The following is a 132204-nucleotide window of genomic DNA, read 5'->3' on the forward strand; positions in this document are numbered from 1 at the left end:
ATTAGTTAGAGAAGATACAACAGGGAGTTTACTTCATCCTTCAGAAAAAGCACACTCAGTTTTTGTGAGATTTTAGAATTTAATGGAAATAGAAGTTGGCTCCTTCCCATGCACCAAAGTATAAGGCTTACTGAACATTATTTGACCTACTGCAATCTAGGCTAGATGAGAGGCATTGATTTACATAACTTTAGGCATTAATATCTGAATTTGCTTTTTGTCTCATGTTCCCTTTTTTGTCCCTATATGGGACTATGTTCAATGAACTCCGAGGCCTATTTTAGAAGTGATGAACAGTAGCTGTTTCCTTTCTCCAAGCGAAGAGTGGTTCTGCAAGGACTATAATCTCAGGATTGGAGAAGGGGGGTTGGAAAATCTCTGATAGTTACGCTGGCCTAAAATAAGTATGCTTACATTAAGAATCTACCTTAGCACGGACCTATAGGAGTGAAGAAGATAATCCAAGAGCATGTTGTAGTTCCTTCACAAGTAAGAGTTGAAACGTAGTCCCATCTTCTGCATTTGTCTAGAGGACAGTAACAGTTTCAATGAGACAAATATTCTTTTGGTATTTTTTTTTCTCTTTGACAATCTTTCTCAGCACCTTGGAGCCTATCTGGAACAGTTGCCTAAAGCTAACTTTAATTGGATGAATTTCATGAGTGGACGATGCAATGTAGAATGAACATTTGCATTTAATCTGAAGTCACTGGACAATTGAAAATTACCACCTGACCTTGTTCAAAAATGGAAATTTCGATCAAATATGTTTCTTAAGTGAACTAAGGACCTATTTGAATATGCAAAAAAAAAAAAACCTAATTAAAGCACTGCAGGAAAAAAAGCCTTGATTCCCCAGCCATGAATATAGATACACCCCTATAAGACAAAGGCTATTTAGCCTGGAAATTATTCCTTCAATATAGAAGACAATAAGCTCTCAATCTTCACTTACAAGTAAGTCAGTATGACTGTTATTAGATGACCTTGAAGAGATTTTTCTGCTTCTTCCACTGGACATCATACCTCAGCCTTTCTTAAGGCATGGAAATAATATCAATAGCACTTAGACTTATATACCACTTTACAGTGCTTTACAGCCGTCTCTAAGCGGTTTAAAGTGTCAGCATATTGCCCCCAACAATCTGGGTCCTCATTTTACCCACCTCAGAAGGATGGAAGGCTGAATCAACCTTAAGCCGGTGAGACCCGAACTGGCAAACTGCTGGCAGCTGGTGATCAGCAGAAGTAGCCTCCAGTACTGGTAACCCCATTATTTTAATTTTAAACAGCATTTAAAAGGAAGTCAGAATGCTACATTACCAATTATCAACTTCCAGAATCATTCTTACTTTCCAGATAACCAGGAATTGTACAAAGATCTCATAGGCATTCTTAAAACTGTTTTTCTTCATATATTAACTTAAAATAATTGCTATCATGGATCAATTCAAAATATTTTCAACTAATAATCCATGAGGCTGAATAATCCATGTGTAGAAAAATATTTATTTGACGCTGAAATGAAATTGTATATGTATATGCAAATATAAACATGCAACTGTATAGGCAAAAATCGTATGGTTTCAAAAGACTTATATATCAAAAAAGGACAAAATAAATTTATTGGCATAAAAATATTTTGGTCAAAATTGTGTAATTTCTGAAAAATGGGAAAAATTGAGTAATGGGAAACTTACCATTGGAATTTAGAAAGATGATCCAAAATGAAGAGTTGTAATATTACAATTTCACATGGGAAAATAACAATTACTTTGAATTGTGTAATGGTACTAAAATAAAGTTACATTAAAGATTTTCAATCATGCTTGAAATTGCAGAGGAAGATATTTTCATTTCTGGAGATATGATCAGAGTTCTTTTTTCAATCTTAAGACAAATCTGCTTTATTAAGTAATATGTCATTATTTCCTTATTTCAATGTATGGAGACACAAATATCTTATAGAGAAGGAATATTTTATTGCTCTTCAGTTCATAAAATTTATTTGAGAACAGATACATGCTGAATTTCCAATTCATTGTTAATTAATCTCATAAACATGGAATCTTATTCAATAATTGTAAAATTAAACAGAGGAACCTCTAAATCAGGGCTGTCAAACTCAAGGCCTGGGGGCCGGATTTGCCCCACAGGGCACATAGATCTAGCCCACAGGCCAGCGAAGAACCAGCCTGCCGTGCCTCTGTGTGATGTCCCAGGGTGTGGCACAAAGGCAACACAGTCACAGAAGTAAGAAGAGTCCCTTTAATACCTCCAACTTTGCCCCCCAATGTCCAGTTACCTTCGGCTGGAGAAAAGAACAGTCTTTAAGTGGAGGAAATTCAGTTCGAAAACAAAGTACATACAAATTGTAAATAAAAATCAAAGAAACCATGCTGCAGCAGGGTAGGAGAAGGAATTGCAGACTTCAAAGGCCAACAAAACACACACAGTTGGGAAGATGCCAGGAACCCAGATAAGCCTCAACAGTAACAGATAACTCACGATTTGCTTCCAACAAGTTGGTGTGCATAGCTTTCCTTTTTAAACAATGTGTTCCCAGCTGCAGCTAATGAAGGGAATCAGGGCCCTTTCCTCCCCTAAGCCACACAACTCACATTGCTCCCTTCTCTGTTCCTCCCTGCATGCCCTAGGATGAAGAGGGGGTGGGCCTGGATCTTCATCCAAATTGCCTCTGCCTTGCTCTACCTCTCCCCTGCTCTGCCTAGCTGGACTGTGCCCTTCCCCAGTTTCTTCCACAGCTAATGGAGCCACACTCCCACTCCCTATCAACTGCTCAGCCTCCCCCTTGGAATCAGATTCCAACAGGGACATGACACTCTGCCAGCAAAAATGGAGCTCTGTTTTTGGTGGCAGAGGGTTGCAGGATGCCATCACAGCCAAAAACAGAACTCAGGAGACTGTTTTTGCTGGTAGAGTGCTCGGGCCACCACAGGCACCCCCAACATGAGTGACATTGAGCTGGCCATATCCACCCTAGCCACACACCTCCACCCCTCCCAAGATCAAACACAATGGTGATGCGGCCCTCAATGAAAAAGTTTGACACCCCTGCTCAAGATTTAAGAGGTGGAATCTCAGTAGACTATTATTATTGCAGGAAGATATCAGATCTACAGTGTGGGACTTTAGCAAAGCATTTGTGAAATGATTGTTTATCTCTCTAGCATCAAATAGAAAGAAAAAAACCCCAAAAGGATGTAGTAGTAAATGAATCAAAGCAATTAGAATTAATATTTAAATAATAATCCAAGTTCAGATTAGGAAGAAAAGATCCAAGTGATTTGTAATACTAATTCTGCCAGGGTTTCAAATGATTCTAATAAAAAATGAAAATAAGATTATTAATAATCTTAAAGATTATTAATAATATTAGATGACAATCTGTCAAAGAACTAATTTTATATAGTTTTAAAAAAATAAAATGTCAGACATTACAGGATTTAAAAGAACGAAGTAGTTTGGCACCACCCAATTTCAAAGTCTGTTATCAAGCTAGATCCCAAACTTGGATTACAGACTAGATCATGTAGCCTTATCACTGGGGATTACTTCTGTTGGGGAACATTGTTTTTAGAAGATTTACACAAATATCTTTGATGTGAACAGAAACCCACAATTTATAAGAGATCATTTAATAATAAGCATAGGATAACCCCAGAAAAAGAATTGGCCAAGATCTCATCAAACTTCATTATTAAACATGTATTTCCATGAAAGTGAAAATTTAGAAAAGTTTAGCAAGTAGAGAAATAATAAATCATATGGACTGCAGGGTTTATTTGCTAGGAAGACAAATTTTGTACAAATCCTTTGAAACTTTCTCTTCAAAATGGTCAGAACCACCTGACCAGTTGCAATGTCTTTACATAAGAAGTGTAATTTTAAATTACAAAAAGAAAGCAGAACATTTATAGATTTGACTGAATTTGAGAACTTTCCAACCCAAAATTCAGCAAGATAGAATCCAGTTTGATCTGGTGGTGAAGGTGTTGGCCTAGAAACTTGGAGACTGTAAGTTCAAGTCCTGCCTTAGGCATGAAAGTTTGACTAGGTGATTTTGGGTCAGTTACTCTCTCTTTCAAGCGCAACCCTGCCTCGATTACTTATAAGGCAATAAAGGCAGGATAAAAAAAAATCTAATAAATAAATAAATAAATAAAATAAAGTATCTTAACTATTAAGAATGAGATCTAAGATCAGACGAGTGCAATTTGCCCTGTGAAATTAATATGTTCCCTAGCCAGTTCCTTTTCTTCAGTATGGTTGCATTTTTCTTCTTTACTTACTAAAGCAAAGAAACATTTTTGTAAAATTATAAAGTGGCTCAACTGATGACAATACATAGTATATTTAGACAAATTATTAAGACCTTTATTGTTTAGAATGTATCAGTTCCTCAGCACGTCTTGTCAAAAAGATTGCCAGCAGGGGAAGTCTTCAGGCCAGTCAAATAGAGAAAAACCAATTTCTTCAACAAAAGACCCTGAGTAAAGTACATCCCACACATATTTATTTTATAAAGACTTGCTAATTAGATACCAGCTGCTTGAAAACCATGGAGAATTCCCCAGGTGGAAGCCGCTCAAAATGAGAAAGACTTTTGGACACCACATTAATTTGAGAGACAAGGGCAGATCTGCTCTATGTCTGAATTCCACTATTCAGTATCAATGAAGAATTCTTAAAAACAGTTTTCAGTCTCCTATTGAAGCTAATGAAATGCTCTGGTCAGAAACTGGAAAAGAGAGCTTTCAACTTTCTCATATTGTCAGTGGCATCCCTATCCACCAACCTTTTCCCACTCCAATTTATCTTTCCTGCAAATATTTTGTTAATATTGGGGGTGGTGGAGCGTCTTTGGAAAGTGTTGCATATGAATATAGACTCAAGAAGTTTAGATTGTATTTTTCTACTTCAAGAAGACAGAAATTTCAGAACCTATTTTGGAGCTAGGCAGACCCCAGCCCTGATGTACCACCAAACACACTGTCGATGAATCATCCAAGTTTGCGCCCGCAGCAAAAAATGTGTTTTAAATTGGGTCGGCTGAAGATGACCTGAACTTGAAGCTGGACTGAGACAACAGCGTGACGAGGTTCTGTCCTTTAAAAATATTGAGTGGAGCATGTGGTTAAATGTGAAGCTGAGCCCTTTGAGATAATACCGTGTTTCTCACATAATAAGGCCGGGCCTTATTTTTTTTTGAGCCCCGAAAAAACGGCTAGGCTGTCTTTTCGGGGGGTGACTTAATTCCCCCCCTTGCATCCTCGCCAACAGCCGCTCCTAACGGGTGATCATGGTGAAGCGCAGAGAGCTCCCTACTCCCACCTTTGCTGCAGACACCTTTGGCACCCGCCGCTGTTGCTTTCCCTTCTGCCCATTCTGCCGCCACGTTTGGAGCTGGCGCTTCCGTGTTTGGAGTGCCGCCGCCATTTGGAGCTCCAAACGCGGAAGTGGCAGCTCCAAACATGACGGCGGGCGATCTTTTTATTTTGGTCCGCGCGAAGTTCAGAGCGAGCAAGAGAGGGAGACTGCGATGCCTCCATCCGAGATGGCAACCTCACTAGTGGATCACAACGTGGCTGGAAGCCCGAATCGGCGGGATACAATGACAATCTTTTTGGAGCGAGAGGAAAGGGAGAGAAGAGTTGCGAGGCGTAATTTGCAGGAGGAAGTGGGTGTACCCCACGGCAGGGAGCCCAAGGAAGAAGGGCCGGTAGGCAACGGAGAGCGTCCCGTAGCTCCGGAAGCAGCCTAGAGACGCGCCCGGGAAGAGGCGCAGATGCTGCCTTGTAGTCCCCAAACCAACTCCAAACGCGAACGTGTTCCAAACGCGAAGCCGGTCGCTAAAGAGCCAGAAAGCAGCAAGGGCGCCAGGTGGAAAGGACAGGGTCACGATCACACGGAGATGCCCAGAGAGCGGAGCGCACATAACTAAAGGCGGCGCACGCAGTTGGTTTGGGGACTACAAGGCAGCATCTGCGCCTCTTCCCGGGCGTGTCTCTAGGCTGCTTCCAGAGCTACGGGACGCTCTCCGTTGCCCACCGGCCCTTCTTCCTTGGGCTCCCTGCTGTGGGGTACACCCACTTCCTCCTGCAAATTACGCCGCAACTCTTCTCTCCCTTTCCTCTCGCTCCAAAAAGATTGTCATCGTATCCCGCCGATTTGGGCTTCCAGCCACGTTGTGATCCACTAGTGAGGTTGCCATCTCAGATGGAGGCATCGCAGTCTCCCTCTCTTGCTCGCTCTGAACTTCGCGCGGACCAAAATAAAAAGATCGCCCGCCGTCATGTTTGGAGCTGCCACTTCCGTGTTTGGAGCTCCAAATGACGGTGGCACTCCAAACACGGAAGCGCCAGCTCCAAACGTGGCGGTGGAATGGGCAGAAGGGAAAGCAACAGCAGCGGGTGCCAAAGGTGTCTGCAGCAAAGGTGTTTGGTGGGAGTAGGGAGCTCCCTGCGCTTCGCCATGATCGCCCGTTAGGAGCGGCTGGTGGCGAGAAATTCCTGCCCGCCGGGCGCTCCTAACGGCAAGTCTCCCGCCCTTCCCCCTTATTTTGCATATTTTAAGATAGGCCTAAATTTGGGGGGAGGGGCTTAATTTGATTTTATGCCCCAAAAACATGCTGGGCCTTCCTATTGGTGGAGGCCGTATTGTTGGAGAAACACGGTATTTTGGTGCTTTTTAGGACAATCCAAACCCTGGCTGGTGACAGCCTGAGTAGAAACAAGAAAAGATTAAAGAGGAATACATTTTAATTTAATTCTCACTCTTGCTCAGCCCAAATGCAGGATGCCGTTAGAATATGTGACACAAGAAAACTCATTTGATGGATGCTAATCACACATATTGACATATAAAAACAGCAAATTCATCCCAAGAAAAACATGTTTGTTTTCCAAAGCAGGTGCAGTGATTGTGTTTGTTTTGCTTTTGCAATTCTATTCATGTGCTGTGGATTTTAGACCAGCTCCTGCAGGATTAATTAGGCCTCTTCCTTCTTTTAAATTATATTTTAGCTCCTAACAAACAATATGTGGTAACATAAATCCAAGATACATATAGAGAAAAAAAACCAGAATATACAAAAGAGACCTACTTCAATGAAGATAAAGTGACAGGTACTGTACACATGGAAATTTGCTATATATTATGTTTATTGATGTAAATATGCCAATCTAACAGGAGTCAAGTGCCCAACAACGTACTTTGCAATTCTTGCACTGTCTCCTGTACAGATGACCAAGAACAGTATCCCAAGCTTCCTTTAAAATCATTGGTGGATCTCCTATGATTGCTCAATTTAATCTTTCTTGAAAGGTTCCCTATTACTACAGAAATTATATTCTCTCAAATATTTCATTTTAGCAAAACCCATATTAATTATCCCGAACAATACATATTATTAGAGGACTTAAAGGGGAAGTATCTTTATTAAAACTCTATTTATTTTTCCAGATCTGTACAAAATCCTTTTAGTTATTCAGTTTTTGCACATAAAAATAAAAACTTCCTATTTACCATTATTTATTTATTGCCAATGTTTTAAACTCTGATCTGGAATTAGGATTAGGTAGCATTAAATAAAAAGTTAAGTTTTGCAAGAATTTTCATTTTTAACACTACAAATCTACCCCAAAATACTGACATGTTTTGAAGCCCAGTTTTTCATTTATTTAATTTCTTCCAGGTTGATATGTAATTATTTGTAAAAAAAGGATTACTTTTTTTTAGTAATAGTGATATTTAAATATTTTAAAGATTTATACACTATTGGAATCCCTAAAACTGTGGAAATGTCATTCTGGCAGTGTATGAAAAAATATCAAATGTGATTTATAAATATTAACTGATGTTCCTTTACGCGTCTGCAAATTCTTCTAATTCCTTCTTAATATAGCTAGCTGAATGAGAAGCATTTGAGAGCATCAAGATCATATCCTCTGCAAAATGATTTAAAGATATGTCTTATCTCCCATTTTTATCCTTTTAATCTGATTATTGGACCTAAGTGCTAGTTCTAGGGCTTCTATAGCTAAATTGAATAGTAAAGGTGATAAAGGACGATCCTGCTTGCTTCCTCTTAAAATTGTGATGGGATCTGAATCATAACTATTAAGTTGCATCTGGACTTTATCTGGTCCTTAAATATATTCAATCATCTTATAGAAATATGCAATTAATCTTTGTTTTAAAAATTGTATATCCAAACCTTTTCCTATATTTGAAGAATATGTGGCTAATGAAGATTATTATGTTCATTATTATTTTTTCTAATTTGTATATTGTTTAATAATTTCTTGATTGGAGTAGATATAGTATGCTTTGGAATGAAGCCAGATTGATCCATATGATTATTTTACCTATAATCACTTTAAATTGGTCAGCTAACAGTTTAATGCACATCTAATAATCCATATTGAGAAGTGAGCCTATAAAATGCTAAATCATGGGAATTTTCACCCAATTTAAGGACCAAACCTCAAAACTTAATTATACTAATACCTTAGACATAATTTTACCTAAATTGTTTTATTTAATTCTTTACTCTTATTTATTTAACTCCCTCTTTTTCTTCCTTCCTCCAAATCTAAGAATTCAATTTATTTTACTCCTCAACAAAATGTAAAATCTTCAATTTTGGTTGAGCTGCTCTCCATATTTCCAAGGACAAGTTCTAGATTGCTTCTTTTATCCCTTGTTAGAGAGCTCTGCCAAGATGTTGTGCATCTCAAGTCAAAATAAAAATAACTTTTGTCCTTGTGGCATAAAGACAATTAACTTGTATTCGCATGTATTGAATCTTATTTTGCGTAAGAATTTTTTTTTCCTATCAGGGGTTTGAATTCCTTCCTTCGCTGCAGTGTAGTTATGCTGATATCTTGGAAGAAGAATATTATCGCATGGCCCTATTTAATATCCTCTAATTCACGTGACTTTCTTATAATTTTATTTTTTAGATTTGAATTTACCAATCTCACCAAAATGTGTCTAGATTTCTGTGTGTTCCTAGGAGAATCAAACCCAGGGTGAGCATGTTCAATACCTTTATCCTTAACTTCAAATCAAAGCATAGGTCATTAATTGTAGAGAAGAGATAAGTAGTAAGATTGGTCATTGCAGTTTTCTCTGCTTTCATCCTTAAGTTATCTCCTGCTACGATTCTGTAAATCTGCCAACTCAATCTTTATTTCAGAAATACTCTTTTGAGCCTTGCCTCTCTCTTAACGTATTGATTGCAGCTATAGCATAAACTTTACTGGCAGTAACCTGACCTGTATCTGCTATTTGCTGCAACATTTCCTTAAATTGCTTATTCATTTGCTCAGACATACCTACAATAAGTCTTTACTTATTCACACAGCATGTTTATCCTGTTCTGCCTTCTCTTCTTCGCTTTACTAATTGTCCAATTAACACCATATTGGATGTCTGTCCATGTCAATGGACAGTGCTTCCTCCCTCCATTGCTTCTTCTTCATTGCTGGGAAGAAGCTCCTCAACTTCTTCCAAATAAGCTTTGATTCTCTTGGCTTTGAGAAGATTCTCCTAAAGTTTCTCCATAAATGGTTGAATTATTTGAAGATATTTAATAAGGTAAAATGGCAATAGTAAAGAAAATAGCTGACCTGGGGCAAGAGCAGAGAACTCCATACAGCCTCCTCATCTTTAATTAGTTATATGAGCCATGGTGGCACAGTGGTTGGAATGTAGTATTGCAGGCTACTCTGCCGACTGTCAGCAGTTCAATCCTGACCGGTTCAAGGTTGACTCAGCCTTTCATTCTTCCGAGATCAGTAAAATGAGGATCCAGACTGTTGGGGGAAATATGCTGACTCTGTAAATCGCTTAGAGAGGGCTATAAAGTACTATAAAGTGGTATATAAGTCTATTGCTATCAGTGGTGGTATTCAAATAAAGTTGCCACCAGTTTGGTGGGCGTGGCTTGGTGGGTGCGCTTTGCGTGTATGCGCGCACCAAAGGCGCACTTTGCACAGGCGCAGAGGCATTTGCACAGGTGCAGAGGCATTCTAACTCACCTCCTGCAAGCCTGCACGATGCTGGTTGCTGCAGAAGCTGCCGCGCAGCGCTATTCTGCACCGCGTAAAGCAGCTGCGCTTCAAATTCTGGCCATAAAAGTGAGTATGGGAGCCTGGGTGGGCCAAACACACAGCAGCGGAGAGAACCAGTCTCTCTCCACTGCTCATCGCCGCTACCAGCTCTCCAGAACTGGGCAGAACCAGTCGAATACCAACACTGATTGCTACTGATATATCCCTCCATCAGGCTGTAGCATAACTAATCAAAAGAAGCTTCAAATAGTGACCAGGCCTGATCATAAAGAATTCTGCTCCATACAAAGACGCATTTCTCCTTTTCACCCCTAGTGTCGGATTTTTTTCTTCTTTTAGACATTGGGCGCCAGCAAATATTATTACTGTGCTAGAACAAACTTCAATATGCAGGAATCTTTTGTCTCACAAAAAAAGCAGTTTGTGCACAACTGCACAACAAAAACTTCATTTACATTTAGAGTAATAGCAGATAAAGCAGGTTCCTTGCTGTTCAAAGGAGATGGCCCTGCTGGATGACAATAAAAGTAAAAAAAAAAACATTATTTCTTTTCTGCTTTGTCTCTAACTGTGGCATTTTACCTTCAGGTGCTGTAAGATGTAAAGCCAAGAGCCAGTTATTTGAAAATTGTTTCTCCCAAAATAAACAGATCTACAGCAGGTGGATGCAGAGAAGATTATTTTGATTGACAGTTGGAGGACTTACAGAGTTTTTCAGAATACATCACACTGCCAGTTTATAGGTCTTGTTGTTCAAAACCAGACTTTTATAACAGGGAAAGAAGAGGTCTAAATCTGTATACTGCTTCCACTTTGGTCACACATTTTTTGGTTTTTATTTGATTGTAATTTTGTTTTTATGACAATTTAAATAATAATTGTTAGCCATCTTGAATGCTTTAGAAAAAAAGGCCTGGATATATTTTGAAATATACATATATATATATAAATTACTATTACTGCTATTACTAGATTCTCTGCATAGAATCAGGGACATATAAAATATAAGTACTTCAGGAAGAAAAATATTATCTCACTATGTACTCTGTGTATTTTAATTATAGAAAGGGTTTTTTTTTAAAGAAGTAGGTAAAACCTTGTTCTAGCACCTATGGTGAGTGATATAGTCTTCAAGCTCTCAATAGAGGTAGTTCTCGACTTATCATCACTTGCTTAGTGACCATTGAAAGATTTAATGGACCTATCTGGGGTGGGGGGAACTTATCCAGATTCAAAGTTCTGAAGATGTTCCCATGGTTATGACTACATTTTGAGAACTTGGCAACCAGGCTAGATTTATGGCCAAGCAGCATCTCATAGTCACATGACTGCACTTTTACAAAGTCTTTCCCAAAAAAACAGCATTTATTTCTGAATTTTGGCAAAACCAAACCTATGGCAAACCATTGGTTCATTTAATGACCATGACATACACTGAATGACTGCTGCTGCAAAAAAGATTCTCCTGAAATAGACATACCCAAGGGTTATTTAACACTTTATTGAAGAAGTTTTATTTAACACTCAGAAAGTAGTTTTAAAAATATAGCAAGTGTTTTACAAGTGTTTAAAATAAAAGAATTCTTCTAAGAGGGAGCTTCAACCCAATTTTACAGACAGGATTCTGAAGAGAAAGAGGGAATGGCTTCTCCAGAGCTTTCCAGAGATGTTACGGATTTCAAGAACAGATTGACTGGACCACGGCAGAGTGGTGCGGAGGCCTAGAGATGGAGTTCTCGCCTCAGAATCAGGAGGTGGTGAGTTTGATCCTAGGTAGAAGCAGAAATTTCTCTCTCTGGGCAAAATGAGGATATATCTGCAGAATATAACTGCATTGGTGACAGGAAAGGCATCCGGCCAATAAACACTCAGCTTCATTCAGTTGCTCAGATTCCACCCCGCAAAGGATTATTAAAATTATTAAGATCATTAAAAGGAGATGATTGACTGGACCATGGCAATTGGAAAATATTCTGATTTCATAAGCTTATGTGGAAGAATAAAGGTGAAACGTTGACAATTCTCCCTAAGGTCTTCTTCCTCAAATCTGGATCTCCAATTACCCTACTTTTGGAAGTGGCTCTTTGCCCAGGTGATCTTTGAAGTGTGTGGGGGAAATGGCCATCAGCTTTAGCACCAATTTGATTTCAGATTTACACTCCAGTTCCTCAACAAATCTGCCACAGTGCTTTAATCCCTCAGACGGAAATGCGTGAGCCACAAAAGGGGAAAGTCGAAACTGTTTATTTCCATCATGAAGATGCCTTTTAATATTTCAACATAAATTAAGCTGTGGTTTATGATTATAATAAATTTACCAGGAAGAAAACCAACAACACTTCATTTGTTGCCCAAGACTGCGGAATGATTTGATTTGCTCCGTTTTTCAGTTCGAGAAAATGTAATTGAGATGGGTGAGGTACAGCTGTTTTAATTGAGTTTCCAGAGTACCTACTGCTGCTAGAAGCAGGAGGCTAATACAGAATAAGAAGGCACACACGCGTGCGTTCACACACACACACACACACACACACACACACCTCTCTATGAGCTGCTGCCTTGAGGCTGCCCTTCTTTGCTTCTGGCAATAGAAACCAATTCTAGATTTCCCCTAACCCCTGGAGGAAAAGGCCAGACATCACAGATGCATAACGTTTTGGGAAAATAAACACCCCTAGGGACAAATCAAGGACACAGAAGAGCAAAGAGCCACAGGAGAGAACTTTTGCATTAGAGCAATCAATTAAAAATATATCCCATGTTAGAAACAAGTGGAGAAGATCTCAGCTGTTCATACTCATCCAAGGTATGCTCTGGATTTCCCTAACCTGTTCCCTGCAGTTCTTGATTATGGGGTCAATGAAGAATACGCAAGAACAGAAATAATCCTATTTCACATTTCTACCTCTTCTTTTGAAATTTTTAAAATGCAACTTACAACTATTACTGGAACTGGATAGCACTGCCACTTGCTTATTGATGGCATTGGGACAGTCACTCCAGCCCTAAGAAGGAACTCTCCAAACTTAGGGACTAACGGAAGGCACTGTTATTAGATCCATGGAAAAATCTTTTTCCTATTCATGCAGAAAGCAAGCTACATTTATCTAGAGCAGGGATGGCTAGGAAATTCTGGGAATTGACACCCAAAGATCTTAAAGTTGCCAAGGTTGTATATCCCTTATCTGGAGAGTTGTTCTGAAATCAGGAAACAACTACTACAATGTTGTGTTTTACAACTTTCTGAGCAGCTTTTGGGATAGCTAATGTTGGTTGAAAATAACAGTTAATACAACATGGAATTGGGAAGGAGCTGCCTGGGGAAATTCTGCAAAGCCTACCAGTAGCTGTGAAGTTACCACTGACAATGATAGGAAATGAGTGCACTTGAAGCCTGCGGTTTCCTCTTTTCAAGAAGGAAAAATGAGCTTCTGTTTAACAGAAGACAGTTGCAGGAATTCTGCTTTTGCTGAAATCCATCCCTTCTTGCCTGCGATGGCAAACCCTATTTTCAGAAGGTTCTTCTGAGCTGAGTGTCAAGGATGAAGGTCAAAACAAATGGGGAAGAGAAGAAAACCCTGTGAAGATCTGAGAGGGATACATGTATGAAATGAGTAATCCTTCTATCCAGAAGAAAAAAGAAATAAAATATATGGTAATTTTTTTTTAAGGTGAAATAGGGCACATTTTATCTTTCAAATCATGCAAGGCCTTAAGATTAAGTAGTAATAGCCACAATGTGCATTGTGTATGGGTGATTCCTAAGGCACAAGAGATTTTGTTATTAAAATACTAGCAGTCATCCCATCTTTGCTGGTATTTTGTTATGCCAAGGATAGATTGGAGCAGCATCTGACAGCTCTTAACATGACTCTCCGTGATCTCTTCTGCCGCTTAGGAAGGTTTATGGCAATTGCAGGCAAGAATGACAGAAATGAACAATGCTAAATCTATGTGCTTGTTGGGATAGTAGATTTCCTATTTCAACGGAGGGTGGATATGTTTTTTTTTTTAAACCAAACTATTTTTGTTGTCCCTGAATAAGGACAGAAATCTGACTCTTTTGGGTTCAGTCATTAAGAGCCCCCCGCAATCTGGTATCTGAAATCCAGCCTTATCTATTTGCAAGCTTTGCAGGTTGTGTACGTGACTCTCTGATGCACCAAAAGGGCTGCCAAGAACAGCCTGACATCGAGAGGGTGCTGTCATCAGGTCTTGATGTGCCTGCAGCAAATGTCCCTGGCTGCCAAACCTAACCTTATGCAATCTAGCAAAGACACGGTCTTCTTCTGGAGAAAGTGGAATTTCACTGAAGAAAACATTCTTTCTCTCTCTCTCTCTCTCTGTGTGTGTGTGTGTATTTGTTTGTTTTCTTAAGTTTTCGCGGGTACTTACATGTATGGTATTCAGCTTTGTTCGGGTATTTTCCCACGTCATTATAGTTGTGCTTTTAAAGCTGTAGAGATGTTTTGGCAGAATCTCATCTGCCATCATCAGGCTTCTGTATTGTGTTCATCTGTGAGTCAGACTTTCACAGCCGTTTCTGTTTTAAATTTGGGGCTAGCCTACGCTGTGCCAGAATGGTTTTTCCTTAATCCTGATTGGTTGGGAGTCTTGGTCTGTGTTTATTGGTCTTGGAGTTTGCTGTGTTCTGCTTGATTGGTGTTTCTAATATGTTCTGTCTGTTTTGTGGCTTTTTTTGTCTTGATTGGCTGGCAACATTGTGTTTCCTGTATTGGAGGCTTTTAGTGCGGCTTGGCTCAGAGTAAATGGACGGCTATCATTTATTAGGAAGCTAGGTTTCATTTCATCTGGGTGCCTGGTTGGGGTGTGTTTGAGCTGGAGGTATCATGGGGGGATCTGTTTGTGCCCAGGTGTTTGGCTGGCTTGTGGTGTGGAGATTTGTTTGTTTGTGAGTGCAGGCTTCCAAATAATTGACAGTCTGGTGGAATCATCTCTTCTATTCATGCTTCCAGGTCTTTTTTCAATCTCTATGGCTTCTCTGATAATTCTGTGGCTGGGGTTTTCTATAGTGACTAGGGTTTTGGTGCCATTGAAGTTGATGCTATGACCTGTGGCTTTCATGTGTTGGACTAGTGAGGAAGTGTGTTCCAGCTTTTTTACTGCATTTTTGTGTTCATCTAGGTGGGTACTTATTCTTCTATTGGTCTGTCCAATATATGTGGCAGGGCATGATGCACAGGGGACTTCATATATGCCTTGGTTTTCCAGGTCAATTTTATCTTTGGGGTTTCTTAGGATGGCTGCTATTTTTCTGTCTGTTTTGAAGGCAGTCTTGATGTGATGCCTGTGTAGTATCTTACTGATTTTGTCTCTGGTACCTCTTGTGTAGGGCAGGACAGCTGTTCCATAGGTCTGTTCATCTTCTAGGTCTCCATTATGTCTCAGTGTGTTTTTGTGGATCAAGCCAGTGATTTTGCTTTTGTGGAAGCCGTTAGCTGTCAGTACTTTAGTCAGGGTGCATAGTTCAGTCTTTATGTGTGTCTTGTCTGCCAGGCATTAAATAAACACAGACCAAGACTCCCAACCAATCAGGATGAAGAAAAAACCATTCTGGCACAGCAGTAGGCTAGCCCCAAATTTAAAACAGAAACGGCTGTGAAAGTCTGACTCACAGACGAACACAATACAGAAGCCTGATGATGGCAGATGAGATTCTGCCAAAACGTTGCTACAACTTTAAAAGCACAACTATAATGACGTGGGAAAAGCTGAACCATAAACATAAATACCCGCGAAAACTTAAGAAAACATACACACACACATATGTTTGTGTGTGTGTGTGTATTTTAAAGCACAGCCGCTGCCAATCTCTGCAACAAAAGCAATTTGGGCTTTTTAAAAAATAATTCTACTTAATAATTCTTTAAAACCCAAGCACCACCAAATTTATCAACTAACCTTGACGAACATCAAATTTTATATCATGGGTACAACCAGCCTGGAGAAGAGCATCATCACCCACCTGCTTGGAAGATGGAATTTAATAACAGAAAAAAGCACTTTCAACACCTCTATAGCCAAAGGAAAGAAAAAATAATACTTTCTTTATGCGGATAACTTTGCGATTTGTGACCCAAACGTCTCTTGTGACTTTGTATCAACAGCAGTTGGAGAAATATTGCTTCTCAGCAAAGCTTTATGGGCCCAACTAGAAGCAACTGAAATCCAGTATTTTGTCCATCATGTATTCAGTTGGATGTAGATATCAGATTTAAGATCCAAATATTGTAATAGGTGATGGATGTTGGGAATTCTCTTTCAAACTCCCCTGTCCCATTTCCCCCCCAGAAGGCATAGTTATCATATAACAGCCTGATTCAAGAGAAAAAGAGAACAGTACTACACCTAGAATACTGCATCCAGTTCTGGGCATTGCATTTTAGTGATGACTTTGACAAACTGATATTTACTCATTTAGTTTGGTTTACATAGCTCTGCATCCCAAAACAGCAGCTAGGATGACAAGGAACCTGGAAGGAAAACGTTATGAGATAGATAGATAACCTGGAGAAGAGAAGACTGCAGGGAATTGTCTTTAAGTAGCTGAATGACTGTCGTGTAGAGAGGGAATTGTTTTTATTTATTTATGTATTTATTTATTAATCAAATGTATATGGCCACCCATCTCACAGGAAGTGACTCTGGGTGGTATACAGCATTGTTCAAAGTTATTTCAGAAGACAGAATGGCAAACGATGGAAGGAATTAGTAATGGACCATCTGAATTTCCTTATAATAGGAACTGCTAAACAGATTCCTTCAGATGACGACTGACTTCACAAGAGGTGTTTGCACAGAGTGTGGATAGCTATAAGCTGTGAGGCTATATAGCTGAACCATACCCTGGGATGGCATTGGACTCACCAATCTCTAAAGTCTTCTTTGACGTTTACATTTTATGATGTGATCATCAGTTTAAGGAGAGAGAGAAATGAGATTTCACTGCTTGGAGTTCATGATTTAGCAAGAGTTAGGAGGCATCGTTTGTAGTATTCTGACATTAGATGGAATGGCTTTCAGAACAAGTCTCTTTCCACTTTCTATAGCTCCCCTACCTCCCAATTTAGAAAATTCTGTAGATAAATTTAATCATAACATATTGCATCAAGACAATATCAGCTGCTCTCCATGTTTATCAAAGTAGTCCTTTAGTAAGTAATCAACATTTTCACACCCATACAGAAAGCACAGGGCCTGCCCTGCTGCTGTGACACTAGCATGATTCTGTTAGCAGTATAGAGAGAAAATAAAGCATTATACTGGGAAACATTCCTTATTACTTATCAAGAGGTGGCTTTGTATCAACCAAGTGTATAGTTCATGATAGGACCTCCTGCTCAGACCCATGTTGTACATAGACAAATTGAGGAGGGAAATCTTTGAGCTAAAATAACCACAAAGCTTAAAGCTTGGCAAGTTTCAGTCACAGGACTGCATTATAGGAAACAAGGCAACCTGGAAAAGCGTTGGAAAGGCTGAGAAACAAATGGGGAAAACAATCAAAGCGGGACTAGGGGAGAAGGGGAAGCGGTGGGGCTCCTCTACCCATTCCAGAGTGCTTAGGTTGCCACATACAGCATGCAATATTAACTATTATGAAACCAAGTTCCATCAGTTGCTTTCATTTTGCTCCTAATATTCAATGAGTTGGTAGGACAGAAAGTCACTTCAGAAAGAATATGAATGATTAGGGAAGCAGCTCTTAGTAAGTAATTTGCTTGAGTCATTGGCTATTGGCTTGACTACTAAAAGCAAAACTTTTAGTAAAGCTGGTCTTTTCCATCACGTGAGGGATTAGATGCATATCCAACAGTCTCTGACATCTTCTAATAAGAGAGGAAAATACCCTGCTTAAAAAGTGGTCGTAGCAGCAGCCTGATGTCCAATTGTTTTGTGCATGAAACGGAAAATCAGAATCTGAAAGGTAGCTGAACAAGTAGCAAGGTGCCTCAAATGAGCATCAAGCTCAATATTGTATTAGTAGTTTAAAAGTTTAATCTTAAATTAGCTTAAAAATATCCTTATTAGGTGCAATACCTGGAACAGAAGTCTTAGAGATCATCTTAACCAGCAATATTGCTCCATCAGTTTTTTGTTTCACTTAAAATGATATTTGCAGTCACAAACAAAAAACAAAAAAGTCCCCAGAGCAGCACAAACCCAATCCAGAAGGTGTGCCGGAAAGGGGACAAGTGTTTATTGAGTGTGCTATTTCTAAAGGTCGTTTGTGTTTCCTTCCGACTATAGTACACTAAAAAAGCAGGAATGATGTACTGGATCCCATTTCCAGCATAGGCACCAGTGATTCCCACCAAGGATTCCAGATCATGAGTACAGAAAGCCACAATAATTGGAGGAATTAGTGTGATGACTGGGAAAAAAATCCTGTCCACTACCCATGGGTAGGTTCCCCCTTCCCGGTGGAAGAGAGTTTTCCAATTATTTCTTAAAGTCACAGCAATTATAGGAAAGTTTGTACTGATGGTGAAGACTGGGAAGAGTCCCAGGAAGTAGCGGATAAAAGCAATGCTGATGATGTCACAGTTTGTGAAGTTGAGTGTGTACATGTCCATTAGAGTCCCATTGCGGAAACAATAGATAGCAGTGAAAGACAGAAGGCTGTAGAAACCCAGGATCAAGATGTAATCCAGCAGGACTAGCTTGTTAACATGCTTCTTCTTAGAGATGGGAGTGATGAGGGATGGCAGGGAGTGCTGACACATGAAGGAATAAACGCAGACTCCAAAGAGATTCCGTACTCCTGAGAGCTGAGCCAGAGGGGGGTGACCTTCCCCTTGACCCTTGGTGATTCGGAGGAGGGCCACAATGATCATGATGATGAATGCTGAAACAAAAAGAGGGAGGGGGAAGGGAAGAAGAGAGAAGGAACAGAGTTAAGTCAGAGAAGTAGACAGGATCCTAACTTTTGTAACTTTCCCCCCTCTAATCTTGGAGGTCTTCTAGTCCAACCCCCTACTCAGGCAGGAAACCCTATACTATTTCTGACAAATGGTTGTCCAATCTCTTCTTGAAAACTTCCAATATTGGAGCATTCACAACTTCTGGAAGTAAGTCGTTCCACCGATGAATTGTTCCAACTGTCAGGAAATTTCTCCTTAGTTCTATGTTGCTTCTCTCCTTGACTAGTTTCCACCCATTGCTTCTCATCCTACCCTCAGGTGCTTTGGAGAATAGCTTGACTCCCTCTTCTTTGTGGCAGCCCCTGAGACACTGAAACACTTAACATGCCACCTCTAGTCCTTCTTTTCATCAAACTAGACATACCCAGTTCCTGCAACCGTTCTTTATATGTTTTAGCCTCCAGTCCCCTAATCATCTTTGTTGTTCTTCTATGCACTCTTTCTAGAGTCTCTTTTTTATGAGTTACGAGTCATGAAGATTTATCAGTACATAAACAACCCACCTGATTGTACTGAAGATTGAAAAGGGGTTATATAAGGCTCTGTTTAGGCTCTTCTAAATACCACTGTTTGTCCTCCGGAGCACCTATTTCACATTTGAATTGTACAAGAATGTACACACGGTCCCTTCATTTGAGGGTTCTTGTCTCGTTTGTGCTAATAAAGTTGCATGAAAAAAAACTTCTTAGCATAAACATATACCACTTCAGATGAAAAGTCATTTGAAAAATTGCCTCTGGCAGCGCAAGAGCACATGCCCTGTGGTTCAGGGCAGCATTTGTTAAATTTTTAAAAAACTGACAGGACAGGAATTCTTGCAAATGGTATAAAGAAATCACCAACATTGTTCTGAATCAACAGTCAAATTTGCTGCCTGTGGCTAACTGCAATCACAACAAACTTAGGTAAGTTATCATTTATTGTGCTTTTTATTTTCTATTATTTTCCTCTTTCTTTTTTTGCATAAAAATACATGCACCTTAGAAGATGTACCATTGTAGTTTATCGTTTCATAATAAAATATTTCGCTCTAAGGAACTAGCTCCCCTCAGCTCCCACCTGGATTCTTTCAGTACTGATTTTCATCATGTATGCCCAATGTGAGCAGACAGAAGTCTTACAGAATTTACTCTTTTTCTTCATGAGAATTTCAAGACCTACCAATTGTAGGGACAAGGTGGCTCAGCTCAAAATACCCCAAATGGAATTAAGGAGCAGTGAGTTACTGAACACAGACGTTAGGCTCTGGATTTGATTTCAATAATGTGTGAGCTTTCACAAAAATCCATTTCTGATTACTGCCTCCCCAAACTGGTCTACCTTCTGTTGGTCACCTGGTTTAGTTAATGTAGCAAATCTAAGGAGATCAAATAAGACCACAGTATTTTTAGTTTGCTCTCAATCATCTATACTTTGGAGGCAAGGTATTTACTCCACACTTCAAAGGGGCTCACTGTTTCAAGATCACAAAGGCATCCCACATAACCTAGGACAAATCCACCTGTATAAAAATGTTAACTGTAAACAAAACTTAAAGCTAATTTTCTTGGGATTCATAATGACATGTTTCCAATAACTGATAATAGTATTTACAGCCACTTTTAACCCCAAAGACTCATTTTCTTAAAAAAACAAACAATCAAACTGTGTAATATAAATAGGGCTGCTGCTGTGTTGTATCTGTTTTTAATCTTCAGATGCAATGTACTACAGGTCATAAGTTACTTCAAAACATCAGAGAACCCAGTAAATAGCTGAAAACATGAAGGCTGAAATTAAAGATTGAATTCTATAACTTGTGCAGAAAAATTAATGAGACTCAACAACACAGAACACAGAAACAAAAAGACTAGCCGGCACAAATTCCTAGCTATACTTATCTACCTGTTTCTAAAAACAACAAACAACAAAAGCTTCCTAAAGTAAATATTCTGCCACTTCAATTACTGCTTCAACTTCTGCAGCTTCTAGGAGAGGTTCCTGGGAGCATAAAAACTCTGTTCCTTATCCAACAACTTTGTTATTAAAAAACAAACAAAACCTAAACATGTCTTTATCCAACAGAGAAAGCAGTTGGGTATCTGGCACTGAATATTGTATTTGACAAAGGGCTATTTCACAGTTGTAGACTGTGAATCTTTAAGTCTGCATTCTGGTGTGCAGACTATATTCACAATATTCTATTCTATTTTACTTCTACTACTTTTTTACTTTTGTTCTACAAGGAACAAAAAAGATGTCTGTTCCTGAAAGGGGAAAATGTCCAAATACCAGCTTCTGGATGCTGGTACATCATCAGGAACCACAGAATTGTGTCCTTAATTTGAAAATTATTCTGCAATATTTGTACAACCCTTTCTGAATTTCTGAATGGAAAAATCTGCCTGTCCAACCAGATCTGATAGGGTGCGCCCATTTCACGTCTGTTCTTTTAAATGCTGTCACTTCATGGGACTTAAGTTGTGTACCTTCTCCACAGCAGCCCCTGTCCTGTGGAATACCCTTCCCCTTCAGATCCAGCAGGCTCCTACACTCCTCACATTCTGGAAGTCTAAAAAGTTGGTTCTTCCCGTGAGTATTAGGGTACTAGAGTCCATTGGACCTTTGATGGCCTGTTGCCTTTGAAGAGCCAGGGTTCCTTCTCTTTTCTTAACCTGAGTTAGTATCTACTGGCTATTTCTTCCCTTGTTTTTTTAATTCACAAATTGTACTTTTTTTTTTTTTGCTGTTACTTCCACAAGGATCCCATGTTACACCACAGTCAATGTTCATATGAAATAAAATAATGCCTTCCTCCAATAAAGTAATGTTGGTTTGTACCGGAAAAGGTAGCTTTCCCAATGGTTCAGTAAAATAAAAAATAAAAACTAAATTAGAATTCCTTGAAAAATATGCAGCTAATTTTTAGGGTTAAAGGAATAGGTTTGTTAAGAAAGGAAAGGATTAGGTTGTGTAATCCTGATTAAGTTGCTTGTGCAAACAAGCTCAGAGAGCACCAAGGATCATGTCAACCTCATGTCAACCCTGAGCTACAAATATCCTCCTTTATTAGTTCTTAGAAACTGTTATGACATCATTTCAATACAAAAGGAAGATTGAATCCTGGTTTTCATTTTCCAAATCCAACTGTCTATCCATGGGACCGTAACATTTGTTTTGGACTATATTATGTTAAGTTATTCTACATGGAGAAAAGCAGCTTTCTGTTTTGAAGATTTTTTTTCCCCCTTTGTGGAAGAAAGCAACCTTAAAGCTCAACCTGTAACAGTTACGGGTCTTTTATTGCTTCTAAAAACAATTATGTACAAAAGCGCTAAATCACCGCAGGAGACGTACAAAGATCTTCAAATTATCTAGAACTCTCACAAAGACATAAAATATTATCAGCAAGGCAGCAAGAATTGCCAGCTCACATATCCTGACAGGAGTAGGACAGCAGGCGCAATACCAAATGGTAACTTCAAAGAACGATCAAGTAAGACAAGTTAGTCTTTTCAGAAAATGCAAGTGGAAAATATCTAACTCTCTATTTGGAGAAAAGAGTTCGATTTATGGTACATAGTCCCATAAACACTGCTGGAGCTTAATTATGTTTAACCATATGACCTCTGTACCTCTTCTCCTGCTGGAGAGTGAAACAATATATCTCTACTCTTTCTGTTCATTCAAGGGTGAAGATCTGACCTATATCCTCCCAAAGTTCCCTTTATCAGGTAGAGACTGTTCATTATTTCCCATAATAGTAGCATGGGAGTATCAGTGGTATGCCCCAGCAAACACAATCTCTCCAAACCCTTTGGTTTAATGTCACCTAGCAACTTTATACATAGCATTCTCAAGTTCATTTCCAGGAGGCAAGTCACCAATCACTCAGTTTGGGAATAATTCTGATGTTCACTTCCTAACATTTGAATTTCTTTTAAAAAAGAGAATGAATTATTTCTGTGCTGGAAGGTCAGGTCCAAACTTAGAGACCACAGGCAACAGTGAATTGATACTTTACAGAATCTATAGTGTTGGAAGAGGCAATTTACGCCATTAAGTCCAAATCTTTTCTATATGTGGAAAGCTATATAAAGATATCTGTGGCTGTAGTTGTCCCATCCGGCCTCTACTGAACAAATTGATGGGGAAACCCACCAATTTCCTAAATTGGTTCCACTACTATCTAAATACTTTTTCTGTTAGAAAAAAAAAAGTTCATACCATTTACAATACCTGGAATTTGTCTTCATATAATTAGACCCATTATTCTGCATTTGTCCCCTAGGATGAAAGAGAATATGTATTTTCTACTGCCATAAGAATAGAGCTGATCTACTCAGAGAATATTTTACTCTTCTGTGAGCTATAGGGAATTTAAACCAGGCATTTTATATGAAGTAATCCAACTCTTAAAAAAAAAAAGTAAACCATTATGAAAGATTATAAAGTTTGTTGTTTGAACGATATGAATATATGCATAACTTTGCATCTGTGCAGTTAAATGGTTTGTATCTGACATTACCATACATTCAGATTTTTTTTAAAAAAATATATGAATTCATCAACTGTTATGGAGCAGAAAACTCACGAATGAATGGACATACACAATTATTTTTATGTTAGAATTATTTGTAACATCTGACTCCATTTTTGTATAGCACATATGAACAAAATGCAAGCTACTTATAATGAACCTCGAAACTTTTCAAAACAAGTTATGATTGGTGCTCTCTGAGCTTGGTTATTTTCTTGCAGACATTTCATTATCCAAAGTAGGTAACATCATCAAGGCTAGTTATTTTTAAAATACTCAGAAACATCATTAAAATGTTAGCTCTTTTTTTTCCTCTCGGAGTGATCTGGTTTACCTTATATTTTTTAAGCTGTAAACCGAAGGTTTTCCTGGAAATGTTTGGTTTTTTCCCCCTGATCTACAATTCACAAAAGCCTGATGCAATTCAAGATATTTAGCAATTATCTTAGTAATTTCTTTCCTAGTGATAATGGGAACATCTTCTTGCTTGAGGTGCAGGCACTGCAAAGCTGAATATTCATACGATAAATGTATCTTTCTGTCCCTGAAAGGCAGCAAGATGAAGACAATGTTCCAAAACCCAGTTATGTCCAACAATAAATCAAATCAAAGAGGTTAATAACTCTTGATAACAAGTATTAAAGCTAGGACTTGCTGGCATATGGGACATGCCCTGTTCATCTAACTTCAGGATCCTCAAGTAATGAGAAAAAATACAAACATCCAATTTTATGAAAGTTAACTATGAAGTCAATGGGTATTATACTAGCTATTCCTCTTCAAATAAAAAATGTTAAAATATTTACCTGCATATATCTTTATTAAAAAATTGATATAACTTTCAGTTTGTCAAAACATAAGCTGCATCTGTTACTTAAATGCAGACCTGAATACATGCAATTTAAGAAAATAAACAGGATGATAGATATTTTGGGTGGTACAGCATTGTACTTCTATCATTCTGCTTCTAGAGTGTTATAACTGGATACAAATTTTATATGGGAGCCCTTAATTGTTGGACATAGGGCAACAAAAAGCAATTACATGTATGCAGAAAGAAATAAACTTCTGAGAAATCCAGAGAAAATAAAAGAAATAAAGGTGAAAAATGAAAACAAAGAAAACAAGCAGGTTAAAAAGTAGCTCTACAAAGTATCATCAAGTAAAAAAAAAAGTACACATATTTTCAAAAACAGGAAAAACAAATTTAGACAACTTCACTGTCCTGCCGCCCAGGTGGATGCTCCTTTTGATGCTTCTCCAAATGTACCTTTTTTCAATGTTCACTTAGTTTTCTTTCTCACTTTACTTTCACATGCCCCCTCAATATTATAATTAAAAATAAAATGGAGATGTGGCATCTGTGAAGCAAACATCTGCCTATAGCATCCCATTTATTTGCAGGGGTTGTTTTTGTCCTTTCTGGGATACCACAGAGCATTTTGGGAGAGAGGAATTGAGCAACATGTCTAGCCTTCTCAAAAATGCCAATTAAGAATCCAGCAGATGTTATATTCTTCCTCAAGCACTAGACACAATATTTTCGCAATTCTAGAAACAACTCTAGAAGCTTATAGAACAACTGAGCCAATGTCCAAAGGACTCTTCTTAAACAGACTGAAAGGATGATCCTGAGGTGATCTTATGTTATAACAAAGTAACGAACATGTAGAGGAGTAGATGAAAATTAAGATTTCCATTTTCAAACCTTTTAGCAATTGTACCTTATTTTGTGTCACAAATTTCACAGCCTTAATATTAATCAACAGAATATATCTTATTCTAGTTGTCATTGCTTCAATCTACATTAGATAAGAGCATAAAATCATACCGTATCATCATGATATAAAGGGAGGGGCCTAAACCACATTGCTCTCTTGATCCAATTTAAAACCATTTGTTTAAGCAAACAACTATTAACCATTCTGACACATTTATGACAGAGCTATCTATCAGCAATAGCTCCTGGCATGACACATATTCCCTTCAAAGCTGAGAGTCAATATTCTAGAGCATAATGATAATGAATCACTCTCTTTAAATATGTGCTTCTTGCTTCATTCTTCATGAAAAAAAGTAGCAGGATTTTAGTGGGAAGAAGAATCTTGAGGGAAAGAGAAGGCAAAGGAGACAAAATCATGATATCCCTTGGAAAATTCTCTTTCGAACATATTTTATGGAAAGAAAGGTTCTTTGGCTCACAACAGGCTCTCTCTTATAATAAAGGTCTTCAATATTGTAGTCGGACTTTAGAAACTACATCTTAAAATATGAAAAGAGGCCTGTTTGAAATTTGATAAGTTTAATTTTTTAAGGCTGATTATGCTATGTAGTACTGTACTTAACTAATCAAGTTAAAGACTGTAACACTGGAATTAAGAGTGATTTTTGAAATTATTTACAAATTTTCTCTTCAAAGTTTACAACATCTGAGAAAAAAGCATCTTAACCAAATTAATATTTCTGTTGCATTTTATTGGCACACTCATGGGTGATATGCAACTCTACCACCAACAGATATAAAATTTTCATCTTTCTTTCATCTGGAATTGGATTCTGGATACTTTGTTTGTCAAAAACCTCCTTACACAAGCAAAGTCCAGTAGAATGATATCTTCTCCACTGTACAGAAAAATCACAGAGGTGTAAAGTACTTACTAGCTGACAGATCCCCTGTGGCTTTTGAAAAAAGGCCTTTTTGGAATGCCCATTAGGTTCCTTCCAGGAAACAGCAGAGGTTGATTTTAAAAGCAGGCTAGGCTTTTTCATTTTTTAAGCTGCAAAATTTTTATACCTATCAGGAAAAAATCCTACTACATTTCCAGTCTTCAGAAAAATCCTACAGGTAGTCTTCGACTTACAACCACAACTGAGTCCAAAATGTCTGATATTCCACATGCTAAGCTGAGAGTTAAGTAAGTTTTGCCCCATCATATAAAGGTCATTCCTTGTCACATTTGTTAAGGGAATCACTGCAGTTGTTAACTTAGTCACGCAATTGTTAAGTGATTCTGGCTTCCCCACTGACTTTGCTTGCCAGAACACAAGCTCACAAAAGGGGATCACATGACCCTGGGGCAGATCAACCATCAAAATTGTGAGTCAGTTGCCAAGTGTCTGAGTTTTGATCATGTGACCATGAAAACGCTGCAACGTTTGTGTGAAAAATGATCACAAGTCGCATTTTTAGTGCCATTGTAACTTTGAATGGTTCCTAAACAAACAGTTGTAAATCTATCTGTACGAACAAGTACCACAGACAAAACCTCCCTTGATGAATTTGTGCTGTCCCAGCCAGTCTATGGGAATTGGATAGTTACTTAGGAATTATGAGCTGTCTCCTTAAGGGAAGGCATCATGGCTCCCCACCATCCTTCCAGAACATCCTCCCGTTGTAGCGGTGCATCTCAGGCCTCCAAAGCAGCAAGTTACGCTGAACGAGCTGTAGAAACCCAAGTTGAAGCTTCAGCAGCAGAGGCAGATTTACGTATTACGACAGAGGTGAAACAGCAGAAGGCTGAACTGTCCAAACAACAAGCCGAAATAGCCAAAGCTCAGGCCAATCAACAAGCCGAAATAGCCAAAGCTCAGGCCCAAGTGGAGTTACTCGAATGACAAAGAGAGACGGCAGCGAAAACAACACGGGCCGCAGCATGGCAGAAGGCGGCCAATGCTACCTCCCTCAACTTCGACCTCGAAGAGTTGGGAGAAGAGAGCCCAGATACACGGGTCAAGGCCTACGTGGATGAGCAGCACTCGCTTCAAAATGAGCAGCTGGAACCACCTCAGTTGCCTAACAGTCTCCCACAACCAGAGAAGCACAGGGATGAACCTCAACCACAGACTCTACATGTTAGTTACGCAACTGACGTTGTACAACCTAAAGTACGAGATTCACTTTCCTCCAACAGCAAACTTTCCCCAACTGATGTAGTACATAATAAGGTCCGAGATTCTCTTTCCAACACTAGCATCCCTACTCCAATGTCTCATGGCCTGCCAGATGAGCAAATTAGCCCAACAGTGCTCACAATGACTTCTCGACAAGTCGACATGCCATCAATGACAACTGCCACCCTCAATCCACAGGCAGCAGCATTCCTGCCACAATCTCAATACCAATCCGGCTCCCAGGCACCACAAGGTAACCGTGCCCAGCCGACACAGCAGCATGACGCTCGACCATCGTCCCCAGTATGGGAGGACAACATCCTCCGTAAGTACTGGGAAGAAGACTGCAACCCATCATTGACTTACAACCCAAACCCACCCTACGAGAATCCAGGGGGAGAACCCTCTACGTCAATATCTCCCCCCAACTCAGCAAATGCTGAAGATTACTGGAGAAACTTGGCTGTACAGAGTGGAAAGCTAAATTTGCATGCCAACAGAGTTCGTAGATTCTCTGACAAGCCAGGCGGCGAATATCTAGTATGGAAGAAACTTTTCCTGCGCCCCGTTCAGGCGGCACGCCTGAACCCTGATGAAATAATCAGACACTTGATAGCATGGCTAGGGCCACAGTCTGCTGACATATCGAGGGCACTTTTGAAATCCCACTTAGACGACCCGGCTGCTGCCCTATGGTTATCATGGAAAAGGCTTGACGAACTGTATGGCACTTCCAAGGATGTAGAAGCAACACTCCTGGATAGCTTCAACAGTTTTCCTAAAACTCCTATCGACAAGCCTCGCCGAATCATAGACCTCGCTAACATACTTTTCCATCTGAGAACAGCACAACAGGATCCGAACTTACTGGGACTCGCCTGTCTCGATCACGTCGACACACAGAACAAAATTGTTCGAAAACTTCCGCAGGTGCTAATTGAAAAGTGGCTCCAGTTGACTGACACCTTCAAGGCCAAGGGTCGCCACCGTTTTATACCTTTCACACTTCTTGAAGAATTCGTGTCCCACCAGGCGACAGTGTGCAACACACACTGAGCCTGTGGACTCAGAGCTGTTAGTCCTCCTAATAACAGAAGATACAACAGCAACTATATATCACCCTCAGGCCCTATACATACTACCAGAGAAAGACCCTTCATGGTTGTCCATGACACCAAGATCAACTCCTCATCCACACACAGTTGGGGAGAGAACTCCTCAGATACAACCCAATTTAGATCTCCGAACACAAGGAGAATACAGTTTTGTCCTATGCACAACACTCGGCACTCGCTGAACAGCTGTACTGCAGCGAAATCACTGACCCAACAAAAATAATTGCTAAGAGAGTACCCATACTGCTACAAGTGCTGCGAATCCAAACATTTGTCCAAATACTGCACAACCAAAGTGCAATGTCATGTCTGCAAAAGTGACCAGCACCCGACCGCGCTGCATCCAGACTCCAAGCTGCCACTGCAGATACCTCGTAACCTTCCTTCAGACAAGGAGCCGCAACGTAACACAGAAGCATGCAGGGCTCCTTGGCAGACTGACAAACTGCAACCAAAACCAAGCATGAGCATCAACTGCACAGCACTGGGCGCCAACTCACCATACCCTCGTTCGTGTCTTCCCATCTGCTTAGCCAAAGTGTACCCTGAAGATGCCGTGAAAATATACGTGCGGATAGACACTCGAAGCACCTGCACCCTGGCCAGACCTGCATTCTTCGACCTCTTTAAATTGCAACAAGAAAAACTTCCCTTCACTGTATCAACATGCCATGGACCAAGAAGGACGGCGGTTGAGGAGAGCTACTGGACTCTGCATAGAGTCATTGGATGGAAGTTCCCGGTTCCCACTACTGCTCGTATTTGAATGCGATGGGATACCGAACGTACCATGCCTCACCTACAGCACCTAGCTCATCACTTTCCCGCTCTAGATCCAGAGGCTGATATCCTACTCTTGCTGGGAAATAATGCCCCACATGTCTTTCTCTTCTCTAAGTCCGTCGGCGGCCCTGTAGACAGCCCAGTGGCCATCAAATCTCCACTGGGATGGGGGATAGTAGGAACTGTCAGTGACGCCCAGATGCTTCAACCCAGGCACATGCCTTAGCACCATCCATTCCAACCGCCTTCCGATACCCTTTAGCACCATTGAAAACAAAAATGCCGTTCCAGCGTAAAAGGCTGCCGGCAATCAGTACACTTTTGCTAGGACACCCTAAATGGCCGCCAACAACCACCAGACGTCCACTAAGACGCTCTACATGGGCATATGCCTCCACAACACCCTTTCCAGCAGCTTCCCAATGCCCTTTGACACTGTGGAAGCAAGAGTACCGTTCCAACCCTAAAAGGCCGCCAGAAGCGACCAGCAGACTTTCACCTTTGCCACCAAGAGTACCTGTACAACCTAAAAGGCCGCCAGAGGTGACCAGCAGACTTGCACCAAGAGGCCGAACTTGAAGATTGAACCTCAAGCTTTGCATGCTTTGCTTTATTTGATGTTTTATTAATGTTTACTGTTTTTCTTAGTTACATAGCTAACTGTTTATCTTAGTTATATAGTTATCTGCTATTCAGTTAGTATTACCGTTTACTGCTTATCTTAGTTTATAGTTAATTTTTTTCTCTTCCTTTAATAGTAGAATTTACAATTCCAGGCGGGGAGTGTGCTGTCCCAGCCAGTCTATGGGAATTGGATAGTTACTTAGGAATTATGAGCTGTCCCCTTAAGGGAATGCATCATGGTAAATGTAGTTAAAGGTATCCTGGGAAATGTAGTTCATGTCACATGACCACATCTATAATCCTGATTGGTCACTGGATTGACCCTTGGTGGATTGGGGGAGGTTTCCCTCATTCTTTGTCTGAACTCTCTATCTCATAGCACCTTCTTTCTATCGCTATGAGATGGGTTAGGAGATAACCATCTTTTACCTGCAAGGCTGATATACAAAGGATTGGTCATTAAAGAAGAACTTCATCACAAATGTGAGTTATGAAATACCTGATGTGCCAATAAATCTACTTCGTTATGGATGTTTTGTGGAATCTATCTATCTGCATCTGCACAGCTACAAATCCACCTCTGTGCAAGAGACAGAAAAGAACTTGAAGCTGACACTAGAAAAAAACAGAATTATTTTAGGTTTCACATCTCTATTGTAGAATGGAAACCACTGATAAAACAATATCTCATTCCCCCAAAGCCCCCATTTTCCTTTTGAAAGTTGAAAGGCCTGGGGTAAAGGAAGACTAGTACCCTACCAATCATATTTATACTATAAAATGGAGAATATTTCAATTCTGTATCTGTGAAAGTATGTTCTTCTCTCATCATATTATTTATGAGAGCCACTCTTATCCTCTCTGAAAGGATCCAGAAAATGGTTTTATGTGGGCACATATATAAACTTTATGAGCTACAGATACTATTTAAATAAAATCCTAAACATACGTAAGATGGTTCAGGTTCTCAAAAACCAATCCCGCCACATGTAAATTAAAATCTAAGGAGGAATAAATTATACAAGCTTTTCATGAGGACTCAGCTTTTTTTTCCCACTTCACCTGGATAAAATCTAATGATATAGACAGATTAATGTCATTAACTTAGTAACAGATTTTATATATTATTATATTAGCCATGGCTCCAAATATTGAGAACAGTTCTCCCCAGTCACAATTTGCATAATAGCAAAACTGATTTTGCTAGGTGGGTCTGCCAGATACTTTTTAATTTCAAAATACATGATGGCCACAGCTAAGAATTCAAAGTCTATTCAACAACAACAACAACAACAACAACAACAGTGATGCAAAAGTAATAATTTTTAACTGTCACCGTGCGCAAAGTAAGCTTTTCAGAGGCAACGACTACTGTGAATCTCAATTACACCAAAACCAAATGTGATTACTAATAACAATAGGTTTACAAAACTCTATTTCATTTTAATGAAATCCCAATTCAGATTCTTGCTGAAAGTGTCTGGAATATGTTGCATCCTCATGCCTGTCACTTAATCTGATGTGAATGTTTATTTATTGTGCACTTGGTTCTGAAACAGCTGCAATTCCCAAAGCTATTTCTAAAATGGTCAGTTTGCTGGAGAAACCAACCGGTCATTTGGATAAGTGTCAAAGTCTGGAGTCTTTTAGAAACATAAGAATAATGTATATGTATGTCTTAAGTTTTCGACTTTGAAATTGTTTTCTGAACTTAAGTTTATTCTTACTTAAATCAAGAATGAGTTCACTCATTATGCTAAACCATGATTTATTGAAAACACCATAATGGTTAGGAATCTTAGGATCATATGGAATGTTAAAACATAAATTGTGATTCCTTAAATGAGTTCACACAACATAGTATGGCAAAATTAAGCAAATCTCTTTGTGCTCAACATGATGTATGAAGCCAGCTTTCCCTCTTAATAATAAAATGAACTTTTTTCCTTAGGGCTCAGATTTATTTCTTCACTGCTTTTACATTCAATTATTTAAATGTACATTCTTGTGTTTAGAAAAAAGTAATAAAACTCTAATTTACCTTCTTACTCTCATGCTGTATAAAAAAAGTCAGAAGTAGACTGGTTTAATTTTGTAACATAAGAGACTTGTTGGAGTCTGAAATATAATTGACACAAAGGAGAGAAGTATGGGGAATCTTTATTAATTAACTGGATCAAACACAATCAACTATTTTAGTTAATACGTCTTTAGGACTGATTCTGTATAAGGATAACGTTTAGTTTATACTGTATGTATTAAACTACTGTCCACTGTATTTCATGCTGACTGTATCAAAAGTAAGCCACGCAACCCAATACTCAGCTTTTACCCTCAACCACAACCCTACCTCAACCCATCCACCATCACCCAAGACTAGGCACGCACGCCCCCAACTACCTCAATTCCAACTACTGCCGGCCTTAAATGCAAACTACTCAATGCAAGAAGCCTCGTGAATAAAATACCTGAATTTCTCATCCTCCTAAATATGGCTAACTTCGACATTATATTTGTCTGTGAAACATGGCTCAATGCATCTCTCCCCGACTCCATTACCACAGTAAGAGACTATCATGTTTACCGATCAGATCGTGAAAATCGTCGAGGAGGTGGTGTTGCTATATTCTATAAAAAATCCTTACATCTAAAAATATCCAAGTTACCCAGGAGCTTGCCCTTCCTGAAACCATCATCTGTGAACTATCCTTAAATATCACAATTCGATTCTTACTATGTTACAGAGCACCTGATTATGACATCGAACATGTAAACAAGCTAAATACATTACTAACATGGGCTGCATCCTGCCCATACCCTTTTATCCTTCTTGGTGATTTCAATCTGCCTCATATTGACTGGACCCTAAATGATTGTACAACTGAAATCATACACACAACCTTCTACAATGCTATTACAAATCTGGGACTGGAACAACTAGTAACCAACAATACTAGACTAAACAACTGCCTTGATCTCATCTTCTGCAATAGTTTGAATTTAATTTACGGAATACAAACTAAAGAACCCTTTTCCAGTAGTGACCACAATATGATTGACTTTTGTCTCAACATACGTCCACACAAAAATCACCACAATGATGTAATCCCCAATTATAACTTCAAAAAAGGCAACTATGATCTTATAGACAACGATCTCTCATCTCTTGATTGGCAATCTCTATTCACTGGATGCAATACCGTTGAAGACCATTACAACATATTTTTACTTGAAGTCAAAAGAGTCATCAAACTATATGTTCCAACAACAACTCCCAAAACAAAACAAAAAGCAGATTACCCATATCAATAAGGAAACTTCAATCCAAAAAGAGATCACTCTGGCGGAAAAACAAATCTGGTCACGTTGCCAATTTCAAAAACCGATACAAAAATTTATGCCACCAGATAAAGACCGAATGCACCAATTATCACATTAAACAAGAGGAAAACCTTCTAAGCACCAATTCCACCCGTGCTTTTTACAATTTTGTAAACAATAAACTAAAAGACTCAAGGTCCATCCCTCCCTTGATAGGACCTGATGGTAAAGACTGCAACGACGACACCATTAAAGCCAACATCTTTAACACATTCTTCGGCTCAGTATTTGTAAACAGCAATGGATCATGCCCAGTATTTCCTAGCCGTACCACAGATAACAACAATGATCTAATACATATCGATTTCACAGAAGACAATGTTAAAAAATCACTACGCAATCTAAAACCATCTCTATCTATTGGACCGGATGGAATATGTGCCTACTTCTTAAGAAAGCTATCCACTGCCATAGCCAAACCTCTAAGCATAATCTTTGAAAAATCTTTCAGGACCAGCTCCTTGCCTAACCTATGGTCACAAGCCACAGTCATCCCCATCTTCAAAAAGGGAGACCCAAGCCTAGTTGAAAATTACAGGCCAATCTCCTTATGCTGCGTCATCTGTAAAGTCATGGAATCAATTATTAACCAATCCATCATCCTCCACTTAGAGACAAACAACCTACTCTCCAATAAACAATTTGGTTTCAGAAAAAAACTATCCTGTAATCTGCAACTCTTACACTGCAAAAACATATGGACGACACAACTCGACCAAGGCAAAGCAATAGACGCAATCTACATAGACTTCTGTAAAGCCTTTGATTCAGTGGTACACGACAAACTACTCCTAAAAATAAAATCCTATGGTATCTCTGGACAACTGAATAACTGGATAGAAGCATTCCTGTCAAACAGACAACAAATGGTCAAAATCGGGAGCGTCCTATCAAATCCAGTACCTGTCAATAGTGGTGTCCCCCAGGGCAGTGTTCTAGGACCAACTCTCTTCATACTCTACATAAGCGACCTCTGTGATCATATTAAGAGCAATTGCGTTCTCTTCGCTGATGATGTAAAGCTGTTCAATACCACAGACAATACTGCTACCCTACAAAAAGATCTTGACTATGTATCTGAATGGACAAACAAATGGCAACTTCAAATCTCAACAAATAAATGCTCTGTCCTACATATTGGCAAAAAAATCAGAAAATAAAATACAAGCTGAATAGCCAAGATCTTGTTGATGACCCAAGCTCTGTAAAGGACCTTGGAATACTCACCTCTAACGATCTAAGTGCTAGAGCCCACTGCAACTACATAGCCAAAAAGGCATTAAGAGTTGTTAACCTAATCCTACGTAGCTTTTTCTCTGGTAATATCACACTACTAACCAGAGCATACAAAACATTTGCTAGACCAATACTCGAATACAGTTCATCAGTCTGGAACCCTCATTACGTATCTGATATTAACACAATTGAGAAAGTCCAGAAATATTTCACAAGAAGAGTTCTCCACTCTTCTACTTGTTGTAGAATACCTTATGCCACCAGACTTGAAATTCTAGAACTAGAAAACCTTGAATTACGCCGTCTTCGGTCTGACTTAAGCATGGTATATAAAATCATACATTGCAATGTCCTACCTGTCAATGAATACTTCAGCTTCAACCATAACAACACAAGAGCACACAATAGATACAAACTCAAAGTAAACCGCACCAAACTTAATTGCAGGAAATACGACTTCAGCAATAGAGTGGTCAATGTCTGGAATACTCTACCCGACTCTGTAGTCTCTTCCCCAAACCCCAAAAACTTTAACCTTAGACTGTCTACTATTGACCTCACCCCTTTCCTAAGAGGTCTGTAGGGCGTGCATAAAGCGCACCAACGTGCCTACCGTCCCTGTCCTATTGTTTCTCTTATTCTTTTATTTTTCTTATATGTACCCATTTCATGTATTCACAACTATGTATACACTTATACTTATTATCTTGTAAACAATTGGCAAATCAAATCAAATAAATAAATAAATAAATAAATAGAACTTTACACCATATCAGCTTATATCATTTCAGCAGTCCCTAAAATGCGGATTATTAAATCCTTCATGTTTTCTTGCATAAAACACTGAATTTTAGTTAATTTTTAATTTTTTTAATTTTTTTTAGTTAATTCCTGCATCTACAACACAATGCATCTTTTTATATTGTTAAAAGATATCAGAGCAATAAGAGATTAAAATGTTGAAATGTTTAATAATGATTGGTTTTAAAATTTAATAATATGAGGGTAGGCTTAGATATTGAGTTTTAATTAAAGAGTTTAATAAGATTATGGTATTGATGTTATTATAAAATTTTTATTATAGTATTTGTTTTTTGGAAAAGGCAATGGGAATGTTATAAGATGCAATATTTAGATCTATTGTTTAACTATGTATTTAATTATTTTGGATGTACTATTTAGATAGAACGTACCAAGCAGAATCGGATTGGGTATTGGGTGTTATTTTAAATGTTAATTTGATTAATTTAGGGGGGAGATAGAAAGGCATCATACTCTGATTAGTGATTTCAGGAGAAACTCTTTTTTTTTTTATAAGGAACGAGACAAAGGGACAATAAAGAATGGACAAAAGATACAAATATAATGACTCAAATTAAGATGATTAATTAAGATAGAATTAAGAAGAGTGAAATGTGTGGAGAAGTTAATATAGAAGATTTAGAATGGTAAATAAAATAAGTAATGACATGTAAGATGAGCATGAATATAACTGAAGTCCATGAAGAGAGAGATACCTGGGGCTAAGTTACTTTCCAAAAAGATTTTTTTTATGTTTTGTGTGTTGTGTGTATATGTTTTTTTTGGGAGAATTAATAAAACCTTGCAGAAATATAGAATGAGAATAATGGTAACTAAGTCAGAAGGAAATAGATGAAATAATAATAATGAAATTGAATAAGAGTAAAGAGAAGTAAAGAGAAATTGGATAAGAGGTTTTTGTATGTTTATATGGAAATGGTTTAAAACAGAATTATAGTGTATAAAATAAGGTTTTATCTGACTTGTTAAATTTATAATGGAAAAAGGTTTAAGCATGTAATGGTTAATGATGATTTGTGTGTTTTTGAAAAATCAATAAAACTTGTTTTAAAAAAAAAAGATATCAGAGCAATTCTAATAAATCACTCCCATTGTTTTTGGAGACTTTCTATTTAAAAAACTTCTGCTGCCTGGAAGAGAAGATACTGATAGTGTGGCAACCATTTTGCTGCCAAACAGAATATCTAACACAAGGTACACAAACTCAAGTTAAGTTCTTGAGAGTCTTATAGCAATCCCATTCTTCTTGAGCATATGGTTTATGTAACTTATACAGTCCAAATTGAGGAATCTTGTCTCTACACATCCAAGATTCATAATATGTAACTGTTTAACTTGCTTATCCACAAGTAAACTACAGATAAATATCACATTATGGATTAACTGCAGTTAAAACAGCAACACTGAGTGACAAGTAGAGTCACTGCATGATCCAGGAGGAGAGTAACCAAGGGCAGAATGGCTGAATAGAGAAGATGCCATGGTGGCAGCTAAGAGGTGGCACAGACTGTGGGAGCAGGCAACTCCAACAAGCGTGGAGTAAGCTAATTGATCCATAAGAGTGTTTGGTTATATTAAAAAGAAATTACCACCCCAGGTTTGTACGACAGTACTGAGAAATGGCAGGAATTTGGGGAGGAATTTAACCCTTAAGATAAAAAAAAGTCTAACTTATGTTCCTTTCATATTCTTTCTGCCCATATTTGCTACTCCTCAGATATCTTTCTATTTTTTTCCATTCAAGGTACCAGAGTTCATTAGGAAGTTCTGTTCATTGTTCAGTTTGATTATAAACACTGAAAGATAGTGGCAACCTGAGAACAATCTGAAGCATATTTGAGACTGGCATTTCTTATATGGTATTATGGCACTGAAATAAAGTCTCGGGCTGAGTTTAGCCACACCTTGCCTACTCATATCTCAGCAGCTCTGAGGAAGGGCATCCTTTTTTTCTATTCCAAGCATCTCCACTAAAAGGAATGAAAGAGCCATTTCCTTGAGACCCTAAATAACTTCGAGTTACAGGAACACACCATGTAGCATCCCTGGATGGGAATCACCAGGGGAATTTTTTTTATTTTAAACTAGGAAGTTCTGCAGCCTGAAAAAAAAAAAGATTCAAAACCCTGATCTAGAAAAATCAATATATAGAGAGAAACAGATTTATGGAAATCAAAGATACGTTATTAGCATGCTCTTTGCGAGTTAACACAAAGTAAGCCTGGCAAAGAACAAATTCTTTATGATCAGTCACACCCAACAAATGTCAATTTTGTAATACAAAAGCAATTACCTAAGATATTTTTTCAATGATATCAAATTTAGTATAACATTTGGTTTAATTGCAAACAGCTGTTGATCTTTCTATAGTGCTCCATTAAAGAGTTACATATGTGTTCAGATGAAACATTCAGACTGCATGTATGTATTTCATGACAAATTTTAAGAAGCATACAAAAAATAAACCCCAAAAGTGATGAACACTAGCACAGTCTCTTTTATTATGATGGTAATATATTCAAATAATGAGTTAGCCATAGATAATTGGGATATTATTAGCATCTTGATCTCTTTGATTCTGGGTTTAATAATGCCCATTAAAATCTCTCTTTGGGGTGGGATGGGGGGGTAGAAGTAACTATTTAAAATTTGATTATATCCCAAGGGAGGGAAGGAGGGCATGCCTGACTGAATAAGTGGTTTTTGCACTACATCGTTGCTTAAAAGTCTCAGTGGGAAAGTCCACTGTGCATGCATACATATACAGGCGGGGGGAGAGAGTAAAAAAGGACACAAAATATCTGTGACTTGTAGACTTACCTAACCACCTCATTAGCGATGTCATGATCTGAAGATATTTAGTTTTCTGCACATTAAAAAAGGTGAAAGGACCCAAAAGAAGAGTAAATACTGCCTGAAAGAAAAACAATTGAGAAAAATAATTAAGATTAAGAAAAACAATTGAGAAAACAATGCAGATTAAGGAAACTGGTAGAAGTATAAAGAATTCATTGAAATACAGTTTTACCAATTATTATTCACTTAAAAAAGAATAAATTTGCTTATTAAACAATTTACTTATTATTTTTATTAAGGTACGAGGCATAATACTAATAGGCTTCATCACATTCAGCTGGTAGACAGTGCTATACAAGTTTCTCTACCTCAGATTATACCTACTATCCATTATTAATATGTTTTTTGCAAATTTCTCCAAAGAAGAAACAAATTTTGATATTTTTAGTAAGACTCAAATTTGTTCCAAACTGGCTTATTAAACATATATCATTAATTTATTTATTTATTTTTTTATTTATTTTTTATTTATTTTATTTATTTATTTGATTTGCCAATTGTTTACAAGATAATAAGTATAAGTGTATACATAGTTGTGAATACATGAAATGGGTACATATAAGAAAAATAAAAGAATAAGAGAAACAATAGGACAGGGACGGTAGGCACGTTGGTGCGCTTATGCACGCCCCCTACAGACCTCTTAGGAAAGGGGTGAGGTCAATAGTAGACAGTCTAAGGTTAAAGTTTTTTGGGGTTTGGGGAAGAGACTACAGAGTCGGGTAGAGTATTCCAGACATTGACCACTCTATTGCTGAAGTCGTATTTCCTGCAATCAAGTTTGGTGCGGTTTACTTTGAGTTTGTATCTATTGTGTGCTCTTGTGTTGTTATGGTTGAAGCTGAAGTATTCATTGACAGGTAGGACATTGCAATGTATGATTTTATATACCATGTTTAAGTCAGACCGAAGACGGCGTAATTCAAGGTTTTCTAGTTCTAGAATTTCAAGTCTGGTGGCATAAGGTATTCTACAACGAGTAGAAGAGTGGAGAACTCTTCTTGTGAAATATTTCTGGACTTTCTCAATTGTGTTAATATCAGATACGTAATGAGGGTTCCAGACTGATGAACTGTATTCGAGTATTGGTCTAGCAAATGTTTTGTATGCTCTGGTTAGTAGTGTGATATTACCAGAGAAAAAGCTACGTAGGATTAGGTTAACAACTCTTAATGCCTTTTTGGCTATGTAGTTGCAGTGGGCTCTAGCACTTAGATCATTAGAGGTGAGTATTCCAAGGTCCTTTACAGAGCTTGGGTCATCAACAAGATCTTGGCTATTCAGCTTGTATTTTATTTTCTGATTTTTTTTTGCCAATATGTAGGACAGAGCATTTATTTGTTGAGATTTGAAGTTGCCATTTGTTTGACCATTCAGATACATAGTCAAGATCTTTTTGTAGGGTAGCAGTATTGTCTGTGGTATTGAACAGCTTTACATCATCAGCGAAGAGAACGCAATTGCTCTTAATATGATCACAGAGGTCGTTTATGTAGAGTATGAAGAGAGTTGGTCCTAGAACACTGCCCTGGGGGACACCACTATTGACAGGTACTGGATTTGATAGGACGCTCCCGATTTTATTAATACTAAAATATGCCATATAGAATGCATCATCAGAGAAAGTGAAAAATAGCAAACAAAAATTCAGAATACACATTTATGTAGGTGCAAAAGCAGCCCAATATTTCTTGCACATTTCACTACTGACTTGATTAATCATCCATTTTGTCTTTTTTTTAATTGACAGAAAGGTGGACAAATCCAGTTGGGACTGAAGTCTAAAAGAGACTTTCTTTTCATTCTGCTTGACTTGATGAAAATCACCCTTGTTATTTGTCCTACTGAATATTCATGTTTTGTCACGTAGAAGAAAGTGAATGTGTTCATGAGCATGCATTTCATTTTCATTTGGACATATATCCCAGGTGCAATCATGTCTCTCCTTGTTAACCAAGGTGTTGAAAAAAATGATGGGAGATTCAAATTTAACTTCTTTTAAGTATTTGGTTCAGGAACTCATCTCACAGCCATATTTTCAAAAACCAACAGTAGTGGTGCATAAACCATATTGTCAGAATCAATCCAGTTTTATGGGATTATCAATAACCTGTTTCCACATTTCCTTTCAAGGGATTTCCAAAATGTTCAGAAGTATCTCTTAAAGCATATCATAAACATTTTACAAATTCTCTAGATTATTATTATTATATACACAATATGAAATTACAGCTACCAGTTCTTTAACATGTGTTAGCCTTCATAAGCATGGAATTATTTCCAAGAACCTAGCATATTGTAATATATCAGAGTGGTAGATATGCAGATCCAAGCCTTTGTAATTAATAGATGGAAATTTTGTCAATGTGCAGTTTATGAAGTGTCATCCGAGGCTTTTTCATATACCACCCAGTGTACCAATAACCACTGTGACCACAGTCAGTTTATGCCATAATCTTTCAACTTTGTGATATTTTTGATACTTGGTGATCTCCAATTCTTTGTCTTCTATTCTACTACCCCTGAAATTGTCACATCAATTATCCACATAATAATTATCCATTCTTCTTCTTTTCAACCACACTTAAATATGTTGTATTATGCAAGACTTTATCAGGTTGTATTTGGAAATCCCACAATATTTTAACCTGCTCATTTTTCAATTTTTTTTCCCAACTATATTTTCCTACTAATTTACATTACTGGGTCATGATAATTTATCATAATCAGTTTGTGAATCTTCTTGCACGAGCTGTAAAATCTACTATTTCTTCTTCTTTGCACAATCTGCATTTTGAATCATTTATTATTTTTTTCAGTTCTGGTCTTGATTGTATTAGTTTAAATAGTTTCCTCTTGAGCAGCCAAAATCAAGCCTCCAGTTTCTTTCTTTTTTTAATTCTTCCAATTGTAAGCTATTGCCAAATTTTATTTTTTCCACTTTCCCCTCCATCTGTCATGCCCCTGTTAGAATCTGACTCTGAGGGAGAGGAGGAACAGCCGACAGGGAGTGGGAGTGTGGCTCCGGAGGTTGTGGAGGAAACTGGGGAAGGGTACAGGCCAGCTGGGCATTCAGAGAAAGATCCAGGCCCATCCCCCCCTTCGTCCTAGGGGACGCAGGGAGGAGCAGATAAGGGAGAAATGTGAATGGCGTGGTCTACAGGGAGGAAAGGGCCTTGATCCCCTTCATGGGCTGCAGCTGTGAGGACTGTTTAAAAGGACAAACTGCGCATGGGCCAGTGCTGGAAGCAAAGTGTGAAAATATTTCTAGTCTGTCAGTTCTTATCTGAGTTCTGGCGTCTTTCCCAGTGTGTGTATTTCGATATCTGTGGACATCTTCAAGCCCAGGCATGATAATCCCCTCAGAAAAAAAAATCGGGGCCGGCCAAAGAAATCGCCCGCCCGCCCGCCCGGTAGCTTTAGCGCCCCCCTCAGCGCTCCACCCGCCCCTCACACCGACCGCGCGTCGCCCGCGCTCGCCCGCCCGCTCGCCCGCCCGCCGCTCGCACCGCCCGCCCGCCCGCCGCTCGCACTGACCGCCGGCGCACCATGCGCTCGCCCCCTCGCCCGGCTCACCCCGCCTGCCGCGCGCCTCCGCTCGCCCGCCCGCCGCCGCTACGCCGGGCGATTGAAGAAAATCAATTCCGATTTTAATCGGAAAAATATCATGCCACAAGCCCTTATCCTGCCTTGTCTCATTAATCCTTCAGTGTGGTTTGTGTTGTTTTTCTATTTATATATGTTTTGAGTTTGAATGGAAGTTCTTCCTTTTCGCAACTGTTTGTGGGGGAGTTTTTTCTCCAGTCAATGATAATTGGACCTTTAAAGCCAAGTTGAAGGAATTAAAGGGACTTCACCTGTTTTTGTGACATTGTTGCTTTTGTATCCCGCCCTGGGTCATCACACCATCTTTTAAAGAAATTGACCATGTAATGCTTTTCTTGTCGGTATTTTGTTCATGTATTATTTTGATATTCAAATATTTTTTTTGTGTACATTGAGTAAGTTCCAATTTTTATCTTGCGTCAGTCTCCTTTTTTACTGACTTTTACATAACCGAATGCATGCTTCACAGTTTATTTGACCTAAAGTAAACCTCTGCTTCTATTTTTGCAGAGCAGGTATAATCTGTCATTATCACTTCAGGGACATAATGTATAACAAATAGTCATCCATTTTCTTGTTTTTCAGTCCAAACTGTCCAGTTCAGCTTGTGTCCAGTTAATAATTCCAAGTGTGTGTCATATCACAGGTTTGGCCCAGGTATTTATAGCTTTGATGGTGTTTCCATCATTCAGTTTTGTCTTTAGTGTTTTCCTCATTCTTTGGATGTATTCTTTATTAATTTATCCATGCTTGATGTTAAACATATGTAAAATGCTCAAACAGGTATAATTGTTATTATTATTATTTAGCCTTGAACTAATGATATTAACATTCTAAATTTATTATCTAAACATGTACAATTCATTTTAAAATTAAACTTGAAAATTTCTGAAGTATCAATAAAATATTTGGTACTGATTAATTCTATATCTATTTTCCATTTAAATAATACAGTCAAATAGTTGGGAAAAGAATATTCTGCTGCATACAGTCTATTCTATTGCAAGCCTGTTCTTCAAATAAAAAGTAAGATGCAATTCTATATTGCGTATAGGGAATAAGACAAGTGAATTAAACTGGCAATTTAGTATATTTATCCATAAATGTGAACGCAACGGTTGTGGTATGCTCATTGATTACATGTATGAGTACTTCTATATCCAGAGTATACTATGCTGCTGGCTGAGAACTTACATGAAAAGGAATAGTCTGGTGTATGGGTACATTGTATTCGGCAAATAATAATAAAAGATCCCTAATATTTTTTAATATCACACATTGGGTTGCTATTATTCATAATTCAAAAGGTGAATTCTCCAGAAATATTGATCCACTTTTCCTGGATTTAAGATTATAAGAGTCCATGTGCAACTCTGACAAAACCATTTAAATCAACTCTGCTTGGAATGAAGGGGAAAAGGTGAATTCCGATTCCCTAAGGTAAGGCAACAGAGGAAAACAATATTTAGTGTTGGCAGGATACGCCTGAAGTTTAGTAAGGTGAACAGCTTCTTAGTCTCCAGCAACCCTAGAGCATCCTTTGAGCAGTAATGCAGTCTACATTCTGAGTGACAGGATGTGTGCTTAGTGGATCAGTGGCTGCAAGAATCATGTATGTACTTCACATAAATCATTTTTGCTACCTTTCTTCAAAGATTTCAGGATATGGTTTAAGATTAAAAACAAATGTAATATTACGAACTCATTTCTGAACTCATTATAAAGAAATGAAGGAATTAAAAAGTATAGAATATTAAGCAGAGGTTACAATAGCATTTTATTGTGTTTTTCATTGATCTTTGTCTCTCAGCTGGACCCTCAACAAACCATAATAAACATTTCAACATAACAAATCTACAAACAACACAGGTAGCTAATATCACAGGCATTTCCCAAATACAAAGAAATACAAAATTCATGAATTCTTTTTTTTTTTTTTGTAAATTTTATTTGAGTTTTCACAAAGAGAAAAAAAATACAGATAAAACATCTTTTTTGAAAGTAGCGTAATCCCAGGTTACATTTCTTCGTACAGACACAAATTCAGGTTCATGCTCATTTTTATATTCTATTCCATATCTTATTACTATTTTACATTTTCCGCATAGCTTCTCCCCTCTTTTAATTTTCTCAAATTTATTTTAATTATCTCATCTCAATACAAATCATTGTATTTATATTTTTTGTCTGTCCTGTTTCAATTATATATTATCTTTTCTCATTAAACAAAATTTCTCCTGTAGTTACGCCTTTATATCTTTTCCCTAAAGTTGTAACATTCAATATGATACATAATTTCCATTCGGATTCTACTTGGTACATTCTTAAAATACACACTGTATTCTTAAAAAAAGAAAAAATTATAAATGTATATAATTAAAACAACATTCCATTCCAATTCAATTCTATCATTAATATTAATATTCATTAAAGTCTTAACATCTTTAACATTACTTTTCAATTAAATATCATACTTCTATGGGAACAATTATAAGCTTTCCATAGTTAATTCCCCCCTCTCTTCACTTATATTTTATAAAACATTATCTAATTAAAATGTTCCCGTTCCTTCCTAATTCAATTTTCTCATTTATTTTATTTCACTTATTTTATTCACAAACATTTCACTAAATTACACTAACTATTTTATCCCTCATTTTAATCATACGTTGTTCCCAATTTTCTAAAGTTATTTCTATTACTAATATAACAATACAATCTTATGTACCTTTACAGAATCCCTTTTTCAGTTAGATTTTCACCCATTATCTCTAAATAGGTCCTGTTTCTCTATATCTTGCTCCGGTCCTTTGTAACTTCTTTTCCTTACCTTCTTCCCTCTCTTCTTCTCTCTCCCCTTTTTACCCCCTTGTCTCTCTACCTCTATTTCTCTCTTCTGTATTCCCCTTTTCTGTTGCTTTCCAGTATTATACTTATTTTTCGAATTATTTTTCTTTTCTTTGGTTGTTTTTTAAGTCTTAAATTCTCCATTCTCTTTCCCCCCTTTCCTTTTTCTTCCCCACATAAAATTGCTTGTTCATTAAAGATGGCTTCTTCTTTGTCCCAGTCTTCTTGTTTTGCAGTCTTTTCTTCTTGTTTCTCATAGTTCCAAATCTCCATTTCTAAGAATTGAAAAACGAAGCCAAAAGAACCCTTCCCTTCTTGTGCATCTTCTTTGTACTTTTTAAGTTCCATTTTCAATTCATCCAGAAGTGGTGCCATTGTATAAATTTTTAAACAACCACCCGATTGATTTTAGTCATTCAAATATAATAACCAAGAATCCAAAGATCACCAAATAATCCAAATACACGCAAGCTGTTTCTTTTTTGCTCTTTTTTTTTTTCACTTTCTCTTCCTGGGGTTGCAAAGTTTAAAAAATTTAGTTGCAAAGTTTCAGTTAAAATGTATCTTTTAGAAGTCTTGTTGAAGTTTTACTGTAGATTCTTTTTAATTCCAGGCAGTCTCCTCCCTCTTCCAGATCCTGCCCTTATTCTTTTTCTCTCCCTTCCTGCTTATGAAAAAGAAAATTTTTAATGTCCAGAAATCTTTCTTATCCTTTTGGCATTTTATTTTATTTTCAACTTAATTGCCTATTGATGTCAAAGCAGATTTTTCCGATTTCTTATTTAAGTCTCTTAGTTGTCAGTATAGGGAAGGAGAGAGAAGAAGAAGAAAAAGCCAAACCTTTCCCTTTTCACTTTCCTTCGCTGCTTCCGACTCTTCTTTGGGAGCAATGTTATTTTTTGTAAGTTTAAATTCCAGGGTACCTTAGTTGTTGCTTTTACAATTTAACCCGGTCAGCCCAAACTTTCACTTCTTATCTTCCTCCTGCACATTCTTTTCTGGTCGAGTTCTCCTTTGTGGTGGCCATTTCTGACCACCGCTGCAACCGCCTTCGGGAAAGGGAGTAATGGCCAGCTGAGGAGGAGAGATGCGGCTCTCCTCAACCCTGCTGGCGGTCTCCCCCCTCTTCACCACCTCTACGGGGTGGCTTAGCCCCGAAACCAGCTGGCTCGGGGCGCTCCAGCGGCGAGCCCAGACAGAAACTGCACACGATCGCGGATTTCTCCCTGTCGCCGAAGCCCTTCAAACCGGAAGTCCAAAAAATTCATGAATTCTGATACCCTTTTGCTGCATATAAGATCTGCTCTCCTGCTTTACCAAATCTGAAGATGCGTCCAATGTCTTAAAACTCTTAAACATACAGAAAAAGGCCTCCTATGATCTTCTTTCTTACCCAACCTATTCCTTTCCTTTCTTAAACCTATTCCTTTAACCCTCAAAATTAGCTGCATATTTTTCAAGGGATTGCATTACTGATCTCACAGACCACAAAGTAACCTAATCTTACGTCTGATAGGAAAATTCTCCTTTTGTTGCCAGAGAAACATTCTTTTCCTTCTATGTCATTCCTATTTCTGCAGAACCAAGAATGAAGTTACAATGCAATTGTTAAAAACACTTGTCCAATGGCTATATAGAAACTTAGTAACTAAGTTTCACTAAGTGATTAACCCAGGGGTGTCAAACTGGCGGCCCATGGGCTGGATGTGTCACACACAGGCCAGGCCCACCCCAGCTCCGCGAAGGGAAAAAATGTCACTATACATCATGTGACAGCAACGTGACGCCGCGAGTTTGATGCCCATGGCTTAAGAACTGAAGTGAAAATGCTGTCATATGTTGAACATGGTCATTTGATATTTTTCTTAAGGACCATGTTGTTTAGCAACAGAGTTGCCAGTTCCAACTGAAGTATCAACCTCTCAGGTAACTTCTAGACAGGACACATAATTAGAAGGACTAATTCTACTTCATTGTAAGGCTACATTAAATGGATTGGCAAGTGTAAAAGTACAAATTTCCCACCACTACTTTTAACTGTTTGATCCATTTGGACAAGTCTGCATCAGGGTTGTGTTTGACCTTGGGAGGCTGGGGTGGGCGTGGCCAGCTCCATGTTGGGGGTGCCTGTGGTGGCCCGAGTGTTCTGCCAGCGAAAACAGGCTCCGGAGCTCCATTTTCGGCTGTGAAGGCTTCCTCCAACCCTCTGCCAGTGAAAACAGAGCTTGGGAGGCCTGCATACGGCACTCCTAAGCTCCGTTTTTGCTGGCAGAGACACCGCAGGCTGGTCCTTCGCTGTTTCCAGCACAGCCCCAGAGGCCAGATCTAAACACACCACAGGCTGGATCCGGGCCTTGAGTTTGACACCCCTGTTTTAAGCCATAATATGAGCAGCTATGCAGCCTGTAAAATTTTAGAATGTTTTAAATGATTGATCTACAAAAATTATCTGAAAGGTCCAGGAACTTCATATTACAATGAAGATAAAAAAGGATCATGATTCATAGTCACACTAAGTAAGTATAAAGCTTGTATCAGTGCCAAAAGGAGAATAGCTATCTTTTGTGTCTAGAAATTATAATTCAGATCCCTATTCAATTTTCTTAGGAAAACATGATTGGATTGCTAATACAATCCCCACTGGAGGAAAAAAGATTAGCCCATAGATCAAAAAGAGGTGAAACAAAGAGACAGACAAGGGATGTGGATAATTAAAGAACAGGTGTTCTCGGCAAATTGGAACACACCAAAATCAACCAGCAAAATCTGCAACTTGCTTCGGCTCCAGAAAGGACAGAAAATTTGAAAAAGTTGAAGTACTGGAAACCTACCATTGACCACATGAACTGTTATTTAAAGGCACAATGGTCTTCCTCACTGGAGGAAAAAAAGTGCTGTTTGATTTATTGCTATAAGATTTTTTTTGAAGTAAACCTTTTTTCAGATTGGAAATCTAGCTTACTTTTTTCATGGTTATTAATTCTGAAGCAAACTTCACCATTAATTTCCATAAGATCGTATCTTCACATACTTCTTTCTCCTAAAGGGTTCCACCATTAAGTTCATTTCCCGAATGAACAGTCACAAATCATTGCACCTGAATTATGAATTTTGTTTTCCAATCTCCTGTGTTCAGAAAGAATATTTTGTTCTTCATGCATTTTAAAGGAATAAAATTTTTGATGAATGCAAGTACAAATAACAAATGCTTACTGGCAGGGGTGGGATTCTACCAGTTCGCACCTATTCGCTAGAACAGGTTGTTAAGGCAGGAAGGAAACATTCTGCTGTTGCTTATAGAAACTGCCTCTCTTATTACATTCTTGACAGGACTAGACTTCATGACTCAGGAACTTCTCTGGAGTTTTTTCCCCCTCCTTTGCTGGTACTTTGCTTGTGTGGAGTGACCATTCAAAGTTACAATGGCACGAAAAAAGTGACTTATGACCCTTTTTCATACTTACGACTGTTGCAGCATCCCCATAGTCATGAGAAGCCAGGCAAGGAGATGCGTGCCTCGATGTGGGTGATATTGAGTTGTCCACGCCCAGCCAATAAGATGACCACCAAGCCACGTCCACCCAGTCACATGCCCACCAAGCCATGCCCACCAACTAAGCCATGCCCACAGAACCGGTTGTTAAAAAATTTGAATCCCACCCCTGCTTACTGGTGTATCACTTCGGTAAGCTTGAATGAATAAGCCTTATCTGAGAGAAGAAAGAGAATGTACTTGATGCTGGAAAAATAATGCCTAACCTTTTTATTCAGAAGGGTTTCATATAGGCACTATTAAAAAGCCCGAAGGGGTTTATGTCTAATAGTCAGCAGCCAACAAAACAAAGCAAAACAAAACAACACATGCAAGGAAGTAAACAACATACCACACTCTTCAACCCCTGGCATTTAAGAATAAATCCTTAGTAATTAATCAAAATATTTCTAGCGGATATAACTATTAATTGTGCAATAAGTATACTATCTCCCAAACAGAAAAATCAGTATAAAGGAATTAGAAATAGATTTGTAACATATTTTGTATCATATTTCATTTCTATTCTCTCTCTCTGTGTTCTCTCTCTGCCCCCCTTCCTTTTCCTCTCATTCCCTCCCTCCCTGCCTCTTTAAAACAGAGCCACTGCCCAACTTCCCTTTACAATTAATCTAAAGCTGTCAACACCAGCAGAAACCAATCCAGGATATTTCCACCTTCTCTGAAAATGTGTGACATGTGATACTTGTACGTGCATGTATACTGTACATTTGCAAGGAACTATAGTCCAAAAAAGAACAGAGTAGTGAGCAAACCCACCCCAATCACTAATAATTAAAGTTAATTGCCTGTAAAATAAGAGTACCCCATTTAGAAAATTAATTCCTTCCTCTCCCACTCTCTCACATACATAAGCCAGCCTCTAAGGAACAAACATACAGATAATCCTCAACTCACAAACCACAATTGGGACCAGAATTACCATCACTAAGCAATGCGGTTATAAAGTGTGACTTGCTTTGTTAGACACAGCAATTCGGATATTCCTGTTTGCCATCATTAAGCGAATGGCCTGGTTGTTAGGCGAGGAAACTGACAGGAAGTTGCAATTCCCAGGCAGGGCAGATGAAGGAGTGGGTGAGGAAGTGCCTGGGAGCCTTAGAACTGTTTGGATTTTCAACCCTAGGAGTAGAGAAGCATCTGAAGCCTCCCCCCCACTCTGGAGCTGAAAATTCTCGGTATTGAAATCCAAGCAGGATTATCTAGGCTTATGTTTGGTAGATTCCTGGCTCAAGAGACTATCATCCGATTGTATGCAGAAAATGCAGCCTGATTTTCAGTACTATCGCAAATCTTAATTTCACAGAATCAATTAACTCTTGGTGCTATTATGCATAAATATATTCTTAGATTTCTTTGTCAGACATAATCAAAGATGAAAGACACACAGGCAACATACATTTGGAACCCTTCTTCTAATGAGGACCTCCCCACCCCAGAACAAAAGTGACAAAACCTTCTGAAAATGCGAGTTTGGGCTTTTATCTCTTTCACCCTAAGAGTAACAAGCTCACGACCAGGAGTCTTTAAAATTTATAGCATTCTGTAGATAAAACAGTAAGATTTTGTGGTATTCAAAGGAATACTTAAAAGAGCAATATCAGCAAGAAGAGGGCAATAAATATATGTGTCAGAAGTATGAACATCTGATGCATGACATCAAGCCAATTATTTACACCCTATTACAAGGATCCCGAACCCCTGGCCCACCACCAGGCCTTAAACCTTTCGGAACCGGGCAAGAAAAGTGGTGGGAGAGAGCAGGCATGTATGTGTGCATACCCACTTGTGTAAGCACGGGCGCCACACGTGTGCAACCACCACCCCTCCCCCGCCCTGCTGCTCTGAAAAACTGAAAATACTGGGGAACTCTGCCCTATTGGATGAGCCACGGGTCAAGTACACAAAGGAATTGGAAAAATAATGTAAGCAACTAAATAAAAATAAAAATACAAACTAAATGAATAAAAATACAATCTTAAAACATGACTCTCGTATGGGACAGGATATAGGAAATAAAAATGCAAATCAGGAGCCAGAGCACCTGAACCAAAGCGAGGAAATTAAAAATGGATTCTTTAGAAATTGTATCAATAGGCTGGATGCACAGCCAATGTCTGTTTCATAACCTCATAAGCTGAATCAATAAAAATGAAAGTGATTACCATGCTGAAAAGAAGCAATTAAATCTAACATTGCTAGATAAGATAGATACATAGACCAACAGACAGACGAAGATGCAGCCATATAATGAGCCAGAACAGACAAATTTTCATAATTGGAATGCATTAATTTACTGATGGTTTACAACAACTGATTCAAAAGAGACATTCACATCAGACTAAACAAGACAAGCGACAACAAGGAATGAATTTTATTGTCCCCTAAGGAAAATATTTTAAAAGCAGATCAAGCCAGGCAGTTATTCTCATTTACTGCTAAGCTCCTCTGGTCAGTATAAACTGTTCTATTTCCTCTGTTATTTATTGATACTTTTATTCTTTTCCACCATCTATCTATCTACCTTTTATAGTTTTATGCGGCTATTTATTCTGCTATTTTAAATATTTTAGGAAATTATAACTACCAAAAAATGAGGGGGGGGAACGCACACTTTTCAGATGATGCTGAACTTCATCCCCCAACCCAACAAACAAAGAGCAGTTTGAGTCAGTGTGGCCAATAATGAGGGATTCTGGGAGATATAATCCTGCAGCATAAAGGAAGGCAGATTCCTGCGCCAGAAAGGCAGACACTACTCAAAAGCTCCTGTAAGAATCAGCAAGATGATGGGCACTCACTTGGGAAATCAGTTTGATCCAAAGTTCCTGACCTGTGCATTTCTGGACACAGATTTGTAAGCAGCTTGGTAAGGAGACTGCGAGTTATAGTTTTGCTTTAGGCCCAAAATCAGCTGGGTGACCTTGGGCCAAACTCTTTCTCTCACCAGTAGGAAGGAGATAATGGCAAACCACTCCTGACAAACCTTGCTAAGAAAAGTGCAGGGTCTTTTTCCAGGCAATCTCCAAGAATTGGACTTGATTGAAGGGAGAAAAAAAGAGAAGGGGAAAGGGAAAGGGAAGGATCCTGTCAGGCTTCTTGTAAGCCTATTTTATAGCAGCCTGGTTGTTTTAGGACCAATAAGAACTGCTTTCCTTGCTCAAAGTTAAGGGACGGGCATGCCATAAGAAGGCATGAATTACTAATATATGTGAATCTATTCCTTAGGTTGAAAAAAGCGGGTTTCAAATAGGTGTTCCTGTTCCTAGTATACAGAAAAGATGCTATTTTTCAGAAAGCTAATGCAAGGACACAGGATCCTACCACATATAAGACAAAAAATGGTAATGAACAGCAAGCTTGCAGTTTGGAACGTGTATATGTTTCCACTGTTAACTTTCCACAATCAAATTAGGGGAGGGGGAAGAGACTGCCAATTTCCTCAGATGACCGCTACTTAATTTTTTATTACCAGACTGTTTATGGTGCTGTATCAGGAATCACTCTGGCATCATTTTGCTTATATTTGTACTATTCTAAATGTAAATATATCATGATAGAGAAGGGAGAAAATCAAGCAAAAGTAAGAAGAAAACAGGATAAGAAGAATGTGGCAATAATACAGGTAGAACTTGACTTACAACAGGTCACCTAGGACACCTGACCTAACTTGGGGATACTTATGATCTGGATTCAAGGTTCTAATAGTTGCACACACACACACACACACACTCAGTTACATTACCACACTTCAGATGCTCAGCAGTGGAGACACATTTACTGTTTGCAACTGTTTGCAGTGTCCTGTGGTCACTTGATTGAGTTTTGTGATGATTTTGACAAAAACCAGTGTTTATTCCTGGTTTTCAGCAAAACTGCACCCATAGCAAGCCACTGGTCTGCTTAATAACTACAACTTTCACTTAATTACAGCGGCATTTGCTTTACAACTGCCAAAAAAAAAAAGATAATAAAATCAGGTTAGTTACATAACCGACCCATATTATGTCTGCCACAAGTTAGAACATGATGGGCAGGCTTCATTAGGATCATACTCTGATGTCTATTTGTATTATATACGATGGTATTGCTCTGGAATAAAGCGGCCAAAATAATGAACAAAAGTATGCAACAATTAATTAAATGTAGAAATTCAATAATTTGTTTCTATCAGTTATATAATTACATAAGAACATTTTGGGGTAGGTTTTGAAGCATAAACAATTCAATGAAGGAGTATAATAAAATATTACTATTAAATAATACAACAACAAAAAATATCCCTGAGAAATGGAGGCTACAATCAATTAGCAAAACGTTCAAGCATATTTAAAAGGAGCAACATAGACAGATGGAAATCATATCCAAAATTAGCCATATCCAAAATTAGCTCATGTAACTACTAGATCTAAGTATTCTTTCTTGAAACAAAATATATGGTTTTAGCCTTTCACATTCCAATTGCTAAAATGATTTCAGTTGCTTGGGAATGAAAATAAATACTTTCATTATAGTTTATTAAGTGAACTGAAAATGATAAAAATTTATCAGCAACTAAGGTAAATCTGAATAAGATAGAAAGAATTTTGATAGATCCTTTCTCCATGGATACATACTTGCACTTTTGTTGTTCTTAAGATATTATTCAACTGTGAATTTTCTTCTTACATACAATTGCAGTACCTCTACTATAGCTCTATTCCCCCTAGTCCTAAATTACCAAAAAAGGTACACAAAAATGCCTTTAGTTGAAGCTTTAACAGTATCCATACAGAAATCTGCTACCAAGCATGCAGAATATATACAGCCCCAATCAAGACTTTTACATTTCTTCCAAAGGACATGCTCTAGAAAACTTAATACTATATAAAAAAATGATAGTTTCTTCTGACAAATCCTAAAATATTCTTAAACTGCCAAATTCTAAAAAGAATAAATCTCTCAATCTAATACACTATGGCTTTGCATCAGTAAGCTTTTAATTGATATGTTGCCATAGTTTGGCTTGTATTCCTACAGATTTCATGGCCCATAAGAAATCAAACTACGTATGTAGTTTTGAACTGCTATGCATAATATTTTTTCCCTTGCATAAATGTTCTGGCTATGGGATTGGAAAGGGGAAACCTATAAAAATCTCCTTATAAGACTATTCCAAAACAGTCTGATCTATAATGACAGCACAGACCATGCTTTAAATGAAAATAAGCCACAAACCAAAATTCTACCCACGCAGAGCAATATGAATTGAGCAAGCAACCAAGAAAACAAACTAATAATTACAATTGGGCCTCTTGTGAAGTGCAAAGACAACTCTGTGCAAAGAATATTCTCAAACCCTCTTTGTTACTATTTATCTGTAAATTGAGACAAACCAATAAGCCAGTTTTTGTCCTAAAGCCTTCCTCCCAACCATCTCAAGTTTTACAGTACATAGCAAGATCAGTATCCACTTCAGAGCCATATCACCAAAGTCTATTTTTCTCATTCTAATCCAACCAAATTCCACTTGAAGCAGCAGGAAAGAAAATACGCTTTGGCCGTATCAAATGAATAGAATACAGAATACAGAGTACAGAAGAGTAGAATAGAGTTGAATTTAGAAATGGAACAGTGAAGGAGAAGGAGAGAGAAAAATGAAGTGGAGAGGAGAATGCAGTTGGGTGGAGTGGGGTAGGGTAGGGTAGAGAATAGGATAGGATTAGGATTACATATACTGTACAAAAAGCCTTTAAGAGAATATATATTTGTATTTGTAAAACAGGATATCGTCAGAATAAATTTACTAAGATAATGAAAACGTAATAGTCATGACAAGAACAAAATCAAATACTTTATCTAAAATCTTTAAAAGGCTTCAGGTAAATCAGCTTGGACTATTTTTATGTCTTGAATCTATTTTGATGTTTCATCAAAAAGTTAAAAACAAAATAATTCATAAATGATATCACATCCTTTTAAAAGTACATTAATCAAGCTTTTTCTAGATCATGTTGGAATCAGTTGATATATAGTACCATAACCTCTGGTAATTAATCCCAAAATAGTACAATGTAAGAACGGGTGGTTTTTTTTTTTTTTTTTTTTGGCTTGTTGTGCCAATACATTTTAAAGTATGAGAAGCTAAAAGCTAACTTGCTAAATGCTAATATAGCAAAGGTGCTCGAAGATTCCTTAAGATAAGAACTGTTTATGTATACTTGGTTTCCATTTTTTAGATATATTAACAAACAAATTCTCCCAAAATATATTACCTCTGCCAATATAAATATTTTTGGACAAAAATATTGAAAATCTATATTTAAATGTAATATCTCTCCATAGTATTGTGCATATTCTACAAAATGCTGTTTCTTAGTATGCTTTTTTGTCTTTTCATTTTTAATGTGTTGTTTAAATAAAAAGTCAAAAAGACTCTAATATCAGCAGGAAGGGTGCAAGAATAAGTCCAGAGATAGCATATTCCAAAGCATGGGAGTTGCTATGGAGAAGAACTGTATTTGGACTCACGTAGCTCTGGAGGGAGTATAAACAGGACCTAAGCCTTCCTTCCATACAAGCAGGCCCACACCAAACTGGTTCTACTTGAAGGAATTTGGAGCCAAATCATTTAGTATAATTATATGTGGTTGTGATGCTTATGTGCTCTGAGGAAGATGAGACTTATGCCAAAGATTCAAACATACTGGACAGGTCCCACTAGGAGTCAAACAAAGACTCTCTCTCCCATTAAAAATATGGTGAGACATAAATTGCAGAAAGCCATACAGACTCGGACATCGCCTGGGTTAACAAGGTCTGTGCTGGATGTCAGAGTTCCTAGATATCTGTTGAAAAATGTATTCAGGACTATTGGCTAAGCAACCAGAGCCAGCAGCTGCAGAACTACTGGAAGAAAAGGTGTTTACTCATTGCAAATATACAGTGATACCTTGCAACAATATCTGTAGCACCATCAAACATCCAGATCTACCTATCTCAGGTCCTTGGAAAGGACTTGATAGTTAGACAAAAGTGCCAAACCCAGTCTGAATATCTGGCTGACTATGCAACAAACAACAAAACAACAACATGATGTGAAAATAGGTGTCATACAGTAAGCACAGTGCCAACATTTAGGAGCATGCATTTTTATCAGTTTTTTAAAAAGAACTTTCATGTAGATATCCTAATCCAAAGTTATTTAGGATCTAAATTTTGAATGCAATCCAGTAGCAAATTAATAGACACTAGAATTCTTTTAATGCCAATATTAGACAGCAAGCTCTGCTATCTTGTTTTCCATTACCTGCAGTTTATGAATTCTTTATAAGGACAACAGCAAAGCTCACTTTCGCTACAGTTTCCCAAGTCCAGGAATGGGTAAACATAACACACCAACCATAAGCGCTAAAGGGGGTTGCTTCTCAATATTGTCTTTGGGCTTCCAATGAATAGGATGGTTCTATGAATACTTTAAGCTACATAACCATTCTTCATCTCTCTCTTAATTCATAAATAACAGAGAAATACAGCTACCAATAATTAGCCTGCTAACATGTTCCTACCATCTACTGTCAAGCTTCATAACAATATTAAACTGCCACCTAAATCTTGAAGGCAATATAATAAAAGTGCTGCATTAAAAATGTATCCCTGTCTCTCTGACAAAAAACATTCCATCAGGACAACAAAACTAATTTGATCTCAAAATCAGATGATAACCTAGACAGAAGTATTTCAACAACTACAAATCCTACAAAAATATATGGAGCTAGACCATGACCATTCTGTTAACTATTTCCTTTCCAAATCCCAAAAGATATGGCAAGGAAACAGTATTTTAGACAGTAAGGATCTTTCATTACTTTATCCCAATCCACACAATTGTTCAACCACAATTGTTCTATTGTTAAACTATCTCATTCAATTGTCACAAGCTTATAGTTGAGTGCAGGAACAATATACACCCAGAACATGAAAAAATTGCTTGGTTAGGGATTAATTTTTAAAGTATTCAGGAAATGTTAGCCTACAAAAAAAAAAAAATCAGACCATTTATTTGTTATAGGATCAAATGTAAACAACATCCTTTGCATTCTTTAATCACAATTTTTCAGTGCATAATGCCAGACCATACTAAGAAAATTGAAAGGGTGTGTACTCATGTGGGGAAAATTCCATAACAAGTCTGTTTAGAGCCAGTATCTAAATACTGGAAATTATTTTTGGGGCTTGAACAACAACATCTAAGTAAAATAGCTATGATTAGGCAAAATTTTCCAGATATTTTGTAAAGACTAAGATGGGAACATTTTCCAGAAACAAGAGATCTGATAAAATTTTCATGGGTGTTACTTAATTCATAATATATGCTAAATTAGGTGAACTTTCCACTGCAAAGCACCTAGATTTTTTTTAGGCTTGTTCTGCATGTGACAAATATCAAGTGTTATTCACAATCCATGGACAGGAGAGGAGACATCTCCAGTGACTGGAATGGGAAGTGAAAAAAACATAGAAAATAATAAGAATACATTATAGCACATGGGTTCATTTCTCTTAAGTAAGGTTCTGGAAGTAACATCAACATGAAGGAAAATAAGAAGTGAAGCTTTAGTGTTTCTTTATCTGGTGTATCTCAAACCAGAATCACCATTCTATCAAACCAGAAGAGGTATACCTGTTTGTGATTCTAATCAGTGTCAGGCTGGGGTGGCATTTGCCTCTTCCTAAAGAAAATTTAAGTACTCGCAACCCTAATTTTACTCACTGCACTAGTATGCTTCCAACTGGGATAATGTCCATCAAACCATCTGCATGTCTCTCTTTGCTCAGCCTGCACCTGCTGGGCTCCATATAACACTGCAGCATCTCTGAAACTTTATGCTTGAATACAGCCCTCATCCTAATTAACTCAAAAATTCCATCCCAAGCTCTGACAGAACAGATGTAATAAAATGTCTCAAACAGACCAAGCCAGATTGGTGATCACATATTCTGCAACACTCTATATCAAACCAATTATTTTGTTCTCCTTTCAGGAAAGGATTAAATATTTCCATGTGCTTGAAAAATAATTGAACAGTAGAGTGAAAACTTAAAGCAATTTGGACAGACAGATATCAAAAGAATTGTTTGCAATTCTTCTGTTGTATCCTGTTGCTAATTGTTTCAGTTTAAATTCTAATATAACAGCCAAGAAAAAGATCTATGCCACAAAGATAACGGCAGAGCTGTAATTTGTGAGGGTTGATACTACTTTGATAAATATTTAGGAGGCCATTATGTAAAAGTCAGAGGCAACCCTCTCCATTATCAGTGAAGAAACCTGCCTTCTCAACTATCCCAAAACACCTGTTAGAAAACATAAGGAGAATGTCTCGTTCCTAATATGCACATGGACATATTGCATTTAAATAAATAATAGGTTTGGTTGCTACAGTTCTTTTAACCACATCCCATTCATTTCAATATATCTTGCTAATGAGAATTATGCAAAAATATTCCTTGGGGAAAAAAATCACTTTCACTTTTAGCCCCTGCCAAAGAGCCTGATATAATAAGATTAAGAATAAATAGGCTGGATGGGATGCTAATTCATTAATTCATAATCCACGTGTAGAATTGATGCAGAAGAAAGCAAAGGAGTTTATTCAAGAATGTATAGCGAAGAGAACTATCCATTCTTAAATAATGTATGCTGCATAATTGCCTCATCACTCTGGAAAAAGAAAAAATATTTATGACAGCTTATAAATAATACTGAGATTTTCAGGCATGTCAAGCTATGGTTTGTTATTATTCAAGAAAGCTATAAACTCCCTCAACCTTTCTCTTGACTTTATGTCAATTAATTGCTTCTTCTATATAACAAACTGTTTACATCCAAACTAGGAAAATATATGCCCTTCAAAACAGTATTGCAAGTTAATTTCTAATATGGCTTCAAACTATTATCTGAGCTAAAATGGGAAAAAATAACTCAACCGGAGGTTGCAAGTGACTCCAAAACCACTTAGAATCTGAATGTTGTATTGCCAATAAACAATAAATAAGAACCAGAAAACATGGCCAAACTTTATTATTTGCTTTAACCAATAAATCTGCATTGCCATGGATTCACGCCACCAAATATGCCGGTTATTAGGGAAAAAAAGTATTGATAACACTCCATGAGTGAACCCAGATTCCAAAGCCATCTGTAAAAAAACCTACAAAATGTTATTTGAGAGCGAGGGAATCAGTTTAATCATTTATCAACTAAACAACATTTATTTAATTACTTGTTTATTTATCAAGATTATACTTTGGAATGGTAGTTTCCAGGAAGAAGTTTACAAGAGAATCAAGTCTGAAATTTGTGAAAGACAAAGATTAAATGTAAGCCTACCAGACAGTGGAGCTATGTTCAGGTTGCTGGAGCCTGCAGAGTAATATTAAGATGCTGCACAGGAAGGAAACTCATCAGAGAGCAGCTTAATCTGTCTAAATATTTTCACTACGTGCACGGCACTCAGCCTTCATTCAAGGCATAGGAATGCAGACTATTTCTGGAGACGTTTTTGCACATTAAACTACAAAATAATATTTTTATGACCATCATTCTCTCTTCTTCTTTTGTGGCTTCAGGATACAGTTAATGTATAATGAAAAAGTTAATACTGCAAGAGGAGAGGGGGAAGAGTACAAAGAAACAGAAATCTTAGAAGAGAGTATATATGTGCTTGTGAGTACACACGTGTGTATAGATAGATAGATAGATAGATAGATAGATAGATAGATAGATAGATAGATAGATAGATATACATATATACATATATACATATACATATACATACATACATACATACATACATATATAATTTTATTTTTTTTCTTAAGTTTTCGCAGGTACTTACATGTATGTTATTCAGCTTTGTTCGGGTATTTTCCCACGTCATTATAGTTGTGCTTTTAAAGTTGTAGCAACGTTTCGGCAGATTCTCATCTGCCATCATCAGGCCTGATGATGGCAGATGAGATTCTGCCAAAATGTTGCTACAACTTTAAAAGCACAACTATAATGACGTGGGAAAATACCTGAACAAAACTAAATAACATACATACATACATACATACATACATACATACACACACACACACACATACATACATACATACATATATTTGTTTTCTGAGGTTTTCGCGGGTATTTGTGTGTGGATCTTTGGTTATTCGGGTTTTCTCCCGCGTAAAATTGGAAGTATCTAGGCGATGTTTCGATGAAGTCTCATTCATCATCTTCAGGCTTGTGTCTTCGGCTTTGTGCTTCTTGGAGTAATGTGAGCTTGCAGCTGCTTCTTCCTTTTAACTGCTAGTGGGGGTGTGACTTGATTGGGTGGGGACTTGGCTGTGTTCTGATTGGCTGGGGATGTGTTCTCATTGGTTGGGGGGTTGGCTGTGTTCTGATTGGTTGGGGGTGTGTTCTGTTCAGGTGGGGGCTTGGTTGTGCTCAGGTTAGTCTTAGTTGCTGGGGGATTTGAGCTGGTGAGCTGTGATCCTGCTGTTTGGCTTCGCGTTCGTGGTCGTGCCACATCTTCATGGTGGGCGTCAGTTCGCTTCATGTATGGGTCGGAGGGGTTTGAAGCGGGTAGTGATGCAGCTGTGGTACGGCTTCTGGTCCGTGGTCGTGTCTCATCTTCTGTGTGGGTGTGAGTCTGCTTTCTACGTGGAAGTGTGGTGGTAGCATCTTGTGTGGCCCTCGTGCATGTGGGTCTGGTGTCATTCTTCATGTTAGGTACTCATTTGTTCATGAGGGCGGGTTTCCAAATGGCTGGTAGGCGGGAGGTATCATCTCATTTATTCATGTTGTGTGGGCGTTTTTCTATCTCTATGGCTTCTCTGATTATTCTGTTGTTGAAGTGTTCAGTTTTGGCGATAGTTCTGGTATTTTTAAACTCAATCTCATGTCCTGTGGCTTTGAGGTGTTGGACCAGGGAAGAGGTCGGTTCTTCTTTTTTGATTGATATATATATATATATATAATAAATTACCATAATGGGCAAACAGCAATTTTGAATTCTAAATATAGCACAATATGGGAAACTGGCAAAATATAGTACACTATAGGAAGCCAGAATGCAAACTTTAACTTTCTGGTGGGCAAAAGTGGACAGTTTGACAACAAAGTCACATACACTGAAATCTTTACCACTCAATTTGAAGCCTTATTTTCTCCTTCCCAATGAACCTATTAGGGAAACTGTTTTTGCAACAGTGCATACAACTGTCAACAAGAAAACTGAAAAATGAGGAAAATATTTAGTGATCTAGATCAGGGAAGGACAACTTTGAGGGGTGGCCTTTTTCACCATTACTGCTACTGTTACTGCTTCTTCTCCCCTTCCTTCTTTTTCTTTTTTAATAGAGCAAAAGCCACAGTATATAGGATAATGAAGTAAATTTTAAAAAACCATGGAAAAGCTGTAACACATGGGAGCAAATCTATGCTACTTTTTAAAATCTGTGTTTGGGTGAGGTTTGGAAGGTTTTTAAAATATGAGATCAACTTTATGTTATAATGTATATGTTTTCTACTTTAGAACAGCAGTAAATAATATTGCTGGTTTACTGCTGCAGTGGTCATATGAAGCTCTGAAGCCCATAAAGGAAAGAGATCACATGCAACTTTGGGAATCAGGTTGTTTAATTTTAAACACTTCATCTCAAAGTATGAATGCACCGCAGGTCATGAGCAATGATTCTGAAAGACTCAATCCAATCATTCTTCCTAATAGTTTAGAGCCAGTCAGCAATTAAGCACAGAAGTTTCATTGATTCCACTACCAATTTTTACATACTGTTAAAGCTGCAACATTAAAGATGCCAAATGCATTACAAAGCCACGGAAAGACATCATTACAGAACTGTATTATTATAGGCTATTATTGCTTTCACAGAATACTTAACCTACCGTTTCTGTAAAGACACATTTTCTTCCATCCCTGCTTTAAAATATTACCTTATGAATTATAGGTGTAATATCTCAGAGATACGGGCCATAATTAATGTCTGCATGCCTTGACTTCTGCTGGATCAAACTATTACTGAAACTCAGTATAAAAGAAACCTTCAGTGGTATAAAAATTCTGGAGAAACAGGCCTAGACACAATTTAATAAAATAATACTTCCTTTAAATAATTAACCAGACTATGGCATTTCTTTAATATTACCAAGGCTTTCTTCCTTTTTCAGCATTATTACTGTGTGTCACCCATCCTCCAGAAGCGTGCTGTTCATAGTAATAATCTAGTCAGGAGTGCAGGAACAAAGTTTAAGATGCAGAGTACCCTGAAGGAAAACTGTATTTATTGCTTCAGGTTTGTTTCTTCTTTGCCATCTGCATGATTTACTTACCATCTGTGGCTGCCATGATTTTAGCAATAAAATCAGATACACTTTTAAAAAAAGAATTTTGTTTTATCACTCTTTTCCTTAATTATTATGTTTAAGGCTTGATTGTTACCAACTAACAGCCAAATGTCAAAAGTAAATTCATGACAAACATTACAATAGAAGTATGAAGTGGGTAATTTCTGGATAAACTGCAGTAGACAAGCAAACTCCTCAGTCTGTCACCCAATTAACTACAACAGCAAAAAAATATCTCTTTTAACATCTTAAATTATACTTCTGAAATCAAGATAGATAGTTGACTTCTCCATAGAAAGAATGAAATTAGTTCAAATATTGAAACACATTCTTGGGGTCAGTTTTTTTTTTAAAGCATGCAGTGTATTTTTCACATGCAGCTTCAACTGGTATATCACAATTTTGGAATAAAATGAAATGGATCCCAAGCTGAAAATTTACACATGCCTGCTTTGGTAAAATCTTTTAATATATACTGAAATATTGGTAAAACAGGACCAGTGAACATATTTACTAAAAATCACCCTCATTTATAAAATGCCAACATACAACAAGCAATCCTACTTTAATGCTGAAGTATATGAAGCATCTAATATTTCTTGGTAGCATTATTAATACAATTCAATTGCTTTTCCAGTATTAAGTTGCTTTTCCAAGGTAGTCTGATAACCCCTTTCAAGCTTTCATCACTTCATTAGTATTGTAAATATTTCTGGCCTGGAAAAGAAGAGCTATTTGAGTTATTGCCTTATACAAGAAAAGAGGAAAATTAGGAAGGAAGCACTACCGTTAGCCAAAGCTAACACTCAACAGGATATCATGCCTAAAGTACAGTGTGTAGACAGCCTAATAAATATGAGTTGAGGCTGAGGTAATTTCCATTGAAAAGTATCATTAATTTTCCACCACCTATGTGTATCTCAAGGGACTACTACAATTACAAGGCTGACCTACTGAAAGGTATAAGGTTAACAAACTTCCAGGAGAAAAAAAGGAAGAGAAAGAGGCTGAAAACAGCATCAGATTATACCTTTAAAATTTAAACCATTCTTTCACAGTGGTATGTTGTTTAAGAACAAAGCAAAATTCATACTGTGCCTTTGGTTAGTGACACCTACCAGATAAATTCTGTAAGCATCAATCCTCCTGATTTGCCCCCAGCACTTGTCTGTGTCATTATACTTTGTCTCATCTTCCACACTGCATGAATGATTGCTAGTCACAGTACTGACAAAAAGAAGCAAAACAGAATATTAATATTCATCTGAATATGTGAAGACCCTTATTCATAAATATACATAAAAGTATGTCCATAAAACAGTTACAGATCAAGTAATAACAGCTTTTTAAGCAGCAGATGATGTAGCTAGTATGACAATTGCAACTATTCCTTAGCTAGTTGGTTATGGCAATGGTTTTCTATTCTGCAGTTACTTCTTATCATTGTAATACATTCTGCCCTAAGCATTCAGCATTCATGCCACAGTTGGATTATTAACAGGTACATTTAGCTTGCATTGAATATTTGCATACATTGACAAATATTTTTCAGGAATTCAAGTGCTGGTTTTCACTTTCAAAGTCCTAAATAGCTTGGGGCCTATCTGAGAAACAATTTGAGCTGCAAACAAATATTAAAATTTGCCATTAGTTTGATTTGTGTGTTATCAACTCTTAGCGACCACATGGATAGATCTTCTCCAAGATGATCTGTCCCCAACCTTCAAATTTCTCAATGGCATACCCATTGCCATTCTTAATAGAGTCCTTCTCCTTTCCTGCTGATTATCATTGTGAGCTAGATTCATGATTATTTCTAACAATGGTTTTTAAGTATAGTCTGGCTCTTTTAAGTTTTTCAGTATAGTCTGAATTTCAGTTTAAATTTCAGTATAGTCTGAAATTGACTTGAAAACTGGGATAGAAATTGAAGCAAGCACATCAGTACATAGTCAAAACCATCAATATGAAATAACATAATATTTTAGCTTTTTTAGTAAATGAATACATCCACAATATTGTTACCAAATGCATACCTACCAAGTCACTTGCATGAGAGAAACTGGGACAGCAGCTGCATAGATTGCTAGATCACCATATAAATAGATGATTATACAGAAGTAAAACAAATTCACTCCCACTACAAAGAAAAATGAAAAAAATAAAATAAACTATTGCAATTCACAAAATTTTATCACATTTTTTTTTAAAAAAAGCTTAATATTTTAATCATGTCTTGTTGAAAATTACTTTTTTAGAACCCATGGATGCTGAAACGAAATGGGCTCAAAACACTGCTTGAAAAAAAGAATCTAATCAATGCATAGTGGAATTAAATCTTGCAGGCAAAAATATGGTATCTATCTAGTATCTTAAAATCTGTAACATTGTTTTCTATAATTATTTCAAAATGTTACATTAAATACACACACACGCATACACACACACACACACACACACACACAGAGTACTTTTACACTGCCCAATAATAATAATAATAATAATAATAATAATAATAATAATAATAATAAGACAACGACAACAATAATCCTATTAGCAGATTTCTACAACCTAGAGTAGAATACCTGCTACCCAGACTGCAATTTGCATCTGTTATTTCACTCAGAGTATATAAAAATTATGGTAGGTGCTGTATGATCATACTGAAATTTCATTTTATCAAAGCATACAGTAACCCACTTTGTCAAGGTAGTCCTTGATTTCAGACTGGCTCCAAGTTCCAAAGTTCTACCTGGGGAGTACTTACAACCTGGATTCGAAATTCTGATGATTGCTCCCCCCCCCCCGCAGTCATGTGATTTCACTTTGGGCACCTGGTAACTGGGCCACATTTACAAAATGTTGGCAGACTTTCATGATGTGTTTTGCAACCAATTTGCTGAAAACCAGCATTTAGTTCCAGTTTCCAAAATTGGATATTATTAGTGTTTGGGGATTAACCCCTAGCAGAGTATTGCAGCAGTAGTCAAGCCAGGCAAGCGAGAGTGGAAGGGCCCCAGAGTATACACACACTGAACACAAACACTGTTTGTAGTTTAAATAGTTTTTAATCCATTTAGAGTTTAAAGCATTGTCATTCAGTCCATTTGTCATTCACTATATTTCCATCCAGTAAGACTCACTATTACAGTCCAAGTTAAGAGTCCTTACAATATCTTTATCAGCCGATAAAGATATCTTCTCCTCAGCAGTAATCAGCAAACAGTAGCAGACAGGATCATCTCGGTCACAGGCACAGTACAAACAGTATTCACAGTTAGTCACAGTAAGCTTTCCAGCTTCTAATGCTTCCTTATATTGTAACTTCTAACCGCACCTTAATCGGCTAATTGCCTGCAACATTGTGCTTAAAAGTGATAAGCACTTAAACCATGATATCTAAGTTTTATATATTTATTCACCCAAACCATATTTGGTATCAATGTTATACCTAACAGATATGATTCTAATCTTGCCAAATTATCATATGATTTACAAAAGGCTATGATGCAATACTTTTTCTTTACAATTTGGGGACAAAATTATTGATATGAAAAGAAGCTTTTATGATCAGACATCAAGAAAGATAAAGAAATTCACAAACACATCAGCTTGTTTTTCAAAAAGGAACTGAAATAACTCAATCTAAACATATTTCATTTTCAAAGTAATCAGGCCAAGGACAGAAGGTATTAATTCAAAGACAGAAAGAAAAAAGGAACATAAGAAATAAAAAATGGAGTATATTCAGCTTAACACTAGGAATGGTCTTCCCCAATCTATTTGTGAGGATGGAATATATGTGCTAACAGTTATATAAATATGCACCGACTGTATACATAGGCACAATTCTATTAAAACAAAGTATTTTTCAGTCCAGTTTAATGCTTGATGATTTCATAAACATGTCTATATGTTTTGGGCAACAATACATTTGCAAACCACCCATATCTCACCAGTGTTGAGATTAACTCCATGCCTGCTCAAATAAATAAATAAACAATTTAAATAAATAGTAAATAAATAGTCAACTTTTTCTTCTGAGTTTTGGCTTCCAATCTAGCCTATTAATTATACTTATTTTTCTTGACAGTCTCCCTTTCTAGTATAAAACACATCTGACTCTACTCAAGTTTTGAGATCAGCCAAGGTCACCCCTAGCAAAATACAAGTACTACAACAAATGGCAACTCTCTTTTCTTGGCCAAAATAATGCCTTTTACATTAAAAAAAATCTCCCCAAACAGCAACATGATGTCTTCTAAATGGGGTCAACGAAAAAGTCTTGCATGTCTTCAGAACACTTTGCTCAAAAGATAAATGGAAATGAGCACTATTCACCTATGCCATTGTTCAGCAGTATTAATTCTGTAACTGTTTAGCATATATTTTCCCCATCATAATTTGTGTCCCACTTCCTGAAAGAGTATGTTGAAGCCTGACCTGATGCAAAGCTTGGACAGGCAGTCATTTGTTTGAAGCATCTGGCTCACCAGTAGTGACAAGCTTTCTAGTTTCCTCTATACTGAAACATGATCAATGTCAATTATATGTATTTTTTAAACAAATAATTATCTATGAACTCCAGTAATCACCAATATATTTTTGCCTGCTGAGGTCTGTGGCCAGGCTGGGTTTTCACTTACCTTACAACATGTTCCTCTCTAGATACTTATTTGAGGGTTCTTTATGACCACCCAGACTTCAACATCCAACTAAAACCAATGATGCTAGGCGCGTAGAGTCTGTTGCATATGCAAGTTCAAATTGTAACACTAGAGGAAATTCACTTTCTACTTTCTAGGGAAGTATTATGTCAAAGCCCACTAAAATGTGTATCATCATGAATTAATGCATCACACAATATGCAAAAAGCACAGTGCATGCCAGTTTCAATTGCTAATTGTATAAGTGGGCAGTGCAGTAGAATCGCCATCCCATTTATAAAACCTCCATGTCAGGATTCCGGCAGTTGCCCCACTCCATTCATTATATAACTTCAATAGAAAGAGCCATCCATTAATTTATTCCTAGTATATCTGTGCCACTGTATAGCCCAGAAATGGTTCTAAGCAATGATATTTCATAATGAATAAGTCAAATCATTTTAGAGTATGCTAACAGATGGAAACCAGAAAAAAATCTTGTTTATGCCTACAACATATTCTTCTCCTAAAAATATTTTTGTTCTTAAAAATTATTAAAACTCTTAGTGTATCTTAAGAGGAAGGCATAAAAACAATTTTAAAAACACAAAATACTAGCTATCTATTAATACTGATATGTCTATCAGTAGAATAGAATAAAAACAAAACTATTTCTCTGCAGTAGTAATCAGTAATTATGTCCCCACATTTAGATATTCATAATATTAAAATGAGACAAAAGCAGCATGGAAAAGCATACTTGTTCCCAGCTTGGGCTTTATTATTTTTAAAATAGTAAATAGATTAAAATATTCATTAATTCTTTAACACCCATTGCAGCTTTTCCCCCAACTAAATGTACAAAAACTGCAGCTATAAATGCTTATTAAAATCTTATTCAAAGAAAAAAATCAAATTCAAATTAATCTAAAACCAAATAAAACTTGAACATTAAAGACATTATTCATGCATATTATTTATTAAACTATAATGGATTTTTGTCAGCCCTTTTGTAAATGCTAAATTGAATATATAGTCCCATTAGAGAAAAAAATACTCTTAATTAGGAGAAAGAGAAATTATTCTCATGAAACTCTGACAAGAAAATGAGTTTGGAATAACATTCAAGTTTAAAGTCACTCATCTAGCAAGTTCAAGATAGCATTTTCAACTTTCTAGAACAGTTAGGTACTATCAGGTTGATCCAACCAGGGTTGGTCACTGGGACCAGAGGTTTACTCTTCTGACTTTCATACTTGTGGTGGAGCCAATCATTAGGGAACTTCTCTCTACCAGAATGTGTGCTTTTGGGTTATTCTATGCATAGTATTTATGTGGTGCCTGGTTGTGTGTGGCTTTTTAGTTGTTAATTAGGATGCTGATGGCCAACTATTAAATCGTTGCCTGTTTTTTCCTTGTGCTGCCAAGTTCTCGGATCCTAATACCTGATAAGCTGGTGGTAAATCAGCACTCCTGTTGACTGTCAAGGGGCCCATTTTCCAGGCTTCAATCATTTGCCTGGCTATTTTTATACCCACTCGGCCAACAATGTTAGTAGTTGTGAAATTAAACATATGTCCTTGTTCATTGCAATGTGAAACTACTAATGAGTTCAGGCCTCGTCACCCGACTGCTCGCTTATGTTTTTGCAATCTGGTGGTTAGATTCCTCCCTGTCTGTCCTATACTGTCTATCAGGTTGAATCTCAACTCCGATGAATTTGGGCCACAGATTCACTATTTTACCATTTTAACAGGCCCCTACTAATAAATAAGCTCTTCAAAGGACATCCCAGTGATCACCTTGACTTTGTCCTTCCACGTTACTTTCTGTCTCCTTTTGTTTTTATTTTTCTCATGCACCCAAAACGTAATTTTTTTTGCTAGTCTTTTATAATCAGGTGAACAAGTATACCCATGTAAAACCCTTTCCCCCTTTTTTCAGCCAATGTAGACACATAAATATAAAGATGATATAACTGAACAAAAACCTACAGTATAAAAATATTGTCTATTCAACATAAAATTAACAGATATGCCATTGCCTTCCATAGAAAAAATAAGTCCACCTTTAATATTAGATTATTACTCCCTCTGGCAGAAACAACTTCAAGTAGACATTTCTTATAACTGTCTGCCAGTTTCTGACATTGAATAGGAGTAATTTTTAATTCACTCCTTCATGCAGATTGTTTTCATCTGTGCAATATTGGGAGGGATTTCTTGCATGCACAAGTTGTTTCAAATCACTCCACAGAATCTTGATGGGATTTAGACCTAGGCTTTGACTTAACCATTCCAAAAGCTTCTATTTCCCTTTTCTTTTCTTTTTCAGCCATTCTTTGGTGAATTTACTAGAATGGTTATTGCCATTGTCATGTTGCAAGGTCCACTTTTAGTTAAGCTTTTGACAGATGATCTCACGTTATCCTCAAACACCCTCTGGCACAATGATGGACACCAAAGCACTCCATACCATAACCTCGCCACCGCCTGCTTTACAGTTAGAATCAGTTTCTTCTGGTAAAATGATGGCTTTGGCTTTTTGCATGTCTTCTGATATTGCAACCAAATATCTCAATTCTTTATCTTGCATGTTCACAGTACACTGTTACAGAAGCCCCAGTCTTTGTCTAGGTGTTCATGAGCAAACTTTAGCTTGTCCTTAAATTTTTTCAGTAAGCAATGGTTTTCTCCTGACACACTTCTCATGTAGATCTAATTTGTGCAGCTAATGGAAGTCTCATGCACTTTGATACCAATAATAGTGAGAGCTAGCTACAGGTTACATGGTAAAATTCTGGGGTTTTTAGGGATCTTTTAGGCATCTTGTGAACTTGCTGGGATAGCCTGACCTCAGCAAGTTGGCACTTGTTTGAAATCTTTTCCATCTCTTAATCATCTTCTTGACAGTGGAATGATTGATGTACAATTGTTTGCAATCATTTCAAATCCCTTTCCCAGGTCATAGATGTCTATAATCTTCTTTTTGAAAATTATGAGAGCTCTTTTAATCTAGACACAGTGACACCTCACAATTCAACAACGAAGAGCAAATCAAACTAAATATCTGAAGTTTCAATAAAGCAGGTTCATTCAAGATGCTCTCTAATAATGTTCTAATCATTTGTACCTGATCTGGTGCATCGAATTTTAGGTATTTGAGATACTGGTAAATCTAAAAATGTGCTTACTTTTCCCAAATGTGAAATGTGCATTTATGTTTATTTCAACCACAGAATGCACTACAAAACATAAGTACTGCATAAAATCTGTTATATCAATATTGTTGAAATGAAACTCATATCTCTGTGTTAAAATACATTGACAAATTCATTTTTTTACAAGATTGTATTTATTCACAGCACGTGCTTGAAATTTGTGTATTTTTGCTTGTCAATCATCACCTCAAGGGAATAGCGAGTGTTTATTTGGTCCATAATAATCTTAAAAATCATTTCCAAATCCATAATTCAAAAACATTTCTTGCTCTCTCTTTCAGTGCCCAGTATACAGAAATATGTTTCCAGTGAAAAAACTATTATTTTAATTATTATTTTTTGTTTTATTGTAATGTTTTTATCCCTCGTGATCTTTTCTAGGTGTACATTGCCTTCTTTCTTCATAACCTTTTAATTTCTCCAGTTTTCTATATGTCTTCATTTCGGCATCCAAGAAAACAAACTATTTACTACCTTCATTTCTTCACTACCAACAGTAAGTTCAGGCCTGCTGGTTTGTTTTAATTTTCTTTAAGAGTTAATATTAAACTCAATTTTTCACTTTTATCATCAGCTCATTATTTTCTACTTTCAGTAAAGTGATATCATATTTATATCTAAGATAGTTTAAGCTTGTATTTGATTTAAAGAATCCTGCCATTTTAAAATATATCAACTAATATAATATTGATATTCAATTAATAATAACTAATGCCACAAGATAGGATTACAAAATTTACTCAGTTACAGCCACACCCACATATTTAAGGACATCTTTTTTTAAAATATTATTGCCACTCCATTCGTTCATATAGCTGCATTTCATATAGCTGTATTGCTTATTCCTAAAATGTCATATTTAATACCTTTCAGCTTTGTCCATTTTAAACTTGTTGGTTGTCCAGGCTTCTTACATGTCATAATCCATTACATAATTTCTTGATTTACATTCCTTTTGAAAGGTGGTTTAGTTTATTTCACACCCAGACAGCCACCTCTGTATTTGCCAGTTACTGAGCCGAATGAGCCCTTAGCTTCATTCCCCCCCCCCACACACACACACCTTTGAACTTTCCTGGCAAAGCTGATCTTTAAGGAACTCCTGGGTACTATCCGCACTTTCAAGGTTATTTGAAGTTACTGGGCCTTTCTACCATATCAAGGTGATAATCTCCTGGAGGGGTATTTTGAATATATCTCAGTCAATGTAAGAACAAGATAGCAGCTATTTTAAAAGCTAATACTTGGATTCTCGAGGAAAACCAGAATTAGGAACAGCTGTAATATAATCAGAGATATACAGTAAAATTAGACTTTCATTCTTCAAGCAGTCCATTTTTCAGATTGACATTTCTTATGCATTATCATTAACTAAAGCAAGAGATCTTCTCTTTTGATAAAATGAGATAAGATGTATTCTTTATCATTACCTTGAGATTTATTAGCCAAAAAACTTTCTCAGTAAGCATGATATTAAGAATTATTTTTTTTTAAAAAAAATCACCACTCAAAAGCTTAATTTCTACAAAAAAAAATCAACATATAGACAATACTTTTTAGAAGGTCGACATGTAAGAAAGAAGGATTATGAAATGGCTGCTATTGTTCATTGTTAAATTAAACCAACTAAATACATTGCTCACTGTTCAGATCCTTTGATTCCAGACTTGAATATATATTTAGTAATGCTTCTGATAGGGATTTTAGTTCAATAGATTATAATCTAGATACTTAAACAGAAAATAAAACAAAGATGCTCACATGACTCATTCTTTGGGCTACAAAAATGGTTATGCCTTCACTCCTGCTTATGATTTAAAGTAATTCTAAGAACGTATTTCTGTTTTAATATTCTGTATTCATTTGACAGACAGAACTTTATTTCTGTCATTAACTAATAAAAATACAATCAATAAAATGAAAACTATCTTCTAACAAGAAGAATTACTATAACCATTTGTACGGGAAGCTTACACATTATATAGCAAACTTTTGCTACTTTTAGATAAATACACTTATATTTATTGTTTTATAAATAGTGCAGATAAAAGCTATATTCATAATTATATATTCATATTCATCATGGGTTTCATATGGGGTTTCCTGCATTTCCCTTTCAGGACAGCTGTGAGAAGAACATGAAATAGAACTAAAAATAAAGCTCTCCTAAATTTGGGAACTGTGATAAGATGTAACTATGTGGCAGGTTCAGGTACTAACATTTGGTTATTTACAGTTACAATATAATTGAGAAGATTATGAAAGAAAGCAGCAATTTCTGTTTGTTCTTCTACATCTACAAGATCCTTTGCCATAATATTGATCTAGCGCAGGGTTGTCAAACTCGCGGCCCGTGGGCCAGATGCGTCACATGCTGGCCTCACCCGCGCCTGGTCTAGTGAAGGGGTGGAAAGTCCCGATATGTCACACGACAATGCCGTGATGATGCAAGTTTAACACAGATCTAGAGTGATCTAACTGTAAGATTAAGTTGGCATCATTGGAGAAACTATACAGACTCAAGTTTCTTTTGGATCACAGTTTCCTAGGAAGATTTGTAATCGTCTGCAAATATTAGATGGGTCAGTTTACTAGGGTTAGGGGTTGAAATCATTGTTCTTTAGCCAATCTTGTGGTTCCCCTGAAGAACAATGGCTTTCCTTTCTTAATTCTTCAACAAATGTACTGTTTCATATAATTTTTTACAATAAAGTTATGATTTTGTTAAACATTGTGCCAGTGTTATTTTATAAACAGTCATGGAACTTCATTGATTGATTCTTTCATTACTGGACACAAAAAAGGAAGATCAATGGATTTCTCCAGGAGTGGTATATGACATATATGCCTAGAATCCATTACTACAATAAATGACTCCAGAATCCCTGTTAGAGCAGGCCAAATTATCCTTCAGAGTTAGACACCTTTTATGGAAATTGTCAGAAGACTCTTTCTCTTTAAGACTACATACCAATTCCCTACAAAGTACAGCCTGAAGTCTTATATGTCTTAGCTTAAATTGGTAAAATAATAATTTCACATGTATTGATTCTTATACAATTATTCCTATTATAAGGAAATGTGCAGAATATGCAGCAAACACAAAGACTTCCTTTTTTAACAAACCTATAACTTGTCTGTGTATAACAGCAATTATAATAGAACATGATATTCTGAAAATCTTATTCTTTGCCTGCACTATATCTTTTCATCCTGGTAGCAAATCTTGCCAGGTTTTAATTGGGCATTATATTCTATATATTCAGTGTGATTGCATAAATTTGTTTTAGCCTGTTCTAAAACTATATCACATAGAAAGCAAGGTCAGAAGTTAGCTCTTAAAAGCAAGTAATTGATGTAGTGCTGATTTCATTTACTGAAAAGGTATACAGAATTTCCTCAGTTGTAGGAAGCCTGGCAAATGCCAAAGTGAGGCATGGAAAGAGCAAATTGGAAATGATGGATAGCAGTTGGGAATTTCTGACACCCAATAACCTCCAAGGAAAACTGAGTGAAATCAGAAGGGAACAGCAGGGAAGACAATTGCAAAACTATGTACTTTGAGAAATTTGATTTTTCAGCATTACAGGTACTCTTCAATTTACAATTATTCACTTAGCAACCATTCAAACTTACAACAGCATCGAAAAAGGTGACTTATGACAGTGCTTGCGCTAACAACTGTTGCAACATCCCTACAGTCACGTGGTCAAAATTCAGATCCTTGGCAACCAGCATGTATAGACAATGGCTGCAGTGTACTAGGGTCATGTAATCACTATTTGTGACCTTCCCAACCGGCTTCCAACAAGCAAGGTCAATGGGGGAAGCTAGATTTGCTTAATGACTAAACAATTCATTTAACAACTGCAATGATTCAGTTAACAACAGTGGTTAAAAAAGGTTAAAAAAAGCAGACATGACTCACTTAACAAACACTTGGCTTAGCAATGGAAATTCTTGTCCCAATTGTTCTCATATGTCGAGGACTACCTGCACATGTTTCTGTTTGTAAAAAGATGCAATTGCATCTAATCCAGAAAAAAGATACGAATCAACAAAAGAAGCTTTTAGTCTAACTGAATCAGGAAACTAGAACATTTAGTAAGAGGCAATCATTCAAATCTTTATATTAAATAAATAAATAAGTGTGTGTGTGTGTGTGTGTGTGTGTGTGTATCTTGTTATCTAGATATGTTTGAACCAGAGACCTCCTATAGGATTTCCACATTCCTATAGAAAGCAATGCTGCACAGGGCGATAAATATGTACAAATGTCATGGTTCTATCTTCAGTTTCAGTATGTACATTTTTGCTTCATATCACTATACTACTAGACTGTGATGCGTTTCTAACCAAACACTATTTAGAGACCATTTAAAACACTACACTGTGTGCACACCAAAATATTTTGCCAATACTGACATCCATAATGTAAAACCTCTATAGACAAGAAGCCAAAAGAAGAAATGGCAGGAAGAGAATTTATTATTCTTCTATTTAAATTCGTTGCTTGATAATGTATGCCTGGATTTGGAAATCTCTATGATCTTTCCAAAGCATTCTAATGCATCTAGGTATCTTTCTACAGATCAAAAGAACAGAAAAATCATATGACACATCCCTATCTTTTATTTTGCTATAACTGTTCATTATTAGCTTTTTAAAACTTCTTCTGAGAAAGAAAGCTAGTATCACAACCTGCCTATAATAAGTGAAAAAGAGCAGAATAAATTTTGTTTGAACTGTCAACGAAAGAAAGCATTTGCTTAAAAAAAATTAACTGTTTAACCTGCATTCACATATGTGATCTGAGCACCCCCTACTGTGTAAAATTACTCATAGCAGATATAGAGAGTTAATGCTACCATATTATTCCAGAGCTGTATTTCTCCAACATAAACATCCCTCCAGCCACCCTATTTAAAAAATGGTCCTATTCATGATAAAAACAAAATCTTTTTTTTTCTTCCCAAGGAAGACATTTATTCAATGCTAAGGTATACAGTAAGAAAATGTTCTAATGCTGAAAAGGTAATCCTACTTCAAAGGAAAGCAAAAATATAGAGATGGTGGAATAAAAGTACTCCTGCATACAAATAGCATAAACAAAATGTAGCTTTGCATCCCATTTATCCTCATTATCTCACTCCCCTTCATTGCGTACAACTTCCTTTAATTAACTATTACTTCTTACCAGATAATTACCGGTAGATACAGTGTAAAGTCAGAAAGACCCACCTTTGGAAGGATGGGAAGATAAAGTTAGCCAACACATCTCAACCCTTACTAACTCACTTCAGATGACACTGACCAGAATACTTCAGCCCTTGCTATGAATACAAAACTTAATGAAGAAGAGACCAAAGGCCCCTGATTCCATACACTGGCTTATTCAGTTCCGGACCTTGGGAACTATCACTTACATATGTTTGATCTATTTTCCATAACAGCCATAGATACGGATAATGTAGATGTTCTCAGCCAGGCCATCACCAATAAAGCTTATACTTAGGGGGAAATTGAGGGGGGAAGAGGAAAGCGGGGAAGGAGGGGTAGAGGGAAATTGAGAGCTTTTTGACAATAATTTAGCAGTATTCCACTCTCTGTATTAATGTGCAGGCATTTCCTAGTTTGTGTTTACTTGAAAGTATTCCACAAATAAAAACTGTAAGCATGTTTTAGGAAATGAACCAGGTAAGGTTTAAATAAAAACCCAACAAAACATATCCGAAATATAAAACAGGGCCTTAATATCTTAAAAGTAGTTACCTTTATTGAAGAACATGGAGGCCATCTGACCCATTTCTACCCTTTCGGTGATTTCAAAAATATTAGGTGCTCCTCGTCTCTCTGAAAATTAGAAGGAACATTTTAGACCCATGATAAGTCCAAGCTATTTATATTATAAACTGATTCACAGGTAGTCCTCAATTTACAACCATTTGTTTACAACTATTAAAAGTTACAATCCCACTGAAAAAAAATGACATGGCCGATCCTCACACTTATAATCATCAAAGCCTCTCCACAACCACCTGATCAAAATTCAGCCACCTGGCAACTAGCATGTATTTACAACAGTTGCAATGTCCTGGGTTCACATGATCATCACCTGTGATTCTTCCAGCCAGCTTCCAACAAGCAAAGTCAATGGGAGAAGCTAGATTTGCTTAACAATAACCCTTATCAACTACAGTGATTCACTTATCAATTGCCTTGCTTAGCCATGGAAATTCTGATCCCAATTTTGGTCATATGTTGAGGACTACCTGTATTTTATTTATGAAGTACCAATATGCATATATAGATGAAATTTAAAAAAAAAAAAGAAATATTGCAATAGATACATATTTTTAAACTGATTTTAAGCCGTTTTATAGTTAAATTGCTCAAAGTTCTTTTGTTTTTCATGCTTTAAATGACTCCTTTGGTTGTACTACTGAGTAATGTAATTATGGGCCAGAATTAAGAGGGGGAAAAGTCTCTCCTTCTCCCCTCTCTGAAGGAGAACAGCTGCTTAAATAGGCTGAAGAATGGCTGAAAGATTTGGCTGATTACTCAAAAGAGTAAGTAACTGGGGGGGGAGCTATGTTCACCATTTTAAAGACTTTCCCCACATAATTTCCAAATTTTAATTTTTTTTTATTAATGAAGGTAAATGTGTAAAACATAAAATAGAATGTTTTGGAGCTCAGGCACAGTGTTGATGTTCTAATTCAAAACGTAAATCCTTCATAATTAATCCACATGATACAATTATCTATTTGAAAAATTTAACAAACAACATGCCACAGACGTGAAGCACAGTAAATAATTTCAGGATGACATAAACCCATTAGGAGGACTACACTGTAGAAATAATCCACTATTTCTATATAGTTCTTATAATATTCAACAAGATCAGTCCACAGCAGTCTTATGGAGAAACGTACGCATGAGATTCCCCACCACCACTATTGCTAGAATACAAGCTTAAAATTGAAACTGCCTATCTTACACAAAGAAACCTATTGTTATAATGCACAGTACAAAACCATATCTTGAATTTATCAAAGCAGGCAGAATATTTGGAGTAAAATGTTTTCACAAACAATTCAAAAGAAGTTATTCAATAACATTTATTTAGCAACAATATTTTCTTCCCTTTGGACATGATATTAATCCAGGACATGAAGGAAGAAGGAAACTCGAAGGAAGGAAACACTTAAACTCTGTAACTTCTGAGAAGGAAAGAAAGCAACATGGTGCAGATACTATCTTCAATTGTTTTGTACAAGGCTGAAAATTATTCTATAAATGTCTCAAGCATAAATGTTAATTGGAGAGGACCTGTCGTGAGGAGCTTGAAAGATTATAATGTGGAGAATATGGAAGATTATAATATTGATACAAAGCAATTCAACATTGAGCTTGTTTGATATAAGAGCCTGAAAAGATTTAAATTCATAGTTCCCATTTGCTTGCAGAGACTTTGTACTATACAAGGCATAGATCCAGCTTTTGGCAAGTCCCTGTTTACTTGGAATCTAACGATGAGATATAACAAAGGCAAGAGAAAAGGGAAAAGAAGAAAATCAAGCAACACTCCTGTGCCCCAAACAAAATAAACTAGAACAAAACACCATTTGTTCTAGGTGATTAAAAATAATCCTATAGCTGCTGCAAGAATAAGAGTAAATTCAAACAGATTTTAAGACTAATGAGTTTCCATCTAAGTTACTAAAGATTGATGGAGGATAGTAAGAAGAAAACAAAACTTAAAGGAAATAAATGATTTTATAGTTTTGTCTGAAGGTAAAAATATTTTATGTATTGATAGCAAGAACTGCAGCAACAGTAAAAAGTAGTTGTAAAATCTTCAGTAATTGAAGTCAAGAAGAAAAGTCACGCACATAGACCAAAGAAATTGGCTTCTAAACTATTTGAAAGATGATTTTATTCTAATAAAAAGGTGATGATGTATATTTCTGATTGTTGTTATTCACTGCAATTACATAAAATGATCTATTAATAAGCCCATCAAATTTCAAAAAGTAGAATATGATAAATCTGGGAGCCTATTAAGACATAAGACATAAGAATTTATTTGTCATTACACTCGCAAGCGGGTGCAACGAAATGAGGTGCTCTTCCACAAAGTAAAACTGGACAAACACCACTGAAAAGAAAAAAAATTAAACTAAACACAACCAACCATACAATAATCTCTATGCAATTTAAAAATATAAATACCCCATTACTCTCAGCCATTAAATTCCACAAAAAAATCTTATGACCCTGCATTCAAACTCAAAACTGCACTTGGATAAAAACTTTTTCTTAAATCTGGTCGTCCTTGTTCTTAATACCCTAAATCTCCTTCTCGATGGTAATAGTTCAAAGAGCTGATGTCCGGATGAGAGGAGTCATTCAATATATTAAGTATCTTCCTCTTACATCTATTTCTATACAGTTCTTCCAAGAGGGGAGTGAACAGCCAATGATGTTTTGGGCCGTCTTGATCACCCTCTGAATTGCCTTTTCTCTGCCACTGTGCAGCTTGAGAACCATACACAGAGACAGTAGGATAATATACTCTCAATTGAACTCCGATAGAAGGTAGTCAGTAGACTCTCAGCCAGTTGTTGTTTCCTAAGAATCCTTAGTAAATACAACCGTTGTTGTGCCTTCTTAATTAAAGCAGCGGTGTTTGCACTCCAGGTCAGGTCATTTTGTAATGATGGTCCCGAGAAACTTACATTCAACCACCTGTTCCACACTAATTCCCTCTATATACAGTGGCTGAATGTCTACTCTTTTTCCTATAGTCCAGTATAACCTCCTTGGTCTTCTTAATATTAAATAGAAGATTATTATTTTTGCACCAGTGGGATAGCTGTAATACCTCATCCCGATATGCAGACTCATCATCCCCAGAAATAAGTCCTACAAGCGTAGTCATCACCTGCAAATTCATTTTCCAGCCATGTTTATTCCAACAAGCAAAGTCATGGGAGAAGCTAGATTTGCTTAACAATAACCCTTATCAACTACAGTGATTCACTTATCAATTGCCTTGCTTAGCCATGGAAATTCTGATCCCAATTTTGGTCATATGTTGAGGACTACCTGTATTTTATTTATGAAGTACCAATATGCATATATAGATGTAAATTTAAAAAAGAAAAAAGAAATATTGCAATAGATACATATTTTTAAACTGATTTTAAGCCGTTTTATAGTTAAATTGCTCAAAGTTCTTTTGCTTTTCATCCTTTAAATGACTCCTTTGGTTGTACTACTGAGTAATGTAATTATGGGCCAGAATTAAGAGGGGGAAAAGTCTCTCCTTCTCCCCTCTCTGAAGGAGAACAGCTGCTTAAATAGGCTGAAGAATGGCTGAAAGATTTGGCTGATTACTCAAAAGAGTACGTAATGGGGGGGGAGCTATGTTCACCATTTTAAAGACTTTCCCCACATAATTTCCAAATTTTAATTTTTTTGATTAATGAAGGTAAATGTGTAAAACATAAAATAGAATGTTTTGGAGCTCAGGCAGTGTTGATGTTCTAATTCAAAACGTAAATCCTTCATAATTAATCCACACGATACAATTATCTATTTGAAAAATTTAACAAACAACATGCCACAGACGTGAAGCACAGTAAATAATTTCAGGATGACATAAACCCATTAGGAGGACTACACTGTAGAAATAATCCACTATTTCTATATAGTTCTTATAATATTCAACAAGATCAGTCCACAGCAGTCTTATGGAGAAACGTACGCATGAGATTCCCCACCACCACTATTGCTAGAATACAAGCTTAAAATTGAAACTGCCTATCTTACACAAAGAAACCTATTGTTATAATGCACAGTACAAAACCATATCTTGAATTTATCAAAGCAGGCAGAATATTTGGAGTAAAATGTTTTCACATACAATTCAAAAGAAGTTATTCAATAACATTTATTTAGCAACAATATTTTCTTCCCTTTGGACATGATATTAATCCAGGACATGAAGGAAGAAGGAAACTCGAAGGAAGGAAACACTTAAACTCTGTAACTTCTGAGAAGGAAAGAAAGCAACATGGTGCAGATACTATCTTCAATTGTTTTGTACAAGGCTGAAAATTATTCTATAAATGTCTCAAGCATAAATGTTAATTGGAGAGGACCTGTCGTGAGGAGCTTGAAAGATTATAATGTGGAGAATATAGAAGATTATAATATTGATACAAAGCAATTCAACATTGAGCTTGTTTGATATAAGAGCCTGAAAAGATTTAAATTCATAGTTCCCATTTGCTTGCAGAGACTTTGTACTATACAAGGCATAGATCCAGCTTTTGGCAAGTCCCTGTTTACTTGGAATCTAACGATGAGATATAACAAAGGCAAGAGAAAAGGGAAAAGAAGAAAATCAAGCAACACTCCTGTGCCCAAACAAAATAAACTAGAACAAAACACCATTTGTTCTAGGTGATTAAAAATAATCCTATAGCTGCTGCAAGAATATAGAGTAAATTCAAACAGATTTTAAGACTAATGAGTTTCCATCTAAGTTACTAAAGATTGATGGAGGATAGTAAGAAGAAAACAAAACTTAAAGGAAATAAATGATTTTATAGTTTTGTCTGAAGGTAAAAATATTTTATGTATTGATAGCAAGAACTGCAGCAACAGTAAAAAGTAGTTGTAAAATCTTCAGTAATTGAAGTCAAGAAGAAAAGTCACGTACATAGACCAAAGAAATTGGCTTCTAAACTATTTGAAAGATGATTTTATTCTAATAAAAAGGTGATGATGTATATTTCTGATTGTTGTTATTCACTGCAATTACATAAAATGAGCTATTAATAAGCCCATCAAATTTCAAAAAGTAGAATATGATAAATCTGGGAGCCTATTAAATATGATACTGTGCCTAAGCTTGATAAGAAATGGAGTAGAAAGTTCATATCCTGATTTTAAATAGTGAACTGACCAATCATTGATACTGATGCAACACAGCAGTTACTTTCTAATACCATACATACATCATTATTAGAATACGTTTATCTAGGTCACTTATATAGAAGTAGTATCAATACAAGGAAAATTAAAACCAGGGAGAGCCAAGCTAGCCACTCAAGGGAAGAGAGACTGCCAATCTTGATGTGATCTTCTGTTCCAACGCTTTTGAAGGGCTTGGTAATCAGATTATCAGGGAACATGGCCTCATAATATTGTGGATTAATACTAATCTTCTGCAATAAGACCACATTCATTCATTATTTAGTGATGGACAAGCAGGGAGAGCTGGCATATATTACTACAAGCATTGAGGATGGGGATGTTGTTTGTTCTGAGAGTTATCCAACTATGTATCCAACATTGCAAAGAAGGTCAATATATGCATATTACAAGGACACCATTGTTGCAAGCAATCAAGAAAAATATTTTTTAAAATATGCATTTTGGTCATCTGTAAAAGAAGAACAAGCTTTCTACTTAGATAAACTATTTTTTTCAATTAAAATATGGTTTGCAAAGTACCATATTACTAATGTCCAATTTCATGATGCACTTGTATTGTTTACAGAAAGTTTAAATAAAGGATAAGGATCTTTTTTCACTTGCCTTTGGCATTAGCAAAGAACTGTAGAGAAAGATTGACTCTTACATATTATCAAGATGAAAATAGAATCAGATGGATACTTACGCACAGATAGAATAGGCCGTGTTTCTGATCGTTCATAAACATCTGGGAGAACTTCATTATCAGAAACTTCAGATGAAGAATTTTCTTCATCATTATTATCTTCCTAGAAGAGTAAGACATTAATCTAGATCTCAAAAATGAAGTATTGTATAATTCTGATAAGTAAAAGAAAATTAAGCACTAAATTAAAAGCACATTTACTAGCTGGGGAAAAAAAGCAAAACTCTTTAGCTGTGGGCCTTTAAGACACTTAGAATTCCAGTTCCTCCATCATACTGAATATCCAATCTAGTGACAGAAAATAATGCTGTTTCAAAAAAAATAATGCAGAATGGTAGGGAATTTATTGTTGTATTTTAAGGGCAGGTACAAGAGCAATATTAAAACTTTCCTACCATGTAACAGTATGATTGAAGAGATATCAGATTAAGACATGCCATACAAACCTTGTGCTTTTCCATTCTCTTTAAGTGAAGCTGAGCATTTGCTGCAGCCATGGCCTCCATTACAAAAGTTGTGGTCATGTAGCTATAAGAGAATGAGAAAATATCAGTTATTTAAAAATAAAAATGATTCACAATATCCCATTTATATTAGCCCATTCATTTTAAAGCTCTATTCTGAGGAGTTTTCAGGCAATGTTGAATATTGAAAGCAAAGTTAGATATAATGTGGGCAGCCAACTTTTTTCCAAATATGCTTTGTATAAAGCAAGGGTGGGGCTTTCATTTTTACACTTGGTATCGGTGGAGATTTGCAGAACTCAAGTTAGTTTATCTTCCAATTCTTAGCTTTGCTTGACAATTTACTTCTCTCCCAGACAGCTTCAATGGTAGGAGTCAAATGGCAAAGTTTAACACAATTAACCTGACTAAAATAATATAGATGGATGGAAAAGACACATTTGGAAAATGCAATGTTACGTATTTGTGACAGATTTTATTCCAACATTTTTAATGAACAACAAAACTGAAGATAGGAAAGGTATGTTTCATTTTTTTTCTCCTTCTGTTCAATTTTGTCCAATAGCCTGGATAAGTCCTTGAAGTTTTCTTGGCAAGGTTTTTCAGAAGTGGTTTGCCATTGCCTATTTCCTAGGGCTGAAAGAAAGTGACTGGGCCAAAGCTGGCTTTATATTAAGACAGGACTAAAACTCATGGTCTCATGATGTGTAGCCTGATACCTTAATCACTATGCCAAATTGGCTCTCTTTCATACATTTTTATTACATCACTGATTTCATTATTTAGTCAGATAGCAATTGTATTACAGAGATAGTAGATAATAATCATGGGGACAATTCATGTATTTATGCCATTCTTTACAAAAAAAGGTTAGAACATCAATAGTTAAGATTATATGGATATACCAGGGCTGATTTCACACATCATATTAAGTCATAAATGTGGCAGGTTTGGGCAATCAAGTACACCTTAGTATATATAAATCAGGTTATATTTATTTTACAAACCATGGTTTAAAAATCCTAACTTACCATAGTATATGGAAATAGGTCAGTGGTTCCTTGCTATGTATTATGGATTGAAAATACTTTTTAAGATCTACTAAGACAATAGCAGGGAGTAAGCGATCCCTTAATAAGAGATCAACATTACAATTTGATTTGTTGAGCTTTCACCCACTTAAATGGTTATTTTGTTTCTTATTTTTAGCAAAGGATAGAATAATGTAATCCTCAAAGATAATATTTTGCTACTTTTACAGTTCGAACTAATTTTTGAAAATTGAGTGAGAAATCATTTCTGCTATGATTAAAATATAGTAACTATTCCCTGGGGCCTAGAAAATGATTCCCTCTAAGGGCTTCTTACTATATCAAACATACTTCAGGGATATCACAGATTCAGAAGTGCTTATAGAGAAATGAAAGTATCAGGGTAATACTTCAGGAAACATTTCCAACTTGACAGCAGTAAGAAAAATTTCAAGGACAATACAACACAAATAGAACAAATAATTACAAATTGGAACAGAACCTATCAATACAAAGAAATGAACAGGAAGAGAAATCAAAGCACAAGGTAGGAAATTATAGATAAGCCTTAAGGTTTTAAAATAATCTCTTTTACAAAGCTCAGAAGCAATCTATAAAGATTTATGTTTTTCATCCAAAGAAACCAACACTTTTTTCAATGCCTTCAGTAGTAATTTATAAGATTAATTTGCAAACAACACGGTCTCAACTGAGGGAGAAAGGATACAAGAAAATCTGTTTAAGGAAATACTTTTACAATGGAAAGTAATGATGCTCACAGTAGAACCATTAAATGTAGGCATAAATTGTAAATAATTAGTTGCACTCATCTAACAAGTCCACAAATTTAAACTGACCATTAATGACCACATACATCTATGACCTGTATAGAAAGCATTTAAGAGGGGAACTATGTCTTTTTAAAAAAAAAATTGCATCTTTTTTTTATAGTACAGAACAAATTCTTGCATGTTCTGTGCATTTTTAAAGCTCATTCAGAGGTATAAAACTGATCCATTACCATGAATTCTCTATACTTAAGGCAAACATTCATGGGAGAGGTTAAATCTATTTTTTTATTCTGCACAACATGCAATCTTTGCCTCCCTACTTCGCTCAAGGGGGCATTATTGGTGGGAGTAGGGGGAAGAACTATGTCATCTAGACCGAGTCCTGGACAGCTAATAATGAGGCCCCACAAGGTAATACTGAAATAAAGGAAATGTATCATTTATGTATATTAACTATGTTATATATTTTACACTCAGTCCAATACAATTCTTCTTCACTCAATACAGCCCATGTCAACCAAAAGGTTGGACAACCATGATCCTAGAGCAGGGGCATCAAACTCAAGTCCCTCGGGCCAGATTTAACCCACGATGTGGTTAGATCTGGCTCGCAGAGTTGCCCTGGAAACAGCAAACAAGAAGCCTGCGGCGCCTCAGCCCGGCCCAGGTTGACCGAGTGCTGATCCAAACCCAGTGGCAGCCATCCAGGCCAGAAAATAGTCAGCCTTAGATCCGCCAGACCACCTCCACCCCCTGGGCACACAGACAGGAGGCAGCAAGCGTGCATGGGGCCTGGTACCCCTAAGGACCATTTTCTCCTGCAGGCTGACTGCATTCTGAGCACCTCCCTTTTACCCAGGAAGCCAGCCCCTGCCTGCTCACCGCTTCCTATGTGTATGTCACCACTTGAGTGGGGAGGAGGAGGAGAACGGCGAGGATTTATGCCAGCCAGTCGGCCAGACAAGAAGGCAGGGCTGGCTGGCTGGGAAGGGGATCATGGCTGCTCAGATGTATTGTGAACTTCTTATGTCTCTCTTTTTCCAAGATCTCATCCCATTCCAACTCCCTCTTCTCCTTACCCATTCACTTTTTCTTCATGTTTTGGTTTTCATGATTTAATTCTCGTTCATTCTCTCTATGGGACTAAACCATCTGAATGGACTTCTTTTGTACCGGGCAGTCATTTTTCTACATTCAGACATCACTATACATATTTGAGTTTATCTCTTCTTCTTTCCATTGCAACTCAATGTTTACTTGTTTTACCATAGATACTTTTAAGTAATGCATTTGCGCTGCATTTAGTTTTCACAATGAGATCTGCAACCTCCATGCTTTGCAAGAGTTATTTTAAATAGCAAAACTGCATGTATTAGATCACGGGTGTCAAACTCGATTTGTGTCACATGATGTATTGTGACGTATCACAACTTTGTCTTTGCAGAGACAGGATAGGCATGGCCTGCACGTGATGCATCTGCCCCCTAGACCACCAGTTTGATAGACCTATATTACACTATTCAGAAAACACTTCTTCTGTGATATTCAGTATATAACAGTTCAATTCACCAAGAAATCCCAAAACTATCTTCATGTGTTGGTTGCCTAACAAACTGAAAACATTCAACTTCCATTAACTTTAATAAAAGCAACTAAGTAAACAACCCTATAAAGCATTAGAAGTGTGTAACTATGTAACAGTATAGAAAAAAATGACATTAGAAATAGGACACATTTGTTCAAAAAGTGTTGTTCATAAAATTTAGGAATGGCATATAATTAATATATTATATCCTTAGCAACCCCAAAGATAAAATTGACCTGGAAAACCAAGGCATATACGAAGTCCCCTGTGCATCATGCCCGGCCACATACATTGGACAGACCAATAGAAGAATAAGTACCCGCCTGGATGAACACAAAAATGCAGTCAAAAAGCTGGAACACACTTCCTCACTAGTCCAATACATGGAAGCCACAGGTCATAGCATCAACTTCAATGGCACCAAAACCCTGGCCACTATGGAAAACCCTAGCCACAGAGTCATCAGAGAAGCCATAGAGATTGAAAAAGACCAGAAAGCATGAATAGAAGAGATGATTCCACCAGGCTATCAATCATTTGGAAGCCTGCACTCACAAACAAAAAAATCTCCACACCACAAGCCAGGCAAACACCTGGGCACAAACAGATCCCCCTGATACCTCCAGCTCAAACACACCCCAACCAGGCACCCAGATGAAACCCAGCTTCCTAACTAATGATAGCCGTCCATTTACCCGAAGCCAAGCTGCACTAAAGGCCTCCATTAAAGTAACACAATGCTGCCAGCCAATCAAGATACAAAAAGAGCCAAAAACAGACAGAAGATATCAGAGACACCCATCAAGCAGAACACAGCAAACTCCGAGACCAATAAACACAGACCAAGACTCCCAACCAATCAGGATGAAGAAAAACCATTCTGGCACAGCAATAGGCTGCCCCAAATTTAAATCTGAAACCACTGTAAAAGTCTGACCCACAGACGGACACAATACAGAAGCCTGATGATGGCAGATGAGATTCTGCTGAAACGTTGGGGGAACAGGTCAAATTTAGTAATACCCGGACAGGAGAACACCAGGAAATTTCATGGATATGGATTAAACTGGATTTTTTTAAAAACAAAAAAGGCAGCAATAACAAGGTAAAGAACAAAGATATATCTATGTAAATTACTAAGAATCAAATTTGACATAGGAAAGAATTTATTTTGATTAAATTGTATCATTATAAATAAGTGTATATTGAGTGTGTATGAGCAATGGTAGTGCAGTGGTTAAAGTGCAATACTGCAGGCTACTTCTGCTGACTGCCGGCTGCCTGCAATTTGGCAGTTCAATCTCACCAGGCTCAGGGTTGACTCAGCCTTCCATCCTTCTGAGGTGGGTAAAATGAGGATCCAAAGGCAATATGCTGACTCTGTAAACCACTTAGAGAGGACTGTAAAGCACTGTAAAGCAATATGTAAGTCTAAGTGCTATTGTTCTTTACTGTGCTATTTCAATTTGCCAAAAATCAATTAAAACAAGAATTCAGTCTGCTGGCAGCAACAGTAGGTCAAACAATAGATCTTTTGTTATTAAAAGACCGGTTTCTTATTTCTTTCACTATGATCCCCATTTAATTCTGTGGATCATGTTACTTGTTGCTCGGGTCTTTTACCAGCTCTATCTTTTTAATCTTAATTCTGTGATTCCACTGGGTCCAAAGATGCTGCTGAATTTGATTTACAGAGCTACATAAAGTTAAAGCTGCATATCTGATGCTTACCCTACTTGCTGGTGACCATACTGAAAATATACAACAACAAAACTTGGTGTCCACTGAGCTGCAGCTAATCCCAGGTATAGTTCTACATACCTGATGTTTTAGCCAAATTAACAGAAGTAACATGTAGCAAAATCTTACCTCATAAATCCCAAGAACATTACTAGAATAAGGCTGACAAGCCAACCAGCAGTAGCAAAGGCCTTTGGCATTGTTAGAGCTCCTGTGCCAACTATGAGGTTGAACATATAAATCAAGCCAACCTACAATGAAAGAATAGAAACATTCAATAGAAACTAGTTAGTTCCATCTTTGGACATATTGGGTATACAATATGCAGTACCAATCTCCACATGAGCAATTCAAACTCAGATATTATGACTATGTGATTTCAGAAGTCTAATAGCCCCATGAAAATAATATTTGTTAGTTCATATTAAGTGTTCCAGTAATAATATTGCTTCATAATATGAAGGTTTTTTTTCTCAACTCATGCAGGTGGTTCATTTGGCATAGTATAAGCCTGCAAAGAAATGTCTCAGTCAGTGACTTTGCCAAATGCATCTGATGTGCTTAATGGGGCCTGTAGAGCAGTGGGTGGAACTAAATAAGGTCACCATAGACAAAGCAATCTAAATCTGGCTTGCTACCATCTGTTCCTACCTATCCAGAACTTCCTACTTGCATTAATTCTCATCATGTTTCCTGCAAGACATAAAAAAAATCCTTAAAATTAACCAAGGGCTTCCTATAAAATTTATCTAGCAATATATTACTTTTCATTTATATTACTTATCACTATCTTTTCCTTCCATAATTCTGTGCAAGACAGATTTATTTCTTGAAGGCTGGTCCACCTACATCTTTGGTAAACTTGTGTTCCATCTATTTTAGAACCTACACTTCTTCAGCAGCCAAAACTGCTTAAATCCCACTTGGTTCACCAACCATCTTTGCTCCTTTTTCCAAGTTCAGTAATTTTCTTCCAGGCAGCTTCCTAGCTTATTTCACCTTTCTCCCCCTCTTTATATATTTGAAAACCTTAAATTTGTTTTGCTATCAGCATTTCCCAAATAGAGCTTAACGGTTTGAAGTACAGTTCACGTACTGGAAGACAATTGACAGGATGGCAAAGAATGCTTGGTTACTCCATTTTGTTACACTCCTATAAAAACTCTTTTGCAAATTATAAGGAAGCATTCCTCCTTAGGTCTGAAATAGATCAATGAATTCTCAAGTGAGCTACCTACCCCAATAGTGCTGGTTTTGGAAAGCATTGCACACAAGGCACTCAAAAGCACAGTGTACTTGGTATGAAGAGAATTAGTCTGGCTGAAAGCCAATTCTGAGCAAGAAATTCATACAGTATAATTAAACATAGAACACTTCCTAAAAGCACAAGATAATGGCAGAAAAAAGCCAAATTCTGTAAAATTTACCATACCTATCAGAATTGTAGGAAACACAAAAAAGGGGAAAAGGGGAAAATAAAAGAAAATATCACTGTTGCCTTCAACTGCTTTATTAGAGATTCTGTACATAAAACAGCTCTCTCTATAGAACTCCATCTTCACTGTCAAAATATATTTATTTCTTGCACTACAATATATGGTGAATAAAATGAACCAAGAGCACAATATAGCATAAGATTTCTGGCAAAAGTGTAAACTATCGCCTTCAAAGACTGTATAATAATATATAGACATCATGTTCTTTCTGGGAGAACAAGATCCTTATGTTCTCATCAGCATCTGATCAGCAAATGCATCGTTTAACTGGATCACAACATGTAATGCAATTTGTAATTTAACATTATAATGGTCTGGTTTTATTTGGAAAACTTAACTCTCCTATAAACTAGGTAATCTAGAACAGGGGTCGCCAGCCTTTTGGACCTCAGAGACCACCAAACTCATAGTTTTAAATCCCGAGGACCACTAATACAATTTTTTTTAAAAAAAGATAATATATTTAATATAAGAATTTTATTTAATATATAAATTTAATAGTAAAAATAATTTATATATGAGTGTGTGTGTATTTAATTATAACAAAATTGTAAATGCTTAATCATAACTAGGGCAGAGTGAAAGGAAGAGAGGGGCCTCTCTCATCCTTTGGGGGGAAAGAGGGAGGATTTAATACTGCTGGGATTCAAAAGAAGCCACATGGTGCCTGGAGGCTCGGAAGTTCTGGATGGGCAGGAACCGGCTCCCACTCAAACAGAAGAAAAGCAGAGCCCCCTCCCAAAAAATCTGGTCTCCTGTCATTTCATATTTCCCCCAAGCCAAAGGAAACCTCTCCCTCCTTTGCCAGGTTGGCTGCCTGGAGTGGGAGAGGGGAGGAGTGCTGGGCTGGAAGCCTCCCCCCCCCCCACCTGCACCTTCCAAACTAAGAGACAGAAGAGTGGGCGGGGTGTGTGTTTGTGTGTGTGTGTCTGTGCTGAAGGGCCTTAGGGCAACTGCTGCTGGGAGAAGCAGAGACAGAAAGGGGCAACAAGTCCCCTCCCCCGGCGCCCACTGTCAGCTCTCCCCATTAATTCTCCAGCTTTGGATTGCTCCTGCCTCTCTTTCTCTTTCTTTCCCTCCCTCCCCAATGCCCACCTGGAGGCAGGCAAGGAAATGGAGACGGAGCCGTGCACAGCTCTCAGCTCCTCCAGCCCTAGCTGTATCTCCCAACATCAAAGACTTGTAGACGCAGGCAAAGCTGCCGCAGCTGTAGCGCCTCTCAGCACCGGCAGCAATGGGTACTTGCTGCAGCCATCCAGTAGATGCACGAGCAACAGCTGCTGCCTTTCTTCCCAGTCTTTTAATGCCTGGCTTGCTTCTCCACTACTGCTGCCTCCTCTTCCAGCATCTCCTTCTCCTGGTAGGGCGATTATGAACTAACCAAGGATGCTAAGGCAATTCGGGCGCTACCGCTGCGACGGCTTTGCCTGTGTCTCTGAGTCTTTGATTTTGGGAGAGGCAGTGAGGGCTGAAGGAAATGAGATGGTGGGTGTGGGTGGGGGAGAAGGAAAGAGAGAGAGAGAGGTGGGAGCAATCCAAAGCTGGAGAATGGGGAGAGCTGACAGTGGGCGCTGGGGGAGGGGACTGTTGTTGCTGCCGCCACTGTGTGTGGGAGCTGGTTGGCATGTGCATTTCAGAGACCTGACTCTGGGGTCCCTCAAAGAGCCAAGAGGCGCAAGAACTGTGAGGCCCAGATTAATTGCTTTCGGGGGCCATTTCTTCTGCAGCCCACCAAAATTTCTCCATGGCCCACCACTGGCGACCACTGATCTAGAAAGTGCTGTAATCACTTCTTCTTGGAACTGATGGACAGTTGGAAAAAAAGCAAAAGAATTTTGTTTCTGTATATAACTTTGGTGAGATTCATGATGGAATCTCAACAAAGATGGAAAACTTTGGCAATATCTATAATGGATTAATAGTTGGTGAAGATAACAAAACTTGCTTAGATGGCCAAACTAATTTGTTTGATCAGAGAAAATGCAATACATATGTTTATTACTGGAAACCTTTTATCAACATTTTTGTATAAAACAGAAAAAATAATTTATGAGTTATGATTTTAATGGTTAGATAGAATACATCAGATTATAGAAAGGGCAGAACCAGGATGTAATTTAAGACAAAGATATTGGAATAACCCATGATGACTCTTGGATGACTGTGTACTTGCCTGGGAAGAGAGTCCACTGCATTGTGATTCTCGGTAGGAGCAGCAGAGGGTTGGTTCGCCATCTTTTCTTATCACTGTTTGGTTTTTTTTGGCATGTCTTTGTTTTAACATCATGTTTTGAAGTTTCCCTTTGTTTTAGCTTACATTTTAATTGTTAAATTGAAAGCAGATGGAAATTGCAGAATAGGCTTATTATATGTAACCAGAAGACAACTGTTGGGGGATGTTGTATTTTGATTTGTGGGAAAATTTATTGAACAAGTGCTACAGATATAATATATGACTTTGAGGAGTGAGATGCAACTATTTGGAAAGATCCCAAATAATTCAAGGAAAAGTTTTATTACCAAGAATCAATTGAAGATACATGATCCTGGATGGATCAGGGATAATGATTGCAATGGGCTTATGATAGATTAGAAGCCATTTGTGAACTTTCTATGAGTTAAATACAGGGCATTGAAGTTTAGCTTGTTGGTGGGATAACTTGTTTTTTTACAGTAGATAGTTTGGTAGGTTCAAATTGGTTGATTGATAAAAATTTAATATTTGTAATATTTTTAATGTGATATAGTAATTTAGTAAATAGAGATTTATAAATTTATAAATTGAGGATCTATTTTGCAAAAGGGGAAAACTATTACAGTTGAAATATATTTTATCAGCATTTAACCAGGGGGACAATCTTTGTATATCTTTGTTACTTCGTCTTTTATGCACATTTTTTGGTTTTGTTTTGTTCTGTTTCTATCCTTTTTCTCTTTTCTCTTTTTTGGATTTGGATTCCACTTCTATTAGAACATAATGTAAGAGTGCCTTTGCACCTAAATACCCTGACATATTTTTGAATAAAATATAAAAAAGCTTAATATTGCTATTAGTATTTCTATTTTGGAAATAATGAGTCATGAAGATCTCAATTTAAGTTGTCTCAAGTTAAGACACCACCATCAACATTAAGCAAAGATATAACAATGGAAAAACAACATGAAACAAAACATTCTAATAATATTTAAATAATTAACTATTTTCTCTGCATTTTGTTATTATGTAATACAGCTAGTCAGCAGGAAACATTCTTAAGTTCATTTAAAAACTTGTTGCCTGTATTGTGCTTGTTTATTTATAAATTTGCTTCTGTACCCTTTGGCACTGAAAAAATTATTTTAAAAATGTGTTATACACTAATATTTTCTTTAAATTTGTATTTATATGAAGTATAGGTATAATCATTTACCAGTCTTTTCAAATCCTTTTCTAGGTCGATTACAATGCAGTTGTGAAATGATCAAAACAATATTCAGTATCAAAACCCAATTTAGAAAGAGGCTGTAATAGGTTCCATAATTTGGAGAAAAGAAAAAAACAAGCACAAGAATACAAATGCCCTACATAAAATTACAATTTTGCATGCTAATGCTGAACTAAACATAAAACATGCATTAAGTGACTGTACCAATGCTAAGCACTCACATAGGGAGAGTAGAGCTCCCCTGTATCAGTAATGCTTCCAGCCATATTGAAAAGAATTTAAGGACTTGAGGCAGATAAGTTGTCAGTCGTTCTTGTTCCAGTTAACCTGAAAAACACAAAAGTTAACTTTTTTTTTTTTTACAAAGTTATGTATAATCATTAAGAATTTAATCCACCACATAAAAATTTTTACTGAGATAAATATAGTATCAGAGACTTTAGAATTAACCATCATGGCTTTAACCAATTTAAAAAATCACTGGTTTCCATGCCATTAACTAAGATTTTTTTCTGCTGGAAACTGACTTGCTGTAAGAAAAAGGCACTCTTCCCCTTAATTGTTAGCTCCTAATTGGGTCTGCATCCTAGGACAACACATTATTTCAAGGGAAAGCTAATTATGAGATCCTATTAACATATGAAATTACTTCATATTAGAAAATTAAAATAAAGTGAGCTTCTGGTTGCTCTTCCATTGGAGTAGAATTTGCGATTGTGCGCGGTTTCGCTCCGGGCGCGCTTGTTGGAGGGTCCTGATTGAGACCAGAACCACCGTGGAGGGGTGGTGAAGAAAGGGGGAACTGCTTGGAGGGTAGAGGGGAGCCGTATCTCCCCTCCCTGACAAGATAAACCCCCTCCGAAGACAAGTTGCAACGGTGGTCAAAATGGCCACTATGAAGATGGGAAGCAGTCCGGGAAACTAAGACTGTGCTGGAGCGGTGAAGTTGCGAGCGGAGTGTACATACATATACATATACACACACGCACATATGATTAGTAGACTTCTATGCTGTTCTTTCTCTCATTGTTTCTTAGGGTTGAGGACCACCCCAAGGTATAGCAGCTTAAAAGAGAGCTTTCGTCAATCAGGAAATAAATCAGGAAGAGTGAATGAAGACTTAGGCTATTAGGAAGTAAAGCCTTCTTTGAGCTCTCTTCCTAATGACTTTTTATGCACTACTCCCCAGCAAGCAAATCCCTCATACAAGTTTAAAATGCTACCTTTAAAGCTAATAGGAAGAGAGGGCAGAATTTACAACCACTCTGGGAAAAGTACAGTAACAGGGAGGAAAGACTTGCTCTTGAGAGCAGGCTTCTTAGCAGATTCTTATTGCATCAATTGTTCAATCAGGAAATTAGGCACACAAAATCCTGCATGGAACAGAGGCTGGACTAGACCTCTGAGCTTCCTTCTATCACTTATGATTCTATTTAAAACCTTTCATTTAAGCTACATATGATACAATTTGGTATGGGAGAATGGGTTTTGTGTGACATAGGCTAGCCTCAGGGTGCTTTCATTTTTCATTTGGCGAAGTCCATATTGTTTTGCTAGAATAATGCAAAGTGTTTTGCCATCAGATTCTTCCAAGAGATTTCTTCAACTTTGCAATCTAATCTATTTTCCCATACAAGTACTAAACCAAACTCATACAATTATTAGGCAAAAAGTTTGCCTTTCAATCTAGAAACCTTGTGGAAATGGGAATGGCCTATGACTGCTAGAGGTATTTTTTCAAAAAGCAGAATCTTACTCCTCATATTTATATACAACTTATATATACGCTGATTCCAATTTAAATACAAGGATGCTCATGATAAACACCAATACTCTCTTCTTTTTGAGTACTTCGTTTTTTCGAAAATCCTCCTCAAATTGCAGGAATTTTTCTTCTATCAACAAAAATATTAAATGAAGAGTGCTGCCCAAAATAATCCTCTTTTTATCAACATCTCTGAACTTTATAGGATAACCTTTTCTTTTCACTAAGCAGAAATAAACTACTTGTCTTGCATCTACAATAGGTTTTATCTTTAAAAGACAAAACATTCATTTACCTCTTCTCTACTGACATCATCCATTCCATGCAGGCTTTCTATAGGATTTAAAAGTCAGCTTTCAAAAAGTATGGTGGCACAGGTCACCTGACTCCCATGTGAAACTACATAATTTCAATTGAGCACAACTTGTCTTTTTAAAAACTGCTTCAACAACACACATACACAATGAATAAAAAGTACAAGGTAGGAGACTTACAAACACAATTGAGCCCAAAATTTCTGTTCCTAAGTGAGAGAGTTCTTAAAAGTGAATTTTGCTCTGTTTTATGATTTTTTTGCTGTAGTTAAGTGATCCTTTGCAGTAGTTCACTTAATAATTGTTAAGTGAATCTGGCTTGCCAGTTGACTTTGCTTGTTAGAAGATTGAAAAAACTGATCACATGACTCCCAGACACTGTGACTATCAAAAATATGAGTCAGTTGCCAAGCATCTGAATTTTGATCATGTGACCATGGGGAATGTTGCAACAATCATAAGTATGAAAAACAGCCACAAGTCACTTTTTAAGTTCCACTGTAATTTTGGAGTCACTAAATGAACTGTTGTAAGTCAAGAATTGCCTGTAGGGTACATATAGACCATCAGCTCCTATTTTAAACACATTACCCTTTGACCATATGGAATAAAGTTGGACAATCTTTCTAAAACATCGACATAGAGCCAATTCATAAATTAGTAATGAATGTATCTTGAATCCAGGACTAATTACAGGGTGGGACTCTCTCCAATATTTTTTTCACTTCACCCTGTGCTCACTAAATCCATAATTATATATAACTATATATTTTTTAAAAAATCTCATTTAAGGAATGCAATTCAGATTACAAAATATGGATTTGGAGAAGCCAACAGGCATAAAGATGTGACTAAGCAGCACCTTAAGTCTCTTTTCTTACTGCTTGCATATACAGTATTGCACATCTTTTTCTAGATTACATCCTTCGGAGGCTGGCGATCAAGTACACCTTTCAAACCGAGGCGGACCTTTTCCCCAACTATAAACACAGACCCGCCGGTGCACACGCGTGTCAGCCCCTGAAACGATGCTGACGACCGTCCTAACCCGAAGTCACCCCCTCGGTTTAGCAAAGCCACGGAAACGCCCAGCTGATTTCGGGGTATTTTAGGCATCATCCTACACGGGCTCTTTCGGAAAGCATTTCGGGGCTGCAGTCCCTGCTATTAGAAAGCCAAACGTCTGCTGGAGCTGCTTCGGGCATGCCACGTCCCTTAAGCTCGCCCAACTGCAGCTTCCTCTTCCCATTCTGCCTCCCAGGGCTGCTGCTTCACCGTGCCGCTTCCCGCCGTCCCCCAAACCATCACGAAACGACCCTCCTTATCGCTAAAAAACAACAACAAACCTTTACCGGTAACAACCACAAGCCCAAAGAAACCCCAAGGCAGAGACTTCACCCGCAACTCCAAGCCGGCTCCCTTCATGCTTCGCCCGGGGAAGCGAAGCCACGGATAGCGCATGTGCCACCCCGGCCAAAAGGGGCCCACTTCAACGACTACGGAAAGCAACAACCGCGACTGTACAGCTGTCCGAACCGCTCCCTACGTCGATCGAGGAGGAGATTCGCGAGGCGGATTGAGGCTGTACGGCTACCGTAGCGTTCAGTTAAGGTAGGAGGGCCTTATGACTGCGCAAGCGTGGAGATCGAGGAATTATGCGAATGAAGGGGATGCGCGCTTGTCGCCTGTTGCTTTAAATGTGGCGGCAGTTGGTGCTGGCGTTGGCGACGGAGCGGGTGGGTTTTGTATGTTTTCGTGAGTTTTGTTGGCTTTTTGCTCTCTTTCCTTCAGGAGCGTAGATATTAAAAGCCTAGCTCGAAACACGCTTAAGGAGGGGACGGTCGTCGGAACTCAGTGGGGCGATTTCTTTCTCTATGAGTAAACAGTCAGAGGTACGGTCGTCAACACGCAAGTCTAACATACATTTGGCCAGTTTATGACTCACATGATTGGTTGATTATGTGCCAGCAAGTCAGGGTTGACTCTTAGTTTGTCTGAAATGGTCTCCTGCTTGAGCAGGGGGTTGGACTAGATGATCTCCAAGGTCCCCTCCAACTGTATTCCGATTGAAACATCAAACACATAGACACTAATTTTCTCCATGAGGATGTGTTGGATAATCTGAGCCTCTCTACCTAACAAAATCAGAAGAGTGCAAGGCCTGGCTACACTACATGAAAACAAAAGCTGGAAGAAGGGAAAAGTATTGACGCCTTTGAACTTTGGTGGAAAATACGCCTGTGAATACTGTGGATAGTCAAGCAAATAAACCAGTGGGTCATTGAGCAAATAATTCAATCAGGTGTAAATGACAAGGCTCAAATTATCCCACTTAGACATATATAAAGACCCAGAACTTTGGAAAAAAAACTCTATTGTTGGGAAAGGTGAAAAAAAAAGAGGAGAGTGGACCAGCATTTCTGTGGCAATGAGGGACTCATTGAGAAACTTTAAAGAACCGGTGAGGGATCATGGAGAAAACCATGTGGTCACTAGGAGTCAAATGATTTGGTGGCACATAATCATTTGTGCCTCCAGTGAGAAGTCTGGTTTGATGATCCATTGATTTGTTTACTTGGCTACCTATAAAGTATCCAACACAAATGGCTCAAAAACTCTTCCTAATATTACTTCAATATTCAAAATCAGAAACTAGAGGAGCTTATTTAATCAGCAGCTACAATGTGCTATACAAACCTAAGCTTAGAGTTTAGCTTGATCTTTTTTTCCTTCTGACCTATTTTTTTCTACATCTAAAACCCTTCATCGTGGGTTTTAATGAGCCCCCAGCCTTTCAGTTGTTCTCCACATTACCTTCATACCCTACCCACTCCTGATTTAACTCATGATTCATCAGTGCTACATAAGCATCTGCATTTTCCATCCTAGAAAATACCGGCAATCTTCTATACTATTGTCCCTCTCATTTTGTCAACATGCTGTCTCTAAGGACGTAGATATGTGTTGTGTAAGGAAAAAGTGTGACGGCTTTAAAAAAAACATTGTTATATCTATATCTTGACATCCCATATAGGGTTCAAAAAGGATTATGATCTTGGTTTATCAGAGGACAAATCTACTGAGGCTTTAAAAACAGCCTGATCTGTTCATCAAACACTGGACTAGTGCATATGTGGTGGGGTAGAAGAAAATTAGTTTAGTCTTTATCAGTTTGCTTTTTAGCTTTCAAAGCTAAGTGGGGGAAGTCCCTAAATAGGAAAAAAACAATATAAAACAAGGATGGAAATATATGGCACTTCAAAGAATTTTGGGACAGAAAATTCCATATTCCATATCCATGATCAATATTTGGTGATACATTCATTCTTTTATGTGTTATATCTGGGTATTGTATGTAAGTTTTAAAACTGTTTTCCAAGGAATGCTGTGGACACTGCCCTATCCAGATATTAATTCATGGTTCCAGATCTTTATTTTGTTTAACTTTAAGATAACTGGATTTTTAAAAGTTGAAGATAGTTGAAAAAAAGCAAAATGGAAATGAAATATAAATTGCCTTTTGTAGCAGCCATAGAGAATACAGAACTATCTAACCCTTGGATTGGTTATTATAGCATACTTTTGTCTCATGACTCATATATGCAGATACCTTTATATTTCATATATTTTAATTAAACATACAGTAATAAGAATAAAATAAAATGTTCAGTAAATGTCTTGAGTTAATTATAATACTATTTCTACTCAGATTTATTTCTCACTTATTGTTGTTTCAGGATTCAGATTATGAAGATTAATCAAAACACTGTACTGGAGGGGAAGAGGGTAGCCCTAGTACCATACACGTCTGCTCATGTACCTAGGTATGCAAAGATAACTTAGTTTGTGGTGGTGGTGGGAGATGTTGAATATATTCAGTTTCTCTCCTCTCATGATAGCTAGTCATAGTAGTAGTCCTCGACTTACAAGCACAACTGAGCCCAAAATTTATGTCGTTAAGTGAGATAGTTAAGTGAATTTTGCCTCATTTTATGACCTTGTCACAGTTGTTAAGTAAAGCATTGCAGTTATTTTAAGTGAACCTGGCTTCTCCATTGACTTTGTGGCAGCGTTAAATAAGGTTTCCAAAGCATGGAAGATTTCACAGATGTGCCAGGTGCTATTCTAATAAAGGTACTTTTGGGGTGATGCCTGTCTCGGAGTTACTGATTGGAATGGAGGTTCCCTGGAACGCTGACACTTTGCTTATCAGAAGGGCGCAAAAGGGGATCACATGACCCCAGGACACTGCAACCGTCATAAAATATGAGTCAGTTGCCAAGCATCTGAATTTTGATCACGTGACCATGGGGATACTACAACAGTTGTAATTGTGAAAAGCTATCATAAGTCAACTTTTCAGTGCCATTGCAACTTTGAACGGTCACTAAAAGAACTTTTGTAAATTGAGGACTACCTGTAAGTTCAACCTCTAACTGGAGGAAAGGGCTAGTGCAGAATTTGAGATGGCAGCTCTTAATCTGAATGGGGGCTATTAAAATACCTATATGAGTTTCATTGTATCACTAACACAACTTCATCAACAGGTGTACTTAACACCACACCAACTTATAGTGGATAATATTCTAAAGAAGCCGACTTACTTTTTCTCGATTTTCTGATTAGATACCATGATTGGATGAAGTCTGAGGAACTACAGCGTCTGACTGCATCTGAACCACTCAGCCTTGAACAGGAATATGAGATGCAGTGCAGCTGGCGGGAAGATGCAGACAGTGAGATTTCTGAATATTTGGGAAGACCTTAAAATGGGTAGTCTGCACATATGTTGGGTGGTTCATTTCACAAATTTTATTTATCTATGAAACTTAAATGCAACCCATCTTGCCTAGGCAGCTTATAACTGATAAAAGCAACAAGATAAAATATTAAAACAATAAATATTGACACTAAAATTGACTTGAAAATTAAAGATTAACAAAGGAAGAGAACAAAATGCACTTGGGGAGAAGGTGGAGTCTGTTAATCTCCTCAGTATGACACACACCCATGACAAGCCCCACAGATAATTCCAAGTGGCATTTTTAGACCATTACTACTCCATGTTACAGTTTAAAATTTGCAATTTCATAATTGTCAATTCTGGAAATGCTTTTTATTGTAACTCAGTTCAATCATGATCAAATACAAAGGGATACTGTAACATAATAGAAAATCTGATTTCAAATATTTATGTATATTATGGGATATTTTACTGCATTATATCCAGTGAAAGGTTTCTGAAGGAATACAAATTAATTGATAGTTCTAGTCTTTTTAGCTTTTTTTAAAAATCCTTCTACATCATTTGTTTAGATTAACGTTAGGAGACATGATATTAATATTGATTCTAGTTCTTCCTGGAAGAGTAGTCTCAAAATGAGATGCTAGGACACTTCTATTTTACCACAGCATTGTTAGTCCAAGGACAATATTAATCTGTGAACAGGCTTTTATCTTCCATGTTTTAACATTTCCCTGAATTTTTTCAAGGAAGTAATCCTGAAATTCCATGAAGTCATTATGAAAATCTGTTTACTTACCATTCTTAAATGAGGTTATACTCCTGTCAAAAACCTAAATGTGCAACCTGATGGCATTCAGGCTAAATTTTTATAACACAGTGTATATGTGTTACATATGTAGAAAGAGATCTCTACTGCTCAGACATGAAAAAACATCTCTTTCAAACTTTTGTGGTCAGTGAAATTGGAATCTGCAGGCTGGAAATGTTTTCTGTAATACTGCATAATCCTGAAATGAGTTGCCATTGGGAGTCTGTCAGTCTTTCTTTCAAAAAGTTGTACAGATCAACTGTTTTCTTTGGCTTTTTAACATTAGTTTTATTAAGCTACAATACAGTCTTAAATTTTATTGTAAAGACCAGATATTTATTTTTTATCTGATGCCAATCGATTGCAGTATTTGAGAAAAATACTATAAATTGCCTTTAGAAGATATTTATGTAAAGTGAGAAATCTTTAATTCAATTTTCTATGCCTACAGAATGTGAAGTGGACTGCTGGTAAGAGAGTAGAATAGTGACCAAAGCTAGGTAATATTGCTTCTAATAATCATATATATTTACCTTGATTTTATAGTTCATGCTTCTTTCAGAGATTTATAATCATCTTTTTTGATTCTGCTGCTTTTTTTACATTTCCCAGAATGCACATTTATAATACTTGATGCTGAAAAGTGGTCTAGCCAGAAAGCCACAGAAGAAGACTGTATGGTGGGAGATGTGAACTTGTTCCTTACCAATTCTGAAGATCCAACAGTGGGAGAGATAGAAATCATGATTGCAGGTCATCTAATTTATTTCATGTCTTCCAGTATTTATTTTGTTACTATATCATTTTTCTTTCAAGCAGAGCCAAAGAGATCAAAGGGAACAGTGCTTAATAACACTAAAAAGTTAAACTCATCGTTCATTTTAAAAAAATCAAAATAGTTAAATAAATCACAGAGATATGTTAAAAGCTAGTGTATTTTCATAAATGCCTCAGCATACAAGGATATCTTCCAACTATTTTATTGACTCAAATTCCGTTCAGAAGATAATTTCATTATTTCACAACTTCCAATGAGAAAGCTGTACTCCTGGCATCATTGGGGCTTCCCAAATAAAACTTAGTGCAGAAGTTGGATCATATTGGTGGAAAAATTCTTTCAAATACTCTTTTACATCTTGGAATAATCTTTAAGTTTATAGCAACATGCCTTTGCATCTGAAACCTACCAGAATCAAATCAAGCATATTTAGTATTTTAGATGAGAGAGAGAGAGAAAAGTTTGAAAGAACAGCCTTCAAATATTTTTAGCAGGCCAGTTGGTGAAGGATGTCCAGACAGTATTGTTAATGTTTTGAACCTTTAGCATACATCTTGATGAACAGGGTTAGATCTAGAGCAAGAAACCCCCCTCCTACTTTTTCCTTTGCCAATCTCATGCTTTCTAAAAATATGTCTTGTGCAATACCAAATCTTGTAAAATGTGGGAAGAAATATATAAGTTTCCTAAAAAGGGACCTTGGCACCTGTTCCCTCTTTCAGAGCCCAGCTGCCGTGGCAGAGGTTTTGGCAAGGAGGCCACTCTCATCATGATGTTTTATGGTAAGCATGCCTAATAAAATATACAAAATATGATTTTTGATTGTTACAATGTGAGAGGAACAGCATGAGCAAATAAATTTAGAAATTTGTATGGTTAAAAAGAGTACCCAATAGAACAGATTTTCTGACAGCATATTAACAGTTGAGCAAAAGATTTAATGTTGGGATAATGGAAAATTGTTTCCATATCACTTTTACTTCAGACCTGTGTGTGAGTTCTGTTTAAAACACAAAAATACTTCTTTGTGTTTTAAAAATGCCAAAGTGCAAAGTTTTGAATTAGTGTGGTATATTTACATTCCAGTAAATGTTGAATTATAGCTTCAAAAATGTAAAGTACTTTATGAATGAGTATCATTTATTTAGACTTAGAGTTCAAATAACTTTATTGTCACTTTAAATGTACATAAATGGCATACATTAAAATGAAATTTCATTGCATACACCTCTCAAAGGGTCACCACCTCCAATATACACTACATAAACATGACAATAAATAAATAAATATGCATATACCCCATATATTATATGACACAGGGAAACAACACAGTCTAGTTCAAATGTATTCATGTACATGGCATACTTCACAAATATGATTCGTAGAAGATTTGGCACAGCAATCGTGGATCATCAAGATGAGCAGTAGCAGACTCAAGACACAGCCCTTTGGGGAACCTGTACTCAAGGAGATGGAAACTTTTCTTCCAACTCACATTTATACTAAATTTATATTTATACTAAAAACAATAAAAATTTCCATTTGTCTTTAACAGTAGGAAAATTGTAAGTTAGTTAGTTAGCATACCCAAATCCAATTACTTACCTGTGTTAGATGGTACTGTTTCTAAGGAGTCAGAGGACCCAGTTGGAGATGCCACAAATTCAGTATAGGAAAGTTTACATGAAAAGTTTGTGTTCTACCATTAGTCTATGGTCATTCCTTTTCCAAATAAAGTTATTCCTTGTCTATTGGTTTGTAGGAATTACGTATCTTGGACTCACCACTTTTGAGGCAAAAATTAAATTGGAAAATGAAACCAGTATTGGCATGTTCAAAAAAATTCATTTTAAAGAGGTATAGTAACTAGAAGCTCTCCTACTGTATGTTGAGTTAATATTAAATTGTGTTTGTTTCAGTGTTTAAAGATAACTATCTTCCATATTATCTAGGTGGGAGTAAATAGGACCTTCCAAGAAATGACACTGAAACTGATTATGGACGAACAGGAGAAACAGTGGCTTCTTGAGCAAACTAATGGAGTGATTGAAACAAAGTACAGTGCCATGAAACTACATCACAATTGTGACAGCTGAGAAGCTATGCTCAATTTGTCTCAAATTTAGAAAAAATGGCTTTTTATTGTCCAAAATTGGAGTCATGTCCCGAATCCATAGCACTAGTTCTTGCTAAGAAGAAAATGAGGTGTGACCTCTGCCTTGTTATTGCCTTAGGTATTTTTTTTCTAAGGATATGAACGTCTAGGATATGAGAATGAACTGCCTCATCTTAGTGAGAAAAAAGAATTTTCAGCTGAAAACTCATTCAGCTTGAACTGAGTTTGATCAACAGCTGCTGTCAAAATGATGCTATGGACTTGTTTACTGTTTAACTCAGTACAAATAACGAAGTATGGCTGAGCTGCATTTTGAGGCAAAGAACTCAAGGATGGTGTTACAAATAGGTTGAGAGTGTCCTCAATATAATGGCTCCGTTTTACCAAAAACCTTAACTTACCTTCTGGGATGTTTTCCAACTTCCCGATCTAGACTCTAGAACACAGTGTTGGGATTTCCTACTGGCATCCCAACCCAGTATTAACCTGGTCCAGCACTGCAGGGTTTTTTTTTTTAAGTGAGATAAAACAGCTAATGCTAATGAAGAGAGCTGACTCTACCCACCTGTATATAAATGTTTTATGGGTATTGAACATTACTGATGGTTCCATATCTGTACATCTCCTTTAGGGAATCAATCAATCCATCAGTTCCATTTGTGTTACATTTAAGTCCCCCTTCAGAGTGATTTCTCAAACATCCAATGGAACTTGGATGTTCTTTTTCTATGAGTCCAATACTACATACTTTGTCCATTTTTTTCATTAAGTTCATCCATTTTGTGAAGAAGCTTGTTTTAAAAAAAGCAAAGATAATTGGTGTCTGCTCCATTTTTTTTATCCTCTAGCTCCTCCTACTGCCCAATTTTCAAGGTCTTATAAAAATACAAAGGGATCATCATTTTCCCATAAGAAATTTTTTTAAATAAATTCAAGGCTATAATTCCAAATCCCTCTGGCTGCTTAATCTATTGCTAACTTTTTCTAATTTATATACTGAACACCCTTTTGCAAATAATCTAAAAATATACGTGCAATATTTTTAAAATCAAACATGCTATCTTCAAAGGAGGAGGGAACTCTTCTGAAGAATATAGTAAAACCATGGTTGTAAGCGCCATTTTGTATAAGAGATTGATCAGCATTCATAATTTGGGTTGAGGGGGAAACTGCATTTGGCACCACTGTTGCATAAAGATGAACCTTCAACCTGTTTAATATTCTAATTGTTTGTCTTTTTACTTTTTTATTAATAATAAGCACAATGACAGGTATGATCCCTTTAAAAGGCATAGGCAATTCAGTACATCTGGGTATATGGTATATGGTTTTTAGTCCCGATTCCAAGTATCTCAACATAAATTGCTCAGCTGCTGCCTGGAAATATGAACTACAAAATAATAAATACATTTAAAAATAGCAGAGATTAGTTTAGGCAGAGTGTTCATATGTCTGATGGCCTGGAATGTGCTTCTGTGGTACTGTTTTGTTCTCGCCTCAAGGCAGTGACAATCAGCACCAAGCTTCTGAACTAAAGGCTTGCCTCTGTAGAAGCTTCCGATAACGAATGAATAACACATTTGGCAAAGCGATGTCAGCAGTTCTATTATTCTGTTGTTTATATATTTAACATTATTTTATTAGTATTTATGTAACAGAATCTTTCAGAACCAAGGCAGTAGATAAAGCTTATATTAATGAGGAAATGCAGCAATAAAGGGGTTTGGGTCCCATGATATGCTTATTGTTTTGTTTAGACTGGTTGGTTCCTCATCAGTTACGTGTATTTTATTCTTTTCTGGTTTTGCATTGTTTTTATCTGCTATAAGTCACAGCAACTCAGTATTTTGAATCGGGCAACCATACACATCCAAGAAATAAATATTTTTAAAGGTTATCTAATGAGTTTATTATATTGCATGTTATGTGTCCTTAAACTTCATTCTATTGTAATGATAGTTGAATTAAGAGAGACAGAATAAATGAAACGTGAACTGAAAAATCACCTGCACTCATTCAAGATCTGGCAAATAGCGATCTGGCATAGTTTGTGGCAAGCTATGCTCACTTATGACTGGACAAATCCATTTGCCATGGCTGCTACTTTAAGAATTGGATGACATATTTTCAAAATATAGAGGTTATGGTCACCTCCCAAAAGGTATAAGGATTCCCAAGTTTGACATTCTATAGTGAACCTGTGGATCAGTTGTAGGAAATAAATTGTCCTTGTTTTAAAATCTGTCAAATTGTGCCTTCATTATTTACAGAGAACCACAAGAAAATGGCTTATTAAAGGCCATGGGAAACCGTTTTAGATTAAGGATAGATATCTACTTATCATCAGATTTCTACATGTCCTTTTTGTATAATTAGCAAACCAATCACTAGAGAGTAACAAAATATAAGATATTTATGCATAGCTTGGCAGACCAAGTGAACAAGGGAAAACTTATTTTGGAAAAAAAATAATTCTTTTCCTTCCACTATAAAAGCAAAAAAATCCCAGTGTGCATTGATTTTAGTTTCTCCTTGAAGGCTGAGTTTAAAATAAAAAGAAAAGCAGTTTATTTTTTGCAGATCCAGCTCCTTGCTTGTAGGTCATGCAACAACCTCTGGATTGTTGCAGAGTTGTTTGTAAATCTCTGGAGCAGCCAGTATTCAACTACTAGAGAATTCCAGCTGGATCCTTCAAATTCAAACGCTAGCAATAAATATGGTGGTTTGACATTGAAATGAGACACAGGGAACTGTCTCTGAGAAAAATGCCAACCCTGAGAGAACTCAGGTAGCAGTATTTATTGAGAAAAACACAAGCAAAATACACAGTATGCATATTCAGAAAACAATGACCTCAACAGGAGATTACTTCACCAGCATGAGAACACACAATCTTGGAAAGTCCCAGATGTTACCTTGCTAGGATGAGATCATACAGCCACAGAAAGTCTCATGGGAAAGTTTGGAAAGTCCCATGAGAAAGCACAACTGTGTACCTTGTACCTTGAACTTTCACCCATTTTCCTATTCCTTCTAAACTGGCAGAATCAAAACAGAATGAGGCACTCTGAGCAAAGATACTCCTACCCCCACCAAGAATGCCCACATCTCCTAGACTTACTGCTAGTTATACAAAGGCCTTACAGAAAATGATAAAATGATTAATAAAATATATTACCACATTCCCTCCTTTTTTATTTATTCAAAGATAGGGGTGTTTTAGTGGCATAGTACACAGTTCCCTCATGACCTGATCCCACACGCCGGAAGACTGAGGTACACATTTGTAATAGATTAGGAATACATTGAATAAAACAACATAATAAGATACATATAGCAATAATAATAACAACCCCTTGCAATAAGGAGCGAAACCATGATCCATCAGGAAGCCAGGACCACAGACTGTCCCAGAATGATGCATTAAACCCATCAGCTCCAGATTGATGCTGAGCAATACGATCTTCCATGTCCTGAACAGTCTTTGTAATGTTTGGCTCATAATTATGTATAAAAACACAACAATGTGAATGAATTAAAGCACAAACTCCTCCTTGGGCAGCTAACATAATATCTAAAGCATATCGATTTTGCAAAGTAACTACTGCAATTTCAGACATTTCTACATTAATCATCTTAATATTCTTTATAGTATCATTAAACATAGCAACAGTAAAATTATTTAAAATATGAATATCCCTATAGTTCATAGCAATTCCCAAAGGCGGGATAAGACCTCGAGAAATTTGTGTCCATAGATTACCTCCCATGGTTAGGATCTGGAATTGCTCTGTTGTAGCACAAGACAACTGTTTTCTCCAGGTTGCATTCTTTATTAAATCTTTTTTCCTCAAAAGGCACTCCATGCAATGTTAGTCCTTCTCCCACTCTCCCAGGAAGGTGCATACACAACCAACAATTGGTGATGTTCAAGTTTTTGGCAGTTGTGCGCAAATCTTTAATGCAATTATTATCTGTCCACAAATCATCGCCCAAATCTCCAGCACGCTGAACATGCTGTCGCTGCTCTCTCCGCACCCGAGCAGCCCAGGACAGATTAGGCAGAATCAGCAGGATCAGGAACCACAGATGCACCATCCTGCTCCTCGAAACTTCCTTCACAGGTGCCTGCGAATGATCAGGCCGAACACACCGACCAGGAACCCCGAATTTGACCAAGATGTTCAACTGCTGCATAACCACGTCCCCACGTTATCAGCTCAGCAGGAACCCATGCTGGATCTGGAAGGAACCGCACCAACACCCGAGGTCTCACCGCATCTGTAGAAGGAGAAGAAAATGCCTGCTGGCCGCTCTGATAGAGGGGTTACCAGACAAATTTAAAAAATTTAAAGTATATAAAGCTAGATTTAATTGATCTTGAATCGCGGAAGCCCCAGGAGCTTCCCTCCTTTTTATTTAATTTAGTTAACATGGTCTTGAGCGTGGCATGTGAGCAACAAACACACATTCACACGCTGCTCCAAACATCCTTGTAACAACAAAAGCAATCTTAAAATATCAGGTGATATTCCAGGAGACAAATAAGAACCTGCTACAAAGGGTAACAAATTATACACATACAATGAATCCACTATTAAATTAAAATCCTGATTGTGAAAATTTTGAAAAGCCAAAACTACAGCAGCAAGTTCTGCCTGCTGGGCAGACTTCTGCTCTGAAGTCACTTTTGTATGCCAAATTCAGATTTATCTTTCCAAACACAAGCACCAAAACTTTCCCTCCATCAGTAAAAACTGTAGGAGCATCTGATATGCCCAATGGTATCCTTTCTTACATTTCGGGCACACTGATTTAGGACGAACACCCTGTCCCATTGATCTCTTATTCTGCTGACTTTGACCTCCTCCAGGAGCCCGACATTGCGCTTTAAAATGTCAGGCTTCCCACAATTGAAACAATTCCCCTTTTGAGCATGTCCTGTTTGTAAAGCCAGAGCTAAAGTTTCCATGTTAAAAGACTGACTCCCAACCTTCCTACATGCATTAATCAAATCTGCGATTTCTCTCTCTCCACTTGCTACCAGTGGATTTAAAATCTTTTTGCAATCTGTGTTAGCTTGTTCTACTGCTAACTTAAAAAGCAACTCTTTCTGGGCGAATTGATTATCAATTTGTCTTTCAATAGCCAATTTCAGTCTGCTAATGAAATTTTCATAGGGTTCATTGTTCCCTTGTTTGATGTTAGTAAAGGTCTTCTCACCACCTTCGCCGTCAGGGAGAGACCCTATGGCTTGAAAAATTATTTGTGGGAGAAGAATGAACCCTTCCTCAGGCATACCATCTCTCTGTTGTTCCACTGTTGTAAAATTACCAGCTCCGTAAAGCTGATCTGGGGTAACATTTGCTGTTCCCCTCTGGACTGCCAGCTGTCTCCATTTCTGATCTAACACCAAATATTGAGCTGGAGTTAAAATCATATTCAACAGAGCTTTCCAGTCAGCGGAATCATTTTATTTCCATAACCAACTGCTTCTAACAATGCCTGAGTATATGGTGTTCTAACACCATATTCTTTTGCTGCTTGCTTAACTTCCCTCAAAATTCTGAGCTGTAAAGGCTTCCACTCCCGCTGCGGATTTAATGCAGCATCCATGACAATTTCCACTGGATTAAGTTGAACTTCTACTCCAAACTCCACCAAATCATCTCCTGATAGTTCCCCTCTATTCTTTGCTTCTTGAATAGCTGCAGTAACTGCATCCACCTGAACCCTTAAAGGTAAACTCTTATCCTCTGACAAAGTATTGCTAGCGCCGGACAGTCCCCAGATTTATCTGGAGGTGCCGTCGGCGGCAACAAACGTACCGCATGGTAAAGCGTCAAACCTTCTTGGGGGTGCTAGGAGCGGTTGTTCATAAGTAGCTAACGCATCCATAATCACCCTCCAGGTTAACAAAATTGAAGAAGGGGCACGAGGTTCCTCGTGCAAAAATTTCCCTATCTTTTTCCAGGACTCTACTTTAATACTACCTCCTCTGGATATGACTTAATATTTTTCCAAACATACTGTAGTAAGTCCTCAATTTCTTTCTTTCCTACAGCACAACCCCTACTGCCAATTCCAAACCCAAAACTATTCCCAATGATCCCTCTCAATTCCCTGATGTGCTCTTTCTGAGCCTTCGAGAGATCTCCCCCATACTCACGAAAAGAATCTATCTTCGTCCAGCGAAGAAGATGAGGGCCCAGTCGGCGTCCGCGATGATGAGTATAGGATGCGGGAAACGTATAGCTTTCCAAGCTATCACGTCGGGGTCACCATTTATGGTGGTTTGACATTGAAATGAGACACAGGGAACTGTCTCTGAGAAAAATGCCAACCCTGAGAGAACTCAGGTAGCAGTATTTATTGAGAAAAACACAAGCAAAATACACAGTATGCATATTCAGAAAACAATGACCTCAACAGGAGATTACTTCACCAGCATGAGAACACACAATCTTGGAAAGTCCCAGATGTTACCTTGCTAGGATGAGATCATACAGCCACAGAAAGTCTCATGGGAAAGTTTGGAAAGTCCCATGAGAAAGCACAACTGTGTACCTTGTACCTTGAACTTTCACCCATTTTCCTATTCCTTCTAAACTGGCAGAATCAAAACAGAATGAGGCACTCTGAGCAAAGATACTCCTACCCCCACCAAGAATGCCCACATCTCCTAGACTTACTGCTAGTTATACAAAGGCCTTACAGAAAATGATAAAATGATTAATAAAATATATTACCACAAATAAAACCATATTCTGGGGCCATAGAAATAAAATACTATTAGATAGTATTTTATATTGCTCTTGTGAGCAATATAAATCATTATTAAAACAGACATTTCCTTTTCTTTCACTGCATCTTTGCACTTTGAACTGACCACCCAAGCTGTTCTAGAATTACATTGTCACGTACTGAAACAGTCATGAATGCAATTTACATAGGGTAGCACAAACTTGCAAGTACAACTATATGAATAGTTGCAAATATATGCCACAAGCTAGACTTGGTAACTTTAGCATGGGATGCCAGCATTCATATAATTGGCTCGCCAAATGGCAAAATATCAAGATTTTAACACAGATGCACTGACAGCTGCCACTTTATTCATTTAAAACATTTATGTAGTCACCCAACTTATAACAAATCCTTGGTTTTCCAATATAACCAGAAAAATCAAGCTGAGCTTGGATACCATAGTGGCTTTACTAGCTACTTTGAGAAGCCTCTGGTCTAGACTCTAGACCATAACCACAGAAATCAGGGTCTGTTGACAATCCAAAATGCAAATCTAGGCTGAGGAAGATCTAGGCATGGTAGAAATTGGGGAAAGAGTGGACAGAAATGTATTTTTTCATTTGTCAAAATCAGGTGCTACTTTCTATGTTGCATATTTAAGATTTTGTACAGAGCACAGAATATTTTGCTGTTTCCCGTGTTCTTTTATTCTCCTTTGAGGCCACCAAGACATCTTTAACAGCACAGGAGATTCTGTCTCCCATTGACTCGACCCATTATAGATCCACCTCTGGACTTTTTCTGTTGGAATGGAGGCACTGTCACCAGAGTTATCAAGGGTTGCTGAAAAGGCATTTGAATAGACTAGCCAATATGGATTTGTTCTAATAGAGCAATTAGACAATATTGCAGAAGCAAAAGGGCTAGAACAGATCATTAACCCTGTGACCATAAATGTCCATTCTTAATCAAGATAATGTGAAATGATGTCACATTGTGACACCAGAGCAGTCTTTCGTTTGTTGTCTTGCATGTGAAGGACAGAATTTGTGTGAGCACATCATCATGCAAGTTTCACCACTTGCCGTCTTTGGCCCTGCCCAGACACCTATGTGTGTGATTAGGTGTTAAAAAACCTCAGTAGAAGAGCTGCCCTGTCTTACTAGTTGATGTTGCCTGTTTCCAAGAAGGACCTCTCTTGTGGCTCACGATTACAGTAATTTCATGGAGCATCTCTTTAATGTTATCACATATTAGTCAGCAGTGTCATCTCCCATCACCTCATTTTTCTATTAAGAAGGATAATCTCTGGCAGCAACAATGCATACTCAATCGCCAAAGATATGAAGGTTCCACAGCACCATGATTCAATCATTCTTGTGCTGGGGGAGGCTTACAAATCAAAGCAATTTAAAACCATTCTTAGGAGCATTAGGTCGGAGACACTACAATAATAATGCCTACATTGTTAATAAAACTATACAATAATAATGCATACGTTATTAATAAAATTAAAAGTTGGTTGTAAAATGCAATAAGAATACATAACAAAATTAATACAGCAACTGTAATACAGACAACAGTGGCAATCATCAAAATTTATGCTAACTTTCAATCGTTGGTAGGACAATTGTTTATTTGTGTAATAGCATAAAACCAGGCTAATTCGGAAAAGATCTGTCAGGTCCAATAGAAGTAACCAATAAGCCTTGTGCTCTACCAGGGCAGCTGTTTAGAATAAAATAGATGTACGATTCCTGAGATGCCCTGTAAAGAGTACAATGATCTCAGGCTTAGGGACCTGCAGGATCATAATGAAGCCACAGAAGCTTCAATATCATACTGGCATATCAGCCCAGAACTGCTGTGAGAATGAACCCAGGCATTTCTGACATCTTGCACCCAGTTTTTTTTTTTACTGCTTTTAAAAAATATCCTGCAAGATGCCAAAACACTATTTAAAGCCTAGTAAAGAACTAGTGAGCAGGACAGAAACTGGAATTTTAGTACCACTTTGGGGAACCCGAGCCAGTTTGGCCTAGAAACCAGATTTTTAATTCTATCATAGTTCTAGTCTCACCATAGACATGAAAGCTGGCTGGGTGACCTTGGGCCAATCATTCTGTCTCATCCTGGTTCACAGCCTTGAGTTCTTTATAAAACTAATAATAATAATAATAATAAGGGTAAGATATAAATAAATAATTAATACAAATGAAACAGGCAAACAAACTACTTCTGAAAAACCTTGCCAGGAAAACTGGGGACTTATCCAGGCATTTTCCAGGATTCAATGACATCGAAGAACGAAACAAAACAAAAAAAAATTATACCCCTTTCCCCACCCTTTTGTTTTTATTTGTTTTTAGACTTTTCCTCCTTTTCATCTTTTAGGAGAGCGGAAACAGCATTTTCCCTTGCCCCCACCCCCCCCCCTCCATAATTTCATGCAGCTGCAGGCTAATTTTAGATGCTCTCAGCCTAATTATGAACATGTTTTTAGAAGCAATCAATTTGTGTTCTTTGGAAGGGGGGAAATGGAAAAAAAATCTCCAAAAGACAAAAAAAAAAATTTGGATTATTTCAGAGAGAAAGAGAAGTGTCAACAAGAGGAAAGGAAGGGAGAGAATGCTTGGCTCCCTGCTGTGCTTTGCCTCTCCCAGCATTGGCACGTGGCCTTTCTCCTCAAGAGCCATCCCCAAGGAAATCATGGGGAGGGGGGAAGTGTTCACCTGTTTTATGAGAACACTGATTATGAGGAAGAAAAACAGATTTACATAATCAACAAACTTCTCTCAGGCATTATCAAACTACTGCTCTCTCTTAAAGCAATACCTTTTCACATTAATCTGCCTTAGGGGACTTCCAATTTTTATTATTGAAGGCTTAATAAGAGTTTGATTATTTATGGAGTTGTATCCCTTCTCAGGTCTAAATATTAATGCTATCTGCTGATGTGTGGGCTTCCTTCATTATTACAGCACAAGACATTTGATTAATAATCAGAACGGTGCTCCAAATCAGGCTGATATCCAACAGAACTATTTTAGTCAGAGTGATACAGTATGACTTCAATGCTAGCTGGAGAATTTTGGATATTGAAATACAATACGTCTTCATAATACACATCTTAAAGTTGCCAACTTTGGGAAATATCGGTTTAATAGGTCACCAACCAATCGCCTGACTACAGGTTTCTGACAGGCTAAAGATTCTGAAAAAGCCTCAAAACAACCATCAATCCAGTTATTTAAGAATGAAAAGCAGAATAACTTCTTATCTCTGCACTTGCCTAACAGCCTTGCAATTAACAATGCAAACATTTGAATCATTTGGGGGTGGATTTTCTGGTAAAACTATAAATGAGTTGAGACCGTGTTTTTCAAGTCTGGTAATACTACTTAAAGCAGCAACACTGTTAATTACTGAAGCTAATTGGCTCTTTCTCAAAAATTTAATTAATTAAAGTGTTTAAACACTTTAATTGTCTCACTAAACACTGGATACTGTGCTGATATTTGGCTCCATTTAATTAAAATTTCTATTCTTTAATTAAGATTAAAATATTATATTTACTCAAGTGCTAGATAATTTACTGCAAAGCTGTAGTGGAGAAGCTGACAAAATAGAATATCCTCTTCCCTAAAGCTAGTTTATTTAGAACTTCAGAAAGATGAAACTTGGGTTAGTTAAGAGCTGTGGTGGCGCATTGGTTAGAATGCATAGTTGCAGGCTAATTCTGCCCACTGTTCAATCCGGATTGGCTCAAGGTTGACTCAGCCTTCCAAGGTCGTAAAATAAGGACCCAGATGGTTGGGGGCAATATGCTGATTCTGTAAACTGCTTAGAGAGGGCTCTGAAGCACTATGGAGCAGTATGTAAGTCTAAGTGCTATTGCTATTGCTTTACAGCTAAAGAATTTGCAAATATTTAGCTAAACCTAGAAAAAACCCACCTAGTCAAAATCACTTAATCTCTCGCTGGAAGCAGCAGCTGAAAGTGGGAGATTAAAATTATGTTAACATGGTTCAAGAAATAATTGTGTGTTTATAAAACCATTTCCAGTAAATAGTTTTTACAGGGTTTTGAAGTTTGCAAATGTGTTTAAAGGGACCTGATAGAATTCTTTAACTTCTTGGTACCTCTATTAATTAAATGCAATCTAAATCTATTCTGACACCTAGTGGACATAAAAAATAGATTAAAATGGAGACATGAATTAAGCACACTGCTGTGCTTTTCTTATTCTCTCGTCCTCTGTAACTACAGAGAACAGATAAGAGCCAGGCTAATGTTAACTAAAGCAAAACAAGCAGGACAGTCGTAGAATCATAGGGGTTGGAAGAGACTTGGAGATCTTCTAATCCAACTCCTTGCCCAAGGCAGGAATCTTTATACAGGTGGTCCTCAACTTATGACTCCAATGGATCCCAAAATTTCTGTTGTTAAATGAGACATTTGTTAAGTGACTTTTGCCCCATTTTATGACCTTTCTTGCCAGAGTTGTTAAGTGAATCACTGCAGTTGATGTTAATTACCCAGTTGGTAAGTGAATCTGGCTTCCCCATTGATTTTGCTTGTCAGAAGCAGGGGTGGGATACTAGCGGTTCTGCCCGGCTCAAAAGAACCGGTAGCTCTGAAGAGCAGCAGACATAGAACTGGTTCTGTGTCTGCTGCTGTTTGGCCCACCTGCCCACCTGGGCTCTTACCTGTACCTTATTTCCTGCTTTTTCAACCTCAGCTGCTTTGCGCGGTTGGAAAAGCAGGAAAAAAGTGGCTTTTCAAATGATGCGCACCTGCGTGCAGTGCTTTTCGGCTGTCCAGACAGCACAGCTTTTTTTACATGCACGCACAGCAAAATGTAGTCACCGAACCGGTAATAATACCGGTTGAGTCCCACTCCTGGTCAGAAGGTCACAAAAGGGCATCACATAACCTTGGGACACAGCAATGGTCATAAGTATGAAGCAGTCTCCCAGCCCAGAGATAAGTTATGAACTGTCGTGAGATACCTTTTAAACAAATAAGAGAATCCTCATCAATCGGGACCTTAAAACCCAACTTTGCTGCAGAGCCTGTTTGTTCTTACAAAATTACAGTACAACAAATGTAGAACACTTTATGGCTAGAAAAATGGCATCTTATTTTACAACTATTTTATGTGATCTACTACCGTTTCTTCAACATTATTTCCATTTTTGTTAATGGAAGTAATGTCAAAGAAACAGTGGTAGTAACATTTACTGAGACAACTTTATCCTAGAATACTTTATTGGCCAAGTGTGATTGGACACACAAGGAATTCGTCTTGGTGTAAATAGTCTCAGTATACATAAAGAAAAGGTACATTAGTTAAGAATCAAGAATCGTAATGTACAACACTTAATGATAGTCATAGCGTACAATCAACAATCAAATCATACTAGGAAACAGTCAATATAAATCGTAAGGATACAAGCGACAAAGTTACAGTCCTACAATCACAAGTGGGAGGGGATGGGTGATAAGGAGTGGTGAGAAGATTAACAGTAATAGTAGTGCAGACTTTGTAATAGCTGAACAGTGTTGAGGGAATTGTTTGTTTAGCAGAGTGATGGCTTTCGGGGAAAAACTGTTCTTGTGTCTAGTTGTTCTGGTGTGCAGTGCTCTATAGCAGGGTGTCAAACACAAGGCCCGCGGGCCAAATCCGGCCCGCCAGACCTCGTCTGATGGCCCAGCGGTGCCACCGCCAGCCTTGCAGCCTCCCACTTTTTTTTTCAATGAATTTACTCCGTGCCTGCACGGAGTAAATTCATTTTAAAAATGGCTCAAGTTAAAAAAATAAATAAAAAATTTACTTACCTTCCGGGACCTGGCCCGACTTCTTCCTGTCTCGCACTGCTCCTGGGTGTCGGACGTGACGTCATCACGTGACGTCCGCCCGACATCTCCAGGGATCAGAGGAGCGCGGAGGCCGCGGAGAGGAGCAAGAAGAAAGAAGTAAAAGAAAGAAAGAAGTAAAGGTAAGTAAAGTAAATGGAGGGGCAGATGGCTGGGCACTATAAAAGGGGGCAGATGGCTGGGCACTATAAAAGGGGCAGATGGCTGGGCACTTTAAAAGGGGGCACACATGGCTGGGTACTTTAAAAGGGGGCACATGGCTGGGCACTATAAAAGTTTAAAAAAGGTAATGCCTTGTGTTTTCCATATGTTTAATAAACAGTGTTTGGCAATATTTGTATGTTTAAAAAAAATTAATGTTTGTTACAAAAAACATTTTTCAATACATTGTACAATAATTGTACATTTGAATATCTACTTGTCATTATTCTGACTATGTTTCTGCTTTCAGAGCTAGTTATTACTTACATTATTACAAAAAACAGTAATAATTGAATGCAGTGACATTAATTTATGATAATAAAGAGTGGACACATAGACCTACAGATACAACCGGCCCTTTGATGGGGACCAAACTGCTGATGCGGCCCCCGATGAATTTGAGTTTGACACCCCTGCTCTATAGTGTCATTTTGAGGGAAGGAGTTGAAACAGTTTATGTTCGGGATGTGATCCCATGTGGAATTGTCTGCGGTGAGTTGTCCCACTTGAAGTTGGCCACATAGATGGCCACAGTGAGATGGCCCTGGTGAGTTGGCAGTGGTGAAATGGCCATGGCAAGTTGTCCCATTCCACTCCAAATTCATCAGCTTTTTTGACTGCTGTGGCAAAGTCATTGGCTAGGCATTACCCAGCTTAGTTTAGATAGGCTCTTTCTCAGGGCACAGACTGCTGGGACTTGGCCTGATGGATAAAGGAGCCCTTCCTGCAAGAGGTCCTGTTTGGGAATCTTGCTTGATGTTCAGCACAGGGCAAACTTAATCAAAGAGGTGTAGAAAAGGAGCTCCTGTGTTTTTCTCCATTGTTTACTTTGTCACACTTGCTCTCTAGCAGAGTGAGTTGGACATAGATTCAAGTCTCTGGAATATTGCTTTTTCCAGGATCTGGTCTCTGAGGCAGATGATTGATTCCATCTAATAATAGGGCTAGCCTTGATTTTAGTTTCATGCTCCATATCTATTCTCATTTAATGCAGTTATTTCTGCTAAATGATCCACTAACACACCAGCTGACTGGGTGGTTCTATTCTCTAACATGTCTGCCAAGAATAAGTTTTGATTTATAATCTGGGCATAAAGTTACATGTAAAGAAAAGGCCAACTTCCCTCAATCCATTTCTAGAAATCTATGTGCTTCTGTAGTAAGAACTCTGCTTGACATTTGTGCATTGTCCATTGTCTATCGTTGCTATGCAATGTGATAATGCAGCTTAGCTATGTGTCTTTTTGGAATCAATCCTTGCAGCTGCTAATGATAAGAGTCATTGATTCTCTTGCTTTTAGTTGCACAAATGGAAAGGGAAAATAGAGGAAGAAACAGTTGCAGGCATTCCTTACTAACATTTATTGGAAAAATATACTCTTTTCCTCTTAAATTTCTTGGATGATACAGTATATATTATACATGTCATTTTGGGGCTCTTCTGAGAGAAATAAATTGTGCCAGGACATTTTTTTCTCACTAAGATTTCAAAATACCAGTTTCCAATAAATAAGCCTCTTTTTCTAGATCAGCTTTTATGACAACCTCCCACAGAGTTACACATGATACAGACCTCTCTGCATATTGAGTGATAAAATAGCTGCCCCTCAGCTATTTTGTGAGCACCAGTGTATATATTTTATTTGTCTCTTGTGTATTATTGTCTCTTGTGTATTATTGTCTCTTGTGTATTATTGTTTTATTCCACAACCTGAAAACTTCCAGCAAGCATAGTGTAGTAAAAATTGCATTGTAATTTGAGCGTATGTAAAAGGCACCAGGCTAGAAACTGGGAAACCAGGAGTTCTAGCCCTGTCTTAGATTTAAAGCCAGCTAGGTGACCTCTCTCTCTCTCTCTCTCCCTCCCTCTCCCTCTCCCTCTCCCTAACGAAGAAGGGAAAGACAAACTGCTTTTGGAAATCTTGCCAAGAAGGCTGAAGAAACTTGTCCAAGTAGTCACCAGGAATCAAAACCAAGTCAAGGACACTTTATTTATTTGCCAGGTTAGATACTTGACTAACTTAATGGTTTAAAGATCAGGGAATGGGAAAAAGTAGAGTGATATATTACTTGGCTAAAAATATATAGAGAGAATGGAGGATGATTATGTCAATCATTCAGCCTGGTGATTTGTTGGAATCATACCTTCTGAATCTTCTTCAGATATATTACTGATAAAGTGACAGTGCAATCCATACATACTTACTTAGAAGTGGTCTCACTGAAATCAGTGAGGGCTTGTTCTCTGATGTGGGTTTTGTTTATACTCCTAATGTATTTGTATTGGCTATCTGCCACCTTCAATAGCAAGCAAGCATTTGAAATCCCCTGAGGAAAGTTACTATAGGTTAGGTAGAAGACCTGATGAAAAGCAAGCAAGGAGAGAGGTGAACCCACTCCTGTCCCTTCCCTCCCAGTTTTCTCTCTCACTGATCTAGAAAACATGGTTCTATGTTGTGACTCGGAGGTTTGAGCCTGCTCTGTTCGAAGACACAGACTTGAGCAATGAGGAAGAGGAGGATTTGGCCTTGAGGTTTGAGCCTGCTTTGCTGGAGGACACAGACTTGAGCCATGAGGAAGAGGAGGATTTGGCTCTGAGGTTTGAGCCTGCTTTGCTGGAGGATTTGGAATTGCCTTCCTCCCCAGGACCTTCCTCCTTGGTTGTGCCTCAGGTGTCGGCAGATAATCAGGAGAGCGTAGCAGAGCCTCTGGCTGAGGATCAAACTGAGGAATGTTGGTTTGATGCGAGGCAAAGACGCAGGCATAGGCGTGAGATGCAACGCAGAAGGAAAGGACAAATCAGGGACTGAGATGAGAGACTGACACGCCCCTCAGGGAATAAAAGTGGGCGTGTTAGCTCTGGATTCTCGCTCGGGACAACTTGTTAATTTGGGATAGAAGCTTCAACAAATTCTGTGTGTGGTGTTTGCCTGTGATTTATGTTCTTGCTTTATTATCGGACTTGGCAGGCAGCTTGTGGGAGACTGCCAAGGACTTCTCCAGCCAAAGGAATTTAACCCTGTCGTTACTGGTCTTGTCTGCTTGTTTATATTCCTTTGGAAACTTGGACTCTCACCTCGTGGGCACAGGTGAGACATAACAGTTCTATATACTCAAAGTCCTACTGAATTAACTAAGCTCCTCCCCTCCCCTGTCCTCCCCCATGAGAAATTTTCATCCATAAAACATAACTGTATAGCTCATTTTCTATTAAGGAGAAATCATTTATTAGTTGCTTAAGTCCTTGTATTATTATAAGTCAGCCAAAACTTCACATTTTTCATGCTCTGCTAGACAGGTCAAAAGTCCCAGACCCCTGTCTGAGGCTGGGCACTGCCTGTTCAGGGAAGCCCAATCCCTTCCCAATATGCTCTGGACTTTTCTCCCATCTTTACCTGGAAAGCAAGAAAAATATGAGGTATTAGCTTAGTTGTATATAAAAACATAAATAGCGATTCTCACAGATAAATTTAAACCAGGTAGAAAACACCCTGAAATAATGGGTGCTAGGCTAGAAAGCAGACTATTTCTTCAGCTTTCTCCCAGCAGTTCTAAGAAGAGAAAGGAGATAGAGAAATACCTGAAAGATATGCATCAGGGGTTCCAGCTTATCAAGTACATTGATGGGAATTTTTTTGCCCATATGATTGACCAAAGATTGCCAAGGTGCTGTTTCCAGCAGAAATTGACTTGTTCACTTGATCTGTTTCTCTATTAATGACTTAGATTGTTACCTTGGCAACACCCCAAAGATCCAAAACCAAGGCCTTCGCTCTTTTTTTGTGATTTATTCTTTTTTTTTTTTTTTTTTGCTTTTAAAGTAATGACAGAGAATTGGAAAAAACGCAATGATAAAAATCCACACATTGTCAAAGAAAATATTTTTAAGTGAAAAATTGCAACAAAAGAAAAAAGGTATATCTTAGTTACAATTCTATGTATAATGATCTAACACAATTATTTTTTGTGTGTGTATGTATATATATATGTATATGTAACTGTCTGTTTTTAAACTTACTATTTTTTTTATAAATGAGTCTCAAATTTCATTATATTTGACCTTACAAAGTCTACATCCAAAGGCAACCTGCTCATAGGTGACACCTAAGGCCAAGCTCTTGTTTGATGTTGGAGAATATCATTTTTTCCAACATAAAATTAATGATCTTTGCCTCTTGGAAAGAATTTATAAAGTAAACCTTCTAGTAAGAACCTGGCCATCCCACTAACCAGCGTATGGAGTTTCCTCACCAATGTCTTATTTAACGCTGCCAATAGACTTAACTACAGCAAGAACAGATGGGTTTTCTCCCCTGCCATATGGAGATCATCACAGACAATGGTACTTAAACTTAAATCCAGACTGATGATTGGAAAGCCCCTTAAGCAGCAGGTGTTTTTTTAATGTACCTAAAACCAATAGGCTAGAGACTGGATGGTAATCATTTGAGGAAACAGATGACTTAAGAGAAAATTTCTTTTTTTTTTTTTTTTAAGACAAGTTTTATTAATTTTTAAAACACACAAATTATCATTATTCATTACATGTTTAAACCTTTTTCCCTTGTAAATTTAACAAGTCAGATAAATTATGATTCTGTTTTTAAACCATTTCCATATAATATACCAAAACCTCTTATTCAATTTCTCTTTACTTCTCTTTACTCTTATTCAATATCATTATTATTATTTCATCTGTTTCTTTCTGACTTAGTTACCATTATTCTCATTCTATATTTCTACAAGTTTTTACCAATTCTCCCCCCAGCTGCACGCTAACTTTTTTAAAAATGAAGTAGTGGTGGTGATAGTGTATGTCTGTTTTCTGTGTTCCTTCAAGGAAAGGTTCACTATGGTCCTCAGGAGTGGACAATTTATCTTCCAGGCAGGTTGAAATAGTCACAATGGCCCAGGATCTAATCCACAAGGGGTCCATCTCAGAATATTCTTCTAGTTTTGCAGTGAGATTTACTAAAAACAACAATTTACCCCTTTACTGAAGACCTCCTAGACAAAATCTGTAAACAAAAATGGCTGCAAATGTTGCGTTCTGAATAAACGAGTTCACTTGGGTGCACAGCAGTCAATCTGAATTAGCGCAGCAGTGCAAAACTTCAAGGAGCCTGGGCAGTTCTTTACCATATCTGATGTCTGTACACAAAGAAAAGAAAACCTTCTTTGTTCTCACAATAATCCTATCATATTCTATTTTAATTAACTTAAATCTATTTTAGTTTCTCTATTGGACTCACCTGTTTTCTTTGGAGCACAACCCATTTGATTTCTGTATGTTGCTTTCAATCCAATCCCATCCAAACCTCCCCCCACCACACACACCACACACATGCACAATCACAGACCCTGTGGAGTGAAAGTAGGCAGGTTGGCTACAGCTCATTCAGGTCATCAAAGTGATTTTATTCAAAGTAGTGCTTGGTGAGTTACTCCATTTGAAGCAGATTGATTGTCTCCAACTAGGTACTCTCTGCTCTTGAGTAGCTCTCATCTAAACAAAGTAGTATGGCCATGCCAAACTGGTGCTTTGATTTTAGATTTCATCAAGATGTTTTGGCATCTCATTGAATCAAAGTACCCCCTTCAAGTTCTGCAAAGGAGCCCCTGCTGTAGTGGAACACAACAAAGTTAAACAGTCCAAATTAAACTAGCAATATCCCAGGTCTATGAGTCCATTGGCAGAGCCTAGAGCTTAAAGAAACTCATCCATGCTTCCATTTGCATTAGATACAAGCACAGTGCATATTAGAACTGAAAACTAGAGGTTGTATAAGGAAAGCAAAACAGACTATTAATCACTGTGTTGCCATTTGTCCTTTAGAAAGAGAAGAAACCTCTGCCTAACATTCCCAGTGACCCCCAGCAACAATGGGAAGCTGTTCCACAAGCAGCTAAAAAAAGTTGCCATGACAACTCCAAACCAGGTTTTATCTACTTATTTCTATATCCCAGTAAATCCTTACACTAATGTAAATGACTTCAGGTCCCTACTCCTATAGTCTCTAATAGCTGGCATTTCAGGTGTTCTTATAAGGCCTTTTTTTTAGGCCACCCAAACATTGCTTAATAAAGTTTGCTATTGTTCCCATGGAGTCTGACTTTCCACTGCTATTGTTCTTTTCCAAGAAAGGAGGCGAAAACCAGCCAGAGTGATTTATGAGGAGATTCATCTCTCTGTGTGGCTGAGGGAATAAACGTTAAGAGAACATCTTTCTAAAAGACCTCTGGCAAAAATGGACTCTCAGTTTTATCTGCATAAAGTGATGCCTAATTTTACCCAGACTGATATCAATATAGAACATTTAGGAAGTAACAAAGTTTTAAAACAAAATATTTTCTCTTGTACCATGAGAAGAATAGAGGTTATTTGCATCAGAGCATGTGCAGAAGATAGAAGTTCTGTAGAAACATTTTGCTTTCAAACATTTGTCCTTCTAATATTAGTAAATTAAAAAAATGTGCGGTTTTAGTAATTAATCACAAATGTCTTCAATAAAATCAAACATATTGGAAAGATTTCCTGCAGTCCCTCACACTCTGTGCCTGAATATAAACAGGTTCACTGATGGATAGAGAGATAGAAGCGCACACACCATTTGGAGAACTGTTCCAGATTTATGTCATCCTACCCTCATGAATGGAAATCCATCGTACTACTCAGAAGTTATTCTCGATTAACTTGCAGGCTATAAGACACAGCAGCAATAGGACCCACTGCCTCATGCATGTCAAAGGATACCATATGCCACACCCACCAAATTATTTGTGCCTTGGCCCCTCTCTTTTCCTAAACCCCTGAGTAAACTTGCAATCATAAGCTAACCTAGTTCATCAATTTGCTATTTTTCCATGTTAGCCAACAACAGTGTCCTGTGGCAGCCACTTCACTGTTCTAATGGTAGGGCTGGCCAGTCTTAGTGATTTATTTATTTATTTATTTGATTTGCCAATTGTTTACAAGATAATAAGTATAAATGTATACATAGTTGTGAATACATGAAATGGGTACATATAAGAAAAGTAAAAGAATAAGAGAAACAATAGGACAGGGACGGTAGGCACATTGGTGCGCAGATCCTAGCACTGTTTGATTAATCTTGATTCAATGTGGTAGCTAAGGGTCACCGCAAAAGCAATTAGGTATTAAATCTTTTGAAGGTTATAAGATAGTCATTCTTTTATGATGATAGGCATATTTCTGTTACAGGTGCTTGGGCTATTGGGCTTAAACAGCACTCTTAAACTGAATTGGGAAGGCACAACTTATTCTTCATTGAATTAATTTCCAAGAAATAGAGTCAATGTTTTAGGTATGATGATGATGATGATGATTGGTTGCATAGTAAGCCAGAATGCATTTTTATCCATGCATTGAGCCCCTCTCAAGGAAGACTCAGTGCATGGATAGGCAGATGTTGTGGTTTCATAGTGTTAAAGGTATCATCACAGCAGTAATGGGATTCAATTTATTTTACTACCGGTTCTGTGAGCGTGGCTTGGTGCATGTGGCGTGGCTTGGTGGGCATGGCAGGGGAAGGATACTGCAAAATCCCCATTCCCTCCCCACCCCACTAACCTGCTTTCCAGCTCCGTTCTCCTTTGCAGGGCAACCAAAGAAGACCCAGCCAATCAGCTGGGATTTGGGAGGCAGAGAAGAGATGGGGTTGGCGGGGCCAGTCAGAGGTGGGATTTGCTGGTTCTCTGCTCAAAATTTCCAGCTGAACCAGTTCTCCAACTGGTCAGAACCGGCTGAATCCCACCTCTGCATCGCAGGATGTAAGCTATTCCCAACAAGACTTGCTGCTGTGCTTTGCTTTCTTCTAGGCAACCCTTTGCACCCTGGGCAGAGGCAGGAACACCCTATTACTTATGCCACTGGAGATATATGGTGTGTAACTTTTTTTTAAAAAATACAATTTTTCCTTCCTCTGTCTATCTAAATATTCACTGGGGTTTTTATTATTTTTATTTTTAATAATAAATATTTTTATTATATTTAATAATAAGTCCAGCAGTGACTGAGGTGGGGTGAAACCTTTCTGCCTCAGCTGACTGGAAATATTATAAATGATTCTAGAATTTCTCTCTTCCTGATCTTCTTGAATTAGCATTTCACTTTTCTCCCAGCATCCATGAAAAGATAGGAAATAGGATAATGACTAAGCAACAAGAATGACAAATAAATTTGGGTAGTCACTGTAGAAATGCAGCGTATGATATTTATGTCTAACTCCTTGCACCTTACACAGGTTCATGCTCTATATACCTTCTTCAAAGATATTTTCAAAGCTGAGAGTGTGATTCTTATTGATTATGCATATTTGTACAGTGGCAAAACCAATTGGCTATTTTTTGTAAATAAGGATGTAGCAAAGTGTATTTAAACCCAGGGACAAGGAAGCTCTTCCGCTATTGCAAATCTAAAGGGGTTCCCCACAGACATTCCTAAGAAAACAGAGGAAAGCTATATATTATTTGTTTTGCCACACTGCTTGTTTAATCACCAGCACACAACTCTACCCTTCCTGAGAAAAGGACAGAAAATTTGCAAAATCACTGATCAATGAAAGCAGTCTTTGGTTGCTATTCTGACACCACTGTAACCATAAAGGGGCCTAGGATATTATTTTTCCTTCCTTCCTTCCTTCCTTCCTTCCTTCCTTCCTTCCTTCCTTCCATTCACAAAGGAATAGTTACTGGCAATCTGTTTACTCAATACTTCTTCTCTCATCCATGCAACTTAATCATAGGCAAAAATGTAATATCTATCAAGTCAGCAAAATTAGTTACACACTAAGAAACAATTTTGCATAATACATTTCCGAGCTCTTGGAGTTTAACACTCATATATACTGAGCATAATTGCTTTAGTGCTGAAGCTAAAGATGGATAGAAGGAGAAGGGCTTAAGAGAGCCCGGAGGATGCTTTGGAGGTTAGCAGGAATGAAGGCAATAGCTTTAAAGTGCTTTAGAAGGATTGTGGAGCAGACAACTCCATTTCAACTAGAATTGCCCATTAAATTGTCCTGGAAAATTACATTAAAATATGTCTTCTTCCAGGGTATCTTTTTTTTTTTTAATTCTCCAATCTAATGTTGGAAGAAATAGCCTTCTGGGTTCAGTTCCAAGTGGGGAAGAAAGACCCTGGAAACATGGTGACTGCTTGGAAAGATGGTTTAATGGTGGACAGGATGACATGCCTTGGGTGAAGAAGAAAAAAGGCAGAGATGCTGAGAGTCCTTTGGTTTTATACCCTCTGTTCCTATTTGAATTTGAGCTTGTATTCTGATTGGTTGTCAGACTCCCATGGGGCCATGCAGGGGCAACTCTGTAGGCTGTCCTGAGTCCCAGGCTTGGTTGAGCCTTGCTGGATGATGATGTAATTAAAGGGCTTTGGGCAATTCCTATTATAGCTCTACCTGGACTAGATCTTTGTAAGGTAAAATAGACTGGCCTAGGCCAGAGTAGTGGCCCATTAGCAAAGGGTGTGTGTGTGTGTGTGTGTGGATTTCTGCCTCTCTGAGTTTCTACTTTTCTTTTTAGAGGAAATATTTTGCCTTTTTAGTATATATCAAAATATTTCATTTTCCTACAAGAGGGGTGGGTTTTAACTTCCAACACTAGCTACACTTTGGATATTTCCGTAGGGTATCTAAATACTAATCAGATGGAAATCGGCCAAGGTTGGCTAGTTGCTGCCATCCAGCTGAGCAAAGGCCTCTCCCTTCTTTATTCTCCTTTTGCTCAATTGTGTCTGATTCTCCAAAACTGCCTGGACAAATTCCCTGCAGTTTTCTTGCCCAGGTTTGTCATAAGTGGTTTGCCATTGCCTCCTTCTTAGGGTTGAGATAAAGTGACAGGCCCGAGGTCACCCTGCCAGCTTTGTTCCTAAGGCTGAAAATATTTGGCCACTTTATTTCCAACGACTTCCCTACATTCACCAAAATTCACTGCAGTTCTCCAGAAGACCAGAAGGCTATTTTCATCTGACCCTCAGCAATATTTTAGCCTCTCCAACTGAGACCTCATTTTGAAGTAACCTCACCTTCTTAGCAGAATGAGGCTTCCAGTGTACCATTCAAAGGGCAGGAAAATGGCACCTTGCCCTATTCTGTTTGAACAGCTGCCTGAGCCAGGTCCAGTTAAAACATAAAGGGCAAGAAGGAAAGACACAGGTGCTGATGTTGCCTGGCAACATGTAGCATCTGGACCTGGACCAGAACATCTGGATAAGTTGACATACAGGACATCTGATCTCATCCTTCCCAGAGAGAGATATGTTGCTATTTTAATATTAGTGTTTCTAAATGTCCCTTTAAGCAGATTGATTTCCGTTTGCAAAACATATACAAATTGTGGTTCCCTTTTGTTTTCTTTTTGTTTTCTGCTACTCTGGAGTGTTACCAAGGTAACACACATAAAATGTACTATTGGGTAGTGATAATACAGATAGTCCTCAACTTAAGGCTGTGAATGAGCCTGGAATTATGGTCATAAGCCATTGCAGTCATAAGTCAAGATATCACAAGACCAGACCCAATTTTTTAAACAGTTTTTAACAGTAAGAGCATGCCATTGTCATTAAGTGAATACCTGCAGTTGTTAAGTGAACCCATTTCTCCCAATAGGTGCTTTTTAAATCATAAAGTGTAAATAAATGCTGGAAACCAGCAAAAAAGTCACAAATAATGGTCATGTGATCAGAGGATGCTGCAAATGGCTATAAAAGTGAAGTGGTTGCCAACTTTCAAGAGGTGACTTCTTTCATCCCAGGATTTGATGAAGGGGTATTGTCTTTGCTCAGCTGAATCAATTGTACATTGCACATCAGCAGCAAATCTCTGCCTGTTCTTCCCAGATGAGAAGATGAGAAGATGAGAAGAGCTGCTTTTTAAGTCTCATAAAGTAGTTTTTCACCAAGATGAAATGTCCAGCAGCTACAGAGGTAACTAGCTAATTGCAGGGGTCTCAAACTCGCGGCCCGCGGGCCAATTGCGGCCTGCAGGATGATATCTTGTGGCCCCCACCGTGATATGAAAGTATAATATTAGTGCGGCCCGCAGGGGGAATGGACCTCTGAAGGAAGTCCCGCCCACCGTTCCTCGTCGTGGCTTCTTCTCCACCCTGAACTTTAACAAGTCCAAGTACAGGTCCAGACTTACTGATGATCATCTTCAAGCCATACTGAGGGTCTCAAGTGCCTCCTCTCTCAAGCCAAATGTGGCTCAGATATGTGAGAGGAAGCGTTGTCAAGTCTCTGGCAGCAAGGAGTAAGCTGGAGAAGCCATGTTCTGAGGATTTTCATTCAATGTTCCATTCATGTGTTCAGGACAGTTCATGTACTGGAGAAATCATTAACTGTTGATGACATTTGAGGATATTTTTTAACAACGTTTTTTGTGGAATCCCTTATGCGGCCCAGCCTCACTCAGACTCTGCCTCCAGCGGCCCCCAGGTAAATTGAGTTTGAGACCCCTGCTAATTGGATAAAAGTATATATTGCTAGGAATCTATTCCCTATAAAGCAGGGGTGTCAAACTCAAGTCCCTAAGGATGCTTAGGACTCGAAGGATGCTTAGATCTGGCCCATGGGGGCCATCCTGGAAACAGTGAAGGACTGGCCCGGGGTGCCTCTGCCAGCCAAAATGAAGCTTGGGAGGGGCCTTCCTGTGCTCCGTTTATGCTGCAGGTGGCTGTTGCAGTCGAAAATGGAGCTCATAAGGGCTGCAGGTTGCCCTCCCAAGCTCCCTTTTTGCCGGCAGAGGGTTGCGGGAGACCGTTGCGGCCGAAAATGGAGCCGAGGAGCCCGTTTTCGCTGGAACGGCACTTGGGCTGCCTCAGGCGCCCCTGACATGAGTGACGTCAAGCTGACCATGCCCCGCCCCCAGCCATGCCCCCCACCCCTGAGGTCAAGCTCAACCCTGATGTAGCCCTTAATGAAATTGAATTTGACACTCCTGTTATAAAGCAAGGGTGACATACGTATGCGGGAGAACTGTTAAGATTCTGGTTTAAGTGTTGGCTTCCTTTCCCTGCAGCCTGGCAAATAGGCAGGAAAAAAATATGGAATAAATTGCTTTTGTAATTGAGCCTGTCCCTCCTCTTGTCTGTGGTTCAGAATGGGGGGGGGGAGTTTAACATCTACCTTTTTTTGCTAGACTCATTAGAGTTATGTGGTTTTTTTTTAAAGCTTTTCATTTCACTTCTGCTTTCAGTCATTTTAAAATGGCTTTAAAATAATCCACCTAGAGCCATTGCAAGGAATGGCATATAAATTTAGTACTCAATAAAATCCGTTAATCAAAATAAGAATAATTACTTGCACCTATTCTTGGCTCTAGCTAACTCCTTTTGCTTTAGCTTTACCTCCTGCATGGTCCCCAAGAGATTTTCCTGAATAACACTATCTTGCAGGGAAAAAAATGCAATGCTAGCTTGCTTCTCCTCAACCTACTTAGACTTTCTGTCATTTCCACAATTCAGGAGGAGACTGGCTACATTTTTTCCAACTAAATTTTGTTAAAACGATAAATTTTGTGCTCATTGCATCAGATGCATAGAACTTCCACAATCTGTACTGGTGAACTGTCAATCTCCCGGTGATTTTGCAATTTGTAGTTTCGAATCCATACTTGACAGCAAGGGTGAGGAAAACCATCACCCAAATCTTCCAAATTGAAGGATCTTTCTGATTCGGCAAGCTGTACATCTGCTGGGACGGCAAAGCCATTTGTGTCTTAGAGAGCACGCAATCAAGAAAGAATGAATTTGCAAGTTAAGTTTGCTGTGTGTTACTGAGGTTCCACCTGCGATTCCCAATAGCATGCTTTTTAGGATCTAGCTGGTGACCCCTGCTTTAAGCCCAGTACAGCATCAAATTGTATCCGCTGCCCACTGTGCCAAGGACTGACCGCAAGAGGGCAGCCATGGAGTGAGATGCAATTCCTGTCTGTAGAATATTTGAAAACTTTGCTAAAGTTGTTAACTCTCTCTCCTCACTTGAAGGATGATTTGCAGTTAACAAAAATGTTCTGTTATAACACTAACCAAGGGAAAGTAGAAAAATTAAACAGTTTGAACAGCAGACTCTAGTCTAGATAAACATCCTCATTGTGTTATTGTGAAATGAATGAAAAACTGCACTGTGGAAAAGGATATGCAAGCAGAGAAATACTGATGCTCAAAGCCAAAGCAGGGTTATTTGTAAAAGATGGTCAGAAGTTAGTTTGGTTAAGAAGCATGGGGCATAGAGAGGAACTATCCAACTGGACATGAATGAATATTTTAAAATTAAATTCATTTCTAGTGCCCAGATGCAAATAATCAAAGGATGTTCTGATTTCATTCCTGTGCAGAAATTGTGAATGTAAAAGCTTGTTTGAGTGAAGTCTAATTACATGGCTGTATCATTATAAGTTTATTGGCAACAGTGCAGAAATGGTTTGTCATTGCTTTCCTTTGGAGGATAATCTGTCGGTTTCCTAGTGTAGCCTATAGCTCTGGCATTTCCTGAGTTTCTCACATCCAAATGGCAACTATGCCAAAATTTGTTTAGGTTCTGAGCTCCAACAAGGTTTGTTAGACACTGTCATGTGTCGAAGGCAAGACATATAATCAAAAGATGGAAGGAACATAGAAATAAAGGACTTTGGCAGTAATGAAAACCCTTCAGCGCATTTGAGGAAAGAAAGTACACGTGATTTTTCTAACACAATCTACTTCCTTTGAAATTATACTCCTGAGCTTCACATGAGGTCATGCTGATAAACCAGGAAGTGCAGCAAAAGTTCACTGAACCCATGGCTACATTTGGATAACCGCTGTCCTCAGTGTCTCATAGACAAAGATCTCTTTATAGAACCAGCCTTAGTCTTGTGATGGAAACTCTGTAACTTATGCTGGGGACACAAAAACACTTCCCTTCATCAAATCAATATTTTAGGTGCTGGTGGGTTCAGGACCTACACTTGCTGAAGAGGCAAATGAGGAAGGGAAAAACAGAACACTGTGAAAATAGCTTCAAACTTCTCACCCATCCATTGCGTAATTTAGTCCAATTTGAGGGGATGCCATGAAGAGGGGGGTCAATCTGTCTTCCAAAGCACCAGAAAGCAAAACAAGTAAGGATCGATGGAAACTAATCAAGGAGAAAAGCAAACCTAGAACTAAGGAGAAATTTCCTGACAGAAAAATTAGCCAGTGGAACAGCTTGCTTTCAGAAGTTGTGGGTGATTCATCACTGGAGACTTTTAAGAAAAGACTGGACAGACACTGGTCTGAAATCATATATGGTCTCCTGCTTGAGCAGGGATTAGAAGACTTCCAAGGTCTCTTCCAACTCTGTTATTCTGTAAATAAATATCAAGTTCTCAGAAAAGATTTGATTATAGACTAGAAAATCAAATCAGCTGTACTTAACTATAAGGCTTGACCTTTAGTTTAGTTTGTGCGTGCAATAGTCTTGCTACATTTATCATATACATAAATCGTTTTTTAACCAGCTATCCATAAGTCTCAACAAAAAAAGTTCCAATTAATATTAATCTTTAACATTCTATCATTGCATGTTTGTATCCAGTAATTTGTTTCTTGCACACTATGCACGGTTTAAGTGATCCTTCATGTTTTCCATATTTCCAGCAATGGACCCACTAATCAAATTTAGAGAATGTAACCTCCATATCATCCCCAGTCCACCATGAGTACAACCATTTACATTCCAAAACAAGTGTTTCCTTCTCCCCATGCAACTCTCAGTGCACAAATGATGTGTGACTTCTCAATCATAATCTTGGTGATGACATAATCAGAGATTGGATTGTGTGAACTCCTATTCGTTGGTTGAGATTGCTGCAAGCATAACCCAGACTCTCCAATGAATATGATCCACCACGATCATTTTAGCTTCAGTTGTAAGAGAAATTTGATTTCTATTGAGAAACCTGCCTTCTTTCTTCCTTGTTTTGCTGCCTTGGAGCATGTATCATTTTTGAATGTTTGGAAGCTAGGATAAAATTGACTAAGATATTCCAGCTCCAGTGATAGAAAGAACCTGTCTGTAGAGGACTGGTAAAACTTTGCCCAACTGACAGAACAAATTGAGAAGGGGAATGTGAGATGCCCTCTCATTTCATCCTTCACCCACCTCCAACCTATCAGCTGGACTACATTTAGACAGAGATTTACCATCTTTCAGAAGACCAATAGACTTGTTTATGCTTCTTTCCAGAAGATCAACAGATCTGCCTTCATAAAAAATCTAAGTGAAAACTTACAGGGTTAAAGCACCTCAGAAATGAATGCTTCCTTCTCATGGACACCTGTTCCCCACCCTCCAACACACAGGATAGGAGTGCTGCCTTTAGAAATGGCCACATAATTAAGTTATGCAGACAGGAGTACTTGCTTTTTTACTGAGGTAATCATAAAACACACTGACATATTCTTATGCTGACAGAAAGGAGGAGGAATAAACATTGATGTGTTTAAGCTGACAATAACAGCTTAATGCAACCTACCATGATGGAATGAGGACTTTTCTGAGAGAAACAACCCAACGTCAACGTGCTGGCTTTGAGTGAAAAGCCAAAACCTGTTTTTTTTCCTTCCCCAAAACAGGATATGGCTAGCATTTCTAAAGCTGTTTCTGGATGTAGTTCTTGTTTGCACTGCTGTTTATATATTTTTGATGCATGAATAAAGTCCTAATGCTCTAGAGTTCACTGACAGAAAAATGGCAGGTAAGTTGTTATCAGTTTCCACTACATTGGACATTGCACTTAGAAGTCTGGCAGGATTTGTTAAGCAAAGGCAGAAAGTTTAATATCTACTTAACTGGGAATAAGCTGTACTGTACACAATGGGGTTTATTCAGTCATTACATTTGCCCAGGATTATGCTGTAAACTACACCATTTTCAGAGAACACATGAATTAGCTGAGCAACCTGGTACACTGAGGAATTATAAAGTGGGTTTCAGCCTATGAAATGCTAATGCTGATTTGACATGGGCCAAACTCTTTATATTATTACCGGGCTTAAGATTTGTGTGACAGTTTTGGCTCTACAATACAATTGAAATAGTTCTCAAACTGATGTTCAGCAAATGACTTGTACCCCCCTGGCAAGCAGATGGTGAAAGCTGGATAATCAAGCCTGCCCTAGTTAAAAGGGAACAAGTTTGAAGATTTTAACTATTATAAAGTGACTCCTTCTAAGAGATTATTGACTATTAAAATTATTAAGGCATCGTGGGGAGATCTTCAAAGATTTGAATCTAGTGTTGCTTCATGACCCCAGGGGTATCAAACTCACGTCGTCATGGCAATATGTCACGTGATCACAACTTTTTTTCCCTTCACTAAACCGGGCGTGGGCGTGTCCAGCACATGAAGCATCTGGCCCACGGGCCTTGAGTTTGACAGCCCTGATCTACCCTCATTCCCCACCTATCAGTGGGCCCTGCCCTTTGCCCTTCAAAAGCAGTTTGACTTGTAATAAGAACCTCATCACAAGCTATTCTCAATGTCACGCAAAGCTGGATCTGCCGGTTTCTCTTCCAGACCAGTATTAATCCCTTTGTGAACTCATAAGGATGGTGGGTTTTCAAGGCTCTCCGAAAGAAAATAATGGCAAAGCACAAACCGTTTCCATCAGGAGGAGGAAAACCCAGAGCTCTAAAAGCAAACATACTCCCAACAGTCTCCCTAGGATGGATCCTGTTTACCGTTCATGATCTCGAGTAGCAGGAATTGAAAGAGAAATATTTTGAAATGAAGTTTTCAGGAGGGAAGCTAAGTAAAGCGGCTGTGCCCAGAAGCACCTCACATTTTATTGCAGGCTCCACTGGTAGATTAATGTAATCAACTGATTATGTCGTAAACTTCCAAAGAGTCCAGTCTACTTCATCAGAAAAATGATGGGTTTATTACTGTGCATTTGATTAAGTGATAATAACTCAGAGAAGCATTAAAAAGATTGGCTTTTAAGGTGTCATAAGACTCTTGGCTATTTTTGCTGCAACCTATTAACATAGCTTCTCTGGCAACCATCCCATGGGAAAGTCCTTT

At 37.7% G+C, this 132204-nt stretch overlaps 2 protein-coding genes across 10 annotated transcripts; one reads left to right on the top strand and one right to left on the bottom strand.

Moving 5' to 3' along the window:
• Positions 1-16685: 16685 nt before the first annotated feature.
• SLC38A12 (solute carrier family 38 member 12) lies at positions 16686-95314 on the bottom strand. Of its 5 annotated transcripts, none has more exons than XM_087955834.1 (10): positions 95242-95314; positions 91986-92091; positions 86973-87094; positions 81679-81760; positions 81233-81335; positions 75310-75390; positions 63712-63811; positions 62790-62898; positions 38237-38330; positions 16686-18969 (listed from the first exon to the last, which is right to left on the bottom strand). In XM_087955834.1, the coding sequence occupies exons 2-10, from the start codon at positions 92028-92030 to the stop codon at positions 18209-18211; spliced, it is 1497 nt and encodes a 498-aa protein (XP_087811960.1). In that variant the 5' UTR covers positions 92031-92091; positions 95242-95314; the 3' UTR covers positions 16686-18208. The 5 variants fall into 5 exon arrangements, with proteins under 5 accessions (XP_087811960.1, XP_087811961.1, XP_087811962.1 ...); XM_087955835.1 differs by having other exon boundaries at positions 95196-95314; XM_087955836.1 differs by having other exon boundaries at positions 95190-95314.
• Positions 95303-104189, top strand: NAT9 (N-acetyltransferase 9). 5 transcript variants are annotated; one of them, XM_087955840.1, is made up of 7 exons: positions 95303-95454; positions 97581-97667; positions 98470-98579; positions 100011-100151; positions 100899-100958; positions 101939-102033; positions 102129-104189. In XM_087955840.1, the coding sequence occupies exons 1-7, from the start codon at positions 95303-95305 to the stop codon at positions 102270-102272; spliced, it is 789 nt and encodes a 262-aa protein (XP_087811966.1). In that variant the 3' UTR covers positions 102273-104189. The 5 variants fall into 5 exon arrangements, with proteins under 5 accessions (XP_087811966.1, XP_087811968.1, XP_087811967.1 ...); XM_087955842.1 differs by lacking the exon at positions 95303-95454 and adding an exon at positions 95482-96304; XM_087955841.1 differs by lacking the exon at positions 95303-95454 and adding an exon at positions 95482-95735.
• The last annotated feature ends 28015 nt before the right edge of the window (positions 104190-132204 follow it).

Source organism: Notechis scutatus, chromosome 2 (assembly GCF_049901735.1).
Source record: "Notechis scutatus isolate UNSWTSFEM ecotype Mainland chromosome 2, rNotScu1.2, whole genome shotgun sequence".
In the NCBI taxonomy this organism is placed as follows: Eukaryota; Metazoa; Chordata; class Lepidosauria; order Squamata; family Elapidae; genus Notechis; species Notechis scutatus.

Coding starts and splice junctions, on each gene's coding strand:
- SLC38A12 (XM_087955834.1), bottom strand. CDS start 92,030: ATGGCTGGAAGCATTACTGATACAGGGGAGCTCTACTCTCCCTAT. Junction 81,336..81,678: donor AGAGAATGGAAAAGCACAAG/GTTTGTATGGCA, acceptor TTACTCTTCTAG/GAAGATAATAATGATGAAGA. Junction 75,391..81,232: donor ACGGCCTATTCTATCTGTGC/GTAAGTATCCAT, acceptor TCTAATTTTCAG/AGAGACGAGGAGCACCTAAT.
- NAT9 (XM_087955840.1), top strand. CDS start 95,303: ATGTGCCACCCCGGCCAAAAGGGGCCCACTTCAACGACTACGGAAAGC. Junction 97,668..98,469: donor ACGTCTGCTCATGTACCTAG/GTATGCAAAGAT, acceptor TTTTCTGATTAG/ATACCATGATTGGATGAAGT. Junction 98,580..100,010: donor CTGGCGGGAAGATGCAGACA/GTGAGATTTCTG, acceptor TACATTTCCCAG/AATGCACATTTATAATACTT.